The sequence below is a fragment of the Schistocerca serialis genome, chromosome 4 (genome assembly GCF_023864345.2).
Source record: "Schistocerca serialis cubense isolate TAMUIC-IGC-003099 chromosome 4, iqSchSeri2.2, whole genome shotgun sequence".
Lineage (NCBI taxonomy): Eukaryota > Metazoa > Arthropoda > Insecta > Orthoptera > Acrididae > Schistocerca > Schistocerca serialis.
The window spans coordinates 703,106,808-703,232,932 of record NC_064641.1 but is presented as its reverse complement, the minus strand read 5'-3'; the positions used below and the strand labels follow the sequence as shown (position 1 = coordinate 703,232,932).

The window sequence follows — 126,125 nt, the reverse complement described above, 5'->3', positions numbered from 1 at the left end:
ATTTATATCAGTCTTAAAGTATTGTTTATAATAGAAGGAAACATTCCACGTGGGAAAAATATATATAAAAAACAAAGATGCTGGGACTTGCCAAACAAGAAAGCGCTGGTAGATAGACACAATAAAAAACACACAAACACACACACAAATTTCAAGCTTTCGCAACCCAAGGTTGCTTCATCAGGAAAGAGGGAAGGAGGGGGAAAGACGAAAGGATGTGGGTTTTAAGAGAGAGTCATTCCAACCCCGGGAGCGGAAAGACTTACCTTGGGGGGAAAAAAGGACAGGTATACACTTGCGCGCGCGCGTGCGCGCACACACACACACACACACACACACACACACACACACACACACACACACACACACAGGCAGACATATGTAAATGCAAAGAGGTTGGGCAGAGATATCAGTCGAGGCGGAAGTACAGAGGCAAAGATGTTGTTGAATGACAGGTGATGTACGAGGGGCGGCAACTTGAAGTTAGTGGAGGTTGAGGCCTGGTGGGTAACGGGAAGAGAGAATATATTGAAGGGCAAGTTCCCATCTCCGGAGTTCAGGATGGTCACAAACTGTGCCCACTGACAACACTGCTCGAGTTTACCAAATGGTGCTGGGGAAAAACGACAAAAATATTACAGTATCATACTAAGTGACATTACTTGACAAGCTGAAATTGAGGAAAAATTGGTCCCATTTGCAAACGAAAAAAAAAAAATTATTTCACCAAGATAACATGCTGACTCATACCTCAGCAGTTGCAGTGGCAAAAATTCACGAATTGTGATTTAAGCTTCTTGACTGCTGCTCTTAATCACCAGATCTAGCCCCACGACTTCATATTTGTTCCCTTTGCTAAAAGATGAGTTTGGAGGGCAAAAATTTTCATCGAATGAAGAGTCCATCACCTTTGTAAGCAACAATTTTGCAGAGAAAGACACTAATTATTATTTAGATGGGTTAAAGAGATGGAAGAACCACTGGGAGAAGCATATAGACTCACATGAAGATTATGTTGAAGAATAAAAATAAATCTGAAGAAAATATGTCTTTTTTTAGGTTGGAAACTTTTCAAACCATCCTTATGTATCTAACTTCAGCCTATCCATTTCCCTTTATAAATTTTCTAACCTACCAATGCAATTAAAGGATCTAACATCTGACACACTGCCCAACAGGGTGCCAGATTTGTTTTTCCTTATGAAAAGATCCCCCTGAGTAGCCTCTGCCTATAGATCTGAATGGGGAACTATTTGACATCTAGAATATCCTACGATACCCTCGTAACTACTGAAAAGATTGCTGCCCCTCTCCAGAAACCATAGGTTAGTATGATCTCTCCACACTTACCCCAACATTATAGTTGTACCTGTCATATGGCTCTCTGCATCACTGAAGCATGAAAGCAACCATACATCTGCAAGGCTCGTGGTTCATGGGGGTATCATGTGTGGTACCAAACATTATTTGTCACTGGACTGAGAAAATATTGGTATGTAGCACACAGCATGTTATCTCAGATGGAGGGTCATCGACAGATGTAGAACTCATCGACAGATGTAGAAGTAACATCAGGAAGTGTGTTGGGACTCTTGCTGACTGTGTTGCATACTAATGACATGGCCAGCAGTTTTAATATTAATCCCAGACTTCTCGCAGATGATGCAATTATCTATAAAGGGGTTGTTCAGGGATATTGTCTGAGTATTTTGGTGTAAGGAACCAGCGGTCTCCAATGGCTACTTGTAGAGTAATTTCATTTTGCGGATTTCTTACTCCTATTTATCCTTTTGTCTATACTGCACTGTAAATATCTGTTCAACAGTGGACATGTTGACAGTGTGTGTTGTATGTCTTGTTTGGAAACAAACATGTTCCATTCGCTCACAGTTCTTGCTGTTGATACCAGTAATACCACTTTACTCTTCGCCCTTAAGCTTGCATTCAGTGCTACTCAACTCTTGTTTCACATTTGTCTTTCTGGCAGTTTTAGCTGTTGATTAACAGTGATACACAACAGTACAAGTAATATTACTGTTGAATTGTTGGCTAACTCATACCTCATGTATGGGTCCAATGAATGCAATTGAAGAGCAGCACAACAATACTATATTGAGCTGTTTCTGCAGCAACAGAAATCACATTCAATACTTTTGCATCTATCTCAGGGTTACTGTCTTCTGTGTTCTACATTTTTGTGATTCCATATTAAGGCTTTTTTACTGTTGTAAGGGAAAAAAAAGATAACTGGATAACAAACCAAATAAATTATGATTACATTATTGCTCTATAATAAACCAGCAGAGACCTTACACAAAAAGTCAAGAGAATATCACTAAACTACCCCCAAGATTTTGTCACTTGAGTTTGGGTTTACCCCATATATAGTTGCTCCTCGCGGTTTCAAAAAATTATCAATAATTCCTGATGCAGGACAAATTGCATAACTAACTTCTGCATTTCTCCCCCTAGGGGACTTCATCTAGAAGTAACGTGGGTGGCATCTGCGGGGCCCTGAACTGAGTCTGACATTGCTTCCACTTACTTTTGTCTGGCTCCTTGTTTCTCCTTCCCTGTTGGCCTCCCTTGGCCAACTCTTGCTTTTTTGAGCCCATCAATATTAGGTTTCGAGGCCAGAGGGTGTCTTTCCAATTTTCTTATTCCTATCTCTAACCCAACTCCTGAGGGGAGCCCACCCCTTAAGGAAAGTCAACAATCCTGTATGCTGTGAGGGTAACACTGCAGGTTGAACAAGAGGCTAGCACCCTCTCTTCATAGAAAAAAAAAAAAAGAAACATGCTTTCAAGACTACAAGTAAGCCTTGGAACATTACTGATAATACTAGATGACGTCAATGGCAAAGAAACGGTATACAATTTGGAACGTGGAATGTAAGGAGTCAGTACAAGACAGGAGCTGCAATCAGTGTTGTCAAAGAAATTCAGAGGTACAAACGAGACCTAGTTGCACTGCGAGAAATCCAGTGGGAGGATGCTGGCAGCATAGATGTTGAAAGCTGTACTATTTTGTATGGAGCCTGCAAACAAGTTCATCTGTTAGACACTGGTTTCTGGGTCAGTAAGACTTTGGCCACTAATGTTTCAGAGTTTGTGTCAGTCAACCCAAGAATATCTGTTTCCAACAGTGGACGTAAAGCATGTTAAGGCAGCTTTTGTGAACTATCATGCTCCCACAGAAGACAGCAAAAGTGAAGTAAAAGACGAGTTATATGCACAGATAGGAGGCATTGATGGACGCTATACCAAATGAGCGCCTGAGGATCCTCCTTGGTGATATGAATGCCAAGGTGGGAAAGGACAAATATTCCAAGACACACCAGGAAGGCACAGTCTACACGACCTAAGCAATGACAATGGGGTGAGGTTCATCAGCTTCGCTACATCATCAGGGTTGTTCATCTCCAGTAATAACTTCCAGTGGAAAAACACACATCTCTTGGCTCGTAGTTATAACTATAAATCAAATAGACCATGCTATCATTTATCTACGAGCCAAGAGATGGGTGTTAGATGTTGAGACAGCACAGGGTGCCGAAGGTGGGAGCGGTCATTTCCTGGTCAGAGGCCTTTTAAATGTGCAGTGTAAAGGAAGAACAGGGCCTAAGTTAAAGAGAGTTGAATGGTACCATGTGGAGAAACTAAAAGATGAAGCAATGATGACCGAATACCATGTACAACTTAGTAACCGCTTTGAAGCACTCAGTGAAATGGACGCGAATCAGGACCTTGAACTAATGTGGGGAAACATACAGAGCTCAGTTAGGGATGCAGCAAAGGAAACACTTATGGGAAACACAGTGGGCAAGAAGATCTGGTTTGGAAAGGGATGTGCAGATGCTCTGGAAAGGAGGAAGGAAGCCAGGAACAAGTTGCTGAAGGGGAGAAATCTGGCACAGGGCAAAGCTCAGTTTGAGGTGGTCTGAAAGACTACACGAGCAACTCTGAGAAGAGCAAACAGGAAATATAAGGGATATCATCATTGAAGCAGAAACAGACTTCAGAGGACAAAAGGCTAGGAAAATGTGTCTGAAGGTGAAGTACCTCTGCAAAGTCAACAGGCCAAGCAGAAATTTGTCAAACATTCCCATGATAAGATCCTGACGAATGATAGCAATATAGCTGAGAGATGGAAAGATTATTTTCGACAGGTGCTAAATTGTGATGAACCTGAACTGCAGTTTCATTTCCAGTACCCAATTACAGCCGATGCAGATTATCCTCCACCTATCCTGGATGAGATAAAAACTAGAATCACACACCTTAAGCAGAATAAGAGTCCAGGTGAAGATCGAATACAGGCTGAAATAATCCTGGCAGGGGGAGAGAAACCCGCAGAAAGAATACACTGACTGATGCAGGTAAAATGGACCAAAGAAGAACTACCAGCAGTATGGAAAACAGCTCCGATTTGTCCAATATATAAGAAGGGCGACAAACTGAAATGTGACAACTATTGAGGCATCACCCTGCTTAATGTCTGCTATAAGATCCTGTCTAATTGACTCGTAAATAGAATTCAGCCAGTGGTTGAATCGGCGATTTTGGAGTACCAGGGAGGTTTCCGGTCATGGCGGTCAATAGTAAATCACTTTTTCAATCTGCGGCAGCTCACTGAGGAATTGTGTGAATATGGTAAAGATTTGCATATTTTTCATTGATTTTAAGAAGGCCTATGACTGTGTACATCGCAAGAGCCTCCTCAGCTGTTTAAGGGAGTTTCGCATGGCAGAGAAACTCATCAATCTGATAAAGATCTATCTGAGTGAAACACGTGCAAAGGTGAAGATGGGAAATCGCGTTTAGTGAGGAATTTGAAATTGTGGCAGCACTCAGGCAAGGAGATGGTTTGTCTCCTATCCTGTTCAACTTTGCCCTTCAGAAGATCGTACGTGAGACCTTCCAAGGGAACGAAGGGATTGAAATCAAAGGAAAGAGACTGACATACTTAGCCTATCCAGACATCTGTTTACCCTCTAGGTCTGGAGAGGAGTTGGAGCAAATGACCACAGCACTAAAGGAGGCTGCAAGCAAATTTGGGCTAATCATAAACAAAGTACAAAAAACAAGAGTACCTCATTACGACACGTGGTCAAAGTCAGACTTCTGGTCATCTACAATCACTGCTGGTGGGAGACCAGTCGTACAAGGGAGTGCACGAGTTTAAATATCTCAAGGCACTTTTCACTGAGAACTTGTCATGTGAAGTGGAGATCAATGCCAGAATATAAGCAGGAAACCAATCTTGCCACGTCCTAACACAACTGCTTCAGTCCAGATATATCTCCAGACAGTTCAAGATTCGACTATACAAAACCCTGATCCAGCCTGTTGTTCTATATGGCTGTGAGACATGAAGTATCCAGAACCAGGACTTCCACAAGCTCCTCATTTTTAAGATAAAAGTGCTTTGGAAAATCTTTGGTCTGGTTCTGGGTGCAGACACAGGGGAATGGAGGATCAGACACAACCAAGAGCTTGAAGAACTATACCAGCAGCCCAACATAGCAGAAACTGTCAAAGCCAAACAAATGCAGTGGGCCGGCCATGTGGCCGGGATGGAAGATCACAGATGGCCTCGGAAGCTGCTGGATTTCACACCTACAGGAAAGGGATCCCCAGGGAGACCCAAGAGGTGTTGGAGGGATGGCCTTCGTGATGATTTAAACCAAGCATGTGGGCAGATCATGGATAGCAGCAATGGACAGAATACAATGGAGGAGGGAACTTGTAGCAGCATGCGGTCCACTGGGCCTGATCATGTAGAAGAAGAAAAGAAGAAGAAGAAGAACTCCTGCATTTCAGGTCCATCTGCATACCACTTCAGATCTGCTTCTATAGATCTGTGTAAACTTTGACCATTTACTTGCTATGTAATCCATAAATTCATGTTAGCCAGGGGGGACCTTGACTGGTTTAGATGATCTGGTGAGTAAAATATATCAGGCTGAAAGACAGACTTCATACAGGCTGCTGAAGACACTTAAAAAGATGAATCTTCACTAGCGTTTTTTCCGTTCATGATTAAAATACTATTTTTACTTCTAAAAGCTGTTTTAGCTTTTCAACAAGCTGATGTGTAATAGCAGAGTCTCTTTGCAGCAGGAATTCTAGAAATTCACACTTTATGGCAAGCAGAATTTCTCTGGCTTCCACTAAAACAGTATTTGTCGCTAATTATTTGATGGATCCTAAAAGGTCTTGGGACTTAATATCAAACTTCATTATGCTCTGATTAAAATTACTTTGTGACTGATGTTTCAATAAGCCAAGCAGCGTGAGCCAGCCACCATCCAATCGTAGCAATGCTTTGAGCGCCACATACTCACCATGTTGCAGGTAAGTGCAGCACCTTGAGAAGTGTGGCCGGCTGCACACCAACAACACTGCATGTGTCAGTCAATTTTAAGCATGGTATAGTACATATTGTGGGGAATTTCTATAGATAAAACATCCATAGATAAGGAGAGACTGTATGACAGCATTCAGCAATCATAACATTTCATTTCATTCCATGCCCCACTGTACATGACAAACATGCTTTCTCAAACTTGGAGCAGGGGTACTTTATTTGTCATTGTCAACTGTGCCTGCTATCCAGGCGGAGTCCCACTAATTTCATCAAAATTTTCACATTAAACAGAAAAGGGCCAGGATAAAGTCTGCGTGAGCCATACATCAAGCATTGTCTGGTAAAGGTAAAAAATGATTCTTAAATTACTTGGCTTAGAGTGTTTGCAGTAGTTAATGGCAACTTTGATTTTTGCTGCAATGCTCGTTTTTTAGATTCCTACATCCAATCTATAGATGCCGTTCACAGTCAGGCTAAACTGCTGATCTAAATCAGTAATGAACATGATGTATAGGTGGCGGCTCAAGATTTCACCTTTCGAGGTCCTCTTACTATAAATCAGGGTTCATATAATTCATTATGTGCTCACTTTACAAGATAGAGCACTGCTGTGATATATGGTAAAGCCCTCAAAGATAAATATGTTAGCCAAAGTAGACTTAGAAACAGTGATGCATCTGCTTTGGCTCGAAAATGGTTCAAATGGCTCTGAGCACTATGGGACTTAACTGCTGAGGTCATCAGTCCCCTAGAACTTTGAACTACTTAAACCTAACTAACCTATGGACATCACACACATCCATGCTCGAGGCAGGATTCAAACCTGCGACCGTAACAGTCACGTGGTTCCGGACTGAAGCGCCCTAACCGCACGGCCACCGCGGCCGACCATCTGCTTTGTCATATGCACTTCCTACATCCAGGACCAGAGTAGTAGTAAACCTTGAATAGCAAAGGCTATTTTGAAATCCAATGTGGAAATGTTTTCAAAAACAAAATTCTGTAGTTGTTGACAACATAACATAATATAATTGGATAGAAAAAATCTACTCACAAAGTAGTGGCAGGAGAACACACACATGGGGAAAAAAAAGGTTTTATGAGTGCAAGCTTTCAGAGCCAGTGGCTCCTCCTTCCGGCATAAGGGTTGAAGGGGAAGGAAGAGGATGAAGGAAAAGAACAGGAAAAGAACTGGAAAAGTTTTGTATAGTTGGTAAAGGATCTTGTGTTCTACCCCTCACTTGAGGCAGTTTTATTAAGCATCCAAATGTCTAAATCACAGACGAAGCCAATGTTAATGGTTGATATAATTAAGCAAGGCTTTGGTCTTTACCCAGACTGGATATCAGAGTAATTACATATGTGGTCCATTCAAATAGTGTGTTGTCTTATAACTAAATTTCATTAAAATGTTCTAACAGAATTCTCTGGTCATGGGCAATTTGCTTAACTGCTTAGCACAGTTTAATGACACTCAAGAGTTATTTCAGGCGTCACCCAATTCTTTTGTAAAAGGTTCCACACACATTTTTGATGACCTGTTTGTTGATCCTTTGTGACATTGCCAACTAAGAGAGAGGAGGCGAGTGGTTGGTGGAGGGGGAGCAAAGAGGTTGGGGGAGCAAAGAGGTTGGGTATGCCGGACACCCCCCCCCCCCCCCCAGAAACTGAAGTACAGAGTGTTTATTCATTGCAGAATTCTCACGGAGTTGTAGGAGTGAGTGGATAACCACCATACCTCTGGGGTAAAAGTGATTTTTGTATGATCTAAAACATTTAAGTTTTTGTGGCATGACTTGTCTCAAAACTGACAAACTCATTTGTATCAAAATTGTCAATTTTAGACTCTTGCCTCCCGCCTCCTGGATAAATTTCTGGGGCATCCATGTAAGGGGGTATACACAATCCATTTAAAAATTAGTTTTACAAAACAAACCTTTAGTAATTGTGGAAAAATTAAACAACTTACAGGAATTTCTGGTACAACACTGTCGTATCTGTAATCAGTTTCCTGCCAAATCCTACAAGGGAAATCTTGATGTATAGCTTGTCTTATCCGATGTGGCAGTTCATCGTTTCCCTGATCTGGAGGAGCAAACACACTTGTCTTTAACATAATCCCTTACACAGAAGACCACTGGGGTTAAATCAGATGATTGTGGTGGCCAAGATACTGCTCCACCCCATTCAATCCAAGTCAGCATATTCCTACGGAGGTACGCAACAACTTCTGAATGACAGGCATTTCATAATACCTTCTACACTGCAGCATTAGACATATTTAATTCTAAGCTTGCACATCTTGTTGACTTATTCGGGCTACAATATAGGACTAGTTCAATTGCTGCATCAGACAACTGGCTTACCCTGACATGGCATCCTATGTGACACACAGACAGTTTTGGTGAAATGACTGTCAATTAATAAATACCCTGTATGTTTGACTTCCTCTTTATACTGCTGTTGGAGAAATCTTATTAGAAAAATCTTCTAACCAGTTGCTCATGCCATTTCTAAGGGCACATATATCTTGCATTTCACTCAATATATGAGACACTGTCATGCATCTTGATATCTTTTTACAGTACTCTCTCCAACTGGGCTTTTCAGAGACTTAAAGGAAGACTCAGATACATTTTTGCCATTTTCCTAATTGAAATATTTTTCACATGTATCGTTTCATTCATATTTTGTATAAGCTAATCTTCATTGCGCTATCACAAGCGGATATTCTGAACTGCTATAGGATGATGCTGGTTCTTACAGATTTTGAACAGCCGCCTGTAGGAAGAAGCTTCATTTAAAATGTTTATAAATTTTTTCTATCAGAACAAGGTGCAATGAGATTTTACTACTAATTGAAATAAAACTGCACATCATATTTCTTTCAAACAGGCAAAACATTTTATTGTGTAACAACATAGTCTTAAATTCTATAACAGTCACATGATTGACAATAAACAAATGCATGACAAATACATCATGAAACAATGTGTTCAAATAATATAAATACAATAACTGAAAAATTAAACTTGTGTACTTTTTCTCGTAAGGGCTAGACATTTACCTAAGTTAAAGCCCATGAATGATACATTTGAACTTTGTTCTTAACACCAAGCAAACATCACACTAACCAAAGAGCACCATGAAGAGTAAAACAAAATTTATTATTATTGCTAAGTAAGAGAATCTACTACTTCCTGGTGTGGAAAAAAAAATAAAATAAAATAAAAAAATCTCAGCACACATTACAAGAACTCTTTAACAATTTTGAACAAAGCGCACAAATTTTGAAGGGTTAATTATCATTTCTTATAAATAACTGGAAGACAAGGCACTGGCAAAAACTGTTCACTATATTATGCTCAAAATGCAGTAAAATAGCTGTGCAACATCTCTTGGAATAACTAAAATAACATTTTAAATACATATAAATTGTGTACAAAATATAAAATAGAATCATTACATACCACTATAAGGTGTTGACAAACACAAAATTCTCTGCTTTATGGGCTCCCAGATTTATACATTTCAGATGCAGGCATTTCAATTCCTTCCTAAATTTCAGCCTAAGCCTTAGCATCCCAAAGCTTACACGTTTCCAGGCATAATGCAATTGTCAACCTAAATGAATGATCAATAATAAATGAAAATGTAATTTACATAATTTTTACACTATTTACACATAAATACCATATTTAGTGGAAAGTTATATGTACAATTCTTACACTGTACACATGAATCTATAGCATGCACAGAAAGTGAGGGAAGCTTTCAGTGCATTGAGCATTTATGTTTGAGGCGAACTCTTTTTGGACAAACGTGAACACACACACACACACACACACACACACACACACACACACACACACACACACACACAACAGAAGGGCAGGGGACAGAATAATGAATTCATGAAATAAGAGGTTAACACTGTAAGGCAAATTAATTGAACGCACTTTCAAGCTTACTCTGTCAACAAACTCACTTCAGAAAACACACTTACACAGACAATGTGTAAACAGAATGCACAGGCAAGGATTAACAGTTTATGTATATTGCTGAGTCACACAAAGAAACACATTATTTATGTAATTTGTGTAACTTGGATGCTTTTAGTCTGATGAAAACAACCAACCCTAAAGATAATAACAGAAACAATGCACATACTATGTAACAATTCTTTTGTCCAGGACACATAGATACTGACACTAATTCAATGAACAAAGTTAAACTGTTCTTGAAAGTTAAGTGTAGAAACACTGTGGTAGTCCTGATATTAATTATAAGGCAGTCAGTACTAATTCTATCATTAACACAATTATTTTAAAATATCTTAAATTCTTACATTTAACTGTAATACCACCACTACAGCAGCAGTGTCTTACACATAACTGACATTAGAAAGTTAAAACTTTACATACACAATGGTAGCTTAATATTAACTTTATACCTAAAATCAGTCTTATTATTTGTGTAGTGTAAGAATGCATCAGATTTCAACAGCATGTTATATTACTTTATGAATGCAACATTCCACTTAAGACCCATGTGCATCACAAATGGACACAAATTGATACAGCACATTCAGAAATTTGAATGAAAATATACTGAAAAGTAACAACCATGTGAATAATTCATATTCTCCAAAATTATTGGTCATAAATCTTCATTTATGGCAGTAATGTACTGTATTTTCACAATTATTGTACAATGATTAAAAAATCCTAACACAAGATGAAGGGCTTTATATGTGCTCCATCAATACACTGATTGACAGCAAAAAAATCCTTGTAAATTCTGAATTCTGGATGAATGCTATATGTCTGATCAGTAAGATACACTGGCAAGTGGAAGACATAATTATTAGTAAATTTTTATGCATACTGCCATTATCTACATTTTCAGCAATAATACTTTTAACACAGGAAGACATCATTTGTAAACAATTGTGCATTGGAATTAATGGGTCTCTGTCCTTAACTTTCTGGTTCCAAATTATAAAGCACCTGAAACCCTATAAATAACTATGTAGATAAGTAATCAACAACATTTATTTTTAACTGCGATACAGTCATTACAAAATTATGTTATTCTTCATTACGATGACATTATGAATGGTTTTAGAATACAATATTTGTAACTGTCTCAGAAGAAAAATGCACAGTGGAACATAAAGGCGATACAACAAAAAGTGATATAACAATAAGTTTAATTACTTATATCTCAGTACATATATTTCCATTTCTAGAACACTATATTACACACATTCACAAAGCCCCTCCCCTATACACAAACAGCATCTCTTGGAATCTGGGAATTAACAACTTCATTTAAAACATGGGTAAGTCACTTCAACCTGAATATCAAATGTATAAATTATTTTAACAAATGCATATAAAAATACAATTTATTTTAAAAGCAAATGAGAAGTATTCAATGATTTGAGAATGGATCAAAAAATACTACATATCATAATTGATGCTCTCAAGAAAGTGACATGTGGTAATGAAATGTGTAAGCAGCATTACCAAAAGTACCTACATTACTAATTGGTATGTACTGACCTTGACTAAGTCATCTGATGAAATGTGCATCAAATTAAAAAAAATTGAAAATCAATTATAATGAAACAATGTCAGCATTCTACTATAAATTTCAAAGATTAATTAGTCTCTTATTTGGGTACATAATTACCAGTGGCATGTTATACGTACTGAAAATGGTGTTTCATTATTGCCAAACAAGCAGCTTACCATGAATGTCTGACATCACAATGAGCTCAGATGTGACATACTTCAAAATTGGGCATATGTCTATGGTGGATGAGATGACAGTTTCGAATGTTCTATGAATTAAACAGGTGAAAAACTCAGTCACCTGCTTTTATCTGCCACTCATTTAAGGCACCATCTAGTACCACGACAGGGACGCACAATTAGGTATATTTACTAATCTGAATTGCCATTATTTAAATTTCTTGAGGCTTAAATTGTTTATTCAGTGTTGTGCAAATAAACTAATCTGTTTCTACATTTGCTCCAGTCAGAAATTACAACAATGCGTAAAGTTACCATCCCAACGAAGTGGAAAATATTTCTTACACATTCATTACGGAATGTCCAAGTAAATGCACTGAACATGGAATGTTTTCCTCAATGTCAGTTCAGTCTATTCCGGGGATGGTTTATGATGAATGTGGAAGGAAAAATTTTTTAATTGATTTGAGCTATAAGCTTTTGGTGAGCCGTAATTTTTCTTGAAAGTGACCAGAGGGATCTGATAACTTACTAAAACAAGGATAGTCCAGCTGGATTCCTAGTCTGAAACAAATTATCAGAGGAATTAAATGCACACTGAATAAAGATGAATACTTGTTAGTTTTTCATTTGCTTCAATCCTATACTAGACATTACTTTCAGATTTCCTAACAATGCTTATCTACCTTCTTGATCTTTACTTCTCAGTTTTTGCAGTACAACTACTGTTACATTCAGGAACTATCTACAAAAATATCTTACAAATAATAATAATAATAATAATAATGTAGTCATAAAAATGACAATAGGCGGCATTTAAACCACCTGCTATCAAAAATAGATTGTATGAAACTAGAAATTAAATGCCAACAATTGTAAAATTTAGAAACAAGACATTTCAAGTAGCAAATTACTATCCCGTGATACAGTATTAAAATTAATTTTTTTGGAATACAATTTAACTGCGCGAAACAAAAACAATTTCAATATTAAGTTTCAAATGTGGAATAAATTCAGCCATTTAGTTCAATTCTTTTAATTTAGTATGTATTTCTGAATTCTAATTTAGCACAGAGGAGTAAAACTACTACACTAGCTCAGATAAAAATCAGTATTATCTGTTAGAAACCAGATCTTTGAACACATTTCTTTGAGCTGATCTCCATAAAACACACTTAATATTACAAAAATAATAAAATTTAATTGACACAACTGACAAAGAGATAACAACCTAGATTATAATGGTTACATTTAATTCTAGTGCTGAAAACTAAGGCATCTCATGAGTACATGTGAACAGGTTCACAGTCTCTAAAGGCCCTTAATTAAGACCATTTTGTAAATAAGTTAAATGCTATTTCCTGTCAAGTAGTCATATTAAAAGGCATCACAACAGAACTGGTTATCGATACAGATGTTAGTTCTGATAATTTACACTAGCCATTTAATGTTTACAATTTTTGGCTTAAGCTTTGGTCTTTGAAAGTTATCGTTAAGCTCACAAAATAAGGTATTCATGAGCTAAACGAAGATTCTTACACACTCCAGTAAGGAGATTCTCAAAAATAGTATGTTGTAGGCTTAAAAATATTACAAAACATGTTATGAAAACCTTCTATAAAAATTCAGTACAGAAATGTTCTTTTATGACAGCACTTAGTAAGGCACATCGTTTTTAATGTATGTAACAACACTTGCTTACATTGTTTCTTTCCAACATCAAAAAAATATGAACATTTTTAATGCTTCAATATACAATATAAAGTAGTCCCATAATGAATATACAGTGCAGAAACTCATATTGTGCTCCCTGATAAAAACTAAGTTTCAGTGGAGCATAAGAGATTCCAAATTTCTATGTAGGATTGTATCCTTTACGGCATTAAACACAACCTTGATGTTTTCAGTGTCAACAGCTGTTGTAAAATGATGAAAAAGTGGCTTCCTTGGATCACGTTTCACATTAGAAAACATGTTAAGAATAAATGTCTGTACACTAACCAAATTATGTGGGTCTCCTACATACTGTGGAAAATGTTTTCTAATGTCCGTTTTTCTGGACTTCAGTTTTTCAATTAACAAATCTGTTTTATTCATGAATAAAATGATTGAGACACCACGAAATACAACATTGTTAACAATTGTATCAAAAATGTTTCGAGATTCTTCCAACCTATTTGTTTTCCTGCAAAAGAAGAAATATTAAATCTGAATTAGTGACCAACATTCACTGAAGAGCTATATTTAAGTGTAGCAAAAATATCAATGAATCGTGTATAAATTAACACTGCCAAGAAACATCACACAACAAATTCAAGTCATGTCATTTCAAAAATTTAACAGATTATATTAGTTAAGATTTCCACTCAAGACTGAAATAGTGATAACAGTACAGACGTTGTCACAAAAAAGAATTTTTGTTACAACTATCTTTTACTCTAAGCCCAGACAAAGGTTCTTGCAATATTTCCTTCAGGACATTTTGTCACAGCATCACCCAACTGGATGTCAAAGAATGATGTATGTTACACATGATATTGGTATGAGCAGCAACAGTATGTATTTCCTGAATCTATATGTAGAAGGGAAAACTGATATTTATGCAGTCACTTATTTTGAAGTCTACTTGACCCAGTAAAATCAGAGCTAAGAGGCTCATCTCTTGTATACAAACCGTCATTCTACAATAAGTTACTTTAAAACAGTATTCAACTAAAAACAAAAGTTCAAGTTAGGTGTTACTAATTTTGTAATGATGATTAGAAATACAACATTGGCACTATTTGAAATATAAAATCTATTTTGGATGAGTAAAATTTATGCTAACAGAGTAGTAATAACTGAAAATGAAGGAAGCAAGTCTGTTTTGAACTAGCCAATTTTGCTTTTTATGATCCAATTCGGAGTATTTACACATCCATCATCAAACGGTTAATTTCAATACATTACATAAGTTGTCAACTTAAAAAATTTCTTTAGACAACATGAGGGGTTTAATGCTCAAAATCCATTCTCCAAATTATGCACAATTAAACATTTCAGTTTCTGGGTGATACTGTTTTTGAATTCCGCATTGTGCCATGGTTACAACTAAAGGTAAATTAATAGTAGTATAACAAAAAAGCATTCAATTTTTAGTATATCTGTAAAATGTGGCTACATTAGATGATAAGGGAATCACAAATACACAGCATAGATTCCAGATCAGACTTGTGGTAAACTGCATGCAAGAGAAGGTGGAGATGAAATTGTGATGACATAATTTACAGAAAGATAAGAAATTAAAAAAGAAAGAAACAAGGGGAAAAACAAATGGAACAACAGACTGATTTATATATTGGACAAGAAGGATGGGTTAGCCACTGAAAGGAAAATTTCCACGGGTAACATAAGATGCTCCACACTCCTCTTGGAAAGCAATGTCGTTCTGGATAACATGGAAATCACTGAGAAATTGTTTCAGGGATGGGTAGATGTAGCAGTGGGGTAGTTAAAGAATGTTCTACAGTTTTCATAGGTACCAGTAACCCCCCCCCCCCCCCCCCCCACACACACACACACACATTCTTAAAAAAAAAAAAAAATTGGTGTATAAAATGCATATCACTTTCATGACACCAAATCTCCTGAATACAATGATATAATTTTGCAAGCACATTCAGTGACATACGTGGATGCTGTATGCAAAATGAGCTGAAAATAGATTCAGTTGTATAGAATTAACAAATTAAATAATCATTCCTAATGCTGACGTTTTACTGCATGAACAGGGAAAATGTGTTACACACTTTTCCTTTCATTATTATGTGTGGGCTGTCAGGGAAAAAAAGTTTTGAAAAGGTTTAGTATTATACATGAAACCACTGGGACTGGGGAACATGAACTGGGATAGCAGTTTATTAATTTAGATTGCCAAGACATTAGATAAATCAGATACAGTGCTACACTCATTACAAATTTTAGTTAGCTGGGTAATATCACTGTAAAATAATCTGTGGATGAATAGATATGTCAACTTAATATATGAACAAACAACAAAAAGTAAAACAACATTAAAAGTTAATAAAACCATTCCTGTAGGCAATTACTAATACTAAACAGGTCTAACTTCACAGTGATTTACACACTGTGAACAAGCTCTTTTATAAACAGTCCAGTCACATTAATGTGACCACCACCTACGTTCGACATCAACGTGCAATAACCACTTACAGATGGCAGTGCTAGCAGTGGAGGGTATAAAACATGTCGGGAGGATGCAGAAAACAGTGCAGTCGTCATCACAATACAGAAACGCAGTGACTTACATGAATTGGATAAAAACTGATGGCAATAATGTCGTCACACAAAGGATATGTGTCACATGGCATGCCTGCTGTCTGTAGCTGATAGTAGAAGGTCAGTTGAAGTAGTGCAGTGAGAGCTGGCAGCTGTTCAAATGGCTCTGAGCACTATGGGACTTAACATCTGAGGCCATCAGTCCCCTAGAACTTAGAACTACTTAAACCTAACTAACCTAAGGACATCACACACATCCATGCCCGAGGCAGGATTCGAACCTGCGACTGTAGCGGTCGCACGGTTGATGGCAGCTGTATTTGAGTCAGTTACTGTGTGTACTGTCTGAAAGCATGGAAGGCCAGTTCAAAGGCCTTAACAATATGTTTAGGAAATGCGAACTATATGCGTGGTTCATGATTGATGTGGCAGGTGCTCGGAGTGCAAAACGTTGCCTTCTGGCACTGCATTCCGTCATCCTTTAAGACAGCGCATGGTGCCACATGACGAATCCCATGCAGAAGCTCCTGCATTCGTAGGGGTGGGAGATTATGGAACATCCAGCATATTCACCCAATATGAGTCTGTACGATTATGGGATGTTTGCCAAAATGAAGGAACCTCTACGTGGCACACACTATAACACAAAAAAAGACATCATCCCTGCCATTGGGCGACCTTGCAAGATGTCAGAGATGGATGTGCCAAAGATGTACGTGCCAAAGATATACGATGCCTTCCATTTGTGTGGAAGAAGGTGATCGAGATGCAGTGCGATTATACTGAACGCATGTAACAGTGAACGCCTGACAAAATGTGATTTGAATAACAACCATGTTTCCATTATTTTTTATCGAACCATGTAACTGACATCCAAGAGGGCACAATCAGTGGCTTTTGGGCCAAAGGTGAAAGCATTTCCAAAATGGCTAAGTTTGCAAAGTGTTCATGAGCCAGTGTGGTTAAAGTATACTGATGGCCTATCCCGAACCAGCACAGAGGCAACTGTGGTGTACCGCAAGCTATAGATGACAGGTGAACAATGGCTGCAGAGATGTGTATGGGGCAAAAGATGCAACTGCCGAGTAACTGATTCTCCAAGTGAACAAAAGAGTACCAACAGTGTCTCCTCAAAAACCATTTAGGGGCCACAGCTGAGTAAGGGCCTCTGCAGCAGGCACCTGGTTAAGGCAGTCTTGTTGACTGCTGTTCATCGACGACAAAGGCAGGAATTTGCATTCCAATCTGTGACTGGACGTCCACTGAGTGGTGACAGTAGGCCTTTTCAGATGAATCACGTTTTATGCGCCATTGGACAGGTGGTCATTGGTTTTGTTTTTGTTTTAAGCGCCCACATATCAACCTTAGAACTCTAATACAAAAAGGAAGTTAAAAAGAGACTAAAAGTTAAGCCCAACTGATGGAAGGAAATAAGAGCTAAGAACAAGGACTTCCTCTTGGTGAAAGGTTCACAAAATACACTGTAGAGACAACAGAGGTCCCAAACCAAATGTCCTTTACCATATCACTTTGATGGATAACAAGTAAAATACGATCAGCAGCCCACATGTTGTTCACTATAACGGCCAATAGCTCACACAGCAAACACACACTAGAAAGTAAGCAGTTAAAAAACAGGATTCAGTCAGGAAATGGCAAATGACAATGAGCACAAAGTAGTGTGGATCACCATTTAATAAATGGCAATGGCTACAAAGACTGTGTCCAATACACAATGAAGCTAAAATGGTCTCCTTGTGGCGAGAGGAGGTTGGTTAAGTCGCTGGGAAAGGTTTAATTCCCCGAAGCTTGTTCCCATGAAGAGACTAGTGGTGATGCCAAAGTGACACCACCTGCTGACAGACGGCAACATGGGGATTGTCCAAAGGAATGGAAGAGCTAGCAGGCCAAGGGGCAAGGACTGCAACTTTGGCAGCAGCCTCATTTCCCATCAGATCAATGTGACCAGGAACCCAGGTGAACATCAGAGCAGCTCCCTCAACAGCGAGCAAGTGGAAGCTTTCTTGAACCTGTTGCACTAAGGGATGGACTGTGTACAGTACACACAGGATCTGAAGGGCACTGAGCAGAGTATACAACACAATTAAAAAGCCTGTGTCACAGGATATACCGGGCGGCATGATAGAGGACGAAGAGCTCTATTGCATATATTGAGCAGTTTTCTGGAAGCCAATACCGAAAATGAGTCAGTGTCAGTGACGAAGGCACACCCGAAACCACAGTCAGTCTTAGAGCCATCAGTATACACAAAGGAGCTATTGCTAAGTTGTGTGTGAAGGTTGAGACACTTACAGCGATAGACTGGATCCAGAGTAGAGTCCTTAGGAAGCAAATGAAGTCCAAGATGGACACAGGCCACCGTATGAAGCCAAGGTGGTGAAGGGTTCACACCTGTTGGGAATGTGGCAGGTATCATGCAGTTAAGCTGCAGGAGCAGGAGCCGAAAGCTAACTGTGGGAAGTAACAGAGAAGAAGGGCGCAGCCCATACTGAGGCAGTCAAGTGAGTAATCAAAAAAGGAGGCGTAGCATGGGTGGTTGGGCATGGCAGACAAAAGGCATGTATATTGGCTGAGGAGAACATCACACCAGTATGACAGTGGTAGCTCAGCAGCTTCTGCATACAGCCTTTCAATTGGGCTAGTGAAGAAGGGGCCAGTGGCCAAACGAGTTTCACAATGGTGGATTGTATAAAGACGGTGTAAGATGGATGGACATGTGGATGAATGAACAAAACACTCAGTTTAGTTTGGAACAGACATGGAGTTGGTACAAATGGAACAGGGTGGTCCAATGAACTCCCTAGGAAGTAATGCTTAGGAGACTGTCACTAAGGGACCACCTATAGTATGCAGCCACATAAGACATGTAGGAGGACCAACACAGAACGGGTGCTCCACAGAACTCACGGACTTCGAACGTGGTCAGGTGACTGCGTGTCACTTGTGCCATACGTCTGTACGCGAGATTTCCACACTCCTAAACATCCCTAGGTCCACCATTTCCGACGTGATAGTGAAGTGGAAATGCGAAGGAACATGTACAGCACAAAAGCTTACAGACTGATCTCATCTGCTAACTGACAGAGACTGCCTACAGTTGAAGAGGGTCATAAAGTCTATTAGGCAGACATCTATCCAGACCATCACACAGGAATTCCAAACTGCATCAGGATCCACTGCAAGTACTATGTCAGTTAGGCAGAAAGTGAGAAAACTTGGATTTTATGGCCGAGTGGCTGCTCATAAGCCACACATCACACCAACAAATGCCAAACGATGTCTTGCTTGGTGTAAGGAGCATAAACATTGGATGATTGAACAGTGAAAAAACCTTGTGTGGGGTGATGAATCACGGTACACAATGTGACGATCTGATGGCAGGGTGTGGGTATGGCGAATGCCCTGTGAACGTCATCTGCCACTGTGTGTAGTGCTAACAGTAAAATTCGGACATGGTGGTGTTATGGTGTGGTGGTGGTTTTCATGGAAGGGGCTTGCACCCCTTGTTGTTCTGCATGGCACTATCACAGCAATGCACAGCCTGTGGCAGAGTGGTTACACGACAATAACATTCCTGTAATGGACTGGCCCACACAGTCCTGACCTGAATCCTTTAGAACACCTTTGAGATGTTTTGGAACGAGGACTTCATGCCAGGCCTCACCGACAGACGTCGATTCCTATCCTCAGTGCAGCACTCCATGAAGAATGGGCTGCCATTCTCCAAGAAACCTTCCAGCACCTGATTGAACGTATGCTTGAGAGAGTGGAAGCTGTCATCAAGGCTAAGGGTGGGCCAACACCATTTTGAATTCCAGCATTACCAATGGAGGGTGGCATCAACTTTTAAGTCATTTTCAGCCATGTGTTCGGATACTTTTGATCACATAGTGTAGCTCATGGGAGAAATGGTGCAGTAGCTAGGAGGAGGGTTTTTGTCCTTACTGGGCTTATGTATAGGTGTGACAGTGGCTTCACGCCAGTGTCTGGTAAACATGCCATTTGCCCAAATGAGATTGTATGTATGAATGAGAAATTGCTTGCCTGAACGACATATGTGCTGCAACATCTGAATGTGATCATCATCCGGCCCTGCGGCAGGCAGAAGATCGGGATGAAGTGAGAGCATGATTTAGCTTGCTCATAATAAAGACGATATTGTAGGATTCATGATTCTGAGACGATAAGGGTATCGCCCGAGCCGCCTCCACTCGTTTCCGAGGGAGGGAGATGGGGAGATAGTGAGTAGAGTTCAAAATCTCCACATAATAGTGGCATGAGGTGTTGGAGATAGCAATAGGGTCCACAATGACATCATCTGCTAAGGTTAGCCCGGGAATCAGGAAATGAACCTTGGTCCCAGAGAGCTGACTGGAGATTACCCTACACAACGGAAATGGGAGTGAAACTGTTCAAGGAATTAGTGAATGAAGCCAGCTATTTTGCTATCCCAAAGAATGTGAAGACACTACACACGCAACTGTTGATGATGAATACAGTTTGCCATTGTAGGATGATGGTCAGAAACGCGGAGAGCACGTCTCTGCGTGCATGCCTGAGTCCACCGGGTGAACAAGATACAGAGCGGCAAGGATGAAGTGCGAAGTATGGAATGTTCTGTGGCAGTAAGGATAATGTTCATAAGGTACTCTACACGGTCATCACAAGTGGGGAAATGTTGTTTGTCAAAGATCACCAAGGAGGAGTAAAGCCTCCAGTTGGCCTTAGAAAACTAACAGCTGGGTGTACACGTAGGTGGGGTAGGAGTCAGCAAACGGATAGCACGCAAGAAATGGTCACTTGAGCACATGTCACAGAGAACAGACCACTCGAGATGATGGGCAAGCTGGGCAGTGCAGAATGAGAGGTCCAGATGGGGACAGGTGTGTGTGGAGTCTGAAAGAAACGTGGGTGCTCCAGTGTTAAGGCTGATGAGGTTGAGTTGACCGAGGTCAGCGAAAAGGAATCCTCTTGGAAACATACTGGAAGAGCGCATTAAAGTCACTGAGCAGAAAAAGGGGTGATGGAGTTGACCAACAAGCTGGAGGGAGTCTGCCTTGGTGACACTGAAGAATGGAGGGATGCAGCATTGCAAAGAGAAAAGGTTAAGCAAGGAAGGATAATGCTGACTGCAACAGCTTGCAGCCAAGTGTTCATTGAGATGATATGGCTATGACTCCCCCACAAGGTCAAAGCATGCTGGAAGGAAACGCGAGAGGTCAAAGTGGTCGTGAAGACGTAATTTTGTTTCTTGGAGGCAGAGAACAAGTGGATGCTGTGATTTCATGAGCAGCTGTAATTTCTCCTTGTTGGATCTAATGCCGCAAATGTTCCATTGCAGAAGAGTCAGAAAGGGGAATGGGAAGGAGAGAACAAATGAAGAGAATTTACCTTGGCAGCTGCCAAGTGCCAGCCTTCAAAGACTCACTACTACAAGGTACAGAGGCTGGAGGATCCTGTTCCATGAGATCTACCGAGGCATTGGCATACTACCTGAGTCAGTCTGGGGATTCCAGAGCAGAAAAACGGTAGGCAGTACAGACTAGTGAAACTGAGGTTGGCTGGGTAAAGAGTATCATGTGGCGACACCATTGAAGATGATCTCCTAGTCTGGGAAAGAGAAGACTGTTTGCGTTTGATTGATTTCTTAGAGACTTTGCAGTTGGACAGATGAAGACTCAGATGTCTGTCAGCTGGAAGGATGTAAAAAGTCTTCACTGGAGTAGTCTTTTTGTCCTTTCCGGCCTGCTAGTTGTGTAGCAGATAATTTCGCCACCAGGGGCGAACATTTGGTGGCTTGTTGTGCAGCAGTAGGAGTAGGAAGAGGAGGACATGGGGATGCTATCGAGATACTGGATGATTTTACAACTGCAATGCTGAACTGGAGGTCGCAAGTACAAGTATGCACGACCATATCCTTCAAGGACTGAGGCATACCAGGTACGATACTGTAAGTGCCAGATGGTAAGATGAAAGGCTTTCGATTAGCCAATAACTTGCGAGCGACAGGGTAATATACTTTTTTTCTTCACCCCGATCTGGACTGCCTGCTCATTAAGATACAAGGGCCATTCACAGGATGAGGTGGCATGGTTGCTATTACAATTGATACAGCGGTGAGAAGGCGGTGGACAATCACCCCCATGAGCATCCCTACCACAACAACACATTTGGCCATTTTGAGAGGACATGCGAGTGTGGTTGTAATGTTGACACTGGTAGCAACACAGTGGGTTTGGGATATATGGTTGGACCATAATGACTTTATAGCCTGCTTTGATCGTTGGTTGAAGCATTACACAATCAAATGTGAGAAAACGAGTGAGTGTGGGCACTGAGGTTGCATCAACCCCCGATCAGAGTGACAAGTTTGGATTTCTACCTGATCAGCCCATCAAGCACCCCAGTGTAAATGACACCACCCGAGGAATTCAGCATTTGGTGAGCCTTGACGTGAGCAGGATAGCCATGGAGGAGTGAAGCTGTAAGCAGTTGCTGGGCTTGCCCATCACAACTGGTCTCACTAAGTTCCATTACGTACACAAGAGTAGGAGTTCACTGGGCTGCAAGTGCATCAACACTTTTCTGAACAATACATGAATTAACTGTAACAAAGGACTGACCTCCTTTGGTGTGTAATAAAACGAGGAATCTAGGTGCACCTGGGAGTGTCTATGAATCTTTAGCCTGACAGACAGACTCAGACGAAGGTGACTGGTTCATAGTGAAGAAATCCCCTATGGCTGCCAGCATCTCTGATGGTGTGCTCCTAACTAGCCCCCCCCCCCCACCCCACCCCACTCAGAGGGAGGCTCACCTGCCTTAGGTGATTTTTCACACTTGAGGTCATAACTCCCATACTCCTGACAAAAGGGACCAATCGGCAATCTGGGAAAGTAACAGCTCAGGCAGTTACCCCTCCCTGGGCCTGGACTGTACCAGGGGATACATGCAAACCCTACCTGTCGAACCAGTGCTGGGAATTATGAATTATGCAGTCACCTGTTACATGTGTAACATGTGGGCCAGCCTTCAGGAGTGCACAGGGAGGAAGAAGAAGAAGAAGAAGAAGAAACCTCAAATGCTGAAGTGGAGGAAGGGTAGGAGATGAAGAACGAAGGAAGAAAGAAAGAAAAAACAGATGAGGGACTGGTCTGAAAGGCAAGCTGGAAGGCTATCGAAACTTCAGAACACATTCCTAAAAATATCCCAGACATGTTCCCCAATGGAGAAGATACATCTACATCTACATTTATACTCCACAAGCCACCCAACAATGTGTGGCGGAGGGCACTTTACATGCCAGTCATTACCTCCCTTTCCTGTTGCAGTCGCGTATGGTTCGCGGGAAGAACGACTGCCGGAAGGCCTCCGTGCACACTCGAATCTCTCTAATTTTACATTCATGATCTCCTTGGGAGGTGTAAGTAGGGGAAAGCAATATATTCGATACCTCATCCAGAAACGCACTCTCTCGAAATCTGGACAGCAAGCTACACCGTGACATGGAGCGCCTCTCTTGCAGAGTCTGCCACTTGAGTTTGCTAAACATCTCCGTAACGCTATCACGATTACCAAATAACCCTGTGACAAAACACGCCGCTCTTCTTTGGATCTTCTCTATCTCCTCTGTCAATCCAACATGGTGTGGATCCCACACTGATGAGCAATACTCAATAGCAGGAAGATAGACATGAAGCATGGCAAGGGAAGAGGTGCTGCAAAGGCTGGGACACTTTGGCAGCCATGTACGAACTCACCAAAGAGTAGCGAGCCCCCTGGGGGGAGATGGCCATTGGCTTGTACAATGTGGAAAGTCTGAAATCATACACACAGCAACAATTGCTGGAAGTGATCATGCCAGAGGAGGGATCGTTATGGTCTGGGGAATGTTTTCATGGCATTCAATGGGTGATTGTCATTCTGGAAGGCACAATGGATCAACACATGTATGCACATTTCCATGGGGACTATGTCGGCCCTTATATGCAGTGCGTTCATCGACATATCGATGTTGGCATATACCAGCAGAACAATGCTCTACATATGCAGATCGCTTCATAAGTGTGTGGTTAGAGAAGCACCTCAAAAAGTTTACCGTACTCCACTGATCACCAAACTCCCTGCATTTAAACCCAATCAAGAATCTGTGGGACCACGTCAATCGGGCCATTCGCACTTTGGATCCTCAACTGGGAAACCTAGCACAGATAGCCACGGCACAAGTCGGCATGGCTCCACATCCCTGTCAGTACCCGCCAAAACCTCAATGACACTCTTCCTGCACATTTCGCAGTCAGTTATTCTGGCTTCTGACAGGTGGTCACATTAATGTGACTGGGCAGTGTGTGTATAAACTTCCAAACACACTAGCTGATAATGCTAAAAATAATGTTTCAATCCTAATTTCCATCTCATAAGATGCCACTGCAGTTACTTCACATACACCTTTTAGCTGACATCAGTGCCAAACAAAGGACACACATGATCTTATACAAGTTTTGCTGATTGGTTTCGGGATGTCTAAACTTTATACTTGTCATGTTGCATCAAATTATGTAACTATTGTAAGGATCTGTATAATATATGACTGGAGAAGTTTGTAGTAAATTGTTAAGACCACAGTATGAGAAAGAGCTTTTCCTATATGATATGATCGCCAAACACTCTTCTTAGTACTTCAAGAACGAGGTGTGTATTACAACACACACCCCCTCATCAGACAGACACTGACAGATACAGCCTCTACGGTGAAGTTCAGAGGAGAACTATCTCAGGGTTCCAACATCAAAATTGGAGCACAACACCCATTCTGTTCAATCTAGAGCCTGAAAAAGTCATCAAAACCTGGGAATGTACACTAAGGGATCAAACCAGTTACCATTGGAGTCGAGACCCAAAGAATTGAGATAAGGTGCCTTGCTGATGATGCTGTCACTGTTGTCCAAGCCCTGCATGAGACAGCGGTGAAGTCCGGGCTACAAATATCGTTTGACAAGACCAAATACTTTGAGAACCGGCACTCCACTAACACGCCTTTGATGACCATACATGGAACGAATGGGAGCGTCAATCACTTTCTGTACCTTGGTGAAAGGGACCACCCCAATGGTAGAGAAAGCTCAACGCAGCATACCATCTGTCCCACAATCTGTACAGTAAGAAGTGCATTTCAGAGACTGCTTATGTCTGTCGTTACAGAACTGCTGTCACACCACAGTTTCTGTAAGCCACAATGAATGACCTGGAGAAGACGTATTCTCAGAAAAATTCATGGCCCAAGATTGCTCCCAGATGGAACCTATCGACTGAAGTCTAATCCTGAACTGTATCAACAGTTAGAATTAGCCAACACCGGTATGCGACGTAGGAGGCTCAAGTTCTATGGCCACCCACAATGATGAACAACAATAAGCTTACCAAGAAAATCTTCTCATTGGCTAAAAGCTAGAAGACTGGAAGCTTGTGGCTTAATGAAGTACTAAAGGACTTGGATTCAGCTGGGATATCTGATCTTGAGGTAGAAGGTCATTCCAAATTTTGTGCTATGGTAGAGTCTTGGACCCATTGCCTAGAGTCCCTAAACATCGGAAGCCCCTTTCACAGGAGAGGAAGGAGAAATTATCAGCATGGCTCAAGAAATATTGGGAACGGAAGGGAGCATCGAAGATTAACTAGTCACAAGCATTCCTTAGTGGGCTTAAATCAATAATAATAATAATAATAATAATAATAATAATAATAATAATAACCATTTATACTCAATTTAAAATTATTTTGTGATTGACAGATTGCAGTACTGGGGGACAGTGTTGCTGGTGCACAGCCAGCCACGCTTCCCAAGGTGCTGCATGTGTCTACAAAACAGTCAACACAGTGAGCACATGGTACATTGAATGATGGATGGCCCTTACTACTAAACTCACTGAAACATCAATCAAAGTATCTCTCATAATGATTATTAATTTATCTTTCATTTCTTTTTGGAGTGTAATGGGTTATCAGTGGCAAGAAGTTCTCAAGAGAAAAATTTTCTAATCACCTCATTTGCTATAGCAAGGCTCTCATAATAAAAACAGCACGATACAAGAGAAATGTTCATTGCTCTGCAGTCACAATCAAATTTTGGACTGTGGTTCTTTCTGCACCTACATAGTGTTATTCAAAATGATCACTTTCGAGTAATTGTAAAAACTTTTGTATTGGGGTAAGGTACTATATGATAATACAGGGTGTTTATAAATAAGTTAAATAAAAGTAACCTTTTGTTAAAAGGGTAAAGAACTTGCAGAAACATTTGACAGAGCACTGAATGCAGTGTATCTTTAAGTTTTATTTCTGCCTAAAACTCTTAGTTCCCAACATTCCTGCTACATGGAAAGCGCAAATGAGTTATTCCAACATTCATCGTGGAGTCATATAACAGTGATGAAATAACAGCGCAGAGTGGGTGCAGTGTTGTTTATGGTTTCATGAATCCAAATCTGCTACTACAGTTCAGAAACAATTCAGGACAAAATAGCAGAAACCACAGCATCAAATACGAACTGGTATAATTATTTAAACCAAACTAGCTGCATATCACATAGGGCAGCACGTCAGGGTTGGCCAGCTGTCTCTGATGCACCAATTTAAGAAATTCAGCAGTTTCACCTTTGTAGTCCAGGTAAATCAGCGAGACATGTCACTTATAATTGAATGTGCCTAGTGTTACAGTGTGCAAGGTATCAACAGTTATCATTCAACCCTAAAAACTAGAAATGTTGCAAGCTTTAAGAGAAAGTGACAAAGAAAAATGCAATTAGTTTTGTGCAGAAATGTTTAACAAAATGCAGACTGAAGATGATTTTATTAGTAAAATTGGATTCAGTGATGAAGTCGCCTTCCATACCTGCGGTAAAGTTAATCACCTTAATGTTCGGATATGGGGTGAACAGAAACCATGACACATAATTGAACACGCACGAGATTCGCCTAAGATAAATGTTTTTGCACTTTAAATTGTAACAAGATTTACAGTCCTTTCTTTTCTGCCAAGTCAACTGTGACTGGCACATCGTACCGGGACATACCTGAATATTATCCGATTCCTCAGTCCCAACAGGACATGGGCAAAGAATTTATTTTCCAGCAGAATGTCACACCACCACATTATCATATGGAAGATGTCACATATTTCCATAGGAATGTGTGGACTTAGACTGGATATGATGGAACAATATCCTGGCCACCATGATCACCAGATTTAACCCAATGGTCTTCTGTGTATGGGATTACACTAAATACAGAGTACTTGTTCCTCTGCTTCTGGGAAACAGCAATTATCTGTGGCAACAGATAACAAAAACAGTTGCCACAATACATCAAGACCTACTTCACAGGATTTGGCATGAAACTAATTAGAGGTGGGGCATTTGTCATATTACAAAAAATAGCCACAGCGTACATTTTTAAATAAAACTTGATGATATACTGCATTCAGTGGTGTATCAAACATTTTTGGAAGCTATTTATCTTTTTCACAATTAAAAGATACTTTTGTACAACTAATTTATAAATGTTCTGTATGTATGGATGCAGCAACTCAAGAAACTTTTTTTTCCCCCACAGTGACTTACAATAACATGGCTGCCAGACCAACAGAGATGGCATTTTACATGATGGAGTTCTGCAACAGTGAGTCCCCAACTGCGGCGCACCGGAAATACAGGTCCACATTAAACAAGGCTCTATCGACCAGATGTTTCAGTTATCAGTGGATGCAGAAGTTTAAGGAAACAGGATGTCTTTGTAAACACACACATATCAGGGCACAGCATATGAAGTGCACACTTCATATGGTACACGACAGAGTTTCTTTCCATGTGTATTGAGCTTAAATTGAAATTAGTTTATCGTAACTGAAAAACGAATGATTAATAAAAGAAGTACACACAGAGTACTAGCCTGTCAATGTTCATTTCTTAGTTTAGGGTCATTCCATGTAAAGTCATCCAGGACATACTCCCACCACCTCAGATTTGGATGAAACTTAACACATTTATTCTCACTATGGAGATAAATAACCACAACCATTTTCAGCATTTTTATTTCTGTTTCTATTTCATGACACTTAAAAGTTTGGATACTTTGTCCTTTTCAACACTGTTATGACACAAAATGACACTTGTTAATATTTTGAAAATAAGTTACCATTTTATTTAATTTTCATCCAAACACATACAATTTCAGGTTGCACACACTATAATACAAGGATTGTATGAAAACCCCTCATATCTTTAAGTATAAGCATAAAGGAAGGCACAAATGACATTTTAATATTTTATTTTCCAAAAAACATGGTTTGCCATTACATTGAATATCCCATAAATGAAGAGAGAGAATCTGTAAAAAAGCTTTTATAAAATAATCAATGGTCAATCAAATGAAAAATAAAATTAATGGTTTTTCCTTTGTTAGTTTTTTATTTTGTAATAAATGATAGCTTTTAATTTTTTCTTAAAATGCTAAAATAAACAATTGAAATTTCAAAGGTCTTGAATAATGTACTTTGACCCAACTGAAATTTTAAGTTTTAAACTTACAGAAATATAGATGCAACCAAAATCTTTTTAAAAACAGCTCAAGTTAATTCAACTTTCTGAGCAATACTAGACACAGTAGACTCATTTTTTCCTGAATGAAGCATATACAGTCATCTAAAAATTGGGAAATACTTTCAGTTGATGTTTTAGGACATTCGATAACGAGCACACTAGGAATGAAACCTGGGCAGATATTCTCCCATTTCAGCCAACGGAATGATGGCTACTGTTCTGAAGGATACAGAAATTTTACAGTAACATCATGTTCTATTCCATTTAATTAAATGATTGTGTTAAAGTACCAAAGATTGGAAAGATTTACAAGCTATATGTCTTGATGGAATATGGACTTGCTGACTGGTAACATAACCATAACAAGTTACACTTAGGTACAAAGAAGAAACAAATTCAGTTGCTGACTATCCCCAGGTAACTGAATTGTTCTCAGCAAAAATTTCAAAATACTTCCAATGTTTCTGAATACCAGCACATCAAGCACAAAATATTTTTAACAAAAAGGGTTCTAGCAGAACCAAGCCTGAACAACAGAAGAAACTAAAAACTGAAGTCATAAATATTGTATGTTATGCTGCTCATGCTGTACTGGTAGCGAATAATGGGGGCAATTTACAAAGATTACTTCACCAATTTAATAACACAAAAGGAATACAACAAGGAAATCTCATCTAAAAAAACTCAAAGTAATATCAAAAGCACCTGTAAAATGTAAATTAAAATTAGATAGTGTTGGTTGGTTGGTTGATTTGGGAGAGGAGACCTAACAGCAAGGTCAGCAGTCCCATCGGATTAGGGAAGGACGGGGAAGGAAGTCAGCCGTGCCCTTTCACAGGAAACATCCCAGCATTTACCTGATGCAATTTAGTGAAATGACGGAAAAACTAAATCAGATAACGTAAAGAGGGTTTAAACCGTAGTCCTCCCGAATGTGAGTCCAGTGTGCTAACCACTGTGCCACCTTGCTCAGTAGTAGATAGTGTGCCAATTGAACAAGTGATGAGCTTTAATTATTAAAGAACTGTTATCACTTGCTAAGAAGACTTACCCAAGGAAGTGGAAAATCAAGTGACAAAGGCAGTAAGGCTGGCCGGATGCCGGCAAAATACTGTATGCAGAAACAAATTTATGACAACTGAGGTGAAAATAAAAATACGTATAGGCATGGTACGTTCTGATTTATCATACGCAGCAGGAACTACAGCAGAAACAATAAAGATAAAACAAAAGTTAACGGCAGTGGAAATTAAGGTGCTGAGACAGATCGAAGGAGTAATCATGTGCGACAATAGAACAAATGTGTTGATAAGGGAACTGCGTGGGATACAAAATAAAAATAAATGTAATTGGAATCAAACAATGGAAAATCCACGATGGAATGTAACAATATTAGAGAAGGAAAGTTACCACTCACCATATAGTGGATATGCTGAGTCGCAATAGGCTTTTGGCCATTAAGGCCTTTGTCAGCAATAAATAGACACACACACACACACACACACACACACACACACACACACACAAAACCTCAACTTGCACACATGTCTGCAGTCTCAGACTACTGAAACCACAATTACTGAAAGTAATTGGAAGGATGATATGGAAGAAGAAACTGAAAGAGGTTGGTTTTAGACAATTCATACAAAACTTACTCAAATTTTAAAAGTGAATATCCAAAAGGTAAAGTAGATTTTTCTACATTTGGTTAACTTTGCCCAAAATGATGTGTTTTGCCGGGGGCTAACGGTATCCTCTCAGTATGTACCTGTACCATTTATCACAACATAAATGTATCATTATTTCAAGAAAGCTGTAAACATCTCACAAAAATGGCAGTATATGAAAGCACAACCTCTGCATGTATCTACTGTGCTATACCAAGTGTCCTAAACAACTGTGCTGAAGATGAAATCATCGATTTTCATTAACAGATTATAATAGGCAAAACACAAACGATTACATACACACAAACTTTACTGACTTTCTCATCTAAATTGGAAAAGGTTGCTCCACATTATATATTACCAATTCTCAATCAAAATATTATACGACACTTTACGAATCATCTGATGCAAAAGTCGCTGTACAGTGTCAGTGGACTTTAGTGAAAATTACCCTTGTACTACCCAGGATGAAGCCCAATGATACCAATGAACATTCTTGCACTGCATCGGTCTCTACGGTCCACAAATCCAGGAAACTGTGTCTGAATTTGCCAAAGAAACATCCAAATGCTCAAATATCCAACAATTTGGAATGGATGTGCAGGCCAATAAAAGAATAAATTTAATTTTATAAAATTAGGTCTTCATTAAAACAATTTTCATACCAGTGCTGAGTAGTCATTCTTCACAACTAGCCATGGAAGAACTGAATGTGAAGATGTAGGAGAGACAGTTACCAGATTAGCACAAAAGGGGAATTTTTTTTTTTTTTTTTTTTTTTTTTTTTTGTTAGGGTTTAAGGGCGCTCAACTGCTGAGGTCATTAGCGCCCAGTCACTGGTGTCAGAGCACAAGGAACCTGCTAAAACTCAAGGGGATGGGGGGACATCAAATGGACCGGACAAAGATGCAGATGAAATAAGTAAAAGGTTAAATGTCTTTGGTCAAGCCAGTTAAAGTTATAAAACGCAGAAGACGAGCAGCTGCTCGAGCGTCATCAGCTAAAACATCCGGTAAGGTAGATGGCAGGGACAGGACAACACGAAATTGACTAAAACGGGGACACGACAATAAAACATGGCGCACCGTTAATGCCTGACCACAAGGGCACTGTGGGGCTGGGTCACCAGAGAGCAGGTAGCGGTGGCTAAACCGGCAATGCCCAATCCGCAACCTGGTCAGAAGGACCTCCTCGCGCCGAGATGGTCGGGAGGAAGTTGACCAAGCAGTTGGGAGCGGTTTGACTGCCCGGAGCTTGTTTCCTTGGAGGGATGACCAAGCATCCCACCACAAGGACACAAGCCTCTTACAGACATCCCCACAAACGTCAGATGACGGGACACAATTGGAGGCTGGGCGAGGCTGGAGGACTGCAGCCTTGGCTGCAGCATCCGCAGCCTCATTCCCAGGCACTCCTACATGTCCGGGGACCCACAGAAGGCTGACAGAACCGCCATTATCAGCGAAACAATGGAGGGACTGCTGTATTCGGTGAATCAAGGGATGGACCGGATAGGGAGCCCCAAGGCTCTGAAGAGCACTGAGTGAGTCAGTGCAGAGGACATACGATGAATGGCGGTGGCGGCGGGCATACTGAATGGCCTGATGGAGAGCAAAAAGCTCGGCCGTAAAGCTGGAACATTGGTCAAGGAGCCGGTATTTAAAGGTGGCGGTCCCGACGACAAAGGCACAGCCGACACCATCGTCAGTTTTGGAGCCATCGGTGTAAATAAAGGTGTGACCAGCAAGTCGAGCACGAAGTTCGACAAACCGTGAGCAATACACAGCAGCCGGAGTACCCTCCTTCGGGAGTGAGCTGAGGTCGAGATAAATACGAACCGGAGCCTGGAGCCAAGGTGGTGTCGGGCTCTCACCCTCTCTGAAGGTGGTAGGGAGGGCAAAATCCAATTGTCGAAGCAGGCGACGGAAGCGGACTCCGGGGGGCAGCAGGGCAGACACATATAACCCGTACTGACGGTCGAGAGAATCAGCGAAGAAGGACTTGTAAGAGGGGTGGTCGGGCATAGACAACAGCCGGCAGGCATACCGACACAGCAGTATGTCGCGCCGGTAGGTCAACGGTAACTCGGCAGCTTCAGCGTAAAGACTCTCGACAGGACTAGTGTAGAAGGCTCCGGTCGCAAGACGTATCCCCCGATGGTGGATGGAGTTGAGCCGGCGTAAGAGGGATGGCCGAGCGGACGAGTAGACGAAGCTCCCATAATCCAGCTTCGATCGGACTATGGACCGATACAAGCGAAGCAGGACAGTGCGATCCGCTCCCCAAGATGAACCGCTAAGAACTCTGAGGACATTACAAAAGGGGAATTTTACAGGGTGTGAAGGTGACATGGTATGTTACACTTTCCACCTTCTAATACCATGTCACCCTCACAACATCCCCACAACGACCCCATTAAGTTTTATTTACATTCCCAACAAGCTTTTTTGCTATCTCTGATAAAGTGACAACACTCTGCATACAATTGTTCATAATGAATACAGTTCTCCTCTGTGTGATGGCATTCAAAGACGCATGTGTCTGTGTGCAAAGCCCATCACGGCATTCCTCAGCCCACCAGGGGACTGGGATATGTCGAGGTAGAGAATAGGATCACAAGATCGAACATTCTGAGGCAGTAAGGATAATATTCGTAAGGTACTCTACATGATCGTACCTGCCGCGGAAATGTCGTTTATCGAAGGTTGCCAGTGAAGAGCAGAGCCTCCAGCCAGCTCTAGCAAGCTGACAGCTGGTCTTCCACACAGATGAGACACACTTTAGCAGATGAATTATGCACAGATAATGGTCACTGACATATGGGTTTGAGAGGATGGACCACTCTAGATTGTGGGCAATCTGTGCATTTCAGAATGAGAGATCCACGTGTGGGAAACTGTGTGTGGAATCTGAAAGAAATGTGTATTCACCAGTGTTGAGAAAAAGAGAGTACACCGGTTGAGAATATCTGACAGGAAAGAGCTTCTCAGACAGGCTCTCAGAGAGCCCCAAATGGTATGGTGGGCATTAAAATTGCCGAGTAGAAGAAAGTGTTGAGAGAGCTGAGTGATAAGCAGCAGTATGTGTAGTGTGGTGAGATCAGATGACGGGTGTATGTAGATATTACAAAGAGTAAAGGTATAACGGGGGAGAGGAAGACAAAATGGCAACAGCTTGTAACTGGGTGTTCAAAGAAATGGTTTGACTATGGGTGTCATCCAGAATGAACATCATGATTCCCCCATGAGCTGCAGTTCCTTCCTCTGAAGGAAACCCAAAACATAACTGGAGTGAAGTGTAAGAGGACAAAGTGGTCTTGAGGGTGTAATTTCGTTTCTTAGAAGCACAAATCAACTGGGCATTCCAATTGCAAAAGGAGTTGTAAGTCTGCTCTGTGTGATCTGATGCCACAAATGTTCCATTGCAAAACAGCCATGTTAGATGATAGGAGATATTTCTCTCCTTAGGGACAATTAGTTCGGTTGCTGCAAGGGTTTTTTTTTTTTTTTTTAGGGCGCAAAACTTCAATGGTCATTAGCGCCCAGCCCGTGACGTAGAAAACAGGAAAAAAACGAAATTTAAAATCAGCAGCAATGGAAACAAAGTCAGAAAATTTGAGAAACTAAAGGCAGAAGGAATGCTTACAAGTCCACTATAGAAAGGGGTTGGTTGTCCCCCCAAAAAAAGCTTCAAATGACTGACGTCATTTCACTGTCACTAATAAACTGTAGAACGCGGTCAGCTGAGCGCGTGTCATCTGCTAAAATCGACGATAGATCAGGCGATAGCTGTAGACGGGGGCGTAACGGAATAAAATAGGGGCATTCAATTAAAAGGTGTCTGACCGTCCACAGCTGAGAGCAGTGGGGACAGAGTGGGGGAGGATCACCGCTTAAAAGATGTCGATGACTAAAAAGACAGTGCCCTATCCGGATTCGAGCTAAAATTACCTCCTCCCGACGACGCGTTCGGGAGGAAGAGGTCCAAGCGCAAGGAACGGCTTTCACTTCCCGCAATTTATTGTGGGGAAGTGTTGACCAATGCGCATGCCATAAATGAGTAACTTGGCGACATAAACCGCTCCGTAGATCGGTAAACGGAAGAGACTGAAGAGCTGGCCGAGGAAGAGAGACTGCAGCCTTGGCCGCTATATCGGCCGCCTCATTTCCACAGATACCAGCGTGTCCCGGGAGCCAGAGGAACGCCACTGAGACGCCCCCCAGGTGGAGCAAGCGCAGACAGTCCTGAATCCGGTGGACCAGAGGGTGCACAGGGTAAAGAGCTTGGAGACTTAGGAGAGAGCTGAGAGAATCTGAGCAGATTACGTACTGTATCCGCTGATGGCGGCGGATGTAGTGGACAGCCTGGAGAACAGCGTAAAGGTCCGCAGTATAAACCGAACACTGGTCGGGAAGCCGAAAGTGATTTGGGGTGTCGCCAACAATATAGGCACTCCCTACACCTAACGATGTTTTCGAGCCATCGGTGTAAATAAATGTGGCTTCCGTCATTTGTGCACATAGAGCAGCAAATGCCCGACGGTAAACAAGTGTAGGGGTACCATCCTTGGGAAATTGACATAGGTCTCTGAGCAAGTCGATCCGGGGACGGAGCCAAGGCGGTGCTGTACCCCAAGTTGTCAAGAAGGTTTTAGGAAAGCGGAAGGAAAGAGAATGGAGCAGTTGACGGAAGCGGACTCCCGGGGGTAGTAGGGAGGAGGAGTGGCCTGCATACCCGACATCAAAGGAGGCGTCGAAAAAAAGGTTATGGGCTGGATTAGCAGGCATGGAAGACAGATGGCTAGCATAACGACTCAGAAGGACTGCCCGCCGATTGGACAGCGGAGGTTCAGCAGTCTCAGCATAAAGGCTTTCCACAGGGCTGGTGTAAAAGGCTCCAGACACTAAACGTAATCCACGGTGGTGGATAGAGTCGAGACGCCGAAGAATAGACGGCCGAGCAGAGGAGTAGACTATGCTTCCATAATCCAATTTCGAGCGCACTAAGGCGCGATAGAGGCGGAGAAGGACCACCCGGTCCGCTCCCCAAGAGGTACCATTCAGGACACGGAGGGTGTTAAGGGAACGCAGACAGCGAGCCGAAAGATAGGAAACGTGGGAGGACCAGCACAGTTTTCTGTCAAACATAAGACCCAAGAATTTAGCGACGTCGGAAAACGGAAGGTTGACAGGACCTAGATGTAAGGAGGGCGGAAGAAACTCCTTACGTCGCCAAAAATTAACACAAACGGTCTTACTGGGTGAGAAACGGAAGCCGGTTTCGATGCTCCACGAGTGGAGGCGATCGAGACATCCTTGAAGACGTCGTTCAAGAAGGCTGGTCCGTTGAGAGCTGTAGTAGATCGCAAAATCGTCCACAAAGAGGGAGCCCGAGACATCAGGAAGGAGACAATCCATAATTGGATTAATGGCGATGGCAAACAGTACAACACTCAGCACGGAGCCCTGGGGTACCCCGTTTTCTTGGGAGAAAGTACGGGAGAGAGTAGTGTTCACCCGCACCCTAAATGTGCGCTCTGCCATAAATTCGCGAAGAAAAAGGGGCAGCCGGCCTCTAAAGCCCCAAGAGAACAGTGTGCGGAGGATGCCTGTCCTCCAACAGGTATCGTACGCTCTCTCCAGATCAAAAAATATTGCTACCGTTTGGCGTTTCTGGAGAAAATTGTTCATGATATAAGTGGGCATGGGTTGATAAATGCAGCAACATTTGGACATGGATACCATCCGGTCCTGGGGCGGAGGAGCGAGAAGAAGAGAGTGCATGTTGGAGTTCGCGCATGGAGAAAACAGTATTGTAGCTTTCGCGATTTTGAGAGGAGAAAGCAAGATGTCGCACTTCCGCTGCACGTTTCTTCGGGAGAAACGCTGGCGGGTAATTTGAAGAGCTCGAAATCTCAGCAAAGTGCTGACCCAATGAGTTAGAAATTGCGACGGGGTCCACAAAGGTATCATGCGCGACAGTGAGCCCAGAGACCGGGGAGAAACTAGGCGCGCCTGAGAACCGTCGAAGCCGACTCCAAACTTCCGAGGAGGGAGTGAAGTTGTTAAATGAGCTAGTAAAGAATTTCCAGCTTGCCTTCTTGCTATCGCGGATGACGCGACGGCATCGCGCACGGAGCTGCTTATATCGGATACAGTTGGCCAAAGTTGGATGGTGACGGAAAATGCGAAGAGCACGTCGCCGCTCACGTATTGCGTCACGGCATGCCTCGTTCCACCAAGGAACTGGAGGGCGCCGGGGCAATTCGGAGGTGCGTGGTATTGAACGTTCCGCAGCTGTGAGAATAACGTCGGTAAAATGTGTGACCTCATCGTCGACGCTGGGAAAGCGACGGTCATCGAATGTCGCTAGAGACGAAAAATGTGTCCAATCGGCTTGGGCAAACTTCCAGCGTCGCGAGCGCATATATGGCAGTTGAGGCTGCAGTCGAAGAACACATGGAAAGTGGTCACTCGAGTGTGTATCATCAAGGGCGAACCATTCGAAGCGCCGAGCTAGCGGAACAGTACCGACCGCAAGGTCCAAATGGGATAAATTTGCCGTGGAGGCAGACAAAAATGTGGGGACCCCAGTGTTGAGGCAGACTAGATCCGCTTGGTGGAAGACGTCTAGCAATAGTGAGCCACGTGGACAAGGATGTGGAGATCCCCAAAGCGGGTGGTGGGCATTGAAGTCCCCAACCAGCAAATAGGGGGGTGGAAGCTGATCAAGAAGATGAAGGAGATCAGCTCGTGCCATTGGTGTAGACGATGGAATGTATACCGTACAAAGAGAGAACGTGTATCCAGAAAGGGAAAGACGGACGGCGACAGCTTGGAAGGAAGTGTTTAAGGGGATTGGGTGATAATGGAGAGTATCATGGAGCAGAATCATGAGTCCTCCATGGGCTGGAGTGCCTTCAACAGAGGGGAGGTCATATCGGACGGACTGAAAATGAGGGAGAACAAAGCGGTCATGGGGACGCAGCTTTGTTTCCTGAAGACAGAAGATGACCGGCGAGTAGGATCGTAAGAGGATCGACAATTCATCCCGATTGGCGCGAATGCCGCGGATATTCCAGTGGATAATGGACATAGGGTGAACAGAAAATGGAGGAATGTGACCAAGGGTGCTGTCAACTCAACGACTGCTCAGAGCTTGCGACCGACAGCATGGAATGGCATTCAGTCGAAGGCAGAAGATCCTGATCCATAGGTTGGTCAGGAGCACCTCCTGCCACCAACGATCGGCCAGTTGACCGGCCACCAACAGTGCGCCTCGGCGACACAGAAGATGGCCGAGGGCGATTTCCGCCAGGTGGTGCTGTAGATGGGACACGCCTTGGCGGAGAAGGACAGGAACTGTGTTTCTTCGTAGCCTTCTTGGAGGTATGTTTAGATGAAGGAGGAACCGACGGTTGTGAAGTTGCAGTACGTAAAAACTCTTCACGAGAATGCTCTTTTTTTTGAAGACTTGGCGTCTGACTTTTGGGCTCGAGATTTAGCAGAACCCGACGAAGGGTGAGCCATAGAGTGGGCAGGCGAAAGAGGTGAGGTTGAACGGGCGATCTTTGCGCTGGCCGATCTGACGACCGTGGTACTAAATGTGAGGTCGCAAGTCTGCGTGGCCGCCTCCTTTGTTGGCTGAGGAGAAGCAAGGACAGCGCTGTATTTTCCTTTCTGAGGCACAGTGGGCTGTCGACTGGCGAGTAACTTTCGAGCAGCAAAGGTCGACACCTTTTCCTTCACTCTTATTTCCTGGATCAGCTTTTCGTCCTTAAAAACAGGGCAATCTCGAGAGGAAGCAGCGTGGTCACCCATACAGTTGATGCAGCGAGGGGATGGAGGTGGACAAGCACCCTCATGGGCATCCCTGCCACACGTAACACATTTGGCCGGATTGGAACAGGACTGGCTGGTGTGATTGAACCGCTGACATCGATAGCAACGCGTAGGGTTTGGGATATAAGGGCGAACGGAAATTATCTCATAGCCTGCTTTGATTTTTGATGGGAGTTGAACTTTGTCAAATGTCAAGAAGACAGTGCGGGTTGGAATGATGTTCGAGTCAACCCTTTTCATAACCCGATGAACAGCCGTGACGCCTTGGTCAGACAGATAGTGCTGAATTTCTTCGTCAGACAATCCATCGAGGGAGCGTGTGTAAACGACTCCACGCGAGGAATTTAAGGTACGGTGCGGTTCCACCCGGACAGGGAAGGTGTGGAGCAGAGAAGTACGCAGCAATTTTTGAGCCTGGAGGGCACTGTGTGTTTCTAACAACAGGGTGCCATTCCGTAACCTGGAAAAAGATTTTACAGGACCCGCTATTGCGTCGACACCTTTCTGAATAATGAAAGGGTTGACCGTGGAAAAGTCGTGACCTTCGTCAGACCGAGAAACAACAAGGAACTGTGGCAACGATGGAAGAACCGTCTGTGGCTGAGACTCAGTGAACTTACGTTTGTGAGCAGACATAGTGGAAGGTGAGGAAACCATTGCGGAAGAATCCCCCATGATTACCGGCGTCTCCGATGGCGCACTCCTCCCTTGTGGGGGCCCTCACCGAGGGCACACCCGCCTTAGGTGATTGTTCACACCTCAGGTCACACCTCCCGACAAACGGACGGAGGGACCAATCGGCACTTTCGGAAGGTATCAGCTCGGGTAATCACCCCTCCCTGGGCCTGGCCGTTACCAGGGGGTACGTACGTGTCCTACCTGTCTACCCGGGGCGGGGAATTACGCGTTACCCCGTCACCGGCTACGCATGGAAGTGCGTGGGTCGGCCTTCAGACACGCACAGGGAGGAAAAAAGAGAAAGGGAAAGGAAAGAAAAGGGGGTCTCAAATGCCGCAGCGGAGAAAAGGGCAAGGAGAAGAGGGAAGGAAAAGAGAAGGACAGAGGAAGGACGAGGACTTGCAAGTGGAAAAGCAAGGAATTTGGAACAGTTTCGAGCGTCCGTCTCCGGACGTAGGCACAAACCATACTCCCAGAGGGGGAGAAAGGGAAGGAAAGAGCCAGAGGTGAGGGGGGGGGGGGGGGGGCGAAGATGGGGGACGGGGAGGGATGCGGAAAGGGAAGGGAAGGTATGCAGCCTGGAAAGGAAGGAGGGCCACATTAGCTCGGGGTCCCGTGCTCGCTACGCACGTGTCCACAAAAGAGTTGTGGACCCCCTGGGGGGTCGCTGCAAGGTGCCAGATTTTGGCTGCATACTTCTACAGGGTCCTGAGGCTGGAGAATCCCATTTCATTATTTTTTCAGAGGTACCAGTAACCTTCCAGGTGGAGAATCGGTTGGTGATTCACACGGGTGAAATGGAGGTGTAGCGGACAGATATGTTGTGCGGTGTCAACATTAGAGGGGATCTCTGATTTGGAGACTGGGACGAACGTTTTGTCTTTGTTCGACTTCTTAGTACCTTTGTGTTTGTCAGATGTGGACCCAGATGTTTGCTCACTTGAGGTGCGCAAAAATTATCTCCAGATTATTTCTTTTTCAATTTCAGTTGTTCTGGTCGCACCACACCACAGGTGACTTCACTGGTGTGGGCAAAGGTTCTTTTGCGCGTTGAGCAGCTTTTGTGGATGGAGATGAGAATGTCACCTTAGCACCAGGCAATTTCACAACTGTAGCACTGAACTGGAGGTCTCAGGTCTGTGGGATCCTATCTTTCGTGGATCATGATGTAGCAACAATGACACTGTAACTGCTGGATAGTGGTAGGCAAGGCTTTCTGCTAGCTAACATTTTGAAACATTGAAGGGTACCTTATCATTCCCTGAATCTCCTGAATGGCTTGCTCATTGAGGTACAAAGGGCATTCGCAGGATAAAGTGGCACAATTGCCACGGCAGTTGATGCAGCAGGGAGAAGGTGGTGGGCAGTCTCCCTCGTGAACATCCTTGCTAAAAGTTACACATTTGGCTGTGTTTTTACAGGACATGCAAGTATGGTTATAATGCTGACATTGGTAGCAACACATTGAGATTTTTATGTAGGGTCAGATGATGATGACTTCATAGGCCACCTTGATCTTCGATGGGAGCTCTACTGTACCAAATGTTAAGAAAAGAGTGCGGGTAGGCACTAATTCTGCATCAAACCTATTCATAACCTCGTGGACTATTGTTGTTATGCCCTGATCAGAGAGATAATGTTGTGTATCTCCCTCAATCACACCATCAAGCAGCCGAGTGTCTATGACACCATGTGAAAAATTCAGTGTTCGATAGACCTTTACATGAACAGGTTATCCGTGAAGGAGCGTTACTTTAAGCAGTTTTTGAGCTTGAAAGGCATTGTCTGTCTAGAAGCAAAGATAGACTGTGTACGCAAGTGCAGGACTTTGGTGGGTCTGCAATTGTATCCACACCTTGCTGAATGATGAACAGGTTCACTGCAGCAAAGTTCTGACTTCCTCCTGAGCTTGATACCATGAGGTGGTGGGGTGCAACTGGAAAATTCATAGGGTCTTTGGCCTCATTCCATTTCCATTTAATAGACAGAAGCGCGGGTGAATCCCCCATGACTATCCGTGTGTCTGATGGTGCGCTCCTTCCTTCTGGGAGGGCCCCACAGAGGGAGAACATACTCATCTCAGGTAACTGTTGCCACCTCCGGTCACACCTCCTGAACTCCAGACAGAGAGACAAACTGGCAATTGAGAAGGTAAAAGCTCAGGCCTTTACCAGGGGTATGCATGAGCCGTACCTCTTGATCTGCATGCTGGGAGTTACACATTACCCAGTTTCCCTTTATGTATCAAAGTCATGAGCCAGTCTTCAGGCGTACACACAGGGAGCAAAAAAGGCAAACAGGGAGACCACAAACACCAATGCGGAGGAAGAACAGGTTGGAAAAAGAAAAGAGAGAGACAAAAATGAAATCCACCTAAGTCTTCCGATACTTTCACAAGTTTCGCTTTCCTTATTGTACACTAGACATGGTCCTTACAGGAGGGGAGAAAGAATAGGAGGAGGATAGACATGCAACATGGAAAAAGGAAGGTATATTGCAATGACACAGGCCCCATGTGTGCCACGCACATACAAAAGAGTTGTGAGTCCCCTGGTGCATTTAGCTGGGGCTGGCAAATGAGAGGAAGGGGAGACTTGGGCAGGGGAGAAGAGGGTGTGGGTGCAGGATAAGTGGAGTTAGGGTCTTGGGAAAGGGGAGATGTAGGTGCAGGGTGGGGTAAGTGGAGACTGAAGCCAAGAGGATTACAAGAACAAAGGATGTGTTGCAGGGGTGATTCCAGTCTACGTAGTTCAGCAAAAATCGTGCTTCGGGGAAGGGAGAGATCCAGATCGCATAGGTAATGAAGCAGCTATTGAAATCGAAACATGCTGAGCACTATGTTCAGTGACTGAGTGGCCGACTCGGCTTTGTTCACAGTTTGTCATGGTCATTCATTCGGGTGGAAATTCTCATAACTGCTGAAGTGCCATGTTTCTGGCCATACCCACATAAAATGCTGTTCAAAAACTGCAGCAGATCTACTAAATGATGTGGCTGCTTACACAGGTGGCACTGCCTCTGATGGAATACAATAAGCCTATGCTGGAACTGGGGTAGGTTACGCTGGGTAGGTGCACTCTACAGGTCCTGCACCTGGGCCTTCCACATGGATATAGCTCATGTGAAAGGGGCTGGGAGAGTGTGTGATGGACTAGGATATTGTATAGATTGGGTGGGCAGCAGACTACCACTTTAGGAGAATTGGAAAAGCATTACAACATTCCTTATTTCCTGGCAGAGGACATTATCAGTTGTCAGGAGTTGCTCCTTTGCAGCTCGTTCTTGGGGACAACAGAAGGATTAAGGGTGCCTGAGGCAGGAGATGGGAATCAGATTGCGGACTAGGTTTCGGGGATAGTGTGTCTGCGATGAACTTAGTGACACCTTAAGCATACTGGGCAAGGAATTTCTCATCACTGCAGATATGCCATCCACAGGTAGAAAGACTATATGAGAGCAGTTTTCTGGGGAGGGAAGGGATGACAGCTGTCAAAATGCAAGTATCATTGATGGTTAGTGGCCTTGCTATGAATAGAAGTATGTATGGAGTCATCACAGAAGTAGAGGTCAACATCAGAAAGATGACATGTTGGACTGAGGAGGGTTAGCTGCAGCGAATGGATGAGGAGTTGTTGAGGCTGGGAGGAATGAGGACAGGGTGTCTAACTGGCTAAAGATCATGATGATATCATCAATGAACCTCAACCAAACAAGGGCTTTGTCAGCACATTCTGCCCGAACTTTCCATACCATGACAGGGTGTTTGTTTTAATTAACTTCAAACAACTAAATATCTCAAAAATGGCACATTATACAAAAGAAATGTTGTAGGTTAAAGTTGATATTAGTAAAGAGGACATCTGCCTGTGCTGCAACCAGCCTACCTCCTAACTAACCCGGAGTGGGTGGGATCAACTTTGCATTTTCAAATGGAAAACACCCCCCCCCCCTCCCCATTTTATTGCATATTTCGATTATACGGCAAAAATTATGTTCATTTAACAATTGTTTCCCATTCATGATAGATGGTACTATAATCAACAGACATCAAGTGTGCCTGTTTTTGGAACCAATGCATTTGGGTCTACATTTCATTTATGATGTAAATGTAAAACTATGTTCAAAATTTACTTTAGTGATGCAAAGTTGATTGTACACTACAATATGGTCAGCTGTTTTAATGTCTGGTTAGAAACTACATTTAGTGTGTCCAGGCACAATGACATGGATGTCATGGTTTTCTGTGCCAATTGGGAGTTCGATCCCAAACAGTAGGGGTAGTTAGGAGGTGGCCAATTGTAGCATAGACAGATGTCCCCTTTGCTGATACTAACTTTTCACCTAGAACATTTTTTTTCCGTAGGATCGTCTTTTTGAGATATACAGTTGTTTCACATTAAAACAAACACCTTCATAATTATAATGATAAAAATGTTATGTGGATTTATGAAATGCCTTTCTTCTTAACATTCAGAAATTTCCTCAGTTCATTCTCGCTGAATGTGAGTAGTGAAATCTAACAGAAATGACACCAGTATGGTGGTAATAAAAACAAAGAAGAAGTTGACTGGCCAGATAAAGGGTGAGAAACAAAGCGATAATACCAAAAAGAAGATGAGATGGAAGGAGGGATGAGAAAAGCATAAATTGTTTACAACACGGCAGAGATACTCGTTCCCTGTTGGACAGAAAGAAACCAGTTGAGATATGCTGGGAGGGAAGTTACACTGATGGCAACAATTGGAGCTTTGGGTAAGTTGCAAGTTGCAGATTAATTTGTTCCCTAGTTGTATGGCTTAAATGGAAATAGAGATGAAAAAAGACTTAATTTTACGCAAAAGTATGGCCAAGGTACTGGGCATATCTGATCTGGAACTGCAGTTATGGAATGATGATAAATCTGATATGTGTGAAGGAGAGGTACTGAGGATATCAGAGACTACGAAACAAAAGAAGTGAAAAAAGCGTGTGAAAACTGAACCGCATATCAAGTCGCACACAACATCAGTATAGGAAAGACTGATTTCATTTAACACTTGAATGTTGCACGCATCTTAGGCAAGTATTCATATTTCGCTCGAGTCATCTACAGTTTACACTATTTGTGTCATGTTGAACTATACTAAAGCAGTAAAGATTTCGCAGGACTAAGGACTGGACTAATTTTTGTTTAATCTGAAGAAAAAATATTTTCCTACAGTTTTGGATTGTATATAGGCAGGAAAGAGATTTCCAGTACACTGCAACAGTTTGTTCTTCACAATTCAGATGCTCATCCAAGATTATGCAATGGTCTTTTACTGTTTTTTTGAAATGTTAACTGGGTACAGCTGAGGAGTGATGGAGGAACTGTTTCACAAAAATGTCTGCTGATCAACTTTCTGTGCGATATGAGGATGACCTGTGACTTCCTAGGATTCAGTTTAAGATCCAGATTTTGTGAGCTTTGTGATACTGAACAAAAACCATCACTGTATGTAAGTGGTTGTTAAAAGAGTGAAGCATAGAAGACATGTCACTGATATACAGCAGATATCACTTTTCTACCCAAACTGACACAATGTTTACAGCGCTAGGATGACATTCTAAAAAAGTGTCAAAGTTTCTGTAGCAGATTTTGATTTCGTGCCTACCCTGTGAGTCCCTACAGGTAAATATCAAAACGCTTCCTCCAATCTCAAAAAAGCATTGATAAGATGATGATGATGATGATGATGTGTGAATACCTATTCTTATTAGTCAACAGATTTGAAAGATCATTTATTCGCCAACTCAAGTCCATTAAGAACACTTAGTAAAGAGCGAGAAGAATTGAAATCTCCAAATCTTTTGGTTTGTATTTCTTTTAGGTCAGTACAAAATAATAATACTGTATCCTCCAGCTTCCTGAGAAGCAATATTCATTTCTGTAGTTCCTGATAGTTAAGGACACATTAGGCATCTTCAACTGGTTTTTTAGTGTGCTACTCTTTTGGAATGTTATTTCACATTGATTTTAAACAGTTAAAAAATTATGTAAATAACCTTTTAACTGGTCACTGTGCTTGACTGTATCTCACTGAACTTTCGCACAGTACATGTTATGTCCTGTCGTACTCTTCTTAGTTGATCTGAGGGACAATGGTATAAGATTAAAACTAGTGGTATATTGAAATCGTATAACTTGCTTCTTCAACAATGAAAGAACAAAATGCAATGAACAAATAGTTTATAATGAGATACAGTCAGCATAATACTACTTGTACAGTATAAAAGAGAGAAACCAAGGAAATCTGAAATTTAAAAACTCAACAGCATAAAAATTTAAAGAGAAATTTGAAAGATTAAATGCATACTTGTGTACGACTTCATATCATCTGGAGAGCCAAATCCTCATCATTTATGACTGAAGATTGTACTGGTAGCGGAGCTTGAAGTATTCGATACAAAATGACGAATATAAGAAGTTCATCTAATTCACACTAGCATGTATCCAAAACCATAAGAGTGCTTATCTCTAAACTCACCTATCTTCCAACAGAACTTGGTCAAATTCTGATGATGATACTAGAAAGAGTATTGATGTGACACAGTCAAAACACTGAAACCATTTTTGTCTCTGAGATCGCTGGCCCCCAACATCAACAAATTGGAATGGAATGTTATTGATCAGAACTACAAACTCTGAGATTCCTTTGGTTGCTTTACGACAATGCAAGATGTCTTGATGTGTGGGTACGTAATCCTGAAAAAATAAGAAATAAAAACATATATAAACTAATAGTTGGCTGAAATACAGATGGAACAGAATTTATTTGGTAAAGTAACAGTCAACCAAGAATTTTCTAGAGGAACTGACTTTTACACAAATGGTTGTCATTATTAAAGAAACAATACCACATAACTGGTTTTTCCAATTTTCCTGGTTTCGGTCAGTTGGGAAACTTGCCTGCTTTTACCATAGAATGACGAAATTTCACTTCTTTACAATGAAAATAAAGCTGGAAGAATACTATGTACGCCACACAAGTAGTTTTTATGTGTAAATTCTGTGAAAATGCAAAAGAATGAAATTTTGCGTCACACCAATGTCAGAAGCATTGTGAGGCTGTTCACAGATGATGCTTTTGTCTATAGGGAGGATGCAACATCTGTAGACTATAACAAAATGCCGGAGGAGCTGCAGAGAGTAAAAAGTTCTTGGCTTATTTGCCACATCAAATTCGGATAAAATCACAGGCTTTTGTTGATCGCCTCCATCATTATCATTGTCATCATCAGGGACATATTTGACTGGAGTGAAACAGGCAAGGCTCCCACTTTTACAATCTGAGGAGGGCATGAGATTGGCTGGATAACGTCATAACAACAACATGGAGATAGTACATATGGAAGCGGGCCTCTCTACGTCCATAAATTGCTTGCAGCACCATCCATGACAACAACTGGTAGACTTCCTCTTTGCTTTTCCTTTATCAACTGCAAGCTTCCATGCATTGCTAAGTGAACAGCAAGTACCTCTACCTACGTTGTTTTCACAAAGTCTAATTTTAACTGCTGCCCTGACCACAGAGTCCCAGTAGTTAAATTCATGAGAAAGTATTCTTATTCGTTCGAACCAAATTTTGTGTTTATTTAACTGGCTGTGATTGGTCACCACAGATTTTTTCCAAATACCTGTATTTAAGGTGACACAGCAATGGTTAATAGTCCCTATAGAGAGGCACAGTAACTTTTGCCACAACTGGAAGGACTATTACAAATTTCTGGCACTCTCAGGTCGAGATTATCTCCAACGGGTCGCAATATTTCTTTAAGTTTCTTGGCTGTTTAGAACTCTATCTATCTTAGTAGCTGTTGTGCCACTGAATGGAAACTGTGGTACATGCTGGTCTTCTCGGCTTGTTTGAAAGGTGTCATGCCTGTTTCCTCGACAGCACTGACCTAATATAAATGGCAGAATACCGTTCCTTCTGAACACTGTTGTCATATGGTTAATCTTGAGCCGATATGGTCCTAGTCTGAAATAATCCTGCCTAAGCTATGCAGCATAGCTAGCTCTCTTTTGAATTGGATGATGGAAGGTACACTCATTGAGATACAGGTCTATATGCAACAGTTTTCTCTATGCAGAATGCCAAATTGTCCATCAGCTTTTTGTTCGATTAGCACACCTAGGAAAGTCACTTTCCACCGTTTTCCACCTTCATTGTAAATCTTATGATTTATATCATTCAAATAGTCAATGAACTGCTGCAGCACCTCACTGCCATGTGATCAAATTAAAAATGTTTTATAAACATATCTAAAAAAAAAAAAAAAAAAAACAGGATGGACAGAAGGGAGCATTTTTTCAATGCTTGTTCTTCAAAATACTCCAAGAATCCTTGATATTTTATCCAAATTTGAGGAAACAAGTAAAGCAGGAACTTTTTATGCAAGGACACTGTCACGAAACACATCATAGCCAGGTCTGCTGAGAACTGATGACTGGGTACTGACTGACAGCTGTCAACGACTCTCAAAACAACTCTTCACTTTCTCATTTTACTGTCAAGTGAGCCACAATTTATTTCCCAGTGTACACATCATATAGTGAAATGCTATTCATACTTATTAATGAAGGCCTTGACTTTAGAACTGCTTTCTAACATGGTATTGTTTCTTAAATAACAAATTCTGCAATTATTTTCCTCTAAGTGACAAAATGCCAATTTCAAAGACTTTATTGTTCTCTGTAAATGGCCAGTTTACTCACCATTCTTGCTATCCTCTCCAAATTATCAAAGAAGTACTGAACAGAATCGCTCTGGAAAGAAGCAGAGGAATATCAGCTAATTACTCCGAAACAGGTAGCACTTCTAAATAAAAAAAAGAGGTATTGTATAAGAATCAATCTGATACAGCCAGTGTTGGACAACATACATGCTGACAGTTTCCATGCATCTAAATGCACCTGCAACATTGTTGCAACAACTAACTACAATTATTTCACAGTGTAAGGAAAGCTTAAACAGGCCAATTGGTAAACATGGACAGCTAATTCTGGGATTTCAGACTCTCAAACTCTTCCACAGTGAAAAACCTAGCGTTCTGACCAATGTCTCCAACATTCAACACTTCAATTCAAATCAAGAACTTGTTAGCTGCAGTACATCGCACCATTCTAGATACGGACCATCTTCCCAATATCTACACTCGTTTACATCTGGATCACTCCATAGCAATCAACCAATTCTGCCTAATTTTTAGAACTTTTTGTCTTACATTTCTCTAAATTTTTGTTTGGTGCACCCATATAGTTAAAAAATACTGCAAATTTGAAGAGCTTTTGAGCATGCCAATGTTTTTGAGAAATACTTGTCAGATTTTCCAAACATTTTGAAGAGTTAATTGGAGTATAGCTCCTAAAATACTACAGCTACAGGTAACTGGTGCCTTTTTAAAGCTGTGCTTCACTTTGATATGTAACAACAATACTGTAAGATTAATTTTCCAAAAATCTCAAGTTTTTATTTATTCATGTTTTTTAAAATCTCAAATCATTCATTTTATTTTTCCTCAAAAATATATGTCTGTGTCACCTGTTTCTGACTGTTAATAATAAAATTTGAAATGGGGAAAGGATGTATTGAACGTGAAGCTAATTTTTAAGTGCAGTACAACACTACATCAATTTTTCTTAGCAGTTGATACTCCAAGAAACAGTCAACTCTAACTCTTATTGAGTAGCGTTTTACTGGTGTAGAACTAACTTGAGGAAAAGGAAGAGTTGTCACATATATTAAGACAGAACAAAAGTTCAAAACCATTGAAACAAGTAGATTTATTACGAATAAGCGCACAGAAGTTTGTGCTTGTGAATTAATAATGAAAATAGTTAACTTTTAATTGTAACTGTATACAGATCCATCATAGGAAATTTTAAACTCTTTTTGAGGCTTACGGATTTCTTACTATGCTCTGCGCCAGACAGCAACAAGCTGTTCTTAGTCTGTTGTGATTTCAGTACACATTTTGTAAAGAAATCTGATAGGTAAAATGATTTGGAAAATTTATTTGGTCCAACAATTGGATTCAGAAATTAATTTTCCAACACAGCGTGTAAAGAAACTAGGACTCTGATAATGTTTTCTTTGATGTAGCTCAAAGCATGAAAAGAACCATACATAAAGTAACAAATGTTCTGTCTTATCACAATGCACAGTTAGTTAGGATAAATAAGATACTCCCTTACTGTACAGATATTACTCAGCAGAAATTGAACAATATTTTACAAGAAATGTTACAAGGACAGAAGGGAGTTATCAAAGATATTGAAAATGAACTGCCAACATGGTATGGTTACCTTACAAGGAAACATCACCAACTTAACATGAACCATGGACCCCCCCCCCCCATGAACCATGGACCTTGCCGTTGGTGGGGAGGCTTGCGTGCCTCAGCGATACAGATAGCCGTACCGTAGGTACAACCACAACGGAGGGGTATCTGTTGAGAGGCCAGACAAACGTGTGGTTCCTGAAGAGGGGCAGCAGCCTTTTCAGTAGTTGCAAGGGCAACAGTCTGGATGATTGACTGATCTGGCCTTGTAACAATAACCAAAACGGCCTTGCTGTGCTGGTACTGTGAACGGCTGAAAGCAAGGGGAAACTACGGTCGTAATTTTTCCCGAGGGCATGCAGCTTTACTGTATGATTAAATGATGATGGTGTCCTCTTGGGTAAAATATTCCGGAGGTAAAATAGTCCCCCATTTGGATCTCCGGGCGGGGACTACTCAAGAGGATGTCGTTATCAGGAGAAAGAAAACTGGCGTTCTACGGATCGGAGCGTGGAATGTCAGATCCCTTAATCGGGCAGGTAGGTTAGAAAATTTAAAAAGGGAAATGGATAGGTTAAAGTTAGATATTGTGGGAATTAGTGAAGTTCGGTGGCAGGAGGAACAAGACTTCTGGTCAGGTGACTACAGAGTTATAAATACAAAGTCAAATAGGGGTAATGCAGGAGTAGGTTTAATAATGAATAGGAAAATAAGAATTCGGGTAAGCTACTACAAACAGCATAGTGAACGCATTATTGTGGCCAAGATAGATACGAAGCCCACACCTACTACAGTAGTACAAGTTTATATGCCAACTAGCTCTGCAGATGACGAAGAAATTGAAGAAATGTATGATGAAATAAAAGAAATTATTCAGATAGTGAAGGGAGACGAAAATTTAATAGTCATGGGTGACTGGAATTCGAGTGTAGGAAAAGGGAGAGAAGGAAACGTAGTAGGTGAATATGGATTGGGGCTAAGAAATGAAAGAGGAAGCCGCCTGATAGAATTTTGCACAGAGCACAACTTAATCATAGCTAACACTTGGTTTAAGAATCATGATAGAAGGTTGTATACATGGAAGAACCCTGGAGATACTAAAAGGTATCAGATAGATTATGTAATGGTAAGACATAGATTTAGGAACCAGGTTTTAAATTGTAAGACATTTCCAGGGGCAGATGTGGACTCTGACCACAATCTATTGGTTATGACCTGTAGATTAAAACTGAAGAAACTGCAAAAAGGTGGGAATTTAAGGAGATGCTGTTAAGGAGATGAGACCTGGATAAACTGAAAGAACCAGAGGTTGTACAGAGTTTCAGGGAGAGCATAAGGGAACAATTGAAAGGAATGGGGGAAAGAAATACAGTAGAAGAAGAATGGGTAGCTCTGAGGGATGAAGTAGTGAAGGCAGCAGACGATCAAGTAGGTAAAAAGAAGAGGGTTAGCAGAAATCCTTGGGTAACAGAAGAAATATTGAATTTAATTGATGAAAGGAGAAAATATAAAAATGCAGTAAATGAAGCAGGCAAAAAGGAATACAAACGTCTCAAAAATGAGATCGACAGGAAGTGCAAAATGGCTAAGCTGCAGAGAGTAAAAAGTTCTTGGCTTATTTGCCACATCAAATTCGGATAAAATCACAGGCTTTTGTTGATCGCCTCCATCATTGGTCTTGAAGATTAATAAGCTACAAGAAAAGCTAAGCTTCCACATGTAATATTAGTCTTTTTTGCATGTGTTACACTTTAAGATATATCACACATATTTACCAGTAAAATTTTAAATAATGACAGTTTAATAAGCCACAGCTGCAAAGTACTAACACGAATTCTTTACAGACGAATGGAAAAACTAGTAGAAGCTGAGGACAAATGTAAGGATGTAGAGGCTTATCTCACTAGGGGTAAGATAGATACTGCCTACAGGAAAATTAAAGAGACCTTTGGAGATAAGAGAACCACATGTATGAACATCAAGAGCTCAGATGGAAACCCAGTTCTAAGCAAAGAAGGGAAAGCAGAAAGGTGGAAGGAGTATATAGAGGGTCTATACAAGGGCGATGCACTTGAGGACAATATTATGGAAATGGAAGAGGATGTAGATGAAGAAGAAATGGGAGATACGATACTGCGTGAAGAGTTTGACAGAGCACTGAAGGACCTGAGTCGAAACAAGGCCCCCGGAGTAGACAACATTCCATTGGAACTACTGACGGCCTTGGGAGAGCCAGTCCTGACAAAACTCTACCATCTGGTGAGCAAGATGTATGAAACAGGCGAAATACCCTCAGACTTCAAGAAGAATATAATAATTCCAATCCCAAAGAAAGCAGGTTTTGACAGATGTGAAAATTACCGAACAATCAGTTTAATAAGCCACAGCTGCAAAGTACTAACACGAATTCTTTACAGACGAATGGAAAAACTAGTAGAAGCTGACCTCGGGGAAGATCAGTTTGGATTCCGTAGAAATACTGGAACACGTGAGGCAATACTGACCTTACGACTTATCTTAGAAGAAAGATTAAGGAACGGCAAACCTACGTTTCTAGATTTTGTAGACTTAGAGAAAGCTTTTGACAATGTTGACTGGAATACTCTCTTTCAAATTCTAAAGGTGGCAGGGGTAAAATACAGGGAGCGAAAGGCTATTTACAACTTGTACAGAAACCAGATGGCAGTTATAAGAGTTGAGGGGCATGAAAGGGAAGCAGTGGTTGGGAAGGGAGTAAGACAGGGTTGTAGCCTCTCCCCGATGTTATTCAATCTGTATCTTGAGCAAGCAGTAAAGGAAACAAAAGAAAAATTTGGAGTAGGTATTAAAATCCATGGAGAAGAAATAAAAAATTTGAGGTTCGCCGATGACATTGTAATTCTGTCAGAGACAGCAAAGGACTTGGAAGAGCAGTTCAACGGAATGGATGGTGTCTTGAAGGGAGGATATAAGATGAACATCAACAAAAGCAAAACGAGGATAATGGAATGTAGTCTAAGTCGGGTGATGCTGAGGGAATTAGATTAGGAAATGAGACACTTAAAGTAGTGAAGGAGATTTGCTATTTGGGGAGCAAAATAACTGATGATGGACGAAGTAGAGAGGATATAAAATGTAGACTGGCAATGGCAAGGAAAGCGTTTCTGAAGAAGAGAAATTTGTTAACATCGAGTATAGATTTAAGTGTCAGGAAGTTATTTCTGAAAGTATTTGTATGGAGTGTAGCCATGTATGGAAGTGAAACATGGACGGTAAATAGTTTGGACAAGAAGAGAATAGAAGCTTTTGAAATGTGGTGCTACAGAAGAATGCTGAAGATTAGATGGGTAGATCACATAACTAATGAGGAAGTATTGAATAGGATTGGGGAGAAGAGAAGTTTGTGGCACAACTTGACCAGAAGAAGGGATCGGTTGGTAGGATATGTTCTGAGGCATCAAGAGATCACCAATTTAGTATTTGAGGGCGGGGTGGAGGGTAAAAATCATAGGGGGAGACCAAGAGATGAATACACTAAGCAGATTCAGAAGGATGTAGGTTGCAGTAGGTACTGGGAGATGAAGAAGCTTGCACAGGATAGAGTAGCATGGAGAGCTGCATCAAACCAGTCTCAGGACTGAAGACCACAACAACAACAACAACGAGAAAAAAGCACACTCACGGTATATCAATCCTAGCAATGGATACTGTGTGAAAATTTGGCCAGTTATGACTTTCTGACTGTGCAGCTTTTAAATTTGATGAATACAGGATGTTTGTTATTCACTCCATCCCACTGCAGCCTCTTAATTAGCCGAGTGTGAAGTAATGTACAGCCGAGTGTGAAGTAATGTACAGCAGAGTGTCAACCAGAGCCCTCCTATTAATGGGATGTTAATGGCAAGGGAAGATGAGGGGAGAGTGGGTCACTTCTGCTGAATGTGTTTTGAAATCTTGTTCACAAACACATTGTTTTACAGGAAAATAGTACCTAATATGCCAACTCACACACATGCACATTCAATATTACTTTGCCTGAAAATCAAACTGAATAAACCTAAGAAACCAAAGAATAATTTTGAAAGAGTTGATGATTTTTGATGTACAATTTAATCGTGTCAATCACATTGAAGAATATTGCATCTCCTGCAAATGTACTTCTCTTTAACAGTGTCAGATTTCCCATCCAAAGATAATAATTCACAACAGTGATGTTAATAATTTAATAGTACTATGCTACTTCTTTAATGATGCACTCATTCATTTTGTTAATTTGAACTTCACTTGCAAAACACAACATAAGTGTTCAAAGTAGAGAGACCTCTGGCACCAACTATACTGAGGTGACGAAAGTCATGGGATAGCGATATCCACATATACATATGGCTGTAGTAACGCATACACAAGGTACAAAATGGCTGTACATTGGAGCACTTGTCATTTGTAATCATGTGATTTATGTGAAAAGATTTCAACGTGATTATGGCCATACAATGGGAATTAACAGACTGAAGGCAGAATGGTAGTTGGAGCTAAGTACATGGGACGTTCCATTTTGGAAAGCATTAGAGAATTCAATATGCCAAGATCCAGTGTAAAAAGTGTGTGGAGAATACCAAATTTCGGACATTACTTCTCTCCATGGACAATGTAGTGGCCGACAGCCTTGACTTAACAACCAAGAGCAGTGGAGTTTATGTACAGTTGTAAGTGCTTAACAGACAAGGAACACTGTGTGAAATAACTGCAGAAACCAATTTGGTACATCCAACAAATGTACCTGTTTGGACAGTGCGGCGAAATTTGGCATTAATGGGCTATGATAGCAGATGATTGATGCCTTTGCCTACTGCACAACATCGCCTGCAGCGCCTCTCCTGGGCTCATGACCATACCGGTTGGTACCTATACGACTGGAAAATCGTGGCATGGTCAGATGAGTCCCAATTTCAGTTGGTAAGAGCCGATGGCAGGGTCGAGTATAGTGTAGATTCCAAGAAACCTTGGACCAAAGTTGTCGAAAAGGCACTCTGCAAGCTGGTGGTGGCCCATAATGATGTGGGCTGTGTTTACATGGAATGGACTGGGTCCTCTGGTCCAACTGAACTGATCATTGACTCGAAATGGTTATGTTCAGCTACTTGTAGATGATCTGCAGTCATTCATTCATGGACTTTGTGTTCCCAAATAATGATGGAATTCTTTTGGATAACAATACACCATGTCACCAGTCCACAATTCTTTATGACTGGTTTGAAAAATATTCTGTACGGTTTGAACAAATGATCTGGCCACCCATCAAACATTTATGAGACATGATTGAGAGGTCAGTCATACACAAAATCCTGCACCGGCAACACTTTTGCAAGTATGGATAGCTATAGAGGCAGCATGCCTCAATATCTCTGCAGAGGATTTTCATTGACTTGTTGAGTCCATGCCACATCAAGTCGCAGCATTATGTTGGACAAAAGGAGGTCCGAGTCGATATTAGGGTGCATCCCACGACTTTTATCATCTCAATGTAATTGTTGGAAACTGCACACCACGATGCCTATGAACAACACACTATCACTTGTTTGTTCATTGACATATGAACATGAACCTCTTGCTCGCTCTGCTGTAGAGCATTTCACACTTGGGCTTAGGTGGCTGCATTGGGCTTGAGTGAGTGGCAAACAACTGGTGAGTGTGAAATTTAAAAGCTGTACACTCAGTCAGCCATAACTGCATACTTTCAGAATTATGAACCAAATTTTTGTGCGAGATCGATTGCTGGGGCTGGTATCTTGACGTGTGCGTTTTTCTCCTTAAAATATGAGGTTCAGTTGGTGATGTTTCCTTGTTAGGAGACCACCAAAGGAAATATGACCTCCTAAAATTAGCACTGGAAATCTCCATGATACAGAAGGAGAGGAAGACCCAAACTAAACTGGGAAACTGGAGTGAGGCATGCAATGCAGAATAGAGCTATGTACGACGAAGATTGGCAAGATAGGTTATGAAAACCTAGGTGCAAGAGACACCACATGGTGTATGAAACTCACAAGAAGGAGAAGTTTACAAGAGATAATCTGGGATCATATTTACAAGTCGACAATAATTAAACTATATGAAATTAAATCATCATAATTTCTGAACAGTTTGTGTTAGGACATCCAAACTTCATGTTTGATCATGTGGCATGACAGGAATTAGTATGCACATTCAAGGTTTGGTTTAGAAATGAAGCTCACTATCATTTGGATGGGTTCGTCAATAAGCAAAATTGGCTCATTTGGGGGATTGACAAACAGCATTTTGCGAGCAAGAAGCCTCTTAACCCTCAATGGGTGACTGTGTGATGTGCAATGTCCAGTCATGGAATAATTGGTGTGATATTCATTGATGGTATGGTGTCTACCAAACGGTACATAAAACTTTTGGAAGATGATTTCATCCCAATTCTTCAAAGTGACCCTGATTTTGACAAGATGTGGTTCATGCAAGGTGTAGCTCAACCCCATCGAAGGAGGAGAGTGTTGGATGCCCTGGAAGAGCACTTTGGGAACCACATTCTGGTCCTGGGGTACCCAAAGGCCACTGGCATGGGCCTTGATTGGCCGCCATATTCTCCGGATCTGAAGAACATATGCAACTTATTTTTGTGGGGCTTTATTAAAGACAAGGTGTACAGCAATAATCCCAAAACCATTGCTGAGCTGAAAACAGCCTGGACAACATTGATGTTCCAACACTTCAGCAGATCATGCAGAATTTCGCTATCCGTCTGCGCCGCATGATCGCCAATGATGGCCAGCATAGCGAACGTGCCATTACCTAAATTCGAATATTTATGACGACGTTTACATGTTGAATAAATTGTGTGGACCCCACAGTTTTTAGTAACTTACTTTTTTTCACATAGTTCAATAATTGTGATCCCATATAATAAACCAAATGCCGACATAAAATTTAATTTTGTTTACGATAAATTCATATCATTATCTGAAAATAGTTGTTCTCATAAACAAATCACCCATGTAAAAAAGATCATGGATCACTAGAAGGTTTAAAGTATCTTTTGAAGGGAAAATATGAATCTGCCTATTGTCAAGAACAAGTAAAATCCTAGTAGTTGCAAAACCACCCAAAATTACTACAAAAAGTTTTTTAAAAACTAAGAGCATGCATATTATGTCAGAAACCAGTATTTCAACAACAAATTTAAATCAATAATGAAAATAGTAAAATGAAAGAAAGGACAACAGGCCAGAGAATAGGATAACATCACTGTTGACAAACTGAAGGGCTATAAATGAAAAGTCACACGTAGCGGCCCTGTTTAATATTCATTTCTTAAAAGTAGTAGGAATTTTAAGAACAAGCAACTCGGGAGAGAAATCCAAGCAGTTTGTTGAAAAAGCAATATTCAATTCTTAAAAGTAGTAGAAAATTTAAGAACAGGCAATTCAAGATAGAAATCATATTTATGTCTTGCCCACTTCTCATTCTGTTGTTGTTGTTGTGGTCTTCAGTCCTGAGACTGGTTTGATGCAGCTCTCCATGCTACTCTATCCTGTGCAAGCTTTTTCATCTCCCAGTACCTACTGCAACCTACATCCTTCTGAATCTGCTTAGTGTATTCATCTCGTGGTCTCCCTCTACGATTTTTACCCTCCATGCTGCCCTCCAATACTAAATTGGTGATCCCTTGATGCCTCAGAACATGCCCTACCAACCGATCCCTTCTTCTGGTCAAATTGTGCCACAAACTTCTCTTCTCCCCAATCCTATTCAATACTTCCTCATTAGTTACATGATCTACCCATCTAATCTTCAGCATTCTTCTGTAGCACCACATTTCGAAAGCTTCTATTCTCTTCTTGTCTAAACTATTTATCGTCCATGTTTCACTTCCATACATGGCTACACTCCATACGAATACTTTCAGAAATGACTTCCTGACACTTAAATCAATACTGGATGTTAACAAATTTCTCTTCTTCAGAAACGCTTTCCTTGCCATTGCCAGTCTACATTTTATATCTTCTCTACTTCGACCATCATCAGTTATTTTGCTCCCCAAATAGCAAAACTCCTTTACAACTTTAAGTGCCTCATTTCCTAATCTAATTCCCTCAGCATCACCCGACTTAATTAGGCTACATTCCATTATCCTTGTTTTGCTTTTGTTGATGTTCATCTTATATCCTCCTTTCAAGACACTGTCCATTCCATTCAACTGCTCTTCCAAGTCCTTTGCTGTCTCTGACAGAATTACAATGTCATCGGCGAACCTCAAAGTTTTTATTTCTTCTCCATGAATTTTAATACCTACTCCGAATTTTTCTTTTGTTTCCTTTACTGCTTGCTCAATATACAGATTGAACAACATCGGGGAGAGGCTACAACCCTGTCTTACTCCCTTCCCAACCACTGCTTCCCTTTCATGTCCCTCGACTCTTATAACTGCCATCTGGTTTCTGTACAAATTGTAAATAGCCTTTCGCTCCCTGTATTTTACCCCTGCCACCTTTAGAATTTGAAAGAGAGTATTCCAGTCAACATTGTCAAAAGCTTTCTCTAAGTCTACAAATGCTAGAAACGTAGGTTTGCCTTTCCTTAATCTTTCTTCTAAGATAAGTCGTAAGGTCAGTATTGCCTCACGTGTTCCAGTGTTTCTACGGAATCCAAACTGATCTTCCCCGAGGTTGGCTTCTACTAGTTTTTCCATTCGTCTGTAAAGAATTCGTGTTAGTATTTTGCAGCTGTGACTTATTAAGCTGATAGTTCGGTAATTTTCACATCTGTCAACACCTGCTTTCTTTGGGATTGGAATTATTATATTCTTCTTGAAGTCTGAGGGTATTTCGCCTGTTTCATACATCATGCTCACCAGATGGTAGAGTTTTGTCAGGACTGGCTCTCCCACGGCCGTCAGTAGTTCCAATGGAATATTGTCTACTCCGGGGGCCTTGTTTCGACTCAGGTCTTTCAGTGCTCTGTCAAACTCTTCACGCAGTATCGTATCTCCCATTTCATCTTCATCTATATCCTCTTCCATTTCCATAATATTGTCCTCAAGTACATCGCCCTTGTATAGACTCTCTATATACTCCTTCCACCTTTCTGCTTTCCCTTCTTTGCTTAGCACTGGGTTTCCATCTGAGCTCTTGATATTCATACAAGTCGTTCTCTTATCTCCAAAGGTCTCTTTAATTTTCCTGTAGGCGGTATCTATCTTACCCCTAGTGAGATAGGCCTCTACATCCTTACATTTGTCCTCTAGCCATCCCTGCTTAGCCATTTTGCACTTCCTGTCGATCTCATTTTTGAGACGTTTGTATTCCTTTTTGCCTGTTTCACTTACTGCATTTTTATATTTTCTCCTTTCATCAATTAAATTCAATATTTCTTCTGTTACCCAAGGATTTCTACTAGCCCTCGTCTTTTTACCTACTTGATCCTCTGCTGCCTTCACTACTTCATCCCTCAAAGCTACCCATTCTTCTTCTACTGTATTTATTTCCCCCATTCCTGTCAATTGCTCCCTTATGCTCTCCCTGAATCTCTGTACAACCTCTGGTTCTTTTAGTTTATCCAGGTCCCATCTCATTCTAAAATTAAGAAAATTTCATTTTGAAAGAAAAGCTACCTTCATCTCCCATAAAATAGTGCAGTCTCTTCTAAAATGCATAATCTATAACTAAATCAGGACATTTTTTCAGAGGGATTGAATATAATTTGTAAACAACTCTATAAGGAAGGTAATACAGATATCAATAACTGCCGACAGTTTCATTACTGACATTTTCCAAAATATTTGAGGAGATGAATTCTAGAATAGTATCCCACCTGAGCAATAGTAACATCCTCAGCAAGTCACAGTTTGGATTAAAGAAGAGTTCTCTGCTGAAAATGCTATCTGGAAGTTCACTCCTCAAATTTTACAGGCATTCAATAACAAAACAGCATTGGTTGGTATTTTCTATGACCTAAGGCATTTGACAGTGTGAATCACAATTTTCTCCTAAATAAATTGAGGTTTTATAGAATTCAGCCAACCAAAGGATAATTATACATAATCAAAAGAAGGCAAAAAGCTATATTTAATGATTCAACCAATGTAAATAGAGGAGATTCATCTGACCAGGGAGAAACCACATAGGGGGTTTCACTAGTCCCAATCTTAAGTCCATTATTGTTTCCCTATTATGTAAATTACTACCTGTCTAATATACAAGTAGTTCTTTCTGCAGATAACACTAGCACTGTAACCAATCCAAATATATATGCAACAAGATAACAACAGGTAAATACTGTTCTCAGAAGTATTATTGAATGGTTTTCTGCAAATGGCCCCACTATCAATTTGAAAAGGCACAACATTTTAAGTTCTGCACATTTAGAGGTACTACACCAATGATAAGAGCAAGGAAATAGTAACTAGGATGGGACCTTCAAAATTTTTAGGCATCCAGGATAATGAGAATTTAGACGAAAAAACACATTCTAGAGCTCCCAAAGTATAACGAGTGTTCGAATGAAAAGGTATGAGATGCTGTAACATCCAAACCTACTGAAATTTGTATACACCACTTTGGGACAACATAGTGAGACATCTAGGGACATGAGTTGTCACTTTCGGCACAGTTGTGTACATGCTCGGGCACATGGTGCAGGAAAGAACAAGGCAGTTGTATGTTCCATCCATTTGATGCAGCAGTGCGTGTGATGACACCATGGGTCACACTGCAAAATTCAATTTAACGACTGAGTAGCAGCAAGATGTTATCAGATTTCTGACTGCAGAAGGGGTTAAACCAACCAATATTCGTAGCCAGATGGTGGTTGTGTACATGTGAGCCTGTGCGTCCAACATACCAGTGAGAAAAAGGAGTGCCCATTTTTGTGATTTTTGTGATGAGGACGCAACACTAGGCACTAGGCCAGGCGAACTATGGCTGAACTCATTGTCAAGGTGCATGACCTGGTAAGAAGTGATCAGTGTGTCACAATACGAATGCTGATAGAGGTGGTGGGGGCCAGTGTTTGAACAGTGTGGGCAACTGTGCACAAGTTGCATTACCGGAATGTGAAGGTGCAATGGATTCCAAAACAGTTCAGCAAACCACAAATGCAACACTTGTTCCAGTATCTTCAAGATATCGCTTTCTTGGAGCGGACTGCTGCTGGACATACGAGCTGGTGCTGTTGTTTCAAGCCAGAGACAAAGCAGGACAGCATACAATGGAAGCATGTGTTGTCACCTCCCCTAAGAAATTCAGAGCTGTGCCTTCAGCAGGCAAGGTGATGCTCATCATCTTTTTCAATTTTTGAGATACAATACCTATTGAATTCCTTGAACACAGAAAAACCATTAACAGTAATGTCTACTGAGAGACACTCCATAGCCTATGCCAGTCCATCAAGAGCAAACATCCTGAGCTCGTGGAGAAAGTGATTCTGTTCCACGATAATGAGTCTCTACACATCTCCAAGGTCACACAAAGTGTAATGGCCTAGATGAAGCAGTAGGATAATTGTGCTCAAGCCTCTAGTGATTACTTTTGACTAAAGACTTCATTTATACCCACCGTTTTGTGGGCGTCTTTTCTTTTGAACACCTGTCATAACTTAGTTCAGTCGTATTAGCACTCTGAAATGCTGCAAATTTTTGGGAGAGACAAATCAGTAAGTTACAGTATTCTGTGTATTTTCATATGGATTAATGTTTTGGGTAATTCACCTTTAACCCATGAGTGGGTGCGCATATGTATAAAGTGCGTGCCAATGACAAGTAACACTGTCTTGTACCATTCCACTATTTTTACAACTGCGAGTCTGTACCTATTCCTTCATCATTGCTTCAGCTAACACAGCAATAAATGGTACTGTAATACATCTAAATGAGCAGCAGTAATATAAAATAATAGCGGTGAGAAAAAATTTACTATCCAAGCGAGAAAATGACCCAGATTCTGAGCTAGCAGCACAATCTCACAATGAAGCTGTTCTCTAAGACATAGTTATTAAATGTTTGGCAGGGAGCTAATGGAACTAGGCTGTTTAATGCTCCGAGGGGGTCATTGCTGTGGGGTAACACTTGTACATGGCAACTGAGCAAGAAAATGCAAGTTTATTTTATTATTGTTTAACTATACTCTGATAAGTTTATGTTATTGTTGTCTAATTAAAGTATAATTAAATGGAGATTTCTCCCATACATGTTTACCTTGGTAACATAAAAACAGCTAATCTTTAGTGCACACAAAGTACGCCACACGTCAACTTATGTTATGTAAATCAACATGGCCACTCGACGGTTATGAAAGTCTTCATTGCTTAAAAGAATGCTGTCAAAATAAAGTGGTGCTCCCCATAATCACCTTGCCGACATCTGCCTATGGGGGTTACGCACACTGATTTCTTCTACAACACGGTATATTTATTCCCTCATGAAGTTTGTTGTAAATAACCCACTACAATTCAAAAGAAACAATGATGTATGTAATTACAATAACAGAAGAAAAAATGTCATTCACTGTTCTGAATTAGGGTTGTGTTTAGCACAAAAAGATGTTTACAATACTGCCACAAAATTTTTTGTCTCTTATTCAAGGGCACAGAAAGTCTGACCGACAGCAGTGATAAGATCGAAAACAAATGTAAAAAGTTCCACCTTGAGAAGTACTATTCTGTATAAAAATTCCTGTTTCTGCCATGTGTAGAAGGTGGGTAGAAAATAAATAAAACTTTGTGAATTGTCAGCATGTTTAAATATTTACATATGAATGTGTAGTGTGAATGTAAAACGATTTGTTCCATATCATTACAATTAATAGTACGAACCAGTCATGGAATATGGAACTAACAAGAGAAAGTTTATTCCACCTTTTATTCTACTATGAGGCAAAAGTTTTTGTATTGTAGTGTTTACAGATATTGCTAATTAATTGGTTTATGTACTTATTGACAATATTAATACAGTCATTGCTGAAGCTGCTTCTGAAAATAATTGGCCTCAGCTTCTAGTTCATGTAGAAAATGTGGCAAACCAGTTTTCTGGCTATACGAAAAACTTACAAACAGAACATGTTCTCATGATCTGTTATTTTGCTGAAAATTACTCTTTACTCCTTCAATATGAAACTCAGTCGTACAGCTGGATGATCAGCTAAACCTCTTTTTGTTGTGTACTGCAATGATGATAACGCAAACATCTGACTTAGGCCTTCGTGTTTTATTGTTTTAAACACAATACAGTGGCATTTTATGTTCTCCAGTGAAAGATGCCCAACATAAAAAGTATGTTCTACTTTCCTAGTGGTAGTGTTGCACCATATAAAAACAGAAAGAAATTTTTGACACAAAATTCCACAAGACTGATTACATCGCTGAAATAAAATTGCACTATTATGCCACAGCACATGGCAAAAGTGCTCTCTATGGACACGGTGGACACTAAAAAACCCACTGCTAAAACCAGTTTACAAAGGCCAAATGAAAATCAAATCAATTTTTAATTACATACAGCAAAGAAATACAAGAAAAATGAAACAGGGCTCTATCACAATTCAGTAATTAAAAAATAATCCCACGGGCTCACAATGTGCTCTCTCATTCCAGCGACTGATTTTTCAGGTTGCAATTAAGTCTTACTTCTTGAATGGTAAACCAAGCACACAAACCAATTTTAAACACCATGCTTTCTTAGATGGTTCGGGCATGATTGAAAATGGATTTGTTACAACTATCTTAAGCAAATTATGCCAGTTGGTGGTACATTGCGTAAAATCTTGAAATGGACAATAATCCTACAAAATTAAAGTTTAGTGCCATTCGTCCTAAGAGGTTTATGCAGTTTTTTTAATCCTTACCTAAACAATGAAATCTTAGAAGCATTACCTACCTGACTGTAACATGAGAAGGGTTGAAGCCTGTATGTTAACATCAAGAATCTCTACAATGAAAGTTGATTTAGATACCATATCATGACTTATTTGTAAGACTTCACTTATAGCTCAGGTGAGTACTTTTGATTTCCTTGTGTACCTTCTTTATTTATTGTTATTCTCCATTTCAGAAAAATATTGCTTAAAACTTTTCTAAAAAAGAAAATGGTGTTCATTAAAATGATTATTACACACGTGATTCTGTTTCAGGTAACTTTTATTGCTTGAATATTTTATCAGGTTTCAACTCAAGGATTATCTAGCACCAAAGCATGTGTCTGGAAGCAAAGATCACAGGATTGAATCCTGGACAGACCAAAGATTTTTTCAGTCTGTCTTTAACCTAGAATTCACCTCTCAGTGATATTAAGATTTGTCAGAATCAACTGGCATTTCGTGTGGTGGGTGTCTAAAATGAGGTCTCATGCAAAAAGTTTGTACCTCATGATGGCACCATAAGTAAAGACAGTTCCTGCAAGACACAGTAACGAATAAGAGAAGTTGGCATAGACACGCCCCCAAATGTTTCCTTATGCTGACACTGCCAAAAGTGGAAGTTATTTATGTCCGAGCAAAGTGCCGCTCGCCCCTATCACTATGTAATACGCAATCAATTTACTACGCCAGTCTCGCCATTGTTGATCTGATTATATGTGAATAGAAAAGTTATTCTGAGCTTATTATCAGTTAAAGACTATTGTACTCTGATATGAAATTATCATTCTGTAATTAAGTGCTAAATATTAATAAGTGTCAGCGACAGCATCAATTTCATGTCATCTGTATGAACACTAATTGTTTCTAAAGTTAAGTATTTACCATGTTCAAGTTTTAATAAATTACTAATAATTTGCATGGATGGTGTATTATCTGCTCCCCATTAAACTGTAAGTCCCTCTCACCAGTTAAAGTAGCTTACGGACATGCAAGTCGCTGAAGTGGTGTCCAACTGAAAGATTTGCATCAGGCTACTGAGTCATATGAAATTATTACTATAATAAACATGTAACCTTTTTCTCAATAAGCTTACTACCACAGCTCAGTTTTGGAGGAAAGTAGTAACTTCACGATTTGATACAAAAAAGTTTTAGTTCTGAAGTATGTAATATGACGTTCTTAATTTTACATCTCAAAAAGCCATTCTTTTTCAATCTTATAATTTAAGATATACTTAAAAATAAAAGTGATGTTTTTATATTTTCCACAAGAGATTTTTCAGATTTCCATGAACTCAACCAAACGTTATAGCATTATCTAATATATAAGGGGGAAACATTGTTTTCAAAGATCTTGCAATGCACCTGACTGATTTACTTCATATTTTTACACAATACTCACATACATTTGAACAAACAAGTGCTATATATTTCTTTAATCAACAATTTGCAGGTTTTCTATTAAAACTGTGTGAGAAAGAAAATGCTGGTCTGTGAAAAATGTGCAGTTTTGTTTTCTTCTTGCAGGAAGTTTCAACAGAAAAACTACATACCGTATTTACTCGAATCTAAGCCGCACTTTTTCCGGTTTTCGTAATCCAAAAAATCGCCTGCGGCTTAGAATCGAGTGCAAAGTAAGCGGAAGTTCTGAAAAATGTTGGTAGGTGCCGCCACAACTAACTAATGCTGTCGAATATATGTAGCGCTACACAGGAATGCTTTGCAGGCAAAAAGATAAATACTGGCGCCAAAACCTCTGCGTCAGTAAATAAATTTAAAAAAAAGGTAGAAGACGAGCCTTTTTCTCCGTCCTGAGTTTCGACCACTGGATTTTCATACATTATCCAGCGAAGTAAATACAAATTCCGTATTGTTCATCTTCGAATGTAGCAGAATTTCAATGTACTACGAAAATCCGACTGGCAAGACTGTTTGGGATGTTTGTCAATATGGCCAACTCTACGTTCTGAATTTTTCCCTACGTGTGAGAAGAGATGGTTGCTAATAGGAACTTCTTTGAATTGTGAATCACATGCAGTATTCTCTTCACCATGAGAATAACACGAATATAAACATTTTGCCATGTAGTCTTTCGTGTTTGCTGCTATCTCATTTAAATCCTGTCTGCCTAATAAACTACGAAACTACTGTGAGACAACAGCAAACGCGGAAGAAAATACATTTCATGTCATGTTTATATTCGTATTATTCTTATGCCCAATAGTGATAGTCAGAAATGAAGTACGGCAATTGATTAGATTTTTAAATCTAAGATGACCCTAATTTCTGTGCAGAATTGTAATGTACAAAAGAGGCGTCTCCAAAGATTTTCAAACAGAGAAAAATTTTAGCTAAACTCTCGTTCAGAACATCATCTATCATACGCAGTCTATTATTTGGGTCTTGCTATTCATTATCGAAGAAAGCAGCTGTGTAAGTAACAACAAATAGCAGTCTCTTGCCATTGTTTCGCTAATGAGTGAATTCCTCCCCTTTTTCATTGTAAGCGACGGTAGTGCGCACAAAAGCAAGCCATGCCGCGAGCGGCGCGACAGGTCGTAAACACACATTATCAGCATGCGACAAACAATGCATGACAATTCAATAATGCATTTTCAGCTTAGAGTGACGTAAACACCTATAACAAAGAGAACGGCACTTATCAGATCGAAGAAAAATAAGCAATCGATTCAAACCAGACGAAGCACGTGAAAAAGGAAGGGTACCCGTATAAATACGGACGGAGCGCCTGACGCATAGCAATGGCAACCTGATAAAGCTTAACTGCTAAGCGTAAGTCTCGAACCAAGCTACTGTAGCTGTATCGTCATTCATTCGACCTAAATTGTGTCTCATATTACGATGGACCAGCTTTGTTTCGATTTTGAGGCGCGGCTTAGATTCGGAATTTTTTTTCCCTTGACTAAGAGTATCATTTTTCAGGTGCGGCTTAGATTCGAGTGCGGCTTAGATTCGAGTAAATATAGTGTTAAGAAACTTGTATCTGTGCTTATCAAAAGGTCAATAGGCAAATACATTTGGATTTACTTACAAAAAGAGTGCTCTTACCATGGTCAATTTTAAATATACTTTCACTAGTAGTTTAGAAAATAAGTTCATATTCCCACCATACATATTAAAAAAGTGAAAAGTGTATATTCTGAACTTATGTAGTTTTGTTAATTATAAATAATTAAAGAAAACCTTAAATACAAGAAAAACCAAAATCACAGGACTTTGTTTCATTCATATTATATAGGATTTATTATAGTTTCAAGTGATACAATTAAAGTGGGCGAAGCTGCGACAAGGAGCCGAAATTTGCATTCTGACAGTTCCCCAGGGGACCACAGTTAGGACGTATGACGTCTGATAAAGAATCATGGGATTTTTTTTTTTGCGAACACCTGATGGATTTGAATCTAGTGCACTTGCACGAGTCGACCTTAAACCTTCATGTACATGCACGAATTTTTTCCCGCCTGTTGATAGAATCTGCTGCTGGTAAGCAACAGTTGTGTCAGGTAGTATGTAGTGCTCATGTCGGTTTATTGTAAAAGAAATGATGGAACAACTGGAGCAGCACTACTGCACCAAATTTTCCAGGAAACAGAGCGACAGCCAGGTGGAAGGTTCAGATGGCTTTTGGAAATGATGCTATGGGCATCGAACACATTAAGGAGACGTTCAAAAGGTTTAATGATGGCTGCACATTGGTGGATAGTGAGACATGTATTGGTCAGCCGTCCACATGCCAAAATGACAAGGTCATTGCCAAAGTGAGCACTGTGACACTATGAAACCATCGTGTGACTATCAGAAAATTGTGAAAGAGACGGGCATCAGCACTTTTTCGGCACATTTCACTGTGACCAAAGATTTGGCCGTGAGGAGAGTGTCAGCAAATTGATGGAGCAAACACAACTTCATGTAGAAGTTTCACACGACATTCTAGTCTCCACAAACAGTGACGCCGACTTTGTAAACACCATAATCACTGGTGACGAGGCCTGGGTGTACGGGTACGGCCCAGAAACCAAATTCCAGTCATCACAATGGAAGCATTCCTTATTACCATCACCAAAGAAGGCCCGTCAAGTGCACAAGAATGCCAAATTTTTGCAGACTGCTTCCTTTGACTCCTGCGGTGTGGTGCACCAATAGTACGCACCACAGGGTCAAACAATCACCAAGGAGAAGTACAGGGATGTCCTCCTGTCACTTTTGTGATGCTGTGCAGAACAAGAGACCGAACTTGCAGCCAACAGGAAATTGGCGCCTCCATCACAACAATGATCCAGCACATTTCTTGCACTTGATTCAGACTTTTTTGGCAAAAAGCAAATGCCTGTGCTTCAACAGGCTTCTTACTCTCCTGATATAGCTCCCTGCGACTTCTGGTTGTTCCCCAAACTCAAGAGGCCCCTGAAAGGAATGTGATTTTAGACAAGAGAGGGCATTACGCAGCAACAACAGCCAAGCTAAACTCCATTCTGAAATAGAGTTTCTTATTTTGCTTCCAACAATGGCAGTGCTGCTGGGAGAAATGTATGGAGTGCCGGAGTCCCAAGGGAACTACTTTAAGGGTGATTAGGTGTCCAACGCTCCAGGTAAGCCTGCCCCCCCCCCCCCCCTGCCAGTCAAAGGCCAGATACTTTTCTAACAGACCTCTTATACCCAATTCCCACACATATTTGCTGGATTCACTAGATGTATTATGTCAGACTAAAACTTAGGGCTTTACAATGACTTCTGATTCATCTTCCTAGCATCTCGAACAATTTCTTTTGCATTGCACTCACAGAAAAATGAAAAATTTTCACTTCTTGAAGTTTACAGAAGGGTGATGTTCGCACCAAGAGTGTATGAATTTTTGTTTCATTTTTTTTTTTTTTTATTTTATTCTTTTTGCAAAAAGCAATGTATGCATCATGAGCATATGAAAATTTGTACTTTTTGTCATCTCTATAGGCATGACGAAGGAGTATATAGATGGTCTATACAGGGGCGATGTTCTTGAGGACAATATTATGGAAATGGAAGAGGAGGTAGATGAAGATGAAATGGGAGATATGATATTGCGTGAAGAGTTTGACAGAGCACTGAAAGACCTAAGTGGAAACAAGGCCCCAGGAGTAGACAACATTCCATTAGAACTACTGACAGCCTTGAGAGAGCCAGTCCTGACAAAACTCTACCATCTGGTGAGCAAGATGTATGAGACAGGCGAAATAGCCTCAGACTTCAAGAAGAATATAATAATTCCAATCCCAAAGAAAGCAGGTGTTGACAGATGTGAAAATTACCAAACTATCAGTTTAATAAGTCACAGCTGCAAAATACTAACGCGAATTCTTCACAGACGAATGGAAAAACTGGTAGAAGTTGACCTCAGGAAAGATCAGTTTGGATTCTGTAGAAATGTTGGAACTCGTGAGGCAATACTGACTTATCTTAGAAGCTAGATTAAGGAAAGGCAAACCTACGTTTCTAGCATTTGTAGACTTAGAGAAAGCTTTTGACAATGTTGACTGAAATACTCTCTTTCAAATTCTGAAGGTGGCAGGGGTAGAATACAGGGAGCGAAAGGCTATTTACAATTTGTACAGAAACCAGATGGCAGTTATAAGAGTCGAAGGGCATGAAAGGGAAGCAGTGGTTGGGAAAGGAGTGAGACAGGGTTGTAGCCTCTCCCCAATGCTATTCAATTTGTATATTGAGCAAGCAGTAAAGGAAACAAAAGAAAAATTCGGAGTAGGTATTAAAATCCAGAGAGAAGAAATATAAACTTTGAGGTTCGCCGATGACATTGTAATTCTATCAGAGACAGCAAATGACTTGGAAGAGCAGTTGAATGGAATGGACAGTGTCTTGAAAGGAGGGTATAAGATGAACATCAACAAAAGCAAAACGAGGATAATGGAATGTATTCGAATTAAGTTGGGTGATGCTGAGGGAATAAGATTAGGAAATGAGACACTTGAAGTTGTAAAGGAGTTTTGTTATTTGGGGAGCAAAATAACTCACAATGGTCGAAGTAGAGAGGATATAAAATGTAGACTGGCAATGGCAAGGAAAGCGTTTCTGAAGAGAAATTTGTTAACATCAAGTATTGATTTAAGTGTCAAGAAGTTGTTTCTGAGGGTATTTGTATGGAGTGTGGTCATGTATGGAAGTGAAACATGGACGATAAATAGTTTGGACAAGAAGAGAATAGAAGCATTTGAAATGTGGTGCTACAGAAGAATGCTGAAGATTAGATGGGTAGATCACATAACTAATGAGGAGGTATGGAATAGAATTGGGGAGAAGAGGACTAGAAGAAGGGATCGGTTTGTAGGACATGTTCTGAGGCATCAAGGGATCACCAATTTAGTACTGGAGGGCAGCGTGGAGGGTAAAAATCATAGAGGGAGACCAAGAGATGAATACACTGAGCAGATTCAGAGGGATGTAGGCTGCCGTAGGTACTGGGAGATGAAGAACCTTGCACAGAATAGAGTAGCACGGAGAGCTGCATCAAACCAGTCTCAGGACTGAAGAGCACAACAACAACAACATAGACACACAGATCCTAACATCTGCCTGGAGCGATTTAGGGAAAACATGGAAAACCAAATTCAGGACGGCTAGATGAGGGGTGAACTGTCACCCTCTCGAATGCGACAACACTGTGCTAACCACTGAGCTGCCTCACTCAGTTCCTTAAAATATATGATGCACTCTTCCAATACGGCGCATACTGACTGGCATGTGTCGTAGCTGCATACTGCAGAGTCCTCTCATTACAGAAGGAATCTTTATGTCCAAGAGAAATGTATAATACAGAAGTGATATGAGCATTGTGACAATATATCTACACCACAGATAGCTTTTACCAACCAGTTTGTTGTTCCTCAGTTTTAGCAGATCCTCCTCACAAAAAGGCATAAACTTAAGCCTAAAAAATAAATTGTTGCACGAAAGAGGACTCTCCTTGCACAACAGGAGGTATTGTGCAAATCCTGTAGCAAATGCCAGTTAGTTGCCCGAAATTCTCTCATGCCTGCGAAACCAGCAAAATATCACCTTCTGTCCCAGATATTTAAGGCCAGGCCTGCGCAAAATTTGTGCTCCTGTGCTATTCAGAAGAGGTGTGCAAGTGACACAGTTACATGTCGAAGGCTGCGGCAAACAGAAAAAGGTGCAGGATGTGCTCATAAATCAGTGTAACTACTTCTAGGAGGTAAACTTATCCATTCATACAGTGCATTACAAGCATGTAATGTTGTGATTATTAAACACTATGCTCAGACTTCAAATAACATGAAAAAATAGATCAACTTACACTTCACACTTCAGAAGAAAATGCTCATAAAAATATACCTCTACTAATCTTCAAAAGCTTCTATTTCTTAGAAGTGGACAAAGATTAAAGGATGCCATAAAATTAAATACTTAGTAAAAATCTAAAATGTGCAATAAATACAAAATCGTGACATTAAAACTACTACAAACATCAACTTTATACTTTTTGAAGTACCTCTCATTAATTTTAGAAACAGTCCAACTCAGTTGATATTGTATTATTCAGTATTTGAGTACTGTTAGGATGCTGTAATAGAATGTTACTATTAATTCAGACCAAACAAGCACAGTAGCAAAAAACTTGTTTATTTTTTAGTTCATTAAAATGGGTGGCAGGATGTACACTAGTACTATCGCTAATGACACATTTGCTTACAGGTCGGCACTAGAACAGAAATGTGGTAGCACAATAGGAAATAATCAATAATATTTATTTAGAATTATGATAAAAACTTTACTTTACTTCTGGTAATTGTGTGACTCATGGCACTTTATGCTGTGTATCTAATACAAAGAAATACAAATAATTTTCCAGTCTCTTGTAGTCTATGAAACAGTCAATTTGACTGACTGTCATTGTGCACACTCTAGGTTGACTGCATCTAGTTCTCCAAAAATAACAAACACTAAGTTGGGATGTAGTCTTCAGAATGCAACTCATGGAACTGCACTCTGTAATTTAACTGCAAAAATTGTACTGAGCTGGCTGCCTATGCATGTGTCTATGCCTGTAGGCAGAATGATCTCCACTCCAGCAGCACTAGGAGCAACCGTAGTAATCCCTCGATCTCAGCTCTGTCTTTGCTGATGAATACAAAGTTCTGATGGACGTGGCAGCACAAGTGAGCCCCATTTGGAGGATGCTGTTTGGAACTGAGAGGCGCCAGGCAAGTGGTTCTTCTTGTGTGGTGGCCGCTTCTCATGATATTTGCTGTGTACTTTTGAACTTGGTACACAAGTACAAGGATTGTCCGTAAAATAAGGTTCCCATGACGCTACAGTCCCGAAAAGCGCTGTTACAGTGGATCCCACGATTCTGTAGTGTATCTTGGTTCCCCCACTCCAAATCTCCTGCCTAGTGAGCTGCCTGCGGAGCTCAGTCTTGGCTTGGCAGCCGTATGTGATGGATCTCCCCCTCGCTTCGCCTGCCAGGTGTGAGCTGAGTTCGGTGATCTGTTTCCTGTCTGCAAAAAACATTTCGCCGGCAGAAATCCACTCTCAGCTATGCAAAATCTATGGAGACAAGTGTATGAGCATACAACACGTGCGCAAATGGTGCAGAGAGTTCAAGAACAGGCATACTGACATCCATGATGAGCGTTCTGGACTGCCATCTGTTTCCGACGAAACAATTGCAAAAGTGGAGGCAGCGGTGCTCTCAGATCAAAGAGTGACGGTTCATGAGCTCTACGAAATGATCCCTGATATCAGCAAAACCTCTACTGACAAGATTTTGACGGAGCACCTAGGGTACGCTAAGGTTTGCGCGAAGTGGGTGCTAAGAATGCTGACTGAAGACCAGAAACATCAACGCGTTGAAGAGGCCCAAGAACTACTTCAAGATCATGGAACTCATGGCGAGGAATACCTCGACTCCATCGTCACTGGAGATGAAACTTGGGTGCACTACCGCACACCGGAAACCAAAGAACAGTCCAAACAATGGAAGCACCTACAGTCACCGAGATCCCGAAAACTCAAACAAACGTAAAGTGTCGGCAAAGTGATGCCAACAGTGTTTTGGGACAGGAAGGGGGTATTGTTGTGAGAGTTCTTGCCCACCGGTACAACAGTCAGCGCTGCCGGGTACTGCGAGACACTGCAAAAATTGTGCCGTGCAATTCAAAATAAGAGGAGGGGTATGTTGTCCAAGAGGGTGCATTTGCATCAGGATAATGCTCGACCACACACCACTACAGCCAACAACGAGCTCATCGCGAAATTTGGATGGGGTATTGTCAAACACCCACCCTACAGCTCGGACTTAGCCCCCAAGTGACTACCATCTCTTCCCTGAAATGAAGGAACACCTGGGTGGAACGCATTTCGACGACAGAGAAGAGCTGGAAGAAGTGGTTCTCAGTTATCTGCACGGCTTGGTGGCAGCTTCTTTTTTTTGACTTGGGCATTAAAAAGTTCATACACCGCATGCAAAAACGTATTGACCTCAGTGGCGACTATGTAGGAAAATAGGTTAAAGTCTGCACTTTTCAAAAATGTACGCATTCATGAAAAACATTTTACACTGTGAGGGGGAAAAAAAAAAAGTGAACCTTATTTTACGGGCACCCCTCGTACATACTGCACATATAAAATAGGGCTGATCTGTGTCAAGTGAAAAAATCTAGAAAGATACACGCAGCTCAACAATTTTCAGTTTTGATGAGGTATGTCGTGGGGGTCTAGCAGCTAAAGCACTAGACTCTGGTCCTGGAGGTCCCGAGTTCAATCTCGGATAGGGATGGGAACACTTCCTTGCTCCCATCCCTCCAAAACAGTGCCAGGTCCACTCAGTCTGCCATCAAATAAGTAACAGGTATCTTCTGAGGGGGTGAAATGTAGCCAGGGTGATGTGTCCGCCAAACTCGCATCGTGGCAAAGAAAAGGCAAGCATGTATCTCCAATGGCCCAGGAGAAGGACTGAACAGCTCCACAATGACACATGAAATAAACATAACTTAGGCTCCTATGAAACTGCAGAAACACTTCAAATCCACTATCTCTCATAAACACAAGTGGTATACTGGGTGGGTGTAATGTCTATATAATTACTTTACCAGTCCAATCAATACTGATCACAAATGATACTTTCTCATTTGACACACTGTCAAGTCAAGTCTTGTTTCATCAACTGACACAAAGTAGCATTGATCCTATGATCAACTTTGGCTTTTTATTCTTTTTAAACAAAATAAGTTAAATACCACACATTTTCTTTGTAATATTTAAATAAATCACTTGGCGTTAAAATTTGGCTTTTTACGGAATGCTAAAGTCTAGGTCATGACGCTAAACATTTAACTGTAACTACAATTCAAACAGTGTGATTTGCCAGAGGTTAATTCAAATAATTCCATTCTGTACTAACATTAAAATCCATATACTGCTAGCATAGCCAACCAAAATTTCTTAATAATGTTTAATGGCAAACCTCTTAATTACATTTAGAAATGGGGAATCCACTGAATTATATCTTTTTAAAATTTTCCAGTGTCATATGTAGTGTGCAAATATAATGAAATGTTCAACTATTCATGATAATATGTGATAGTAAGGCTAGCTTCAAGACATTTGGATCTTATAAAAAAAACTGTATCCCAATTCCATGATTATCATTTTTCAATCTATTTTTGTATTTATTTCATGTTTACAGTACTGCAGAAAACAGATGGTTATAAATTATTTCGTAACTTTTAATGCTTCTTTGCTAATGGAGACTTGGTAGCAAATGAAGTAAAAAAAAAAAGTCTGTAATATTCCATTTCTTTAAAATTCTTTTCACGGCTCCCCCTGTAGACATTTACTGCTAAAATTCTGAGAACCCACGTGTGTTGTGTACCTCTAGTGTACAGGCCAGGTGCTCTGTTACTGCGCACTACTTCTCCACAGGACGTAGCATGAATAATGACTGGACCACAGTGTTCTGACATGCCAATACATTCTGGGATTACATCCTAAAGGAATTGGAGATCTCCCTTATAAATAAGGACATCCGTAGTATCCTGCCCAGTCATCTACTATAGGGTGCCTGGGAAGCTGTTTTCTCGGATTACTAGACAACAATTCTAGAAAATTATATTAATGGAATTTACTACAGGAAGTTAAATTGACAATACTTAACTTTGCGTATTGACAAAGATGTGCCACAAGCAAATGGTGACATGTAAATAATCAATGTCCTTTGGTATATACAATTTCAATGCAAGCAAAACAAAACAGTTCATAAGTCATTGCTATAGCGTTTGAATGATGGCTCGTCATCCACTCCAGCCGCGGCGCTTATATTCTCTCCGCCCCTGTCTTGGTGTTGTCTAGTCAGTGTACTATGGCTGACATCATCTTACAGCCCTCTCTGCTGTAACATTCCAGGCCGATGTGCCAGCACTTGATGTTACACCAGAACACCATCAGTTACTGCTAAGTGAATTCTGAAGTTGCTCCAAGCAAAACACCTGTGAATTAGTAGCTTTGTTCACATCGCACCAACTGCCATGAAAACATGCTGCCTCTGCTACAGCTGTTCCCTGAACATGGCAGTGACTTACTGATTGATCTTTATAACTTGTGCTCTGATGCTTCACTTCCTGCTCCACCTTGTCAACTGAGCCACACCCAGTTGCCAAACGCCTGACCTCAACAGCTGGTGGGTGCACATGTGTAACATAGAACACAAAAAGATATTCAGTCATTAGGAACACTTGTGGATGGCACGAAGTCAATTTTCCAAAATATTGTGTCATACAGGTATGCCCCCCCCCCCCACACACACACACACACAATCGGAAAGCTGATGGTCGTACGTCAGCTTGGTAATGCTCATAAGCCTCCCATTTTTATTCCAATGCCAGCTACCTATTCAGTTAATGATGCTCCACGAAATATACAATGATATCTATATTCGAGTCAGTGTGTCATGCCACTGCAGAAAATAAAAATTAAGACGCGACTACAGAATGTGTGTCATCTGCTAAAACAACTGACAAAGTAGACAGCAAACATAGACGTAAACAGTTAAAAAAAATGGGCACCACATCAGAAAGTGGTGCACCCTCAAGGGTTGAGAGCAGTAGGTACAGAGTGGGGCAAGGTCATCACTTAATAAATGGTGGTGACTAAAATGACAGTGTCCTATACACAGCTGAGCTAAAATGATTTTCTTGTGACATGAGTGCTGAGAGAAAGTTAGTCATGCTACTGGGAAAGGTTTAATGTCCCGGAGTGTGTTCCTCTGGAGAGAAGACCATTGTGCACTCCAAATCAATACTACATGTCGACAGACAGCAACAAGGAGATCATCCGAGGAAACAGAATGACTAGCATGCCGAGGGAGGAGGGCTGCAGCCTTTGCAGCAGCATCAGCAGCTTCGTTCCCTGGCAAGCTGACGTGATTAGGAACCCACAGGAACATCATGTTGGCTCCCCGCACAGTGAGTGGGTGAGTGGAGACATTCTTGGATCCACAGTAAAAAAAGGGTGGACTGGGTACAGTGCACGAAGGCTCTGAGAAAATCTGAGTACGTGACACAATTGAGAAGGCCATGTCGTCGGATGTACTGGGTGGCCAGATAAAGGGTGTAGAGCTCCACAATAAAAATCGAGCACTGGTCAAGAAACTGATAGTGAAAAGGATTATTAAGCACAGAAGCACACCCGACACCACGGTTGGTCGGTGTAAACGAAGACAGTGTCCCCAAGCCGCTTGCTAAGTGCAAGAAACTTGTTACGATACACCAGGCCAGTAGTAGTGTCCTTAGGAAGCAAATGAAGTCCGAAGTGAACACATACCTTGGCACGAAGCCGGGAACTCCTGGAGGCAACACAGATGACAGGCACAGCCCATACTGGCGGTCACGGGAATCATCAAAAATGTGAGCATAGGATGGATGACCGGGCAAAGAAGACAGATGGCTCATATAATGACTGAGGAGAATATCCCACAGGTATGGCAATATTAAGTCAGCAGCCACAGCATGAAGACTCTCAACGGGACTATAGCCCGCGTCACTTAGGATGGCTCTTCTTCACATAGAGCCAGAGCATTAAGGAAGCATGCAAGGATGAGGACCATGCAAGCGGAGCAGCAGAGAGCGGGTAAAGTCCACACTGCCGAACTGCACTGCTGTGGACAACAGTCAGGCTCATTTGCCTACGGTACATCATATTATACGTTCAAATCTATGAGGGGAACAGTAAATATTAAAAACAAATTCTATCAATCGTCATAAGAGAAATATTAATTCACGTCTTGAAGACGTTGCATCCACCGGCGCCATGGATTTACTCCTTGTGGCGTTGGGAGATGAGAACAGCTGACACAGCTTTGTGAAGACGTGAAGTACAATTTTTCTCTCTCTCTCTCTCTCTCTCTCTCTCTCTCTCTCTCTCTTGTGTGTGTGTTTCGACTATAGTTAAGTGTAATCACTGTGCATAAAAAAGAATTAGTGGTAGAAAAGACTAATGTAACAGACTATCGCAACAAGTGGTCAGTAAGGTGTCATATTATTCGCTGTTAACAGGCATTATGAGTGTAAAGTAACTCGTTTGACATTATAGCGACAGACTGCATTTATACACCACAATTAACCATCATCTGCAAATAACTCCATGGAATGCTGACTGACAACATCGAAAACCTCTGATAACTCAACAAGTAACATTTTAGGGCCTTATTCCGTTTGTGCCTTGAAAATGACAGAGGTTTGCATGTGGAAGTATCAGACTTTGATGAATTTATCCAGCCGCATTCTCGCATGTTATTACAGCATATAACATGGTGGGAGAAGCTTAACTTCTCCTTGGATGATATGTTGCACATTATAGGCTGCATAATTCAAAGGATACAAAGTCATAATCAAAAGGCTAGGAAGTTCTCATAATTATGTATGCAACTGATATGTTGACAAACACATTTTGTAAACAAGTAGTCCTTAAAACTAAGAAATATTATTAATTTGTTCCAAAGTCTACATCATAATACCACCACCACTTCTATTTGAGTGTTTCTGAACAATCTGATCGTAAATTTACGATGATAGGTTCAAGGCTTATATCCATCATCACTTCCCAGTCAAATTCTTCTTTCTGAAGCTTTTCAGCATGTCGCACAGACTGTACCCATGCTACAGGTGGGATGTTGTCTATCGCCTAATGCACTAAACGATTCAGTGTACATTATCTTTAATGTTCTGTTTTTATCTCCCACATAGCCTTAATTAACCCTTCACCCAAATTAATTCCATGGGGCTACAATGATGACAGACTGGTTTGATGCGGCCCACCACGAATTTCTTTCCTGTGCTAACCTCTTCATCTCAGAGTAGCACTTGCAACCTACGTCCTCAATTATTTGCTTGACGTATTCCAATCTCTGTCTTCCTATACAGTTTTTGCCCTCTACAGCTCCCTCTAGTACCGTGGAAGTCATTCCCTCATGTCTTAGCAGATGTCCTACCATCCTGTCCCTTCTCCTTATCAGTGTTTTCCACATATTCCTTTCCTCTCCGATTCTTCGTAGAACCTCCTCATTCCTTACCTTATCAGTCCACCTAATTTTCAACTTTCGTCTATAGCACCACATCTCAAATGCTTCGATTCTCTTCTGTTCCGGTTTTCCCACAGTCCATGTTTCACTACCATACAATGCTGTACTCCAGACGTACATCCTCAGAAATTTCTTCCTCAAATTAAGGCCGGTATTTGATATTAGTAGACTTCTCTTGGCCAGAAATGCCTTTTTTGCCACAACGAGTCTGCTTTTGATGTCCTCCTTGCTCCGTCCGTCATTGGTTATTTTACTGCCTAGGTAGCAGAATTCCTTAACTTCATTGACTTCATGACCATCAATCCTGATGTTAAGTTTCTCGCTGTTCTCATTTCTACTACTTCTCATTACCTTCGTCTTTCTCCGATTTACTCTCAAACCATACTGTGTACTCATTAGAATGTTCATTCCGTTCAACAGATCATTTAATTCTTCTTCACTTTCACTCAGGATAGCAATGTCATCAGCGAATCATATCATTGATATCCTTTCACCTTGTATTTTAATTCCACTCCTGAACCTTTCTTTTATTTCCATCATTGCTTCCTTGATGTGCAGATTGAAGAGTAGGGGCGAAAGGCTACAGCCTTGTCTTACACCCACCTTAACACAAGCACTTCGTTCTTGATCATCCACTCTTATTATTCCCTCTTGGTTGTTGTACATATTGTATAAGACCCATCTCTCCCTATAGCTTATCCCTACTTTTTTCAGAATCTCGAACAGCTTGCACCATTTTATATTGTCGAATGCTTTTTCCAGTTCGACAAATCCTATGAAAGTGTCTTGATTTTTCTTTAGCCTTGCTTCCATTATTAGCTGTAACGTCAGAATTGCCTCTCTCGTCCCTTTACTTTTCCTAAAGCCAAACTGGTCTTCACCTAGCGCATTCTCAATTTTCTTTTCCATTCTTCTGTATATTATTCTTGTAAGCAACTTCGATGCATGAGCTGTTAAGCTGATTGTGCGATAAATCTCGCACTTGTCAGCTCTTGCCGTCTTCGGAATTGTGTGGATGATGCTTTTCCGAAAGTCAGATGGTATATCGCCAGACTCATATATTCTACACACCAACGTGAATAGTCGTTTTGTTGCCTCTTCCCCCAATGATTTTAGAAATTTTGATGGAACGTTATCTATCCCTTCTGCCTTATTTGACCGTAAGTCCTCCAAAGTTCTTTTAAATTCCGATTCTAATACTGGATCCCCTATCTCTTCTAAATCGACTCCTGTTTCTTCTTCTATCACATCAGACAAATCTTCACCCTCGTAGAGGCTTTCAATGTATTCTTTCCACCTATCTGCTCTCTCCTCTGCATTTAACAGTGGAATTCCCGTTGCACTCTTAATGTTACCACCGTTGCTTTTAATGTCACCAAAGGTTGTTTTGACTTTCCTGTATGCTGAGTCTGTCCTTCCGACAATCATATCTTTTTCAATGTCTTCACATTTTTCCTGCAGCCATTTCGTCTTAGCTTCCCTGCACTTCCTATTTATTTCATTCCTCAGCAACTTGTATTTCTGTATTCCTGATTTTCCCGGAACATGTTTGTACTTCCTCCTTTCATCAATCAACTGAAGTATTTCTTCTGTTACCCATGGTTTCTTCGCAGCTACCTTCTTTGTACCTACGTTTTCCTTCCCAACTTCTGTGATGGCCCTTTTTAGAGATGTCCATTCCTCTCCAACTGTACTGCCTACTGAACTATTCCTTATTGCTGTATCTATAGCGTTAGAGAACTTCAAATGTATCTCGTCATTCCTTAGTACTTCCGTATCCCACTTCTTTGTGTATTGATTCTTCCTGACTAATGTCTTGAACTTCAGCCTACTCTTCATCACTACTATATTGTGATCTGAGTCTATATCTGCTCCTGGGTACGCCTTACAATCCAGTATCTGATTTCGGAATCTCTGTTTGACCATGATGTAATCTAATTGAAATCTTCCTGTATCTCCCGGCCTTTTCCAAGTATACCTCCTCCTCTTGTGATTCTTGAACGTGGTATTCGCTATTACTAGCTGAAACTTGTTACAGAACTCAATTAGTCTTTCTCCTCTTTCATTCCTTGTCCCAAGCTCATATTCTCCTGTAACCTTTTCTTCTACTCCTTCCCCTACAACTGCATTCCAGTCGCCCATGACTATTAGATTTTTGTCCCCCTTTACATACTGCATTACCCTTTCAATATCCTCGTACACTTTCTCTATCTGTTCATCTTCAGCTTGCGACGTCGGCATGTATACCTGAACTATCGCTGTCGGTGTTGGTCTGCTGTCGATTCTGATTAGAACAACTCAGTCACTGAACTGACTGCTAGCTGCTCAGAAAGAGAATGAATATTATTGGCTGCCAGTGGCTAGTGGAGGGGAATGCACAGAACAGCTGAAATTTGGGCTGCCTTGCTGCATGACACAGACTATAGGCCTAGTATAGGAGGCACCAGTGGCTAAAAATCCATAATCCAATTTCAAATAGATGAGGGACTGGTTTAAATGGAGGAGGATGGTCGATCCACTCTCCACATGGCACCGCATAAAACACTGAGGGAGCGAGTACAACGAGCTGCCAGGTAAGAAACGTGGGAAGACTACCAGAGGTTGCTATCAAATGCGAGTCCCAAAAATTTCGATGTGTCAACGAACAAAAGAAGGAATGGGCCGAGATGTAAGGATGGGGGAAGAAATTCCCACCACCACCACCATAAGTTCATACAAACAGCCTTGTCAGCAGAAAAGCTCCATGAGTAAACATGATCCCAGGCACTGCTCAAGCAGACAGTTTAAATGAGAGCTGCAATAGATCGCAAAGTCATCAACGAAAAGAGAGCCTGAGATACCTGTTGGGAGACAATCCATAACAGAGTTAATGGCTATGGCAAATGAGATGATGCTGAGCACAGAACCCTGAGGCACCATATTCTCTTGAGTAAAAGTGTCCGACAGGGCTGCCCACATGTACCTTAAAAACCCAGTCTTTTAAAAATTCCCGGACAAAAAGGGGGAGGCAACCCTGGAAGCACCACTCATACATAACACGGAGGGTACCCATCCTCCAGCGGGTGCCATACACCTTCTCCAAATCAAAAAACATGGCCACAGTTTGGCACTTTCACAAAAACAATGTTCGTAATACGAGTTGACAAGGTGGTGATCAACTGCAGAGTGGTGCCTGTGGAATCCACATTGGGCTTTAGGGGGGAGATTCCAAGACTCAAGCTATCACACCAGCCCACCATTAATCATATATTCTATCACCTTGCATATGCTACTGCTACTGGTGACAGAATACGGGTGTAGCTACGGGTATGACAATGGCCTCCTGCCAGTAACTGGGAAGTATGCCACCTGCCAAAATGTTGTTACAACTATGGAGCAGAAAGCATAGGCCCTCAGGAGATAGATGTTGCAACATTAGAATGTGAATGTCGTCCGGTCCTGATGCAGATGGCTGGGACAAAGAAAGTGGATGCTGAAGCTCCCTCATGGAAAAAGCAGTATTGTAAAATTCATGATTCTGGGAGGAAAAGATATCATACTTGGCACCGCTGCCCATTTCATTTGGTAGTAGACATTTTTGAAATGTTTGCAAAATATCAAACCAAAGTATTAGAGGTATCAAGATGGTCTACAATAACACTGCTTTGGTCAAACTAGGACGCAGGGAATGAACCACTGTTCCTAAACGCCAATGGAGATTACCCCAAACAGCAGAAGAGGGTGCAAAACTGTTAAAAGGGCTTTGGAAAGGAAGCCAACTAGGTTTTTGCCATCCCTGAAAATGTGTTGACACTGTGCACAAGACTGTGTACAAGGGATACAGTTTAGCATTTTGGGATGGCGTTTATAAACACGACAGCTCATCTCCGTATGCATATTGTGTTGCGACGTATCTCAGTCCACCTGTGAGGAAGAGGAACGAGGTATGGAAGATTCTGCAGCAGCAGGGATAGCGTTTGTAAGGTATTCTACCTCGTCATCAATGCAGGAATGTTGATCAAACATGGCTTGTGAGGAATAGAGCTGCCAGTAAGCTTCGGAGAATTGCCAGTTGGTTGAAAACACAGATGGGATAGGCGATAGCAAATGAATGACACAGGGGAATTGGTCGCTTGAGTGTGTGTCAAAGAGAACAGACCATTAGAGATGACAAACAAGCTGAGCAGTACAGATCGAAGGTCCAAGTGGGAAAAAAGAGTGTGGAGTAAGAGAGAAATGTGGGTACCTATGTTCATTGAGTTGGATGAAGATATCCACTAAGAGAGAGCCTCTCAGACGGGTGTGGAGAGCTCCAAAGGGATGATTGGCATTTAAGTCGCTGAGCAGCAACAAAGGAGGAGGAAGTTGTGCAATAAGTTGCAAAAAGTCTGCCCTGGAGACAGAGGAAGATGAGGGTGAGTAGATGTTGCAAAGAGAGAAGGTGATACTGAGAAGGGAAAGAGGGAGAGCAACAGTTTGAAGCTGGGTGTGGAAGGAAATGGTGTGACTATAGACATCATCCTCAATGAGCAACATGACTCTCTTATGAGACAGAGTCCTCACCTTGGGGTGTGACCAAAACTGACTGAAGTGAAGCGTAGGAGATGAAAGCGATTGTGAGGACGTAATTTTGTTTCCTGGAGACAAAACAACTGGACAGTACAGCAGTATGATCACAAGAGGAGCTGTAATTCAATCCTATTGGATCTGATGCCACGAATGTTCTATTGGAGAATAACCATATCCAATGATAGACAGGAGATGGGCCAAAAAAGGGGACAATCACGGCAGTGGCTTCCAAGTGCCAGAATTCGAACATGCAGAACGACCAGGTTCAGAGGTTGGAGGATCCTGGTCCATCAGTTCCGCAGAGATGTCGGTACTTGCCTTCGGTAGGCCAACGAACTGGCTGTTGGCAAAGTACCCACGCAAAACAGAGATTGGCCAGGTGAGGGTATTGGGTCGTGACACAGCTGAAGAAGAATGCTGAGGTGGAGAAGGGGAAGATTGTCTACCTTTGTTCAACTTCTTAGAGCCTTGGCATGTCAGGCGCAGACCCAGACGTTAGCTGGCTAGATGTACGCAGAAAGTCATTGCGGGAGTACTCCTCTTTGGATTTCCTAACTTCTGTTTGTGAGGCATGTAATTTCACTAATTCAGGCAAAGGTTTATTGGTACAGTGTGCACCTGGAGCAGCTGAAGATGAGGGTGTGGCTATTGAGCTGGACAATTCCACAACCAAGGCAGATAAAGTCACACATCTGCATAGCCATGTCCACCTTAGGTCGAGGTGTAGCAAGAACTGTACTGTAATTGCAAGAGGGTAGTGTACAAAAATTGTGGTAGTCAAAATTTTCCGAGCAATGTGAGTAGGAACCTTTGAAACTTCACCTGGATCTTCTGAATGCCTCTCTTTGAGGCAGGTTGGACAGTCACAGAAACAAAAATGCTGCATTTTCATAAGACTCACAGGTGTAGTTGTAGCGCTGACATTTATAGCAACTTGTGGGGTTCAGGATACATGGTCTGACATTAACTGCTTCATAGCCAGCTGTAATTTTTGACTGAAGTACCACTTATGGTCAAATGCGTGGAATAGGGTGCGGGTTGGCACTAATTCTTTATCAACTCTTTTCATGACATGGTGAGTTCAACCACTACCTTGACAGCAAGATAGGCTGTTATTTAAGCCTCGGTTAGGTTATCAAGCAGCTGAGTGTATATGACACCAGGGGAGAAATTCAGAGCACAGTCTACCTCTAATAGGATAGCTGTGGAGAAGCGTTGCATTAACCAGTTTCTGTGCGTGAAGAAGCTCTACCTGTCTCCAGAAGCAAGGTCCCATTATGCAACCAAGAGTAGAACTTCACAGGACCGGCAAGGGCCTCTACAGTCTTCTGAATTAACAAATGGAAACCACCATGAAATTGTGACCATCTTCTGTGCATGACACCCCAAATTACAGGGTGCAGCCATGAGAGACATCAATTCTTTCATCTCAACCCATTTATGTTTCTGAGATGAGGAACTCTTTGCAGAAAAATCCCCATGCTTGTCAGCGTCTACAATGGTACGCTCCTTCCTGCTGGCGGCCCTCCTTAGGGAGGCTCACCCGCCTTAGGTGATGCACCACAACTCAGATCACACCTCCCAGATTCCAGACAGAAGGACCAATCGGCATAGAGGAAGGTACCACCTCAAGCAATCAACCCTCCCTGGGCTTGGCTTTATCAGAGGGTACATACAAACCCTACTTGTTGACCTGGGGTTGGAAATTATGCTTTACCCAGTCACCTTTTGCATGTCAAATGTATAGGCCAGCCTGCAGGAAAGCACAGTGGAAAAAAGAGACTTAAAATGCCAAAGCGGAGGAAGAGTAAGAAGAGGACGGACAGGGAAAGAACGATAGGTGACAGGACAAATCCATACACAGTTTTACCAAGAACTTCAGTTTGCCGAAGGAGGCATATGACTCGGTCCCCAAGGGAGGGAGGAAAAATATAGCAGGAGGATTCACACGCAGCACGGGGAGGAAAGTAGTGCTGCAAAGGCTGGGGGCCCCATTGTAGCCAAGCACATACCAAAGAGTGGTGAGCCCCATGGGGGGATAACAACTTGGGAGTCGGGGGGTTAGCGTTCATCAGAGGCAGGGGTATCATCAGGAGTGCCCCAGGGAAGAGTGATATAGGACCGTTGTTATTTTCTATATACATAAATGACCTGGCAGAAAGGAAAAGCAGCAGTCCAACTGTTTGCCAATGATGCTGTTGTGAATGGGAAGATGTCATTGTTGAGTGACTGTACAAGGATAAAGGACAACTGATAAAATTTCTAGTTGGTGTGATGAATGGCAGCCACCTCTAAATGTAGAAAAATGTAAGCTAATGCAGATAAGTAGAAGAAACCAACCCATAATGTTCAAATACAGTATTTGTAGTGTACGGCTTGGCACCGTCACATCGATCAAATATCTACGAGTAATGTTGCAAAGCAATGTGAAATGGAATGAGCAAGTAAGGACTGTAGTAGGAAAAACGAATGGTTGACTTTGGTTCACTAGGAAAATTTTAGGAAAGTGTGGTTCATCTGTAAAGGAGACAGCATGTAAGATACTAATGTGACCCATTCTTGAGTACTGTTTAAGTGTTTTGGATCCATACCAACCAGTCTGGCTCACCAACATACCAACCAGTCTGGCTCACCAACATGTTACAACATAAATTTAAACTTGGGAACACTTCTCTAAAATCTACACAGAGTTATACTGAACACTGTTCTCATTCTATACTTCTGTGAAAGAAATGCTGTGTTCCTCAATGGCAAGTTACACCAGAGTATTATGCCAGAAGCCAACAGCGAATGAAAAGTAGATTTCAGTTAATTTTTTGACATTTCCATCTCCAAAAACTGATATTATCTGTAATGCAAAAGTTGCACAGCTTTGATGTTTAAGAGGATCTGGAACATGTGACTTCTACTCCAGGTTCTTAACGACATCAATACTTCAGGCATAAATTTCGACTACTGTTTTTCATTTACTTATTTATTTATGCTTGCGGATTATTCCCAATTAGTTTTTGGCTTGTGCAGTACAGAATTCCTTGTCATTCAGTGACAGTCCATTGAGTCAGCTATTAATTTCCAACAAAATTTATTCACTTTCAAGTATTAAAGTCTCTTCATTATGTTCCATTATAATACTTGCACAATCAAAAAATAAAACTATTTCTGTTCTTAGATACTTGATGGTAGCTCATTTACATACAACAAGAATGACTGCGACAAAATGTCTGTAGCACACTTTTTACTTGTTATTCCCGATTCTGAAGATTTTATTTCACTGTGTACACCCCCTGAATTTCTTAATGCGACACTCTGCATGCTTTTAGTTAGATGGGATGGAAACCAGCTACCAGTCAGATATTTTATACCATGATATTTGAGTAGCAGGTTACTGTAAACTGAACAATCAAAAGATTGTGACAATTCACAGGAAACACCAGCTGCCAAAATTTTGTATAATTTGATTTAAAAAACACATTATGTGCAGAAATGCTTTTCAAATTCAAATAAAGACCGAACATCTTTAGTTTTGAGGGAGATATGTTACTGTTTCCTGTAAATCAGAGAGAGGTAAGCAATGGGACGGGTCAGTAACAATTAATGGCCGTCTTACTTCATTTCTTGTGAAAGAGTGACAATGGTATTGTCTGGAAATATCCCTCATGATATTGAATTCTTCCTTTTTTTTAGGTCATCAGTCTTTTGCCAAGTGGGCTACTGCGACTTCTCCTCATTTGCCAAGCTCTCACATTAGCCTTTCCATCCAATGTTTTCAATTATTAGTTGAATATATTACAATCTCTATCGACCTCTACTGTGTTTCCCCTGTACAGCCCCTCTAGCACAATGGAAGTTATTCCCTGATGTCCTAACACATGCCTCCTCTTCTCCTCAATTTCTTGCCCGCCGATTCTGTGGATAAGCCCCACATTTCTTATCATATCAATCTGCCTAACTTCCAACATCCTTCTACAGGACCACATCTAATGTGCTTTGATTCTCTTCTTTTCTGGTTTTGCATATGTAACTCAATATATCACTTACGTGAGACGAATAGGATGTCTCAAGTCTAGTACAGAGCCAGCAGCCACTTCAGCTTTTCTACTGCTCACAGGTTGGCAACACATCAGTTTGGGATGATACTACCACATAATCAATGAGGAGGTGAGGCAATGAATCTCTAGAGCCGAAATAGGAACCATTCTCTTCTTCGCTGTTATTGTAAATATTTCACCTTTTTTAAAAAAAATTATTCTCGAGTATGTCACGAATTACTAGGTTATGGTTAGACAACAATATTATGAAAAGGTCAGATTGCTACTCACCATATTGCAGAGATGGTGAGCCACAGACAGGCACAACAGAAAGACTACTAAACATGAGAGAGAGAGAGAGAGAGAGAGAGAGAGAGAGAGAGAGAGGGGGGGGGGGGGGGGAGAGAGAGAGAACCACTGTCTTTGGCTGCCAGACTGTGTGTATGTTGGTCTATTTTACCACTTTATCCATTAAATTCTCCACATCAATCTTCTGAGATAATTCCAGCAAGCAGTTACTAAACACGTTGACAACCCAAATGCTATAATTTATTAATTGGCCATTTCCTTAAATAATTACTCCTCACATTTGGCTTCACACAGAAATCCTAAAGGCTTTTAGTGCATTAAATACTGGCCCAAAAATAGTGTATACAAAACAAGAAATCTATTACAAGAGCCTCCTCTCAGCTTACTGGTTGAAAGGGGCACAGGAAAGAATGATATATGTTACTTAACTGAATTTTTACTTTTTGGCAGTTCCATAATTTGTATAATACCTGCAACTTTGGAGTCAGTCAAAAGATTCAGCACGAGTGCCCCAGCATTCAATATATGCAAAATAATGGTTCATACTGCAAATATTTCTTATTCATTATAAGAAGTATACTGTCTGTGGCAGGAAATATTCAACAATAAATCTGAATACATAGTATGTGGTGACAATGTGTGTTGTTCTGATAGGTGTTGGTATTTGATTTCTCCCGTGGAGAAAAAATCTGCTAGAGTTTCTAAGGGTTCATTTACTCCAAGTGCAATGGAAGAAATAAACGCTCAGCTACACAATAGTGTCAGCACAAGGATATGCCCTCACCAAGGTGCTGCAGGTAGCACGTGTTATACAATGCTGAATGCCCATTCTTCTCCTCTATTATAGACATGGAATTCTTGTGAAAGTTTGCACTTCTTTTATGAGGACCAAAATAAGAAAATTACTTCCGGAGGGCACGAAAATAATCAGCGAGTTTTAAAACATATTTTAACTTATCTATGCCAGAAAAATTTGTAAAACTAACATCTACATAGGCCTACTATCTCACAGATAGAATATCAAATAGGAGGTTTTGGTTGCCCACCAACAGCAAAATAATTTACAGTAGCCCAATGTTTTTGGGTTGTGTACTTCAGAGCTTGTCTATTTAGTCCGTATCATCCACGTATTCTCCAAACGGGCATGAACAGCAGTGTGGTGAAACTGTTTGTCATGTAGTTCATGAAGGATTCCCCAGCAAACAAATTTTCTTCTGCCATCCTAAGATTGATAGCTACTTTTCTCAGAAAACAACATTTTTCAGATAATCCTTATTCTTATTCCATTCTCAATGGAACTTAGTCTTTCATAAAGCTAACACCTTAAGCACAAGACTGCTATAGCAACAATCTCAGTCATGTTACCATGGAATAGACCTACAGCTCCATTGGCGGGTTGGGCGTGGCAGCTTCAAGGGCCTACCACAACCAAAAACATAACACAATTTTGTAAACATCTCTATGGCAACACCTCAGTGTTGTAAAAACTCTGTATACGGCTGCTGTTTTCGCATACAGCCATTAACACTCTGCAGTTAAAAGCTGGCAACAGTGGTGCGGGCTGTCAGGGTTCTACTTACACTGTCTTGATATAATATAGCCTATGCCTAATACAGATATCAACAATAAAGTAATAGAGAACATGATGTTCAAGAAAATGAGGCAATTTTATGAAGAACAACTGAAGGGCACAGGTTATTTGCACAGAACACACTTAGATGAACACAAGAATTGAGAGTCTTCCACGCTATATGCCAGATGAAATTGTATATTCGGCAAGCACTGCTACTATCTGAGAGTAAAAATTTATTACTGAATGAAAGTTAGAAACGCAACAGGACCAACATATAGGAGAGTCATTTTGTCATTCCATGGAGCATGTCTACGCATGTAAAAATAGCAATCTTCTCAGACACTCATAAAAAAGGATTGGATACCATTCTTGAATCGACCTTGTCACAAAGTTACATGTACAACTGATGCCTTACAGTATCACCTTCAACAACGTACTATTCGGAGGCTCTATCACGTGCTACGTTAACTAACCAGTCGTACACAATAAACCTCTTATAGTGACTATCCTCTCATCCAACTGTAGGCTTATTTTGTACAGAATATGCAAATCCAAAAACATTAGTCACAAATAGATTCCACAAGCTGTATCCTCTCACGTATTTCTCTAGTTTTCTGCCACTAATGGTAATGACCATTTAAGTATAATTAGCATGTACATGGTTACAATTTTTACACAGGAAATCAGTGAGTCATATGTCACTCATTTTAATTCATATTACATGTTTGTTGAAAACAAAGAGGGTGAGAAAGACTAAAGTACAGATTACACCGAATTTCAAGCAATGCCTCTATTAATAGAAAGACCAATTTTGCATCTAGGGATAGGTGGCAATTTGTTGGTCATGAATTACTGTCCAAATTACATACAAGGCAATGGAAGGTTTACAACAAGCCTTCTCAATGACAGTTACATTACAATGTAAAGTCTCTTAATTATCAAAATTATCAAGTCGCTCTCGCTTCTCTAGTCAGCAAGGGTATGAATTACTTTGATGATGATACAAATAACCATTGCTATACAATAAAAAATTAAATAATAGATTGATCATTCTCAGTACCATAACTGAACTGCACACAGAATCATTTCTATTCAAAGACATTAAGTTCTTTTTCTAAAAGGAGTAAGGAAAAGTGAGTACAAATACCAATGCCACACCCACTTATGGGCAGTACAATGGGAAAAAAATGTTAAATGAACTTTAACAAGCTAGATTTTGTTCCCCATACATTATCAAAGTGGACATAAAATTGAATTTACTGATAGGCCTAAGCTAGTAATCCAGGTAAAGACATGAGAAAAATGGTAAGTACACTTTAATATTTGTGTCTACGGGAACAAAGTACTTGTCACACAACTGCACAAACATTACGCTGACATTAGCTCCTACCAGTCAATACCTCAACTTCACAATCACCAAATGCCATGACTTTATTATAATGTAAACAATGGAAAAATCTCCTGGGTTAACAAGCTCTCACTACTGGGACGATTAAAACATGCAGTTAGCAAATAAAAAAGGTAATAATAATTAGAATACGATATACTTACAAGCTGGAATTCGCTTCTTCTATCGTAGGCATGCCTTATTCCAGCGTCCTTCCACAAGTTACTTAGGGACGATGCGTACTGTAAAAACAATCTAGCATCTAGAATCATGCTGTTTTCGAAACTCAAGACGTGTTTTCCACTTTCACTGTTTTCTGGCTTTTCCCATGGAATTTGTAATTTGTCTCTCGCATCAACTAAAACTTTCATACCTTTCACAATGTTAAGATATATCACTTGTTGATATTCTTTAATAAGTTCAGGTTCGAACTTTACCCCATGGATGATCCGCATTTGTTTAAGAAAAGTTGACTTCCCACTTTCACCAGCACCTAACAGCAGCAGCTTCACTTGCCGTCGGAACGTCTGCTTGTCTTTTTCAATAAGTCTGTCAATTTCTTGGCTCTTGTGTCGCTGTTCTATTTCTTCAGGACTAAATTTAAACTGCAGACAGCAAGCACACGACCGCACACCGGCCGCCATCTTGCCTAACACTGTTACTCAACAGATCACCCAGCATTCACAGAAACTGTTTAGCTTCATGACGTCATAAGACCGACGTATCATTGGACGCCAAACGCCCAGTGTCAATGAATAGCGAATTGTTGTGGTGAAATTATAATAATTTCACTTAACAACGAAAGCGCTGACGCCCAAACTTCAACGTCAATGAAAATAACCAAAGCCTATATGTTAGTTAATTATAATAGACATAAAAGAATTAAAACACAACGCTTTCTATGGAACATCATCCCCACACGGCAAACTGACATGGTATTTACGCTTATTTTATTGTTCGAAAATGGTATTCATGTTTCATCTTTACCATTCGCAACTATCATAAATTCCGACTTTTAGATGAGCGTAAAGTTGTAATTGTGACAGCTGAAGCACTAACAGAATGGGGATTATTTCTCCTTATGAAATAATTTCCTATAACAATGGTAAGAATTTGACTAAACATTTCAAAACGTAAGTCGATAAATTCACGATATTGCTGTTATGGTACGACAAAAACGTATTATTAGTTACCTCCAGTTACGAGAAACAAATTCTCATAAAGGAATCATGACGACAACACGCAAAAAATATCCTTCGCGTCAACCGCATTACGTAAAATGATTAACTTCGTATGAGCTCTTTTTATGCAGCATACAATAAAAGATTAATCTTTTAGCTAGAAATAATAATAATAATGTTGATGAAGCTGTGTATTTACGCAGGGCATGAGCAAGGTTTTTCACGTGGATTCAGTGAGTAATACTTAAACTCTTGTTACCGGTACTGCTGAACTTCCGTCTTTGGATAAAATATTCCTGCTACAGGAAAACAAATTTTCAAATAAAATAACTGCAATTAATTTTACTCCCGATGGATTAGCAATAAGTATGGTAAGCTATTGGGTGATGGTGAGGAAGGAGAGTAGAGCAGATCATTGCTCAAAATTTTCGTTTAATCATTCAATTACATTTCAGTCTTCTGCTGCGCAGCTTCGTGTCAGGACTGATTAAACTATATCGCAGATTAAATTAATACCTCACTGGAATTTGTGTCAGCTATAGACTAGTGGAATTAAAGTCACCCATGATGTCAGCTGATGGATCTTGTCAAAAATCACCCTCTAGGACGATGGCTTAAATGCATCGTTATTGGAATCTATTGAGTACTATGCCCTTGGCAATAGTTTAACCTCTAAGTCTCTGTGTCCCCTGTAGGAGACAAAGAACATATACTATTAAAAAAATTGTGGTGACAAAATTCAAGCATTGTTCAGAGTGTTAGCCATTTCAACGTGTAAACGGAAGGTCGCAGCACATGCTGGAACTGAAACAAGCCACGCAGATTGCCTTCTGTTTGCTCTACGGCAGTGCCAAAATGGCTGACACAAGAGGAAGGCATTTTGTCGGTGCTCAAGCATGTAAGTAGTTTTTATCAGTCATAGTTCACTAATTAAGACGATAATTTCAATGCAGTTACAGTGTTTAATATTCAAACTAAAAACATTACAGTAAAATAACATAAAAATAAGTTTTGCATATACATACCATGCTGCAAATTTTGGATGTCCCATGGAGGGGACAATTGGACTCAGCACTATAAAAAGTCATGTTTATTTTTCTTAGATTAGAAACGTATTGGCCGAGGTTTCTTGCATTTTCATTCTACTTTGTAACAGGTTTTCATCATAAAACTTAGAACAATTCTAAAATGTAAGCAAGCAGTTAAAATTTTCCGAAATTTTTAAAATTTCTGTAAATTTAGTGTTCTTCTTTCCTTTAAAATTAGAAATAATTTAAGGCTTTTGTTAGTGAAGTTTTAAATGAAGATGATAGTGAGATAGGAGTCTCTGATGACAACGATGATACAGGTGGAGATTTTGAGGTCACTGATACCGCTCTCAGGTATGAAAATATAGATAGCAGGGAAGGAGAGGAAGATGGACAAGAAAAGTATGGTAATTCCACAGCTTCTAAACCATTCTACCAATATAAGAACATTCTGGAAGAAAACTTCAAACTTTGCTCCACTCCCAGCAGCACTTGAATACAAGCAACCAGTGATAATTCACACACATTTCAAACCTCAACAATATACGAATAAATATCTCCTTGAATATATCTTTGTTACACTGACTGACTGTAGTAACTGAAGATATTTAAAAGAAACTCGTAAACCTCTAAAGTGTGTACTTGTAGAAATGGAAAAGATTATTCTGCAACAATAATGGTGTCATTTCTCAAATATCCCAGGATTAGGATGCATTGAGGCAATAAAACTAGAGTTAAGGGCTACTGCAGAAAATATCTGCCATGGCAGATATTTCTTCATAAGGAAGCACCTCAAACTTATTTATGACAATGAAGTTTGCACAAACCAACAAAGAAAGGAACAAGTTCCGAAAACCCATTTATCAGTATGATCTGAATGGATGTAGATTAAATCAAAGATGTCCAAAAGTTGGAGTGGGTGAGCAGATGATTTCTTTCTGGAGCTATATATCAGTGTGGCAGGTTATCAAAACAAAAAATACCCCTGTGGTTTAAAGAATTTTGTCTTAGCTGCCCCTGAAGAACAACAACTGAATCTCCTTATTCATCAAGGAGAAGGTGATCTGACTTTAGGTGACGACCATTATAAAAATTTTAAAGTGTGTGGAAGAGCGGTTTTAAAACTTTCAGAAACTCCATGTATAACAATATATATGGATAGATACTTTATGTCTGAACTTCTGTTGAATATGCTACACAGTGAAACTGAGTGTCAGGATATTCCATAAAAGTAAAATTCTTCAACTATCAAAAGACATGTGCAACAAAGAGATTCTGAAAATAGAACGGAGTTCAGTGTATCTGTTGGACAGAAATGATGGTTTGATAATCGGGGCAATGACATCCAGCAAGGAAGGAGTCAATCATGTTGGCAAGTGCCAGTGCTGGTACCAAAAAAAAAAAAAAAAAAAGAATTACAAAGAAGTAAAAGGTACTCATATCATAAAAGCATACATGACAAGTATGGGCAGTGTTGACTTCTTGGATAGGCTGATTAGTCTGTATAGAATAACAGCAAGAAGGAAATGGACTCTACAAGTGATTATGAATGTCATCAATTTTGCAATCTTTGCTTCATAGATAGAGTAAAGATGTGACCAGAACCCCTAAAAGCCCCCAACCAAGAAATTTTAGTCTGTCTAAAGTTGAGAGGAATATATGAAGAATCTCTCTGCCATACTGTCCAAAACGATTTGTCATCCAAGGCTGATTCAAGCTGTGAACCTCCAGCACCAAAAGACTACACGGATGGAAGACCATAGTTCCTCAATCACTAGATATTCTATGAGAAATGTATGGTTTACATCTCTCACAATTCCCCAAACCTGTCACCAGAAACGGCTGTCATTTTACAGAATGTTCACCACACATATGTTGTTGTATCTGCAAAGTGTTATTGTGTTTGCAAGACGCACACGACTGTTTCAAACTGTATCAGGAGCTTTGATAATGGTTGGTTAAAAATGTGAAAAAGTTATGTTACACATACTCAGTCCAGAATTATGGACTTAAGTCTTTGATTTAAGTAATGCTATTTTTGTTACATGTCAAAATTTTTTGTAACCAGATCTTTGTCTCTATGTATGAGTATAGGAAGGGAACTCCACTCAAATATCCATGGAACACTTTATTTGGTGTACAGTCAGTTTATACTATCATTAACAAAGTAAATAAAGGGAAATTAACATAAAGTGTAGTATTAAATATAATGCCCATACTGAGTATTGTGGTACCTAATGTCCTGATGTCTCCTATTGGGGACATAAGTTGTTATAAACAGTAAAGAGGTAGGATTCATTAAAATCATTTATGAAGCGTTTTTAGAAAATTATTACTCATAAAATGAAACAAAATACAAACACACTGAAAAAAAATTCCCAAGACTGAGGAGGCTAATTGCAAATAGGAAGATAGAATTGATAACAACTGATATTTTGAGATTTTACACAACAGATAATTTTAGAGTATTATTCAAAAACATATATAGTGCCATTAATTTTAGCTTCTGCATCATGTACTGAGCTTTTTAGCTGTCTATTGAACTCAGGCACCCCTTATTCACATTTGCTCTGTTCCTAACACTATCAGGTAAATTTTAGATATTGCTCTCATGTAAATTGTCTTTCTCTTCTTCATCCTTGTGGTCACTGACAGTAGTGTATCGATGGGCACACAAGTGCAGATAATGATCTATTTCAAGGTCACTGCACCCGACTCTCAGGAAATTGTGAGTGGTAAATTCAAGGTCACAATTTAATTTATACCTGTCATGTGACAAGACAACCCCCTACCGGTTTGCCCACACCAGTTGTATTACATGAAATAGGTGAGAAAATGAAGGTCACCCAGCCACAGAAGCTCACTTTCATGGCTACCTTTTCCCCATTGATCTAAGCCAATAGGAGGCTTAAAATGGCAGGAATGTAAACCCCTCTCCATTTTCCTTTCTCTCAATCACTAATTATGCAAGTCTTGTCATTTGAGCTCTCGCTACACTGTAGTGAAAGGATCACCACGAATTGCCAGCAGCAGAGTTATGCTACTTAAAAAATCCATCAAATATTATCTTAATTTATGGTCCATAATGAGGTAAGACATTTTGATATTACAGTGTGTGACTAAATATTTCAGGGATGTTATGACATTTTCTCTAAGCACTCTAACATATGATCACATACTATTGCTGTTTACAATTTAGGAGCAGTTACTACATTTACTGGTGTGTCCCCCCTCCCTGATATTTTAATATCCACTTTTCAAGATAGTAAGCCAATGTCACACATAAATATAGAACCTGTAATGTTTAGCAGTTATCACAGAGCATTATCAAACCAAATAAACTCTTTGTATGTTTCACTGTAAGGAACTCACACTAGAACATTAAAAAATAGTGACATCATAGTGCTTTAAAAACAATAATGGCACTATAATGCTGCCTTATGGGAGTCAGAGACTGTAGGATTATAGTAGACTCTTAAATAATATGGAAAATCCAAATATACATACACATGCATGATATTGATACATTACCCTCAAACCCCTGCAACCAAAACCAACATTGGATAGGAATGGTAGAGACATGCACTTTATTTAAAATAAATTAAAAGTGTGTGGTGGAGTCCTGGATGTAATCGTCTTTGTGATCATGTGAGACTCTTCAGATAGCCATCTCAGGACCCAATGCTGCAACTGCTCACTGCTGCTGGACACTGACCACCCATGTCAGAAGCTGCAGCGTTGATAAGAGTCAGCAGATCACTACCAGAAGATCGCAGACATCACATGCTGACCAGCAACCATCAGAATCACACACATGCCTGAAAGATAATACTATTGGAGAGTGACAGAGACGGAGACGGTCTCTAGGCCACCATTTGTTGCATCAGCAAGTGCCTCAGTGACTGCTAGAGGTGAACCATCCATGAATTACAGGGCCCAAATGAACAGTTGACTAAAGTGAACAAAAAGACCAAGGGACAACTTCAAAGGAACAAATGTTCCCGTTCGTTATGGTTATTGTCAGTATAGTTTTCGGGAGCGGTCATTCACCATTCTGTTTGGTCAGCTGGTCTCGTTCCTGGGAATAGTCTTTCACTGTTCACTATGGCTGGTCTTGTTCCTGCCTTGATCTCGTTCAGGTAGTCTGATGCCTTGATCCAATTCCTCCATTCCTCATCCCCATTTCAGTCTCATTTGGTCTGCTTTGTTGTTTTTTGTGTAGTGACTAATTTCTTGTTCCATTTTAAATTTCTTGTAATTAATTGTTATGTACAATATTAGTTTTATGTAATACATACTGCGTGATTGTAATTAAAGTTCCAGTTTCAAAATGCCATAAGAAAAGAACCACTGCGCAGAATGTTGTCACCACTGAACGGAAGAAGAATGGGGAAACGTCATGGAAACAAAAAAATTAATGAAAGTTTTACCACTAGATGACGCCGTAAGCGACAAATATGCAAAATAAAGACGTGGAGTATACGACAGTCCCTCAGCTTATGTCTGAACTGTTCGGCATTACTATCTCAAGGCATGATTGCAAACTGCTGGTAAAGCTCTCTTACAAGAAGGTGACTTGGCAACAGTAGCTCTACAGAAGTTCCCGACATACAAAGAAATGAAAATAGACATTTCTCTGTTGCCTGCCATGAGTATAGAGTAAGTGCTTGCGAAATTCGAAAAGGCAGGTTCTTTTCAATTACAGTGTGTCAGAAGACAGAAAACAGTTGATTTGATGTTAGCAGAAGCTTCGATTAAAAGAAGATATTTTTCACTTTACTTCAGGGACATTGCAGCTTCTTTTCAACATCTCCACAAAGGACAGCAATTCTCGAAGAAATAGTACGAAAACGACTGCCGCGTTCAGTGACTACATGATGGAATTTCCCGTCAAGGAGTGTCAGTACAGAGCTGTAATTGAATGTTATTCTTGTTTGGTAGCAGAGAAACTTTGACAGAACCCTCTGTTATTTATGGAGGAGAAGAGTTCAAAAGTATATGTGGAGCTTTAAGCTTGCTCGATTACGTAATAGACAATAATTTTTGTGATACATTGAGCGAAACTGTGAAACTCTTGAAAGCGGTAATTACAATTACAACGACCACGTCAAAAGCGTTGTTGTTCATCACCGAATCACATCAAAACCTTCTTGCAGAATACCGAGAAATACTATCAGCACTCTCAAAACCCCCTGTTTAGGTATTCCTGAATTTGCAAGTATAGGCCTATAGGAAAGAATAATGTATCTCTTGTACAAGTGTTCATCACTACATCAAAATGCAGAGATATAATCGGACAATGTTCACACCGGTTCTGCTGAAAAAGGTTAGTAAGGCAGCCTACTGTTTTTTGCTGACAATGAGTAGCAATTCATTTTAATTTCTTTTGTTCTGCAGAGTAGTATTTTATTCTGTGTACATGTTTTGGTGTTATTACGAGTAGATTCTGCAGTGACATGAGCGAGCGATTTGTTTACACCAGGCATTACATAAACATAGTAAGTACCCTAATTTTCTCTCCTTTGTCAATGTATTTCTTGGCGTGCAAAGTGCACCACCGTCTTTTTTGGTCACGAGTCGCCACTGCTTTTTATATTGGAAGAGTTTATTTTCCTGTATAATGCACTGTGGTAATTCTGAAATATTACAAGTCCTGTATTTTCGTGTGTCTTTGGATTAAGATTTTGAAAATTGGGTATTTGCAGTACTGGACTGGGAAAATAGACCAGAAATGTTACAAATTGCCTCAAAATTGTCAATAGCAATGGGAACTGGTCATACAATGGAGTGCTTACAAAAATGCCATTACGTCATTAAATTATAGTAATTCAGCCAATAGGATAATAGTGCACCTTCAAATTCGTCACATTTTTTTACTTACATATGGTAAGTTTCTTACGTGATTTTGGATCATAAATTAAGATAATATTTCCTGTCATTTTTAAGTAGGATAACTAAGCTGGTTTCATGACGATCCTTTCACTACGGTGTACAGAGACCAAATGACGAAACTCGTACAAATGGACTAGTGAGGGAATGGAGAGGGGAGAGGGAGGGGCTTGATCTTCCCGCCATTTTAAATTCATCCTGTTGGCCTAGCTCAGTGGGATGAAGGTGGCCTTGAAAGTGAACTCATATGCTGGCAGTGGGTGGAAGGGGGAAGGGTGTTGTTATCTTGACACGTGAGAGACACAGGGTTACATCGTAAACCTGTATTTACCGCACGCATTTGCTCCCGAGGCGTTGGCGATGACATTGACTTAGATCATTATCTGTCCTTGTATGGCCTTTGATACCCACTATCATTTTAATTATCTACTGTCGGAATCATCATTAGAACTAGCAGGCGTATCATGAACACTAGCATCAACCTTTATTTCCAGCTGCATTCTCACTCCAAGTATTATGAGGTAAACTATTATTAAGAAAAGTTGGTCGATTCAAGAGTTCGAGGGCAAGTTATTAAGAAAAAGCGATCTCTGCTGAAACACTCCACCTAACGATGATATTAGTGATTAGTGCGTATGCTTTCAAACCCAATCAGTGAGAGCTTATAGAAGCAAAACATGTGCCACTTTCAAAGAAGTAACCAACCTCACGCTTAATCCCTATGGGCAGTACGCTAAACCACAGATGAGGGCCTAACAACATGTTCACAGCAGTCGTCGGTATTCGGCTAACTGAGCAAGCTTTCAGGACCAACTCAAACTTTCCCTTTAATGTTTCCGACTCTGATTTCCGAGCAGTGCTATCAGAGGATCTCCTACTGGGTATGTCGGGACAGAGACAAAGGGCGAATGGAGTCGGTTAAGTTCTCGGTTTGCCCTGTTGAGGGATATATACTGACGAACCAAAATATTACGACCCCCTGCTTAATAACGTGATGGCCCTCCTCTTGAATGCAGTACAAGAGAGATTCCACATGCCAGCTATTTCATAAGTTCGTTGGCTGGTACCAGATGACTACACACCGGTCAAGGAATTTCTGTAAATTAGAAGCTGGTGGCGCCCAGGAGCGAAGCTGGGCCCCAATGGCTTCCCACATGTGTCCCATTGGATTCTGATAAGGCCAATTTGGTGCTAAATAAATCATCGTTTGTTGACTATCTGGCTCCTGAAACCACTGTGGTACTACCCTGGCCTAGTGATATGGACAGATATCCTGCTGGAATATGACTTCCTACTGGGGAAGACACCAAGCATAAAAAGATGCAGTGATGTTCAGGTAGTCCACAGCTGTTAAGATGCATTCGATTACTACCATAGGTCCACGGAAACCCAGGTGAATGTTCCCCATAGCATATGAGTATTACTGCCTCCACACACCTGCATTCCGTAGTGTGGTGTATGTTGCCCAAACACCCTTTCGCCTGGTGTAGCAATGAATGTGTGTAATTCGACCAGGTGATACGTTTCCACTGAGCCACCGCCTAGTCTCGACGATCATATGCCTGCTGCAATCATAACTGGTAATGCCATTGGGTCTACATGGAAACATGTAGAGGTAAAGTGCTCCAGGGTCTCAGTTCAACAATATGTGCAGAACAGTGTGGTTCGAAACTCTGTTGTTCAGATGTGCCACAGATCGCCTCTCATGTTGATTGACAGAGCAGGAAAACCTCCGACCTAATCATTCTGTGATAAAGAATGATACGGAACACCTAGTCGCCTCCTCGTGGTTTCACTGTCACTTTCCATAGATACGACAGTAGCACTCTAACAGCAAACCAGCGTCTCCGTTTCCGAGATGCACGTCCCTAGGTGCTGGCCCATAACAATCTGCTCTTTGTCAAAGTCGTTTATGTCAGTGAATTTCACCATTCACTTCTCGTATCATTTCAATACAATGCTTCAGCCAAATGCCTGTAAGATCATGGACGATTACCAGCCCCAAACGTGTCGAATGAGAGCTGTAGGTATGTGAATACCAGTATGTATTAAATATGTTCTGGTGACGTGCGTTGTGCAGTTGGTGATGGATGCATAACTCATAAATACATTCTAAGACAAAAAAAAGCAACAACGTCTCACCACGAAGGAATTGTCCTAATGGGACGAAAATCAGTAAACGTAATGTACATATACAGAAAAACGAATGATTGTTTGTTTTGCGGTCTTCAGTCCAAAGACTGGTTTGACGCAGCTCTCCGTGCTACTCTATCATGTGCAAGCCTCTACATCTCCAAATAACTACTGAAACCTACATCCTTCTGAATCTCTTTAGTGTATTCATGTCTTGGTCTCCCTCTACGATTTTTACCCTCCACACTTCCCTACAATACTAAATTGGTGATTCCTTGATGCCTCAGAACGTGTCCTACCAACCGACCCCTTCTTCTAGTCAGGTTGTACCACAAATTCCTTTTCTCACCAATTCTATTCAGTACCTCCTCTTTAGTTAACAAATAATTACAATTAAGGAAGAAATAGTCAGTTTATTCCAAGTAAAGAACTTCTCACAATGAGCAAGTCAATAATGTGTTGGTTCACCTCTGGCCCTTATGCAAGCAGTTATTCGATTTGGCACTGACTGTCAGAGTTGTTGGACTTTCGCCTGAGGGATAGCGTGCCAAATTCTGTCTAATTGGCGCGTTTGATCGTCAAAATCCGGAAGTGGTAAGAGGGCCCTGTCCATAATGCTCCAAACGTTCCAATTGCGGAGAAATCCGGCGACCATGCTGTCCAAGGTAGGGTTTGTCAAGTACGAAAACGAGCCATAGAAACTCTCGCCGTGTGCGAGTGGCCATTATCTTGCTTAAATGTAAGCCCAGGATAATTTTCCATAAGGTCAACAAAACGGGGCATAGAGTATCACCGACGTACCGCTGTGATGTAAGAGTGCAGCAGATGACAACCAAAGCGGTCCTGCTATGAAATAAAATGGGACCCGAGACCATTGCTCCTTATTGTGGGGCGGTATGGCGGGAGACAGTCAGGTTGTTATCCCACCGCTGTCCAAGGCGTCTCTAGACATGTCTTCGGCACGGAATTTCATTGACTGGAGTAGAGTCACCCCACTTAGATTTGAGCCCCAATGATCAATGAAGAGGTGGCTGGAGAGAGACCAGACAGCAGTGGAATACCACCAACCACCCTGACTGTCGCCCGTCATAGTGCTCAATAATCAGGAGTGATATTCTGTGCTGCCATATCCTTTCATAGCACAAGCCTTTTGGTTGTCATCCGCGACACCTTTACACCACAGCGGTACGTCAACGACACGCCAAGTCATCCTGCGCTTACATTTCGGTAAGATAATCCCCTCCTGGACTCAGTGAGAGCTGTTGCTGCTTGTCTTTGTGCTTGCCAAACCCTACCTTGGCCAACGAGGTGGCTGAATCTCTTCTCAATTGGAAACGTTTGGAGCGCTATGTGCAGGGCCCTCCAACCAGTTTGGAATTTTGACGAGCTAACGTGCCAATTGATCAGAATTTGGCGCATTAGCTCTCAGGAGGATATCCAAGAACTCTGTCACTAAATGCCAAGTCGAATAATTGCCTGCAAAACGGCTGGAGGTGAACCAACGAGTTATTCACTTGCTCAATTTGTGAAGCTCTTTCTCTTAAATGAATCATCCAATATTTCTGAAATTGCTTGTCTGTGTATGTAAACGCATCTACATATTTCTGTCCCATTAGGATCATTCCTTCGTGGCGCGTCCTTTTGTTATCTTAGAGTATGATGAAAGTCATTTGTTGTTTATGACTATGAGCTGCTGACAAAACACTTTCCTTTGCTACCAGTTTCAGTTGAACTAATTGTTGTGTCCTGTTGGGACGTCGTTGGATCCTATGGCAGAAAATGTACGCTGAAAACCACAGACACTGGTGAAAGTTTTAATATAATTGTATAAGCAACTTTGTAAAATGATTCCACTGAATGTTCTAATAAGAGATGCCTGAGTCTGTTACACTTGTACTCGCAGCTCTAACGTAGACCAAAGACTGAAGAAGCTGGAGAGTCAAATGCTATAGTCAGAACGCTGGAGCCCGAAAACTGGAGGCTCCTTGAGGTGGCCTCTTATCGATCTGGTGGATGGCGCTGGCGGCGCCAGTCCGAGGGAACGTGTCCCAGAGGCATCCGGCGGTTGGAGGAAGCGGTCGCCCATGGCTGCCCCTCGCGGTAACCTAGACAACTGCAATTGCCAACTTCGTATAGCGGAATGATGCCCCTTACGTGGTGTTGATTGCTGATGGTACCACGCTGATCAGCATTAGACAACATGTAATTCTTATAGCAGTGTCTCCAACTGTGGCTTCAATAAGAAAAATATAATTATAAAAAGGCATTCTGCATCACCGGTGTAAAATAGACAGTTTCCCAGATTATTTAATTGTATGGCCAGCAGTGGACAGTAGTGACTGGCCGTTAAAATTGCTACACCAAGAAGAAATGCAGATGATAAACGGGTGTTCATTGGACAAATATTTATACTAGAACCGACATGTGATTACATTTTCACGCAATTTGGTTGCATAGATCCTGAGAAATCAGTACCCAGAACAACCACCTCTGGCCGTAATAACGGCCTTGATACTCCTGGGCATTTAGTCAAACAGAGCTTGGATGGAGTGTGCAGGTTCATCCGAAAAAATGACGTTTTACCATTCGTGCACCCAGGTCCGTCGTTGAGTACACCATCGCATGCGCTCCTGTCTGTGATGCAGCGTCAAGTGTAGCCGCAGCCACGGTCTCCGAGCTGATAGTCCATGCTGCTGCAAACGTCGTCGAACTGTTCGTGCATATGGTTGTTGTCTTGCAAACGTCCCCATCTGTTGACTCAGGGATCGAGACGTGGCTGTACGATCCGCTACAGCCATGCTGGTAAGATGCCTGTCTCTCGACTGCTAGTGATACGAGGCCGTTGGGATCCAGCACGGCGTTCCGTATTGCCCTCCTGAACCCACCGATTCCATATTCTGCTAACAGTCAGTCGATCTCGACCAACGCGAGCAGCAGTGTCGCGATACGATAAACCGCAATCGCGATAAGCTACAATCCGACCTTTATCAAAGTCGGAAACGTGATAGTATGCATTTCTCCTCCTTACACGAGGCATCACAACAACGTTTCGCCAGGCAACGCCGGTCAACTTCTGTTTGTGTATGAGAAATCGGTTGTAAACTTTCCTCATGTCAGCACGTTGTAGGTGTCGCCACCAGCACCAACCTAGTGTGAATGCTCTGAAAAGCTAATCATTTGCATATCACAGCATCTTCTTCCTGTCGGTTAAATTTCGCATCTGTAGCAGGTCGTCTTCGTGGTGTAGCAATTTTAATGGCCAGTCGTGGATAAATGTATAAGAAAATGTTTTTTATTCTTATACTGTAGTACCTTCACACATCCAATATCCTTGTAAAAGCGACCTACAGATGAATGCTTCTACTACTACTACTTCCACCACCACTGCAGTCAGTTACACAAGGCAGTCATAAAGTTTTAATTATCAGATAAAATAAAATTACGTAACTGTTTTTATGTTTGTTTGCAGGTATGTGTCTGTAATCCTGCTTCACACTGAAATCCCCATGCCCCCGTACCGTAGCACGCCGCTAGCGACCCAAACACAAAGGCGCAGCACGATGATAAAGTGAACTATTGTGCGATAACTCGTTTTCAGTATTTGAAGGGAAATAACGCTGCTACAATCTATGTTGAGTTGGTAAAAGAGTGCGGCAACAATGCATCGTGACTTGACAAAGTGGTTAGAAGGCGCTGACGCTTCCAGTGTTGTGAAATAAGTCTGAATGATGAAGAACGAAATGGCAGACATCTGTCTGTGAAGGACCGGTAACAACAAGAAAAGTGGAAGGCGTAATGCCCGAAGACCGGCGTATCACAGTCAGAGCGACCGTAGAGAAAGTGGAAATTGGTCGCGGATCAGTTCTCAGCACTGTGAAGGACGTTTTGAACATGACAAAAGTCGCCGCCCACTGGGTTCCACGACAGCTCACATCCACTCAAAGAGCCTGGCGAACCCAGGACGAAGCGACAATGTTCCAGATATGTCAGGTCTGTCCACATGACTTGTTTAGGCGCTCGACCACCATGGACGAGTGCCAGATGTATCATTTATACTCCGAGACGTGAAAGCCAAGCAGTCATTAGAAAAGTGGATCCACCACCGCCAAAAAAGTGAAGATTCGAGGCAAGGTGATTCCGAGTGTCTTTTGGGACTGCCATGCCGTGCTGCATGGACTATGCTTGTAAGAGGCAAACCGTGATAAGAATATACTACCAAAAGATCCTGACGAATTTTTGAAAGCTGTGAAGATGAAACTTCGTGGGAAGCTGTACAAGGGCGTGCTTTTTACTCCACAACAACAGCCCTGTTCACTCTGCACAGGACACAGTCACACGTGTTACTCATTTGGATTATCAAAATTCGCCTCCCCTCCCCCTCCCCCCTTCCAGAGTATTCTGACATGACACCTAATGACTTCTTCCTGTTTTCTCAGGTGGAGAAATCATTGCGTTGCTGGCATATCCAGAATGATGCCAAGGCTATTTTCAAAGTGTAATGTTTCCTGAATGACCAAAACACAGACTTCTACAAACAAAGTCTCCATCTACTAATCTGTAACTAGAGAAATTATGTCGAACTGATTGATGAATATGTAGAGAAGGACTCACTTCGTCACCAAGTTTTGTGGTTGCCCTTTTTTGTGGCGATGAATGGCAGGCTTTAGATCCATTGGCAGGAGTTTAGAAAACAGTTGGAAATGAAAAACATTTGAATGTGGAGGAAAGGTAAATGGACCTGGTTAGGCACCCACTATATTCTGTATCGAATAAGTGGAAACGCTAACCTCTCTTCTAGCTTTCTCAGATTTATGGAACAATAGAGTGGCCGATGTGATTGTAGAAAGGTGCAGGTTGTTTCAGTCATTAAGAACAGTCGCAGAGCAGAACTTCATACATCACTGAAGACAGTTTGCTGTAGAGTTATGGAACATATTTTGTGGTCGCATGCGAAGCCTTTTTTGATGACCGAAGAAATCCTGTGTAGAAATCAGCACGGATTCTGTAAGCATTGCTCGAGTGAGAATCGGCTTCTTCCGATTGTAAACGAGTTTTAGAAGGCTTTAAATTAGCGGTACTCATACTGATGCTGCTGTGTCGGCAGTTATACAATACATGACGACAGCGCCGGGAGAGGGCCCCAAAGCACACACTCCTGGCGCATCGCTGCATAGATAGCGCACATAATCTGGAACCAATATCTGCTTCCCACACGGAACCCTGAGAGAGTTAAAAGGAAATGATAATTAAATCAAGATCCAACGCTGTCGACAGGCGTAGGTATACATCAACGGGGACAGTTGAAAATGTGTGCCCCGACCGGGACTCGAACGCGGGATCTCCTGCCTACAGGGCAGACGCTCTATCCATCTGAGCCAGCGAGGGCACAGAGGATAGTGCGACTGCAGGGATTTATCCTTTGCACGCTCCCCGTGAGACCCACATTCCCAACTTAATGTCCACACACTACATTTATAGTACTCCCGCCCGTTGTACTCATTACTCGCGGCAGACAATCTTACCGAGTCCCGTAAGAGTTCGGGCAATACGTGTGGATCCGCACAGAAGAAGAAGTTCAATGGCCGGTTGTCCGAAAGAACAGATATTATCTTCATGTAGTTAAGGCTAACCGGCCATTGACCTTCTTCTTCTGTGCGGATCCACACGTATTGCCCGAACTCTTAAGGGACACAGTTAGATTGTCTGTCGTGAGTAATGAGTGTAATGGGCAGGGGCACTACGAATGTAGTGTGTGGACATTAAGTTGGGAATGTGGGTCTCACGGGAAGCGTGCAAAGGACAAATGCCTGCAGTCGCGCTATACTCTGTGCCCTCGGCGGCTCAGATGGATCAGCCGACACGGTAGCTCAGCTTGTTCGGTCAGAGGGTTAGCTGCCCTCTGTAATAAAAAAACTGAATTACTCGATCAACAACGACCTTAAACGGATGTCTTACGACGTCCGCCATGAGCAGATGCAACGAACAAAATGAGGTATTAAAAAAAAAAAAATTGGTTAGAGCATCTACCATCTAAGCAGGAAATCACGGGTTCGAGTCCCAGTCTGGGCACACATTTTCAACTGTCCCTGTTGATGTATATCAACGCCTGTAGACAGCGTAGGGTCTTGATTTAATTATTATTTGATTCTAGAGCGCTGCATATTCACCAATGTTATCTGTTCTTTCGGACATGTCTGAAAGAACAGATACCATCTTCATATTGAGAGAGTTAGATCCATCCCCTGATAGTTCCTTCAGTCGCCACAGAGGGCGCTGATACCAGAACTACTTTTCTGTTTTCGCCAACGAGATTGCAAATGCAAGATTATCTAACCGGTCGAGGAAAAATGGAGAAGCGCGACGCCACTCAGCCAGTTCCTGCAGTTCCACAGTTGCGGATCAAATTGCTGTCCATTATTTCTTCAGCGTAAAACTTCCAGTCTATAAATCCAGTCTACACTGATCATCCATTGTTGCCTTAATAGAGAGTTGGTTGGTTGGTTGATTTGGGGAAGGGGACCAAACAGCGAAGCCATCGGCCCCAACAGATTAGGGAAGTATGGAGAAGGAAGTCGGCCGTACCCTTTCAAAGGAACCACCCCGGAATTTGTTTGAAGCGATTTAGGGAAATCACGGGAAACCCAAATCAGCATGGTTTGACGCGGGTTTGAACCGTCGTCCTCCTGAATGCGAGTCCAGTGTGCTAACCATTGCACCACCTCACTTGGTAATAGCAAGTTACTGTCTACGAGTGAGCATGAGATAATTAAACGCCGAATGTCTTGCGAAATTCAGATTCAAATACTACACTTAATAACTATCTACAGAACACTGTAGATTAGATAGTTAACTTTTAACGTATTAGGGTAGTTACTGGTCGGAACTAGCGGTGCAAAGCAACGTATCTATCAAAACTTCACACTGCGTGGCGTCCCTCCTACGAATCGTCAGACGATTTTTCTCTGATGCTTCGGCAGATATCTGCAGTGTCGTGTTTACATCATGTTGCTGGAGTTAGCGGGAAGAAATACTTCCCATCACATGTTTCATGTGTCGCCCAGTGTCGACGGAGAGCGTCAGTTTTTTCCTTTTCATTTCAAAGTGGAATTTTACGTGCCCATTCGACAGGGCGGTGACAAATTAGTCTAGTGCGATATTCGTTTTATCGATGTGTGTTAACAGGGATAATCGATACTCCAGCATCGACTCAGCAGCGCTGCTGCATGGCGGTGCTGTCGCTACTGGAGTACTGGTTTTCTTCGTGTTTTACTGTCCCTGTTAAAACATACCAATAAAACGAAAATTGTACTGGACTAATTTGGAACCGCTGTGTAAGCTTAAATATGATTTTGTTTCTGACGAGAAATAAACTGACGCTTTTCGCGTGGCATGAAAGACGTGATGAGCAGTATTTGTCACATAGGACACACAGCGTGCAAGCCATCTACCTTGTACAGCAACGAATACTCTGTAGTAGCAGGTTCGCCACTTGATTCCTTGGATTTTGGCGCTCGACTTGCTTTAGTGAATATAACAGGTGCTTCATATCTTGACTTTCAAATATCTTTCGATAGAGTTCGGCATCGACGCCTAGCAAACAAAACATGTCCTTAAGGGATATCCCTACAGGTTAAAACTGGACTGAAGACGTTCTAACAAAACATTTCTCAGTACGTCATACTTAGTGGAAAGCTATCGTTGGCTGACAGATGAAACAGCTTCAGAACGTTAATGAAGTGCGATATGATGATGTATGAAGGATAGTAAAGAAACATGTGAAATACTTTTAGAAGGAAGAAATGGACATTACACTTTAACATCCCGCCGATAGCGTGGTCGTTAGAGGCGGAGCACAAGCTCGGATTACGAAAACATGGGGAAGGAAATCGACCGTTCCCTTTTGAAAGAATCATCCCAGCATCTGCTTGGAGCGATTTAGGAAATTCACGGAAAACCTGAATCTGGATGACGGGATGGGTTTGAACCATCGTCCTAGCGAATGCGACTCAGTGCGCTAACTAGTGCTCCATCTCCTTGAGTCGGATACTTTGGGACGTAATAGTATCCATCTAAACAAGAAAAAAGTCTAGTCAACAAGGGTCCAGAAACACATACTTTCTGAGATCTATTCACAGGAAGGGCACAACGTGGCGCGGGTACATCACACTTGTTCATAGGAGATGCTGTGCGTAACGTCCATTCAGAGCAATGCATCATTCTGCCCTTCAGAGTAAAGAATCACGTACTCGTTTTGCTGATGTACCTGCTGACATGCATAATCTTGTAATGCATTAGCTTATAATGTCTGCACATTCGGTTCTTTCAAGGTCTCCACAGCGTAAGTTTAGGCAACGATGGCTGGGAAACGGGGAGGCCAAAGACTGGGGTCTCCCCAAGTAATGGAGTGGCCCTGGAATGTTAGTATCAGATGTCCACACGCATTACTGAACGGACCATATCCCTAGCCTTTGCTGATATGGCGCTTTTCCAGTAAGTTCGGCAACACCTGAACGAGGAAGTCCTGATAATGAATTAGTTTTAATATCTGTGGTAGCACATTTTGCCAGTCTTAACCTGTCACCAAGAACGCCTGACCATACATTAAATGAAAAGCCCTCTTTCTGCAATTTGGTATGTCATTTGCGCCACCTGTTTCCGCAGCAACCGACCACGTGCATCTACACTGACGGAAAAAATCGCAGCACAAAAAAATTATTAGTGCAGAGTAATGAAATTTCGGAAATGCATCCGTCTAGGTAACATATTTTAGTGATTAACACTGCAAGATCACAAGTTAATGTGAGCGCGAGATAAGCCATTGCAGATGGGAAATGCTTGAACGAAATTACAATGAAATGAACACTATTAGCTGCTTACAGGCGTTGACATACGTCAACGGGGACAGATGAAAATGTGTGCCCCGACTGGGACTCGAACCCGGGGTCTCCTACTTTCATGGCAGACGCTCTATCCAGCTGAGCCACCGAGAACACAGAGGATAGCGCGACTGCAGGGATTTATCTCAGGCATGCCTCTCGCGAAACCCACATTTTCAACGTATTGTCCCGCACTACATTCGTAGTGCCCCTGCCCATTATACTCATTACTCGCGGCGCGTTGCCGATTCCCGTAAGAGTTCGGGCACTATTTGTGCATTCGCACAGAAGAAGAAGATGGTCAAGTGGCCGGTGAGCCTTAACTGTATATATACTAAGATGGTATCTGTCCTTTCGGACAAGTATATATACTTGGCCATCTTCTTCTTCTGTGCGAATGCACAAACAGTGCCCGAACTCTTACGGGAATCGGCAACGCGCCGCGAGTAATGAGTATAATGGACGGGGGCACTACGAATGTAGTGCGTGCCTGAGATAAATTCCTGCAGTGGCGCTATCCTCCGTGTCCTCGGTGGCCCAGCTGGATAGAGCGTCTGCCGTGTAAGCAGGAGATCCCGGGTTCGAGACCCGGTCGGGGCACACATTTTCATCCCCTCCCCGTTGACGTATGTCAACGCCTGTAAGCAGCTAATAGTGTTCATTTCATTGTAATTTCATTCTAACGAGCTGCATGGTCACCGATGGTATCTGTTCTTTCGGATATGTCCGAAAGGACAGATACCATCTTAGTATATATCTTAGCATATAAATGCTTGTACATTAATAGCTGGTGTAACCGCCAGAATGTTGCATGCAAACGTGCATGCGTTGTGTTGTTCGGCTGTCGGATGTCAGTTTGTGGGATGGACTTCCATGCCTGTTGTATTTGGTCGGTCAATACAGGGACGGTTAATGCTGGATTAAGGCTGTTTGTGGAATGTGCTGGAGCTGTCGTCCGATGATGTACCGTATGTGCTCTATTGGAGACAGATCTAGTGTTCGAGCAGGCCAGGGCAACATGTCGGCCTTGTAGAGCGTGTGGGCTACAACAGCGACATGTGGACGAGCCTCATCCTGTTGAAAAACGTCCCCTTAAATGCTGTTCATGAATGGTAGCACAACAGTTCGAATCACCAAATTGACGTACAGTCCTGCAGTCAGGGTGTGTAGGATAACCACGAGAGGGCTCCTGCCCTCTTACAAAGCCATATCTCAGGCCGTAACTCCTGGTTTAGCTTCAGTGTGTCTGGCACGCAGACAGGTTGGTTGCAGGCCCTAAACTGGCCTCTTCCTAACCAACACACGACCGTCACTGGCACTGAGGTAGCCAGCTTTCATCAGAAAACACAACAGAATTCCACTCTGTCTTCCAACGGGCTCTCGCTTGACACCACTAACTCGCAAATGGCGGTCGTTTCGGGTCAATGGAATGCACAGTAAAGAGCGTCCGAATTGAGGTGACCTTGGAGCAATCGATTTGTAACAGTTCGTTGTGTCACTGTGGTGCCGATGCAGTACGATGCGCGAGAGACACAGGCCGAAAACGATGGTCCTCCCTCTCGTTAGCGCCACGAAGTCGTCCGGAGACTACTCTTCTTGTGACCATACATTCTCGTGACCACCTTTGCCAGCGAGCATATACAGTGGCTACAATCCTGCCAAGTCTTACTGCATTATCGCAGAATGAACATTCGGCTTCTCGTAGCCATATTACACGACCTCGTTCAAACTCAGTGAAGTGTCGATAATGGCGTCTTTGTCGCCTTAGAGGCCTTAGAGGTATTTAAAGCAAACGTGATTTGCATCACCATAGTGGCGTTACTAGCGCCACTCTCTTATGCGACTGGCGCGAAATATGAATAGATATCATCTGTCACGTGTAGAAAGACATCTACCAACTTTCGTTCTTGTCACATAAGCCCTTCTTGGTGCGATTTTTTTCCGTCAGTGTATTTTAACAAGGTTTATTATGTTTTAAAGGGACGTATGTTGTAACTAGAAAAGATTGTGTTCTGTTTGTTTTTCATTTTTACTGGCGATCACGGAGACACTACATGACGCCTCCGTAGACAGAGCCATGTCGAGTAGCTGGTCACCTGCTGCAAATGCGGCGAAGGCCATCGCTCCTCGGAGAAGCGCACACGTTTCCTGGGACGTTGCGTTCTTTGTAAAACACTGGAAACCTGTTATTTTCTGTTAACGAGATTGGACATTGTATAACTCTTGACGGATAAAATTGTTCAGTTATTATTGTTGAAATTTTGTAGATAAATTGTCAGATCTGTTTCAGAGTGAATTAAAATCAGTGTTAATCTGAGGTTGGCATGTTTATTTCTGTGCTGATAGATATAACGACGAGCTGAAAAGTAATGCTTCCCCGTTTTTTATGTAAAAACTCTTTAGGGTCATTCTCAATGGAGAGAAGTCTTCCGAAGTAAGAGTGATTTCAGGTGTGCCGCAGGGGAGTGTCGTAGGGCCGTTGCTATTCACAATATACATGAATGACCTTGTGGATAACATCGGAAGTTCACTGAGGCTTTTTGCGGATGATGCTGTAGTATATCGAGAGGTTGTTACAATGGAAAATTGTACTGAAATGCAGGAGGATCTGCAACGAATTGACGCATGGTACAACGAATGCCAATTGAATCTCAATGTAGACAAGTGTAATGTGCTGCGAATACATAGAAAGAAAGATCCTTTATCATTTAGCTACAATATAGCAGGTCAGCAACTGGAAACAGTTAATCCCATAAATTATCTGGGAGTAGGCATTAGGAATGATTTAAAATGGAATGATCATATAAAGTTGATCGTCGGAAAAGCAGATTCCAGACTGAGATTCATTGGAAGAATCCTAAGGAAATGCAATCCGCAAACAAAGGAAGTAGGTTACAGTAAACTTGTTCGCCCACTGCTTGAATACTGCTCACCGGTGTGGGATCCGTACCAGATAGGGTTGATAGAAGACATAGGGAAGATCCAACGGAGAGCAGCGCGCTTCGTTACAGGATCATTTAGTAATCGCGAAAGAGTTACGGAGATGTTACATAAACTCCAGTGGAAGACTCTGCAGGAGAGACGCTCAGTAGCTCGGTACGGGCTTTTGTTGAAGTTTCGAGAACATACCTTCACCGAGGAGTCAAGCAGTATGTTGCTCCCTCCTACGTATATCTCGCGAAGAGACCATGAGGATAAAATCAGAGAGATTAGAGCCCACACAGAGGCATACCGACAATCTTTCTTTCCACGAACAGTACGAGACTGGAATAGAAGGGAGAACCGATAGAGGTACTCAAAGTACTCTCCGCCACACACCGTCAGGTGGCTTGCGGAGTAGGGATGTAGATGTAGATCTGTTTGTTGATAGGCCCCTGCCGCCAGTGTAGAATATTTGACTCTGTTGACGGAGCCACAACCTCACCTCTTCTTGCAACGCTTCATCACTATCAAAGTGAAGTCCTCGAAAACAGCTGAAAATCGAATGGAGCCAAGTCGGGACTGCGTGAAAGATGATCGGTGACAGCGAACCCAAGGCACTGGATTGTTGCGGATGTCGTAGCGCTCGTGTGTGATCCGACACTGTCATGCCGAAGGAGAGAATACTCCGTGTGTGGACCAACTCTTCGAATTCGTGCTGTCAGTTTTCTGAGGGTCTCGCAGAATACCGACATAATTATGTAACACACTACAATTCGAAGCCTTCTAGCAGCGGAGGGTTGCAACTTGCGCCAGAAAAGTGGAAAGGTTGACCGAGTAATATATGTGACATGTAATATGAGGGACATTTCATGAAAAATGAACACTAATTTGTTTTTACTTGCAATTTTTTTTAATATCTCATTACAGTCCTTCAGTATAATCTCCCTGCTTCTCTATGACTGAATCCCACCGTCTCGGAAGCTCTGCTATTCCATCCAGGACACCACTTCTGTTCATCTGTCGAATAGCTCGGGTGACAGTGGTAGAAATCTCTTCCAGACAAAGATATCGACGTCCAACCATTTGTTTTTTCAACTTCGGGAACAAGTTGAAGTCTGGTGGACACATGTCCGGGCTGTAGGGAGGTTGCGGGAACACTTCCCATCCGTATTCGCGCAGTTTTTGGGCGATATGCGGGCGAGCACTGTCGGGAGAACGAGTGGCCCAGCCTTGACCAACAGAGATCGGGTTTGTGCATTATTCTCCGCAGGTTTTTCATTAAGTAACGATGATACACTGTTGTGACACTTGTTCCACATGCGACTCTATCTGTCATGATGATTCCTTGGTGATCATAAGCAAAAATCATCATTTGCTTGAGCTTTGATAGAGCAAATCGAATTTATTTTATATATATATATATATATATATATATATATACAATCCTGTTCTAATTCACGTTTCATTAATATCGACAATTAGACACAAGACTCCTTGACCTTCACGGTCGAATCGTGTTTGAGCAAGGTTGCAAATGGCTCTGAGCACTATGGGACTTAACTTCTGAGGTCATCAGTCCCCCAGAACTCAGAACTACTTAAACCTAACTAACCTAAGGACATCACACACATTCATGCCCGAGGCACGATTCGAACCTGCAACCGTAGCGGTCGCACGGTTCCAGGCTGTAGCGCCTAGAACCGCTCGACCACTCCGGCCGGCCAAGGTTGCAATGTCGAGGCGTTTCTACTTCTCTTCAGCAGTTAAACAGTTTGAGACCCATCTCGCACAAATTTTTGTCTTCTTCAAATCATTTGTCAGAATACGGAATATTGAGATGGAGCAATCCTGTGGCTTCAGAGAGTTCCTCACAAGTCACACTGCGATCTTCTATGAGCATGTGCCAGAAGCTTCACATTTCGTTCATCTGTTGACGTTTTCGGCCTCCCGAACCTTGAATTATCGTTTATGCTCGTACGACCACCACGAAAACGATTAACGCAACGCGAAACTGTACTACGGTCCGTTGTAAACTCACCAAAAACTTCACTTAACGCACTGTGGATTTCTGACGGGATTTTACCGCGTAAAGTTTCGATCTTGATGTATGCCCTCCGTCTGGTCTTCAACCGTCACAATACCCAAGACCCCTGCAGGGTCCATTTCTACCTCTCGACAATTTTGTATAAGAGTACACAGCGAAAAAAACTCCCAACTATATTTGACGGAATTTTCATTGTTTTTGCATCAACCACTCCACATTAATAAAAACTTGTGCGTTATTAATGAAATGCCATTCGTACGTCAGCCGATGGCGAGAACAGTATAAAAAATTCGGATCATTTCTTTTCAGCAAGCCCTTGTAACATCACAGACCACTCTATCAAAGTGACGAAGAATAAATTTAATGTATGATTTATTTTTATTTCTTCGCCTGAGAGGGTTTTATTACGAGAAATTTGTGGAAGTTTTTGCATATACATTCTTTGCCTATCTGAGGCAGAAATTTGAATGATTGACCACAGCTTAACTGGAAGAAGTTAATCACTGATGTAATCCCTGCTATTTCTGATATGTGTTAGTCTTTCTCGTGGTGATAAATGAACATGCAATAATATTCTGGAGTTAATTGAATCAGAGAAGTAAGTTTGGATAGAAACAAAGAGATTATACAGAATGAAATTACAGAGTTTCATTGACGTACAGAGTTTGCTTTATGTGGGTTATACAAGCAACAGTTACATATGATTCTTCATTTTCTCATGCTTGAATGTTTATGTGTACTCTGCAGCGAATAGGTACTGATAATTGTCACGGAGATACACTGCGACGATGCATATTTCATTTTTCATTTGCGTTATGACCTTTGTATAAATATCCTTACAACTAAATTGTTTACTCGAGGTGCGGTCCCGTTTCTTCATTTGGTACTTGCTACTCTCGACGTAATTCTCTTCCTCTGCGCAGTGACGATGCACTGGTCGCTGAAAGAAAAAAACTTAAAAACTAATTGCATTACGTAGCTCGGTGGCCACTGATACATTTGGTCATTGCATACGTCCGCAGATATTTCCATACTTTGTTAAAATGCATAGACATTCGTTTATTCTGTTACCCATTATGATCATTTACTCTGCAAAGAAAATTATTTGACATTTTTAATGGTATTTTGTCGTTTGCCCTTAGCTTAGACGTCTCGTATAATTTTTCATAATGCTTCCTTTTGCTTGTAGACATGTTGTATATAGCTTAGTATTTAAATAAATCTCTGTGTACATGTATCAATAGGTTCCTTAGTTCTTAGGCAGTAGATGTATTTGCGTAGTATTTCCATTTACTTTGTATTTAAGTTAGGTACTTATACATATTGCATTCCTATTTGGTTGCGCCTTCTGCCAGTCTGTCGCCTTCTCTCGTACTGCAGACGTCAGCGCGTATTGTTGAGCGCGGACAGCTGAGCCATAAGCTATTTTTGTTTATACCTTCGCTTCGCATTAAGCGGTGTATTACTTCTCATTGCTGTTAATTTTATGCCTACGTGTAAAAATCAAAAGAATTACTTATACCTATAAACGATAAATTTTTCGGCCATGTTATATGAATATGCAAAAAAAAAAAATTCACAAAAATGTTAAAAATTTCATATGCAAATTTGCACGCTTGATAATTGTAATTCACGCGATGTCAAAGCCTGTTTTACGTCTATTATGATGTGCAAACTATTGTATTGCAATTCTTTATGTTTTACTGACAATATGTATCACCCTGAAAAATTCCTGTAAATTTTTCACAATGAAATTCAAGGAAGAGAATAACGAGGAAAAGGTTTCTATCTACGATACATCAAAAGAGGCGCCGAACAAAACAGCTTACTATGGAAAATTTTACGTAACCTGCGTACAGCTCTTATTAACTTCCTGAATTTCTCCTTAATTTTTGCCTTTTTGCTTTACTTGCTCCCCGTCGTGATCCATACAAACAGAAAATACAGAGTGTTAGTTTTTATGATTCATAACAATGTCATAGAAATTTCTTGCTACAACAACAGTTAACAAACCCTACTCACAACTGGTCCTGAAGTCCTGGCACGCAGGTCGACAGTTGAGTTGTAAATAAAAATAAATAAATAAATAAATAAAAATATACATATGAAAAACATTTAAAAGGGATAATGCAATTGTGTAATTAGAAATATTCTGTGCTTATACGAATTTTTAGACTATCCGACGTCTTCTCTTACTTTTCAATTGTAAATGCCGGCAGCGGACTCCAAGTACACCAGTGCGTGTCATAATTAAGAAAATCCTCCTTACTTGGTTTCATTTCCCTTGAATAAAAAATGCTTAATACTGGTATCAATTTTTTTCTTATTTCGAAACATGTATGATACAAAACACTCGTAGCCCGCCATCCTCCGCACGGTTCTTCTTAACAGAAGTTCTACATACAAGAGATTGAGAAACAAAATCATGTACAAAAATGAATGATGGTTTTTTCATTTGTCTGCGCCTTACCACGCATTCATAATTAACGTCTTTGTCAACGCTTACGGTCGATCGGTGTTTCATTTTTTGTTTTTAATAAATTTTAACCTTACGATATCCTAGGGCCCGAGGGGGAACCTGTTCCCCTACCGGGCGCGTCCCCAGGTGGCGGATAGGGGTAAGCTCTACAGATATGTAGGGTAGGTGGGAAATAAAATACCACCCGTGGACCAACACAGGACCAGAAATCCAAAGGCGACTGTCTCACATTGGGCAGTCTTTGGTCAGCGTCTGTTCCCCAGGTTAGGGGCGGCTGGGAAAAACCTCCAGGGCTAACAACCGTGGTTGTAAATTTGTGGCTCGAAGAGTCACCCCTTACATAATACTATCAATCATGGAAGAGTGTAATGTGAAACAAATTACCCCAGGTGGACAATCCACCGCACCAAGGTGCGCAAGCAGACTATCGGATTCTGGGGAGTCTGCAGCATTGCACAGAGATGAATCGGGACATGATAAGACATCAAGCAAATTGAAATGTAAAAAAACAAGTTACATAGCTACTTTCAATGTAAACTCTCTTTTAAAAACAGGAAAATTAAAACATCTTACAGATACCCTCAAACATCATAGAATACTCATAACATCACTACAAGAAACTCGATACATAGATGAAAACAATTTTGATTCCGGAGGTTCAGAATATACAAAGGAAAGGTAGGCAAAAGAATAATGAAAAACACACCCCACCTCGGTACGGGCTTTATAATATATAAAAGTATTTTAGACTCCATTATCAGCTTTCAATCACAATCGGAAAGACTCTCCACACTCACTTTTAAATCTGCTAATAGAGTATACACAATTGTGAATGCACATGCCCCCATAAATGAAGACAATAGGAAAAATAAGGAAAAGGTGGAACGTTTTTGGGAACAACTAGATGACGTGGTGCAAAAGATCCCAGACAAACACAACATCATACTTACGGGGGACTTCAATGCTCAAGTAGGAAAAGAGAAGAAATACAAAAATATTGTTGGAAACTACCCAGCGCACAATAGAACTAACCAAAATGGAGTCAGATTAGTAGAACTCTGCCAAGCGCATGGCTTGATCCTGAAATCCACAGCCTTTAAGAGACTACCCAGAAAACAGAAGACATGGACCTCACCAAACCCACACTTGGGTGAATTTCAACTTGATCATGTGGCGATAAAATGGAAACACCATACAGAAATACAAAATGTCAAAGTACTCAGAGGAGCAAACTTGGATTCTGATCACTATCTTTCTAAAATAAAACTCAAAATTATCCCCAAAAGGAAAGATAGAAACAGTAAACCCAAAAGCAGAAGATACGATCCAGAAAAGATAATGAATTCGAAGGAGTTTCCCCTCGCGACTCAAGATATAAGGAACCAAAATTGGGATCAAATGAAGGAAAGCCTACTAACCAAAGCTGAACAAATAGCACCTATAACCAAAATCAAAAAACACGCATGGTGGACAGAGGAATGTGACAAACTTATTGAGCAAAGAAAGAAAGCATGGCAACAGATGCAATCTCAGAAAAATGAATATAATAGGCAAAATTTCCTGAGTGTAAGAAAACTAGTGAGTAAAAACCTCAAAAGAATTAAAAAAGCACAAGAAGATCAACTCCTTTTGCAGATCAACGAAGACTTCAACAAAAACAAGACTAGGAGCTTTTACAGAACTTTTAAACAAAAAATAACCAAGTACAGCCCACCGACACTCCAATTACAAGATAAAAATGGTAATATTGCACACAACAACAGGGATAATTGCAAAATTTTGAGGGAATATTTCAGAAACCTTCTCAACTGTAAAGAACCAATTGAAAAAATGGATTTCAGCAACTCAACTTCAACAAGTCCTAACTCAGAACCACCCACCGTCGAGGAACTACAATCAATCATTTTGAATCTCAAAAACTATAAGGCTTCGGGAGAGAACCAAATTACAGCTGAACTGTGGAGAAATGTCAATAGAAATGCCATAGAATCTCTCCAAAACATATTTGAAGAAATATGGAAAACAGAAAGAATTCCGGATGAATGGAAGATGGCCCTCATTCACCCAATTCATAAGAGGGGATCCAGAACAGACCCCAACAATTACAGAGGGATTTCGCTCCTTGACGTAACATACAAAATACTGTCTAAAGTCCTTTTGAACAGAGCAGAACCCCAGCTAGATTGTCAACTTGGAGAATACCAGGCAGGCTTCAGGAAGGGAAGATCCTGCCCAGAACAAATTCTAAACCTCAAAAATCTTATGGCCTACCAAAAATCGAGAGCAAAAGCGTATGTCATCACATTCATTGACTTTCAAAAGGCGTACGACTCCATAGACAGGGAATCTCTAATCTCCATATTAAAAGAATTGAACCTAGACAATAAAACTACAAACCTAATTAGAGAAACCATCACCAACACATACTCCAAAATTAAATTTATGGGAGAACTCTCAGACCTATTTGAGATAAAAACTGGAGTACGACAAGGTGATGGACTCTCTCCATTGTTATTTAACTGTGCCCCAGAAAAAATAGTAAGAGAATGGAACAAGAAAATCAATAGTGGAATCCGACTAGGAACAAAAAACAAAGGCATCAAGGTTAATTGCCTAGCACTTGCAGATGATATGGCCCTACTAGCTGAAACATGGGAAGAAGCCAAAGAACAGATCCTCGAATTACAGAAACAAGCAGAGAAAATAGGCCTTAAAATTTCTTTTGAAAAAACCAAAATAATCACAAATATAAAAAAGCCAATGAAATATCTTAAAGTAAGAGACCAAAAGATCGAAATTGTTAAAGAATTCAAATATCTTGGTGAATGGATTAGCTGGAACGCCCTTGAGAAAAAAGCAATAGAATTAAGAAGAAACAAAGTTGAACTAGCCTTTCAGCTTACTAAAAATACTTATAATAAAAAGTCCCTCTCATGGAATTCAAAAATAAAACATTACAACACTGTCATTAAACCAGAAGCACTATATGCAGCTGAGACATTATCTATCACTAACCATGGCCCAATTGAAAGGCTAGAGATCAAAGAAAGAAAAATATTGAGCAAAATTTTAGGCCCCAAATTTCATAACGACAAACTAATTCATACCAAAAATGAAACACTCTACAAAACTACAGAAAAACTTTCGGATACAATGAGGAAAAGAAGAATTGAGTTTTATGGGCACATTCTCAGAATGAACCCAAATAGACTTACAAAAAGAATGTTTGACTACTTCAGGAATAAAATATCCAAACCAAATTGGTTTATCCAAACAGAGAAAGACTTAAGAGAACTACACATCACAGAAAAAATGCTCACAGACAGGACCGCAAAAATGATAAGCAAAGACAGAAAAGAGGGATTCCAGCTCCAAAATAGAAAGAAAAGAACGATTGTCATCTCTGATGAGGAAAGAAAAGCAAGATCAGAAAGAATGAAGCAGTACTGGGCGAAAAGAAAGGCACAGAACACACAGAAGTGATTGATTCAACGTACCCCAAAGTTGGGTGAAACGAAGAAGAAGAAGATATCCTAGGGGTCTTTCATGTACCTACACACTCTCGGAACCACACAGAATGAATTACGACCAGAACAAGGATCTGATACAGATGTCCAAATACTGGGACTGTGTCATTAAAGAATCTATCGTGATACGGGAACCGCTGATCAATCGAGATAGCAGTTACATCCTTAATAAGGCCTGGGAACCCGCTTTGAATCTGATTAAAAGGAGAAAGAAGGCATCCCACCACGAACTGACTTCGAGAACAGGCAGAGATACTAAGAAGACGCCGCCGGCAGGGGGCCTTGGCGTGGACTGCGAAAGGGACGGATGCTGGACGCTCCGCGCTTGCGGACCGCGTGCGGGGGTGGGGGTGGGGGGGGGGGAGGGAGGGGGGGAGATACAAGCCTGACGCCGGCGCCTCGTCGGTCAGTCGTCAGAGCACCTGATGATGGCAACGTGGTCGCTTGCCGAAATATTGTGCCTGTTGGACACTAACACCCAGCTGTTCACCCATGAACTCTTTCGTCAACAGTTTAATTAAATAATAGTGACCTACTACAATTCCATAGGGATTGTCATGAGCTCTCACTTTCTGAATACGAAAATTCACAGCACTATGTCTTGTAAACAACGTTTTATTAGCAAATAAAATCTTAGCGGTAAACAATGGAGCCCCATCTCACTTTCGCAAGAGCTATTGACTGTGTTCAATTCGATTTCTAAACTGAAGGAAACACTTCACGGCATTCGCTTCAGAACTGCTACAAATTCGTTGGGCAATAGACCGCGCAGCTCGAACTTTCAACACAAATGGCACTGCTAAGAGTATCCTACGACTTCCACGTCGCTGGCAACGGGTTATACACAATGCTGGTGACTACTCTGAAGGTCAGTAAAACCTTGAAACACGTATCTATTTTGTACGCGCTGTAAATAAATAGTTACCACTATTAAAGCTCCAACCCTCGTACATAATGTACGTACGAGTACAGGCTCTAGACACATGGTTGATGACATGTGGAAGTTGGGGCCTGGCCGTGAGTGCTGCACAGATAGCCAAATAGTAAGGCGATCATTCGCAATAATCGGGAAATCCGGGTTCGAGTCCTGGTCTAGCACAAATTGTCATTGCCGTTATTCCATTCCAATTCAGTGTAAAACACCAGACATGTCATAGGAGCCCCTGACGAAGGACCTGTGCAATCTTGGTCGTAGAAGTTACCCAGAGGTTCAAATGGCTCTGAGCACTATGGGACTCAACTTCTGAGGTCATCAGTGCCCTAGAACTTAGAACTACTTAAACCTAACTAACCTAAGGACATCACACACATCCATGCCCACGGCAGGATTCGAACCTGCGATCGTAGCGGCCGCCCGGTTCCAGACTGTAGCGCCCAGAACCGCTCGGCCACTCCGGCCGGCTTACCCAGAGGAATCGAACACAAAACAGAAAGGAATGGAAGCAGTTTGTGAAAGCAGCATGTGGTCTGCAGGACCTGTGATTTCTGGGTGTGTATGTGTGTATTCAAAGTGATGCAGCTGTCCCTATCGCTGGGTTTTATGTAACCCGCAATGCCTGCTAAAACCACATGTGAGATTTTCATATTCTTTCGCTCGGTCTGTACAAACCATTAGTCCAACAGAAAAAAATGAACACTACCTTTTTGTAGGAAATTTAATGTAATTAGCCGGCCGAAGTGGCCGTGCGGTTAAAGGTGCTGCAGTCTGGAACCGCAAGACCGCTACGGTCGCAGGTTCGAATCCTGCCTCGGGCATGGATGTTTGTGATGTCCTTAGGTTAGTTAGGTTTAACTAGTTCTAAGTTCCATTTCATGTAATTAAATTTTTTTTTACTGGGATACATTTCTGCTGGAGGTCATGGTTTTCGAATTATTGAAGAAAAACTTTTTGAACGTCACTTCATTGCGTTCTTCTTGAATAATTCGAAAACTACTGTCTCTAGCGAAAACGTATCCCCGTACAAAATTTAACTACTTTAAATTTCCCACGTAGAGGTCCTGTTCATTTTTTTCTGTAGTTCGCAAGTAGCGAGCGAGAGAATATGAAAATCTTGCCTGTGATATTTGAAGGTGTTTCAGGTTGCATAAAACCCATAGATAGAGCAGCTGAATCACCAGTATGTATTGGCAACGGGAAGCTCTAAATTGAAGAACCTGCTGGGATCCTATGTGCCACGCCGAGTAGTGGCCACATCACCAAGTGATCGAATTGACTGATGATGATAATGACGGTATTTACTATGCGACGTGGATATTTTTCAATGTAAGGGGTACGGCTCTCAACCTGCTTCCCTTTGCTAAACCATACTAGAAAATTGCATCCGCTATACCACTCGTGGAGCAGCAGGATCTTGTTGCTAACAAGTGGTCGAAAAGAGAGAAAAAATGCACTGAGCCGTTAGTGCGTACCAATCACAACAACACTGCTGAAAATGTAGTGCAACACATCTCGAACCACACAAGTGACTGCAGACTTCCTGATGCTAAGATTCATGAGTACCTAGAGTACTGTGATACAGCAAAACATCAAAATACTGCAACCAAGGCTGCTTGCTCTAACGACACTGGGGAGAAGGCGCATCGGATATAGTCACAGACTGCAGTCCCCAAGTAGTAACAGTTCCGTGTGTGGGTAGCACTGTGATTTCGACTGTCACTGTTGCTTTTCTAGTGAAAACTGAATGTCCGGTGAAGTAAATAAGAGCAGGCACAATTGGTCCATAAAACGAGGTTATTATGTGTCACCGTTTTAAAAAAAACGAGGATTGAGCCACATTAGCAACAGACGAATAAAATAAGGACCTTAGAGGACAATTAGTAAAAATAAAGTTAAGGTTAAATGGCTGTGTCACGTCTTAAGAAGCAACAAATTGAAATATAAGACTGTTAGTGAAAGCGTTTCCAATCACTGAAGATTCGATGTGTACTAAGAAAGGGAAAGTGTGTTACCTCGCTTTTGTTAAAACGTCAGTGGAAGTAGAGACATATGGCTGAAATTTCTTCACAGTGACTATAGCATCATTAGAAAAAATAGCGTTTCCATTTCTGGTGAGGAGTATTTTCTGTACTAAGATCTACTGTCCCTTCGCGATGTAAATAATTGAAATTTCTAAGTCAGTACTGTCTAAAAATACGACCATACAGGTCACAAATTTTGATACTCGCAAACTCACTCATTAAAACTGTAGAAGAACTATCTATATGCATGTCGGACGAGTAAGTGAAGCGGGAGGTCGCGGGATCGAATCCTGGTCGGACCACGGATATCTGAGTCTTCGATTTAACCTAGCCTTCACATCTCAACCATTGAAGGGGTCGCCACAAACAACACGTGGTTCGGATCCCGCGTTAACTGTAGTTTCTTCTTCCCCAGTTTGATAACTGGGGCAGCTTAGGGACACACAAGTCGTTGAAGTGGCGTCCTATAGAAAGACTTGCACCAGGCCATTGAGCCACACGAAATTATAATCATTATCTATATAATTATTATCTATATACATAAGTTTATGTGGACCTTGAGAGCGCGAATCCTACTGTCACTTGTCCGTTTCTTTTTTTTTTATCCGAACAAATATCCCAAAATCTTCTTAAAAATTCTCCCATTTTTACGGAAAATCATGTCTTTTTGGGGTATCTCGTGTTCAGCACGTATCGTTTACTAGCTCAATGACATTACCTTCGCAACTTTTTCAGCACATATTTCACAGCTTGTGCAGAGTATCGTGGAGGTAATTGTGCAGTTATCCTCACTTTGGTGTGCATTTCCAGTCTGAAATACGAAACATCATCGAAAGACCATCCTTCTGATGGTCTGATGAATTTCTTTGTCACGGTCATGACATCGGCAAATCGAATTCTTATTCTAGTAAGTTGGTAATTTCAGTAACAATTTCAATACATTACAGAATATCCTTATTATCCTGTTACGAGCCGTGTGGTTTGAAGTACTTTTTATTTGTGGACAGCCTAAGTAACTTCGACTTTTTCTAACTTTGGCACCCACGTCGCAAGCAGTAGTTACAGTGAGTAGTTCAGCTCCTTCCAGTTCTATTATTGTTCTTTCTAAGAGCTCAGTGGTCGTTGTGACGTCGAAATCGTAACATACTGGCTGCTTCCATGTCTCATTTAAATTCAGGGTACTATAACCTGTAGTATCACATCAGCATATATAACTTATTCGACTGTCAATGTTCATTTTGTCGAAGGGAAGAACACAAACTTCTTCGAAGGTTTTAAACAGTTCTCTTAGACTTCTAATTAAGCTACTTCGTCCACGTTTGGAACTTCGAACAGCAGGCCAAATGATTCTTCTATCTCCTCAAATAATTGTGTGCCTTGGGAGAAAACAACGCAGATTATGAAAACTGTGTGTGTAGTAAGTTATGCGTAAAATAAGGCGCCAATTTAACCTGTAAATTAAGCTACTTCGTCCACGTTTGGAACTTCGAACAGCAGGACAAATGATACTTCTATCTCCTCAAATAATTGTGTGCCTTGGGAGAAAACAACGCAGATTATTAAAACTGTGTGTGTAGTAAGTTATGCGTAAAATAAGGCGCAAATTTAACCTGTAAATAGTGTTATAATAGTTCTGAAGTCAGAAGCGAAGACAACTTGTTTCCATATATTGTATGCAAATATTCGGTATGTCCCAGTGAAGATGGGACAGTTAGTATGCTGAAGTATCTGGGAGATTGTCTTCAAATGCGAGAATGTTGAAAGTTCACCGGGAGATTAAATAAAAAATTGTCAGCCTGTTGCAAAAGAATCGGATCGTGGCTAGATTTCTGTGATTTCCAAAGCAGTTTTCAAATCTCCATCAACTGTATGCCTGCGTACATCGCTAGAGTTCAAGCATATGTTCGCAAATATCGTTAAAGTAACACCACCATAATTGATTAACTTACATAATATATCTGCAGTGAATCAGTGCTACGGTTAAAAAGGTACGCACTTTGGTCTGATAATTAATATGTAGGGTAAACATTGTGACTGTGAAGGAGTCAGAATAGCAATTTTTTAAATCTGCCATTGCTAAAAGATATAAGTATTTACGTTCAGTGTGAAAAATTCGCCTATTTAAAAACGTCGCGGTCACCGCTTTGCGCGACGGAGAACAGATGTCCGCAACACTGCTCTCTTTCCGCGGCCGGACTCCGGTGTCAGACGAATAGCAGTGAATCACACGAGAGTGGCCTACCTGCCAAGTGTCTGCTTGGCCCTCGTATGAACGAATGTCATTATCTCATAAAACAGGCGTTTGGTGGGCCCGTATCTATTGCACTTGAGAAAACACAACAATCAACCACTTGTTGTGTAGTTTTATGTCAAAATGCGTTTAGGCCTGCCATGTATCTTCAATAGCTTCACAGATTTATACATTGTGACTGAGCTTCCTCTACCTATGGATTTTATGCAACCCACAACGCCTTCAAAAACCAGCGGGAGATATTCATATACTCTCACTCGTTATGCACAGACTAGGTAAATACTGTAGGGGGATACGTTTCCGCTGGAGATCACGGTTTTCGAGTTATTCAAGAAAACCTGTTTGAATGTCACCTTTGCACAATTTTCTTGAATAACTGGAAAATTACGGCCTCTAGTGAAAACGTATCCCTACACAAAATTTAACTACATTAAATTTTCTACAAATAGGTCGTGTTCATTTTTTTCTGTAGGATTAATAGTTTGTGTATAACGAGCGAGAGTGTATGAAAATCTCGTTGAAGACGTTGTAGGTTGCATAAAATCCATCTGTAGGGGCAGATGAATGACCCTGTATAAACGTATGAAGCTACTTAAGACCACAGTTTTCGACTTATTCAGGAGAAACGCGTCACTTTTGTACGTTTTTCTTGAATAATTTGAGATATAAGGCCTCTAGCGAAAACGTATCCCAGTAAAAAATTTAACTATATTACATTTCCTAGAAAAAGTTTATTTTCATATTTTCTGTAGGGCTAATAGTTAGTGTTTTGGTTGGCAGGAGAGCCAACACCGTGTTACTAGAAGGAGGCCGAAAGGCACGCGTTTCAGCTCACGCAGGCTGGCGTGAGGCCTGGAACAGGACAAGGAAATTAGAATTTAGGAAAACGGACGTAGCTGGTGGAATACTTAACTTTAGTCCGTTAATGGTGAACGTCGGTCTGGTCGGTACATGATTCACAAGATCAATAGTAACTGATAATGGCACCTTGCTAGGTCGTAGCAAATGACGTAGCTGAAGG

At 41.2% G+C, this 126,125-nt stretch overlaps 1 protein-coding gene across 1 annotated transcript; it reads right to left on the bottom strand.

Moving 5' to 3' along the window:
• Positions 1–9,269: 9,269 nt before the first annotated feature.
• On the bottom strand, positions 9,270–90,460 carry LOC126473216 (guanine nucleotide-binding protein subunit alpha homolog). Its single transcript, XM_050100127.1, has 5 exons — positions 89,981–90,460; positions 47,947–47,997; positions 45,716–45,933; positions 14,130–14,313; positions 9,270–9,993 (listed from the first exon to the last, which is right to left on the bottom strand). Exons 1-5 carry the CDS (start codon positions 90,458–90,460, stop codon positions 9,961–9,963), a joined length of 966 nt encoding a protein of 321 aa, XP_049956084.1. The 3' UTR covers positions 9,270–9,960.
• Between the last annotated feature and the right edge of the window lie 35,665 nt (positions 90,461–126,125).

What these genes read in the sequence shown, in the direction of transcription:
- LOC126473216 (XM_050100127.1), bottom strand. Translation starts at nt 90,460, where the DNA reads ATGGCGGCCGGTGTGCGGTCGTGTGCTTGCTGTCTGCAGTTTAAATTT. An exon ending in GAAGAAGCGAATTCCAGCTT is followed by an intron (nt 47,998 to 89,980) that starts GTAAGTATATCG and finishes GCTTCTTTCCAG; the next exon opens with AGCGATTCTGTTCAGTACTT. An exon ending in CAAGTTCTGTTGGAAGATAG is followed by an intron (nt 14,314 to 45,715) that starts GTGAGTTTAGAG and finishes CTTCTTTTGCAG; the next exon opens with GAAAACAAATAGGTTGGAAG.